General features: G+C 38.3%; 6 protein-coding genes across 8 annotated transcripts; 2 read left to right on the top strand and 4 right to left on the bottom strand.

The window, feature by feature from the left end:
• Window positions 1-1,047: 1,047 nt before the first annotated feature.
• LOC102219172 (myb-like protein X) lies at window positions 1,048-7,999 on the bottom strand. The gene is made up of 8 exons (XM_023338676.1): window positions 7,906-7,999; window positions 7,019-7,055; window positions 6,099-6,240; window positions 5,321-5,762; window positions 4,443-4,694; window positions 4,160-4,365; window positions 2,073-3,352; window positions 1,048-1,832 (listed from the first exon to the last, which is right to left on the bottom strand). Exons 3-8 carry the CDS (start codon window positions 6,230-6,232, stop codon window positions 1,048-1,050), a joined length of 3,099 nt encoding a protein of 1,032 aa, XP_023194444.1. The 5' UTR covers window positions 6,233-6,240; window positions 7,019-7,055; window positions 7,906-7,999.
• Window positions 8,000-9,972: 1,973 nt separating this feature from the next.
• Window positions 9,973-17,118, bottom strand: LOC111609580. Its single transcript, XM_023338791.1, has 3 exons — window positions 16,888-17,118; window positions 16,657-16,807; window positions 9,973-12,941 (listed from the first exon to the last, which is right to left on the bottom strand). Exons 2-3 carry the CDS (start codon window positions 16,791-16,793, stop codon window positions 10,310-10,312), a joined length of 2,769 nt encoding a protein of 922 aa, XP_023194559.1. The 5' UTR covers window positions 16,794-16,807; window positions 16,888-17,118; the 3' UTR covers window positions 9,973-10,309.
• Window positions 17,119-19,390: 2,272 nt separating this feature from the next.
• On the top strand, window positions 19,391-23,199 carry dnajc25 (DnaJ heat shock protein family (Hsp40) member C25). Its single transcript, XM_005813209.2, has 5 exons — window positions 19,391-19,761; window positions 20,431-20,583; window positions 21,810-22,180; window positions 22,258-22,357; window positions 22,843-23,199. Exons 1-5 carry the CDS (start codon window positions 19,468-19,470, stop codon window positions 22,963-22,965), a joined length of 1,041 nt encoding a protein of 346 aa, XP_005813266.1. The 5' UTR covers window positions 19,391-19,467; the 3' UTR covers window positions 22,966-23,199.
• A 6,822-nt stretch (window positions 23,200-30,021) lies between these two features.
• Window positions 30,022-53,558, top strand: fech (ferrochelatase). Its single transcript, XM_005813205.2, has 11 exons — window positions 30,022-30,219; window positions 44,499-44,589; window positions 45,149-45,268; window positions 45,348-45,496; window positions 46,142-46,276; window positions 46,353-46,459; window positions 46,554-46,652; window positions 47,711-47,818; window positions 48,591-48,755; window positions 49,468-49,527; window positions 50,979-53,558. Exons 1-11 carry the CDS (start codon window positions 30,183-30,185, stop codon window positions 51,111-51,113), a joined length of 1,206 nt encoding a protein of 401 aa, XP_005813262.2. The 5' UTR covers window positions 30,022-30,182; the 3' UTR covers window positions 51,114-53,558.
• A 13,614-nt stretch (window positions 53,559-67,172) lies between these two features.
• LOC102218646 (one cut domain family member 2-like) lies at window positions 67,173-101,650 on the bottom strand. The gene is made up of 2 exons (XM_023337848.1): window positions 100,511-101,650; window positions 67,173-69,232 (listed from the first exon to the last, which is right to left on the bottom strand). Exons 1-2 carry the CDS (start codon window positions 101,556-101,558, stop codon window positions 68,943-68,945), a joined length of 1,338 nt encoding a protein of 445 aa, XP_023193616.1. The 5' UTR covers window positions 101,559-101,650; the 3' UTR covers window positions 67,173-68,942.
• Window positions 101,651-104,878: 3,228 nt separating this feature from the next.
• On the bottom strand, window positions 104,879-116,955 carry LOC102217634 (sia-alpha-2,3-Gal-beta-1,4-GlcNAc-R:alpha 2,8-sialyltransferase). Of its 3 annotated transcripts, none has more exons than XM_023337754.1 (5): window positions 116,144-116,955; window positions 114,316-114,345; window positions 111,994-112,083; window positions 110,692-111,249; window positions 104,879-108,892 (listed from the first exon to the last, which is right to left on the bottom strand). In XM_023337754.1, exons 1-5 carry the CDS (start codon window positions 116,398-116,400, stop codon window positions 108,610-108,612), a joined length of 1,218 nt encoding a protein of 405 aa, XP_023193522.1. In that variant the 5' UTR covers window positions 116,401-116,955; the 3' UTR covers window positions 104,879-108,609. The 3 variants fall into 3 exon arrangements, with proteins under 3 accessions (XP_023193522.1, XP_023193521.1, XP_005813261.2); XM_023337753.1 differs by having other exon boundaries at window positions 111,964-112,083; window positions 116,144-116,954; XM_005813204.2 differs by lacking the exon at window positions 114,316-114,345 and having other exon boundaries at window positions 111,964-112,083; window positions 116,144-116,953.
• Window positions 116,956-144,179: the final 27,224 nt, after the last annotated feature.

Raw genomic sequence — 144,179 nt, 5'->3', positions numbered from 1 at the left:
GCTCTGCGGTTTTCCTGCATGTTTTACCACAGAATGATTGGTTCTGTTTATCACTGAATTAAATTGTATTTAAGAGTAAAACATTTTTATGTAATTAAATTTAAAATGCCATGTTTTAACTCCACCTGGAAGCTGCTGTTTATTTAGAGGGACGTAATGACGCAGTTCCACCACTAGAGGGAGATGTTCCACAAGCAGGCAACTCTTCTCTCCTTTTTTCCTGTTTCCTGTTTATCTTTCCACCTGATCAGTTTGTTTTTTGGATGAAATTTATGAGGAAAATAGTTTGATTTGCAAGGCGCTGACATCCACCAGAGCTACGTAAGGATGAGTAAAACGAACAAAGATTCAATTTATTATTTAAAATTTATTAAATATTTCTGATGTACAATTTACATTTTTGTACAAATATCAACAGACAGTTTTTAATCGATGCTCTCTAACAATCTGCATCTTATTTTCCTGGAACTTACACGTTACTTTCAGAGAGAAATTTAAATGTTAGTTTCCAGAAACTCATCGGAACCTTCCTGGTACGTAAAGATAACTTATACGATAATTTACAGGTTATTTTCACAAAACATAAAATACTTTCTCATATTTCCTATAATGAATTTACAGAGGACTTTATTTTATGCTCTTCATCAAATATTCCAGTGTTGGCCATAAAGGATTGTTTTCATCTGTAGTCTCTGGGTTGCTGACCTTTGAACTTAATCATTTCCTGAAATGTGTGTAGTTTACAGAAGCTAATGCTTTAGCGTTAGCATCTGTAAACTATTGTGTTGTTATAGCGATTTTAGCTAGCAGAGCTAATATTTATCATCAGTGCTCCAGGCTAGCGCAGCTAACGCTTTAGCTAGCGCAGCTAACGCTTTAGCTAGCGGTGAAAACAGCAGCTGGAAACTTTCCTGTAATTTACAGGAAAGTTTTGGTTGTTTTGTTATTTTTACAACTAAAAATGGTAAAAAATAAAAAATAAAAATAAAAACTGAAATGATATCAACGTTCATTAAAATGTCTCAGATCATAATGTTTGATCACATTTCAGCTCTCCTCATAATCTTCATCTTCCTCATCCTCTTCATCTTCCTCCTCTTCCTCATGTCCGCCGTTAGCTGTGTTCATTTTCCAGCTCAGAATCCACTTCCTGCTTGTGGTTTCGTCCACTTCCTGTATGGCGTCCCGACGGCTCCGGTGCTCCGTGGAGAAGCTCATCACCTCGTCTTTGTCCGTCTTCCTGCAGCGGCAGATTCTCCAGGACTCCTTCCAGGCTCGCCACTCCTCTCCCTCCTCTCCCTCCTCTTCTTCGTCTTCGTCGTCGGCTCCTCCGCGGTGAGCGACGGCGACCATCCAGGAGCGCCGCCAGGAGGAGAAGGAGGCGCTCAGCTTGTGGAACTGCAGGTGAAGCGGAGCGCCGGGTTTGGTTTTCTGCTTCTTCTTCTTCGTCTGTTTTAGAACGCCGCTCTTCTTCTCTTGTTCTTCATCCTCCTCCTCTTCCTCTGCTTGTTTCTCAGCTTTTCCCTCCACAGGATTTTCTTCCTCAGTTTCTCCATCTTCCTCACCTTCATCTTTGTTTTTGTTGATTTCTTCCACCTCCATCTTTCTATCCTCCTCTTCATCGTCTTCCTCACAGCTCTCATGTTCTTCCTCATCCTCCTCTTCCTCATTGTTCTCCTCTTCGCAGCGTCTTTCTTTGGTTTCCATCTTCATCCTGTCAATGTTTCCATCTTCATCCTCGTCGTTATTTTCGTCTTTCTGCTTTTCGTTTTCTTCTGTCTCATCTTCATCCTCTTCATCATCCTCTTCCTCATCAGCCTCTTCATCATCCTCTACATCCAGACTGGAAACTTCCTTCTTCTCCTCTTCCTCCTTCTTTTCTGTTTTTCTCTCCGTTTTTTCTCTCTGCTCTTCTTCTTCATCTACTTTCTGTTCTTCCTCTTCTTCATCTTCTACATCCAGCCTATCATCTTCCTCATCTTCCTCCTTGTCATCTTTGTTGTTCTTCCTTTCGTCTTTAATCTCCTCCTCTTCCTCTTTTCCTTGTTTTTTGTTTGTTTCTTCTTCCTCTTCATCATCATCATCATCATCTTCTAAATCCAGGCTCTCTTCATCCTCCTCTTCCTCTTTCAGGTTTACATCTTCATCCTTTTCTTTTCCTTTTTCCTTCTTTTGTTTTTCATTCTCTTCATCTGCATCTTCATAGTCTTCATCTGTTTCCTCTCCCTCCTCTTCCTCCTCTTCATCTCCTTTAGTTTTGCCTCTTTCTTCATCAAAGTCCAGAAACTCCTCCTCTTCATCATCTTCTTCTTTGTCTTTTCCCAACTTTGTGGCATTCGTTTTCTCCTTCTCGTCTTTTTCTGCTCTGTTGTTTTCCTTTCTTTCTTCCTCATCTTCACCATCCTCCTCTTCCTCATCTTCACCATCCTCCTTCCTTTGCTCTCCTAAATCTCGACTCTTCGTTTCTTTTGATTTTCCGTTTTCTTGCATTTCTCCCTCATTATTGGCTTGACTGTCCTCCTCCTCTTCCTCCTCCTCTTCATCCTCTTCCTCTTCTTCCTCTTCATCCTCTTCCCCGTCTTCCTCTTCTTCATCTTCAGCATCCTTCTTCTTCTGCTCAGTTACTGGATCTCGACTCTCTGTTTCTTTTGTTCTGGCATTTTCGTGTCTTTCTTCATCATTGGCTTGATTTTCCTCCTCGTCTTCCTCCTCATCTTCTTCTTCCTCATCTTCAGCATCCCCCTCTTCCTCATCTTCACCATCCTTCTTCCTCTGCTCAGTTTCAAGCTTTTGACTCTTCGTTTTGTTTTTGTCGTTTTCTTCCTCTTCCTCATAAATTTCCTCTTCCTCCTCCTCTTCCTCATCTGCATTGTCACATTTTTCTTCATCCTCCTTCATCACTCTGACACCGTTATCTTTCTCCTCTTCCTCATCTTCACTCTCCTCCTCCTCATCGACTCCTCTGTCCGTTTCCTTTTCACCATTTTCTTTCTCATCTTCTTCATCTTCATCTTCCTCCTCTTCATCTACACCCTCATCCTCCTCTTCCTCTTTTTCCTGACCTTTGTTCTTATTAAAGTTTTGAAATATTTCTGTCCTGATCTCCTCCTCTTCTTCTTCCTCCTCTTCCTCCTCCATTCCTTCATCCTCCTCTTCCTCAGTTCCGGCTCCTTCCTCCCGCTCTTCGTCATCCTCCTGTGTTTTCTGTCCTTTTGGACCCTTCCAGGCCTCCGTCCAGTCGCTCAGACCAGGCCGGTCCAGACCGAAGAACAGGAAAACGTTTATGGCTCTCCGTCTCCTGCTCATCTGGTTGCTATGGTGATGGGCGGACAAGATGGACGCCTGACGCCACCTGAGGGGAAACCAGAGGTCAGTTTGGAAAAACATAAGAAAACATCAGATTTCATCCAACCGTTTATCCATCCAACCGTTTATCCATCCAACCAACCATCCAACCGTTTATCCATCCAACCGTTTATCCATCCAACCGTTTATCCATCCAACCGTTTATCCATCCATCCAACCATCCAACCGTTTATCCATCCAACCGTTTATCCATCCAACCGTTTATCCATCCAACCGTTTATCCATCCAGTGCTAACACTGGAGCTACATTTTATTTGAACTTTTAGCGCATTTAGCTCCACTAAACTTTGAACTCAGGTTACTGTATGAGAATTCACATAATAATTTCCTAAAACTTGTGTGATTTATAGGCTAATGCTTTAGCATTAGAAGCTAATTTATCTGGAATAAATTCTAAAGCGCTAATTTTATTATTTTTTGCCGTTTTGTAAACATTCAGTTGAATAAACTTTGATTTTTGTGTTGAAGTTTTTCTTTTCGACTGTTAAAATTTCTTCATGTATTTAGACATTCATATTCATGCTCTTATTTTGAAGTTCATGTAAACTTGCAGCAGGTCCATTTCCTCTCATGTTCTTGTGACACATGCTAGGTGTCAACATGGTTAAATTTAGCTTTTAGCATTAGCTTTCGCTAAATGCCATGATGTTGTAGCGCTTTAGCATTAGCAGAACTAATGCTAATTATTAGCGCTTTGGGGTTAACCAGCTAACTCTGTGGTTTGAGGTAAAGGGAGCTGGGATGGGAACGTTTTGCCTCCCAGAGGTTCTGCTGCTGTTGAGGCTGAAGCCACCTGATCTGCTGCTGGAAGCCCCAGCAGGAGCTCCAGCTCTTCTGCCGCTCTTCGTATTCCTCAGGAGGAGCTGCAGCCAGCAGGCAGGATTTGCTCCATCCTGGCATCAGCCAGTCGCTCATTTCTGCTGTGAACGTGGCCGGCCCGTCCGTCGGATCTTCTGCTCCAGAGAGCCTCCATGAATCCTCCCAACCTTCAGGCTCGTCCTAATTAAAGGCCAGAACACAGATTTTTTTTAGTCAGTCAGATTTGGAGCTGAAACTCTGGAAAGCAACGGCCCCACCTGATCCAGCTGCTCCTGAATGAGGTCGAACTTATCGGACTTGTCGCTCGGCTCCTGTTGGTAACTTTCCCAACCGCAGTCCCAGTTCTTCTTCTGCTGCCTGAAGGGAAAGTTCATGATCTTCCATGTTCCGGCCCAGGAAGGAAGACCATATTCTCCTATTTCCACTTTTGTGAGCAGCGTCCTCTCAAACAGAACGTCCCACTCAAAGTCTCTGTCCTCTGGTTGCTCTGACTGAGCCGGGCTTTTCACCTGGAAACAAGAGAAACATTTAGAGAAAACATTTTGTTTTGGTTGATTTTATGTTTGTGATTCAACCATTTTCTCAAATCCCATCTATTATTAGCAAACCTACATGTCTACATATGACCTTTATTGTGAGATTTGACCTCTCAAAGAATAATTAGTTCCACAATGGCACAGTGGTGGACACGGCTAGCTAAAGTTAGCTTTGCTAACCCTTAAAGTGCTACACCAATGACACATTTAGCAGAAGCTAATGCTAAAACAATGAAACAACACTGTATTTAGTCTAACCTAATGTTAAAGTACACAGTAACATACCTAACGAATAATAGTGGAAGCTAATGCTACAACGCTATCCTAACATAGTTTTTAGTGGAAGCTAATGCTACAACGCTATCCTAACATAGTTTTTAGTGGAAGCTAATGCTACAGCGCTATACTAACATAGTTTTTAGTGGAAGCTAATGCTACAACGCTATACTAACATAGTTTTTAGTGGAAGCTAATGCTACAACGCTATACTAACATAGTTTTTAGTGGAAATGTTTTGAACGTTAGCAAAAAGCGCTAAACAAAAAAATTAGCTCTGCTATTAGCGCATTAGCGGGAGTTTGCCATCTATCCATCCTGACCTGCTTCCAGGAATGACCCCATTTAGGAATCGGACCCGTCCCGTCCGCGTCCGGTCCAAACGTCTTTGATTTGTACTTCCTGCTTCTGGGACACTCTAGGGTCATCAGCAGCGTCCTCCTCTCTTTAGCCTCTCTGGCCTTCAGGTAGAGGTACTTTGGTGGTTTCAGGCTCATCCAGGATTCCCTCCAGCACAAACGAAACACGTCCACTTCCACTTTGCGTTTTTGCCTGTGGCGTTTCGGGGAGGACGACCTCCTGGGGGCCGGCGGCGGCGGCGGCGGAGGCTCCGCTCTGACTTTTGGAGGTGGAGGAACGATTTTGAATTTAATTTTAGGCTTTTTTTCTTCGTCGTCTGTCCGGGTCGTCGCCCTCCTGAAGTCGGAAATCTCATCCATGACCTGTTCTCCGTTAGACCAGTGGTAGGTCCACTTTGAGAAAAGACTGGAGCAAAAAGAAAATGAAAACAATCTGTTAGGTTAAATATGAAAAACTTGTTTTACATGGACTAAGAAAACAGAATTCACTTACATTTCAATCAGTCAATTATATACGGAGGTCTGGTCCTGACAAAACTGCCCATAGTAATAATAATAATAATAATAATAAAGTACTAAAATGTTTCAAATGTTGCCTCCAAGATGTAAAATATAAGAACTTTCCCAACGTACCTGATTTTTTTAGTGAGACAAATGCATATTTATTGTTTTTATTTGTGTCAATTTTACTGTTTTATTTAGGTGAAATAAGTTGTGAAGGAATAAATGTTTTGATCTTTACACTTTAATGGAGCTTTTCTGTTTCCGCTCAGCCTCCTGTTTGCACTGGTCCGCCTCGTTCTGGGCTATTTTCTCCCACTGGTCTCTGAGACGGCCGTTGCTGAACGATCTCTTCTCTTCCTTTTTGGACAACATCGTGTTTCCTGTGAGAAACGTACAGAAAAATAGGTTTATTATCACTGTGACGCAGCATTACAACAACATTTTTAACAACAATACAAAAGAAATAGAACAATTATAGTAAAATAAATCAAAACCAGGCTTGTGTATTAGTCTGATTATCAAAGTTTCTGTGGAAGATAGCTTTTGAGTCATAATTAGCTAAGATGTTAGCATAAATGCTACCATTACATTGTTGGCTTTTATTAAGCGTTTTCAATCCATTCAATAACTTATTGCTTTATTAGTTTCCTTTAATATTTTTATTCTGTTTTTTCAATTTAAGTAAATAAAAAAGACTAAATAAATAGCAATAAATAATAAAATAAAAACTAAACTAATAAAACAATAAATTTGGAAATAATAGAAAGTTAAATAGAAGTGACAATGTTAGATTAATATTGTTGGAAATTACAAAGAAATATTTTATGTCACACTGTCTAATTTTCTTATTTTTTATTTGGAAGAACAAATTATTAACATTGCCAAGTCACTTATTTATTTCTAGATTTTTGGATCATTTGGGCAGGATCAGTCCTCCATACAGTTAGTGCCAGGAACAACATGTCGCAAGTTATTTGCTCAGAGAATGAAAACAACAAGCTAAAATTAAACTCTGCCCGGCAACAAGAACCTCCAAACTGAGGAATATGGAGATAAACACTGATATTAAATCAACACTGATATTAAATCAACACTGATATTAAATCAACACTGATATTAAATCATATTCTGTCCATCGACACAATAACTCTTATTTACCTCTTTGTTTTCCAGCTGACTTTGAATAACTGGAAACCTGTAAATATGGAAAATGTTTAGTTTGTTATGTGAAAATGGAAGAGCATCAGTCAGAGGTTTTTAAAGAACGGCTAATTTTAAAACTAGCATCAGACGATCGTCTGGAGGATTTACTTTGCATTTCAGCCTCATCCGTCTTAATAAGCTCCGTAAAATTAGAGGATGACTTCAGGGATCCTCGACCACCTGCCGTCTGAGACGCTTCCCCAAAGAAACCCAAACATGTTTCACAGAGCGAAAGATTTCAATTAAATCTTTAACACTAAATATTAAAGATATTAAAGAAATGACCCAGCGGCTGCAGCGCTGCGTAGTAAAGGGAAAATAACGCGGAAAAAAATCCCAACTCAAATTCTTCTTCTCTCACTAAACGCACACCCGTTGCCATGGAAACCGGCTGACATCAGCTCCACTAGCCGACAGAGCCGAGGCTCAAGTCTGTCAGGAGGATTTCAACCCTTAAATAAAACTCAAACATTTTCCACACGGACAGAACATTCAGTCCGTCGCAATTTTATGTTTTCAGGCTCGATGTTTATTTTCTGATTTTTAATAAATAATCACCTGAAAACGAGCTGCGATTGATTAGCTAGTGAGCAACAACCAGCAGGAACAAAAATGTCTCCATTTGACACATTTTCTGGTCCAACTTCAGCGTAACAAACGTTTGTTGCTCTGCAGTTTCTGGAGTTAAACTGTTCCTGTTTAACAGCTTCCAGTGTTTTCATGGAGCCTCAAACCATCGATGTTTCAGCGCCAAAATGTCAACATGCAAAACCAGAATCCCAGAAACAGACGGAAAACATCACAAGCTAAACGATAAAAAGACAAAAAGACTTAATTCTGACCTGTTTCTTTGAATCCGCCCTGTTTTCTCCACTGATCGTCGTCTCGACGCTCCTTCAGCTGGAAGTTTGACTCTCTGTCCTGAATAACGAGCCGGCTTCCCTCCTCCTATTTTTACATCACAACACATCCAGGGCTGCTGCTCTAAATTTAGAGCCGGGTCGAGGCGGCCGGCGGGAACAGACAAGGATTAGATGAAAAACACATTAGTGAAACGAATCTTCATTCAACAGGTGCAACAAACCGGCCAGGAGGAGCAGAGACATAAAAATAGAACAACAGGCATTTAAAGCTGCTGTGTTTTCGACAGGTTGATAAATGATGGACAGATGCACAGGTTTTATATAAAATAACCAATATGGTGTTAATTTAATGTTACATTTTTAATTACTGGAATAAAAAACACATAAATTATGCAAAATGTTTAATACTGTGATTAAATGCAGTTTCAGCAAATTGTGTGTTTAAAACAGAGAAGAAGAAGAAAACAACTGGAACAATGTTAATTGTTTTTATTTTCTCGTTTTTTCTTTCTGTTGGTTAAAATTATTAGTTTATTTAGTTTTTATATTTATTAATTTATTTTGTTTGATTTATTTTATTCTAATTCATTTTTTGTAGTTTTCATTAGTTTATTAATTTATTGATTGTTTTTAATTTTTGCTTAGTTATCTATTTTTGTATTATTTTTATTAATGTATTTTGGTTTTATTTAATATTTCCTTTATTTGGGTTTTGTTGCCTTTATTTTTGTGTTTTTCTATTTAGTTTTTTATATTTTATTTATTTATTTATTTTCATTTTTAATGTAGTTATTTGCTTTTATCCATTTTATTTATGTTTAGAAAATCAGTATGTCTGTTTCCTGTTTGCATACAGGTTACAGTTAGCAACCCAGCACAGCTAGCTGCTAAAGGAAGTTAGAAAAGCAGCAGTTTCAAACTCCAGTGAACTTGGGATTGTTTATCACGTTGATTTAGGCCAATAAGGAAAGCAGGGAGCAGATTTTGCCGTTTTTATTAGTTTAACGTCAAATTTTATCTAATAAATGTGATTGTTAGCTGAAATATTGAGCAGCTGTTTGTGTAAACCTAAACTATGATCTCCTCATATATGACCAGAACCTTTGTGTGTGTTGGGGTGTGTGTGTGTGTGTGTGTGTGTGTGTGTGTGTGTGTGTGTGTGTGTGTGTGTGTGTGTGTGTGTTTTCTACATGTGCGCTGGGTTTCTGTGCGGTCTGAGCATGCGCAGTGGCTGTTGTGTCGCTCCACAGCAGCAGATCTCCTTCACCGTAACGAGACGCTCAGATCATTTTGCTGCTGATGTCACAGAACTGCCAGCTCTATTTTTAACACAACCACGTGGCATGTTTAGGTTTCCATACATTTGCTGTCAGCTAACACAGGAGTTTACCAGAAAATGGGTTTGATTTGGTGTTTTTCCGGATTATGTTGGATTTACCAAACTTTATGAATCGTGAAAATAGTTTAAATTGACAAAATTCAACAGAAGGTCACAAATCTGGACGTATATAATTATTTTAATATTGTTGCTGTTCTGTTTATTGTTGTTATTTATTCATCTCTTTATTTCATTTCTGTTTCCAGGTGAAAATAAAAATACATTTTTATTTTATTCCTGTTGCCACTAGATGGCGCTGTTGTCTAAATTGGTCTAGAGATTGAATCAGTCATTATCTGGTAACTTGTAACCTATAAATCACACCAGAGCCACAACACTGGGATCTATAAAGATCACTGGAAGGACTGGAGCTTCATCTAAAAAATATCTATATATTTATGCTAATAAGTACAGAAAGTATTTCTGCTTCATTTTTAAGGATTAAATGTGTTTTTAAAAACATCCAGAATGAAATTTAAGTTATTTGTGGCTTTTTCATTTTACTACTAAAACAAAAAGATTAGTTTATATTTATGAAGCTAATGAAGTAAACCAATGATTCATGTCTTACCAGATCTGTCCACTAGATGGAGTCAGTGAACCTTCTGTTTGGTTTGTAACGTTGAGGAAACTCCTGCAGTAACAGACTGAATAAAGACATGATACTGTTTGTTTTTACTCCTTTATTCAGGAGACTTTAGCATTTCATTCACCTTCATCATCAGACAGTCCTGTGAATCTTTCTCTTTCTCAAACTGTTTTAATATTCCCATATTAAAGCTACACCTACACTTTTCTTCATAAGATCCTTATCCCTCTTCTTCTTTGCCTTTTTTCATAAATAGCTATTTAAAACTATACTGTTCTGATTTATTTGCCTGAAACTCACCTTCCATCCACACTGTTCTGCGCTAACTATCAAAAAGACATTTCCATTTTATGGGAAATGCAGATCATTGGGTTCAACAGAGTGACTCATTTCTTGAAGAGATTGTTTTTGTTTTGTCAGTACAGCGGAAAGAGGAACTTCCAGGATTCATCCCAACCAGATATTGATTTAAAGCTCATCTGTTTTTTCAGGTTTTCAGGACGGATGAAGAATCTCCAAGACTCTCCCCATTCCTCCAGGATCTTCTTATAGACGCTGTCTTCAGGCATGAGCTTACTGTCAGAACCGCTGCCTTTCTTGGGACGAGGTTGGGTTTTACCCAGGAGGTGGCATCCTGCCCACTTCCTCTCGGACTGTTTCTCCTTCTCCATGCCAGAATACAGCTGCTTCCTCGTTTTGATCTTTGTTGGTAAAATCACTCTTTGATCACTGAGTACTTTGGATCTACCTTTGGTATGAAGCTGGTCGTTGGGTTTCTGCAGGAACCGGTAGGAGTTTGCCCAAAGTGTGGCAGAAGCAAACACTTTGTTTAGGTTGGATTTATTTTTATTTATGTTTTGTATCTTGTTTTTGCTTGACCATAAAACCTGGTAGTAACCAGGGTTCTGGGAAGACTCAATCCAGGGCTGATCCAGTTGGGGCGTTGGGTTGGCAAGTCTGAAAGATCTTCCCCACTTACATCCACACTCACTCAGAATGGGATGTTGCTGCTGAGTTGAACTACTTTTGCTTGATTGATTGCTTAGAAGTGATTTGGTTCTCCAGGAGGAGCTCCACTCTTTCTCAGGGTATCTTTGGCCAAATATCTTGTTGTCAAAGGAGCTGTTCATTTTAGCTTTCACTCTTTCTGAGGACATAATGCTTTTTGGGCGTTGGATCTCACTGGATTCATCCACCCACTTGTCTGTTGATACCAGTCCAGTCCAGTGTGGTGTGTGGTAGATAGACCACTTCCAGGATTCCCTCCACTGAGCAAACGATGGTTTATCGTGTCTCATCTCTGTTTCTGTGATCATCCAGGCATCTTGCCAATCTGATATGGACTTGGCCTGACTTTCATGTTCTCTTGAGTTATCAGGAACATTCAACTTCACTTTGCCGACTTGATCTTTGGCATTTGCAGGTTCTGATCGATGCTGGTGCCTTGAGAACTTCCAGGATTCTCCCCAAATCCTTTCACTTGTTGGGCCATTTTTAGGGAATTCCTCCACTGAAATCTCACTCTGGTGCCTCTCCCAGTTCACCTGGACTTGCGTTGAGGTGGACCAACCTTGTTGCCACAGCTCAGGGTTCTGATTCAGGGGCCGGCAGGTAAACTTCCAGGAGTCTTTCCACTCCAAGGCATTGGGCTTTGAATCTTCCCCTTTCTCAGACTCTCTGAAAGGCTTCACAGGATCCGGCTTGTACCTTCTCCTTTCCTGTCTCATTCTGTGTTTTGTTACCTTCCAGGAATCCCTCCATTCAGAAGGTGGAAGTATTTTCTGCAGGTGCTTCAGAAGAAGTATCTTTGACTCGGGGAGTTCTCTCCTTGTGTGATGTATCACATTACGTCTTAGTTGCTCGTACCTTGGATCTACTTTCTCTGTCGAGTAATTGACCTGAGGGATCTTTTCCACCCTTTGAATCTCAACATCTATCTTCGGCGGCAAGGCTTTGAGGACTTTATCTATCTCCGCACAAGGTTTTGAGTTGTTCTTCGGTATCTCCCATGACTTGCTCCAGTCGCTCATCGCCTCAAATTTATCGCAGACCTGAAGGTCTCTCTTGCGAGTTGGGGAGGTGATTTTGTGAAAACCATCTCTCTCCAGGCTGTGATTGTCAAAGCCATGATGTTGGTTCTGAGAGGAACTCTGTTTGTTGTTGAAGACGTCGGCTGCTGCTCTCCATGAACTGGCCCATTCTGGACTGAGAGGTTTCTGATGGCGAGGAAGCTTGAAGCTGTTGCTGCCATGATGGTTGAGAAGCCTCCAACATTCCTCCCATTCTGGGTTTATTTCTCTTCCCATATCTTTGTTGTCAGCAACTGTTGCATTCAATAAACGTTCGTTGCCTGGCTTGGTGGATGTCCAGGAATCACTCCACTCTGATGAACACAAGATTTCATTTTGGTGCTGGGTTTCCACCAGGGAAGTGAAGAATCCACGTTTAGAGGCTTCCTCTTCATCTTCACCGGAATCTTTCTTGATTTTCTCAAATCTTTTCCAGGATGTCTGCCATTGGTCAGCGGGCAGATTCAGGTCTAGCGCCTGTGGTTCCACCATCTTGTAAAAGGCTTTTCTCCAGAGATGATAGCTTTGTGGATCCACCAGGTTGGGCTCGTTTGGCCAAGGCTTACCTTCTTCGGCTCGAGGTTGATAGGGAGCAAACATCCAGCACTGCCCCCAGTCTGGACTTGCGCCCTCTGCTGGTGACGGTAAGGACTTGTTGAACTTCCAAGCCTTGCCCCACACCAGAGACGACGGCTGAGTTTTGTTGATTGACATGAGTAGCTGTAGTTTGTTGAAACTCTTGTCTTGCACCTTTTTGTTCTTGAGATTTGGGGCTTGAGCAGAAAAGCTTTTTGCCGGGATTCCTGGTCTGCCACCAGAACCCGGACCTCTGCCAAGAGGAACTCCCTGAGGAACCAGCGGTTGCTTGCTCTTCCAGATGTTGTCGTCTGGTTGGATATCGGAAGGTGTAACTTTCCTCTCCACTCTTTTGTATTTCCCCATCTTGGCAGTCATACGATCTGCCCACTGCTTGTTGATGCTGTGCAAACAAAAAAAGAACAAAAGGGGGAAAAAAGTTAATAAAACACAGCTAGCCTTTTTTTTCTTGACCTATTAAACCTGCAGTTCAAACTTTTTGTTCCTAACATAAATTTTCTAGGTTTGCTAAGCAAAAACTTGGTAGATCCTCCTTTAAACACCAATTATATGAAAGTGGTTTAGTTCTTGATTAGAGGATTTCTCCAGAAATGTTTCGTACATCGTTGAGCATTTTGGACACTTCTAAGACCTTTTGACTGTTTATTTAGATTGGTCTGATTTTAAAGATAATCGTCCAACCAACACTAAAAGGAACAATATGCTCCAGAAAATCTGTACGAGGCAATAATTCTGGATTTCTTGTTCTGGAGTAAATTTGGTTGTTCTGTTTATATCCAGGCTGTGATGATGAAAACCTTTTGTAGTCTGAGGTAAAGTTACTGAGGGGTAAACTGATGCTAACATCTGGCAGCTAACAAAAACAACAATGTTTTTATTTATAGAAAATCTGTTATGTCCTGCTGCTAGTAGATCAGATGACACTGATCGCACATGAAAAAGTAAAAATACAATTAGTGTACATTATTTACCCGAAGATTTTAGTTCAACAAGGAAACAAATGTTTGGTGTTTTTCTTTGTTTTTGCATATTTTCAGATCTGGTATCGAGGAAAAAAGTGAAAACTTCAAATAAAGTTGGAAGTTTTTTCCAGTTTTGCCATAAAATGTTTGGTGACACCTGAATAATTAACGAGTAACTTTATTTGTTTCATTGGGAACTTCTGAGATTCAAAAGTGAAAAATTTTCAACTTTGAATTTTGAAACTCAAAGATTTTCATGTTTTCCCCCCCAAATTCCTGAGATTAATCTAAAAATGTATTTGTTTTTAATCTTGCGAATTTTAAACTTCTGGAGCTCAGAAATTTTCTGGGAAAAGCACCGCTGCAACTTTCTCTCTGCTCTGAGTCAAACCAACCAAACTGTTTCAGCAACCTGTTCCCCTCCTGGCCTGTGGGGGCGCTGCACCATGAACCAATGAAGGAAACGACACAAAAACCTCTGAAGACACTGAGAGCAACTTTCTTCTTCACCAGATGTAAACAAGATGGAGGCGTCAGATTTTAGAGGTTGTAGGATTTCTTTCTTTGTCTTTGGCTAAAAACCACGAGTCGTTTCTCCCGCTGGCGCTAGACTAGCGATTTTGTTTTGGTTGTATTTACCCAGAATGCCCTGCCCTGTAGTCCGCTTCCTGCTTTTGGAGAGGTCTCTGCTCTGCTTGGTGTTCACATATGCATTCAAACTGAACCAGAGTTCACTTCAACCGAACCCAGACTGATGTTTGGGTTGGATTTTTTGGTTCTTATCAGAGTTCAGGAAACGTTCGATTGAAAGCAGAAAAAATTCCCAGCATGAAACACAAAATCCCTGCAGCGTGCACCTTAAATCACCGTGTCACTCTGTCAGAGTATTCATTTCAGCTCCCGCTAAATCTGTTGGGCTCCTCAGGCGGCTCTGGAAGTCGAGACATGGCATGCGTTCTTGGACCGGTACCTTTTGTGGAGATCTGGTGGCAAAGCTAACTGGTGACCTTTGCTGCTCTGGTGGGTCAGGTTTCTGGTAGGTCACATCGTCGTTTCTCCATCATCATGATGTTTCTGAGAAATTAACTCTTACAGAATAATTTGATAAATTAATATTTAAAGCCACAAGGATGTTCACACTTAATAAAACATTAAATTTGAGGTTAGAGCTGTGACTGATCTCTGTATCAGACTGGATGAAGAGCAGCTGGCATTAAAATAAACCTGAGTGAACTGGAACTGAGATATTAATAAATACATGCTGACAACCCAACTTGTAAAGCAAGAAATACAAAATGATTAAAGACATTTAATACAAATACAGCAACTAAAGCAGAAATATGGCTGGAGGAAAGTGACTTTGGTTCATTGTTGCATGTTTTTGTTTTTGCTCTATTTATGTTGAGTTTAAAACTATATTTTTCTTACCTGAAAACCTTTTCAAACCATCTTTTATTTCTGTGTATTTTCCTTCCAAACAGACAGATCTTCCTGTAACTCTAAGCATTTCTGATCATAACAGTTCATTTCTGTCTGCCTTCCAGTACGGCGACCCACAGGCGCAAAACGAAACCAGATTAAATCCCAAACAAACTAAATTAATGCAACAGAAAAATGCTGGAAACACAGGAAACAGAAGCAAAAAGGAAAATACTGCAAACAGAAAAAAAAACTGAAAATATAGAACGTTGCAAACTAGTGCCACAAAACAAAAGTCCTCCAGTCCACTAGGGGGAGTCTGGAGTCTGTAATGTTACCTATAAGTAAATATGCTGCTGTTCTATTGTAATAATAGAAAATGTCCATGCGGCTCTATAATATCATAAAATGCAGGAAGTATGACGAGTATCTGGTCCCATATTATTTAGTGGCCGACTCCCCCTAGTGGTCTGGAGCATTTATGTTTTGTCTGCATTTGCATTGTTTTTCTGCTGCATTTGCTTTTTTTTAAATCAAAATTTGCATAATTAATTATTTTTCTTCAGCGTCTTTCATCATTTCCTGTGAATTTGAACCTGCCGGCCAAATTCTGAAAGCTTTTCAGAACCTTTCATTTAAAGGTTTGTTGGGATTCTTCCTGCTGGAGGTAAAATCCTGGGTTTAGTCTGTAAGATCTGTTTTTGGACTTTGTTTTATTTTTTGTAGATTTTATTTAGAAAATGAGGTCAAATGAGGTCAGTTTCTCTTTCAAACTGCTGATAACAAAAAGCCCAAAAATCAGAAAATCTTCACCAAACAATTAATTAACTAAATAATATCTTCATTTAGGTTAAGAAAATTATTAGTTTCTTGTACTTTTTATGAATGTTAAATAATTATTCTTATATTTTTGCAGAAAAGTCACTTGTCAGTTAGTTGTCAATCATTTCAATTGCACTAATTGAGACTAGATTTAAAAAAAACTTGGTAACATTTTGTGTTTTTGCAGTGTTCTGAAATCTGTTTAGTGTCAGGAATCTCTTCAAAATAACTTTTTTAGCATTGAGAATTTGTGCATCATCTAAAACGGGTCAAATTTAAGGGACGGAGTGAAAACGGGTTTAAGAAAGCAAATAAAGAAAACCTTCAAATTTTAGAATCTTCAAAACTTTAGTTTCTTGGCTGTTTTTGTAAAATTGTTTCGGGGAGAAATCAAACATCAGAGTGAATTCAAAACGCAAAACTTTATCTACAGATGGAGATAAAGTTTTAAAAATCTGATTACCAAACCCAGTTAGAGTCAGGAAGAAAAATCATTAAAACTTACATTTAAAAAAAATCCCTGCAGAATCTTTGATCAACTTCTGATTGTTTGGAAGGACATTAAAGGTCTATAGCTGCTGTTAAAGTTTTCATAATCTCTAATTTAGCACTAAATTTAATATTTACTCTGAAAACAAATTTCATGCCAAAAGAAAGTCGGCTGCAGTTTCTGCAGGATGAAACTTCAGCCTCTGGTTTCGATTCAGGATCTAAAATGTCAAACAGTTTGGACATTTGGACATTTGGACATTTGGACGTCTCTCAGCTGACAGCAGGACTTTCTGTCTCGTTCGATCAGAACAAAACACGGACAGATTCGTCCCGGTTGGGTTTAGTTTTAGTTGATCTAAAATGACGTCACAGTAGAGTTTTGCTGAATGTTAGTTTTCTCACGCGGGCAGCGCGCTCCTCTCCAGCCGCTCCTGCTCCAGCAGCATCCTCTGTCTGAACTCCCTCATCCGGATCTCCCAGACGTTCCTCATGATGGAGGCGTCGCATCCCACCACCTCTGGGTTCTTCTCACCGGACATCTTTGGCCCAGATCCTGCAGGAAGCAGACCCACAGAGCCGTTAGCATCTCCATCGCTCGGCCTGCGTTGGATTATAGTGAAATCTGAATGAGACCTCCTGCGGAGACGCAGCTTCACCGGCGATAATCTGAGTGGAGACACTGCTGACAGCTCTGCTGATTTGTACCGACGCTCTGAGAGCCAATAACCGTCTGATGGATGTGAAGGGCTGCACCTGCTAAAAATAACGCTCTCCCCTGACTACAGCGCTCGCTTTGTACACTCAGCCTCCATCAGCACTTTTCAACAGGGTTGATGTTTTCCACCTTCCTCCTCCCATAAATCTGTGTGTAAAGCTGAAATATTCAATCCTGTCAAAGTTTTGACCAACAGCTGCAGCTAAAAACTAATGAAATCTTTCTGTGTTGGATGCAAAATGGTCAAAAAGAACTAAAGTTAAACTAAATCTGCCATGTGTGACGGTAAATTGAAGAAAGAAAAAAATAGAGAAGTACATTTCTGCCAAAAAAACTCTGAAATTTCCTAGAAAAAATTTGGAAACTTCTTAGTTTTAAAAGTCAAAAGTTTGATAGAAAAAAATCCTACATTTTTGAGATTACTCCCAGATAATTTCTAAAACGAACTGGGACATTTCTTGGTTTGTAAAGTCAAAAAATTTCAACTTTTTAAAAATGTTCATGTTTTTCTACAACATTTTTCAGGTTATTCTCAGTTGCAGAGTTTTTTGGCAGAAATTTACACCTTTACGTTTTTTTCTATCTACAACGTCTCCAGTATGGAAGCCCCGTCATTTATGATTAAAAAAATCTAAATTTTCTATTAAAAAAATCTTGATTAATCTCACAAATTTTCAATATTTGAAGTTCAGAAAAAGATTTTCTAGAATATTTGTGAGATTAATCAAGATTTTTTATAGAAAATTTAGATTTTTTTAATTTCAGAAATTTCCACGTCTTTCTAGAAAGTTTCTCAGATTAATCTCAAAATTCCTGATTTTTTTCTAATTTTTTTTTAAATTTTGGAGCTCAGATAATTCATCGTGTTTGTAGATAATTCTTCAATTATTCTCAGAATTTCAAAGGTTTTTTTTAAGCAAATTTTAGATTTTTCACATTTAAAAATGTCCAAATTGAAAAATTTCTAAGATTTTGCTAGAAAATGTTAGTTTTTTTTCCTCACATATTTTTATTGTTGGGTATAAGAAATTTCCTTGTTTTTTTAATTTCTAAGATTATTAAAATTTCTGAGTTCTTTAAACATAAATTTATCTAGAATGGCCCAAAGACGCCTCTGTAGTTACAACATGGAAACTATGGAAACACCAACGGTATGTAATGTTAAAATATCTGAAAAGCAGGTGAGATGTTTTCCCATAACCTTCTTTTCAATGTTATGGTGACAATATTCAGGTTTATGAATATATTGTGACTAATGATTGGCATTCCAGTGACCTGGATCTGATTGAAGCAACAGTTGTGAGACGTTTGTATGAAGATCTGATATGTATAGGAAACAAACTCGTCTGTCTGCAGGGTCCAGTTTTCCAGTTGCTCAGAATGAAGGTGATCATGATGATCAGCAGTTTGGGATCATAAGACTCAATGAATCACTGGGTGATCAACGTTTACCAAAGGTTGGAACTGGTGCTAATAAAAAAAATGTTTTGCAGTGTTTTCCAAAAACTGAAATTCCTCTGAGGTCAGTTTGGCCTGTTTGGTCAGTTTGGTCTGTTGCTGCTGCTGCTCCAGTCACTGGACTCCAGGTTGACTGGACCTTAGAGACAAGGTGGGTTCAGAAGGTCATTAAGGTGAAACTGCTTTCTTCTTCAGACTTTTAAATCTCTCGGTATTTAAACTGAATTTCGCTTCGCCTGCAGGTGGCATACTTGTATGCAACGTCATCACTTGGGCCTAGAGGCAAAGATCTTCTATTGAAAGCAGATGTGTAGCCGTATTTTAATATACCTGAACTGCAGAGGTTGTATCAGTGAGTTCTTGTGGAGCAGACCAAGGAGTGACGCCTCCTTCAACCTGCTGATTGTACAAAAGCGATGATAGTAATCCTTAAATATTGTAATAAACTTTTATCAATTCAAATATAAATGATACGTGTAGGTACAGATCAAATAAGACAAAAACAAACAAACAAAAGAATCAAAACATGTTTTCGGTCTTTAAAATTGCTCCATTATTGAAAGAGTTTTTTTTTCATTAAAACTTTTTATAAAGTCATCCAAGAGCTACATTTGTTGCAAGATGTCATTTCTTTGCAGTGAGTCGTGATGTTTACCAGAAACATCTTAATGAATCAAAAATAAATCACTTATGCAAATATTTTCTCTTTTTAATCAAAGCCATAAAAAATTAAACTCCAACATTTTACAAGAAAAATGCGAGAAGAATGTCAGAAATATCTCCTACACCAATCAGAACCGGGTTTTTATTATTATTATTATTATTATTATTATTATTATTATTATTATTATTATTATTATTATTATTATTATTATTATCATTAATTGAAAATTATAAGACATTAACGGCTCTAACCTGAAAGTTTATTTTGATCGGAGTCAACATTCTTTTCCGGCGCTGTTGTGACGTAAGCAGAATGCGACGGCGCTTGGAGCTCGGTGTCTGAGCAGCAGCAGCAGCGGCAGCAGCAGCGGGGAGAGATGGTCGTGTTCCCGCAGCGGAGCCGCGGCCTGTGGCGGCTCACGGTGCTCCTGCTCTCCGTGTCGTCGCTGCCCGCGGCCACGGCGCTGCTGGAGGGGCTCTACTGCGGGACGGAGGTCTGCTACGACGTGCTGGGAGTCTCCCGGGAGGCCTCCAAGGCGGAGATCGCAAGGGCTTACCGGCAGCTGGCCCGCCGGTACCACCCGGACCGGTACCGGCCCGAGGAGCCCGGAGATGAGGAGAACTCTCACACGAAGTTCCTGCTGATTGCTACAGCTTATGAGACACTGAAGGTTAGAAACGGTTCTGTCTCACTTTACTCTCATTCAGAAAACTTTATTTAAATGTTGCTGTGATAAGGAAGGATCTCCTGTAGCAGTCCGCATTGCAGCGAATCACAAGAAGCCTCTGACTGAAGACTCTCAGGATTGTCCAGAAGGTTCTGGATATTATGAAAAGTTCTTCTTTGCTCCGTCATCTCTAGTGGTTCTTATCTGCTACGGAGTATTAGAAAAAATAAAATACTTAGAATAAAATTATACAAAAATAGTCAAAATAATCTACAAATAAAGTCTTAATTAGAGAAAAAAGTTTTACGAGACTAAATTTGAAATAATAAAGTTTCATATTTCAACTTTATTTTCATACGACTTCTCGTAAAACAAAGACTTGAGGTCTGGACTTTGACTAGACCACCTGGATTTGTTCCGTTTGGATTTTTGGTTCAGATTTTCTTTCATTTGACTCTAGAACACGATGAAATACAGAAACGTTCATTACTGACTCAGATATCAGCCAAACCCAGATCATCACCCGTCCAGCGCCGTGCTTCACAGTTGGTACAAACATCCTTCTAAAGCCGCCATCTTGGTTTTAGAGGAGAGTTTTTCCCCGTTCTAAACTTTTTCAGGTATTGTTCTAGTAATGCTGGATATTCCTGATTAGTTTTTGTCTGTCTGCAGGATGAAGACTCGCGGCGCGACTACGACTACATGCTGGACCATCCTGAGGAATACTACCAGCACTACTACGCCTACTACCGCCGCCGCCTCGCCCCCAAGGTCGACGTCAGGATCGTCATCCTCGTCACCATCTGCGCCATCTCCGCCGTCCAGGTAGGAGCGCCGCGTTCGAAGACTCGGTTCTGGTTCTGGTTCTGGGTTTCTCTGGACTCCGGCTGCTTTGCCTCTCAGTTTTTGTGAACCAGCATCATGTCGACACTAAACTTGTTTCTGCTGCTCAGATCCTGATCTTAGTTTTTTCTTCCTGAGCATCAAATTCATCTAAACTGAAAAGTCCTACATTTTATTTAGTCAGTAAACGCATCAGCAAGGAGAGGAACGTTAAACACGTTTTATTTTAAATTTCTCCAATTTTTACTATTTATAATCACAGAATCTTTCCTGACAGTAGATCAGCATGGAGAGCAGCTTTATTCAAAATTATATAAATATATAAATATTGTTATTAACGGTTAATAAATACTCCACCAAATAATAAACATTTTCATATGAAATGAAAAAATTTAAATATTTTTTAAATGGATGTCTTATTTTTTCTTTCACAAAAACCCCTAAAAAACGTAAAGTGGGTTTACAAAATAAAACATCCTTATGAAATAAAAAATAAACAAATTAAATAAATTAATTTATCAAATCTCTGATGGACAAAACAAGCTCTTTAAAATATTTTATTTGTTGTTTTTATTTCATGGGAACATTTATATTTTAATAATGAATAAAACTGTTATGTCAATAAATAAATCTATTTATTAATAAATAGAAATGTAATTAACATTTTTTAAATTTATTAATAAATAAAATTATTATTAATAATTACATTTAGTTTTCATGAGGACATTTATCATTTATATTGTTTATTTAATTTATTAATAAAGAGCAAATACATTTATTATTTTTAATTTCATGGTGACTTTTATTTTGTAGTTATTAATAATGTATACATTTATTTTGCGTTAATAAATAAAACATTTATTTTTAAGTCCTGAAATGTATTAATAAATTAGTTTTGATTTTATTAGGATGTTATTCATTTATTAATTAAAATATTATTTACTAATTTATTAAAGTAGAATAAAGGAAATGACGTTAATATGGGTGCGCGGCGCCCCCTGCTGGCTGGAGGTTATAATAAATAAAAACGTGTTAAACAAGAATCTAGATTTAGAATCTGATCCACATAGATCTGTGGTTCTGAAGTGTTCCTCCAGCCTCTTCCTGGCCCAGTATAACCAGTGTAACCAGTATAACCAGTGTAACCAGTATAACCAGTGTAACCAGTATAACCAGTGTAACCAGTATAACCAGTGTCTGCTCTCCAGTACGTCAGCTGGTGCAGCAGCTACAACAAGGCCATCAACTACCTGGTGACCGTCCCAAAGTACCGGATCCAGGCCACCGAGATCGCCAAGCAGCAGGGCCTGCTCAGCCGCACCAAGGAGAAGGGCAAGAACCGGCGCTCCAAGGAGGAAATCCGCGAGCAGGAAGAGGAAGTGATCCGTGACATCATCAAGAACAAGATCGACATCAAGGGCGGCTACCAGAAGCCGAGCCTGTCGGACATCCTGCTGTGCCAGATGGCGCTGTTCCCCTTCTACCTGAGCCGCTACGTGGCGTGGTACGCCCGCTGGGTGTACCGCTTCACCGTCTGCCGGGAGGAGTACGGCGAGGAGGAGAAGCTCTACCTCATCAGGTCAGTGGCGGCCGGCGCCGGCCAGCGCCGCTCGGGTTCTGGCTGAGGTTCTGACGGCCCGGTTCTGCTCTCATCAGGAGGAACATGAAGCTGTCGCAGGCGCAGTTCGACAGTCTGGAGGAAAACGCCAAGCAGACGTTCCTGGAGAAACAGCTGTGGGTCCGAGAAAACTACGAGGTACGAGGCCCCTTTAAGAAACTCTGGGCCAATCAGAGGCCACTTCCTGGTTCTGAAGGTTTAAAAATAATAAATAAAACACGTTCACTCCCAAACTGTTAACTGATTCAAAACCAGATTTATATATTTATAGTTTTAAAACAATAGAAAAAGTCTTATTACTAAAGTAATAATACAAGAATAAAGACATAAAATTACTGGAATAAATTACTAATAATAGAATAAAAGTAATATGAGAATAATTATTATAAAACAAGAATAAAGTCATTCTGTACGTTTTAATTCTTATATTATTTCGACTTTATTGTTAAATTTTGTCGTAACTTTACGACTTTATTTTCATCGTTAACTTTGTTTTCTTCGCCTGGCTCTAACACTGCGCTGTAATTACCAGAGTTTCTGTTTTAATGTTTTAATAATCAGAGCCTGGTTTTAAATGGCCTTCCTGTTATCCGTTCTCTGACTCTCTCCTGTTTTCCTGCCAGGCGTACAGGAAGGAGCGCGAGGAGGAGATGAAGGTCAAGCTGGCGACCGACCCGAAGATGAAGCGGTACCGCCGCTGGATGAAGAACGAAGGCCCGGGTCGGCTGACCTTTGCAGACGACTGACGGCGGCGCCGCCTGTCCAGAACCAACACAGCTGCCTCAGCGCCGGCTCAACGCCCGGCCCGGCCCGACCCGACCCGGCCCGGCGCCGGCGGACTCCAGCCCGGCGGTTTGCAGCCGTCGCTACAGATGTTTTCCTACAGACGCCTCAGAGTGACTGAATAAACTGCGAGCTGAAGCTTGATTTATTTCTGTATTCTAACATTTTTACCCATTAAAAGAATCAGATCCAGTTTATATTTAAGATCAAACGTTTGTGATATTTGTGTTATTTCCTCCACATTTCCGCCTTTTAAGCCTGAAATATAAATATAAGTGTCCTTTAAAAAGGCAGCAACACGTAACCTCCTGCTGCTGATGAAGCCGTTGATAAACAGATGAATGTTTTTTTTGTCGTGCCTGCAGCGTCCGACGGTTCGATGCTGCACAGCTGAGCGCCGTCTGTCCTGCAATACCGCAGCGTTCCTCCGGGGGCGATGGTGAGTGCTGTGGCGTGTTGTGCTGCTTTCTGTTCGCCATTGTTTAACGGCTATGCAATGTTGGGCTAACGCGACAAAATGGCCGAAGTTTAGACTTCAGAGGGACGAAAAGCTTCAAGGTTTTTAGGAAACGGTTCAATAAAAATGGTTTCAATGTTTTTATTAAAGTTCTGGTTCTGTTCTGGTGCAGAAAATAGAACAGTTTTCACTGGGATCTGGTCTGATTGGGCTAATTGCAAAAAAAAAAGTTTACGATTACATGGTGATAAACTGTATTTGTTCAGATTAGCTGAAAAAATAAATCCAGATCAAGACTTTGTTTATAAAAACTGTTGGGTTTTTTTAATATCACCATCTGGTTCCTATAAATCCTGTTTTATCTGTTTATAAGTGATTAAAAATAAAACACCAGATCCAGTCAAAAAGTCAAAAATGTTCAACTTTTGAAACAAAGTTTTTTTCTTGAAAGTTTTTCTGAGGTACTTCTTCATATTCTATACCTTCTGCAATATGTTCTGATTTCCTCCTGAGACCCGGTCCAGACACTAAAGTCCATTATAGTGGACGTTTAGTTGAGGTTTATGTTTTGTTCCTACTCTGAGGTACTTTCTAGCCCTACAGTAACTACAGTAACTCTGTAGACAACGCTTCAAATTTAACGTGTTCCCTTGGTGCTTCATGTAAAAAGTGTTTTGAGCGTCAAGTTTACATTCACAGTCTATGTGGAACGTCATGGAAACGGTTCAAACTGCACCGCTCTAGACCTCGGAACGCTCCTCCTCGGCCCCCAACGCTCCTCCTCGGCCCCCAGCTCTCCTCCTCGGCCCCCAGCTCTCCTCCTCGGCCCCCAGCTCTCCTCCTCGGCCCCAGCTCTCCTCCTCGTCCCCCAGCTCTCCTCCTCGGCCCCCAGCTCTCCTCCTCGGCCCCCAGCGCTCCTCCTCGTCCCCCAACGCTCCTCCTCGGCCCCCAGCTCTCCTCCTCGGCCCCCAGCTCTCCTCCACGGCCCCCAGCTCTCCTCCTCGGCCCCCAGCTCTCCTCCTCGGCCCCCAGCTCTCCTCCTCGGCCCCCAGCTCTCCTCCACGGCCCCCAGCTCTCCTCCTCGGCCCCCAACGCTCCTCCTCGGCCCCCAACGCTCCTCCTCGGCCCCCAGCGCTCCTCCTCGGCCCTCAGCGCTCCTCCACGGCCCCCAGCTCTCCTCCTCGGCCCTCAGTTCTCCTCCTCGGCCCCCAGCTCTCCTCCTCGGCCCCCAGCGCTCCTCCACATAGACTTTGGATGTAAACCAGATCTGCCTGACGGTCAGAACAGGTTTGGTCTGAACGAACCATCAGAGCCAGAGGGAGAGCAGGAAATGTGCTAAATGGGCCAGGATTAATTTGAATGTTTGTCCAGTCGTTTGTGATGGGAATGTCCATTTCTTGGTTCTGGTTGACATTCGATGAAATCTCAACATTTGGTCATAAAAATCCTGGACGAGTTTTTTCTTTGTTTGACCATCGACTGCAAATATCGTTTATATCTTCCCATAAACGGTGGAGGCCGTCAGCACAGGTTTATCAGGATCACATCGTTGTGAGCTGAGACTCTCTTCTGGCTACTGGTTTGGTTTGGTACTCTTTGGTTCATCTTAATGGTTCCAGTTGCTGGAAAACCCTTTGAGAACTTTGAGAACTTATTCCTCATCATGTTCCTGCTAATAACTGGAACTTTTGATTTTTCAGTCCAGAAGATTTTGACTCTGGGGAATCCAAGAAAGGCCATGTGAGCTGATATTCTGAAGTGTTCATGTATGTGATTTTATACATTTACCATGTTCAAAATAAATAAAAAGATAAATAAGTAAAAATAAATAAAGTCTTCATTTCTTGGACACCATGCAGTTTGAGCCATTTTTGGTTTTTATTTCAAGTAACAAGCAACAGACTGAAATGAACAACTTCTGGTTATTAAATGTATTTTTCAGATTTGACCTCTTCTTGGGTTAATGTGGTTCATTAATCACTAATCTGCACATTTTTCAATTTTTTGAATTCCGTCATAATTTAGACTGAAATCGTCCTGATGTCCACTACAATGGACATTCTGTGAAATTTAAATTAAACATAAAATGGTAAGATGTTCATTTTGGCCTAAATAGGTAGGAAATCACATAAATACAGAAATTGGAAAACAAATTTTTTCTTTGGTTCTCAGGAAGATTTTTTTAGAAAAGATGATGAGAAAAAAATAATAGATTAAAATCTGGTATGAAAACCATGGAGGAATATTTGAGTTTAAAACGTATAAGTCATGTTGTTTTCTGATGTCGGCCATGACGGAGCGGTACGATGGCACATTGGGCCGATTGGAGACAGAAAAAAGAAGCAAATTTGCAAGAAAACAAATTTAATTTATTTTGAGATTGACCTCAAAAATTTTGCAGAAATTTATTTGGAAATTTTTCAAAAAGTCAAAAATTACAATTTTATGATCTCAGAAAAAACAATTAATGAAAAGTTTCTGTGATGATTTAAAAAATTTTAGGTTTTTTTCCACCTTTTCAAACTAAAAGTTTTAAAAGTTGAAAATTATCCAAAAGTTTCCGAATTTTTTCGTGGAAAAAAAACAAAAAAAACAACTAACTTTTTTGGAGCCCAGAAATGTTCAGGTTTTTTTTTCCACACAATTTCTAAGATTGTCTAAAAACAATTCTAAATAATTCTGATTTCTGTTTTTTTCCTCAAATTTTCAACTTTTGTTGCTCAGAAACTTTCAAATTTTTTCCAGAAAATTTCAGGTTAATGTCAAAATGTCCGTTTTTTTTCTCTCACAAATGTTCGACTTTCGTAGCTCAGAAATTTCTTGTTTTTTAGAATTTTTCTGAGATTCATCTCAATATTTGTTTTAATTGAAATTTACTTCATTTTTTCTGCCATAGGTTTGGGTTATTTTCTGAATTTGGCACCAAAACGAGTTTTTATGAATGTGACATGTTGCAGTTTTATAACTAGATAAACTTTAATAAAAAACTGAACTCATGAATCTGCTGCTGATTAAAACATTGTAACTTAAACTAATCGTCTTTTCTGGTCTGAGAAAAAACAGAAATGATGCGATAAGATCAGAGGACGTGAAACTGGAGGAACAATGATTTTCAAGTTCTAGTGGTTTCCTCTTTGGCTTCTGTGTAAAACTATCAAACTCTGTGCATAAAATTATACTTCATATGTATTTTATTATGGTTTATAGGGAGACGTAAAACTGAAATTGTTATCACAACCAACTCATTTTAACTGGTTTGCATCTCATTTTAATGATTTTTATCTCATAATGTTAAAGTTTCTGGTTAAAGTGAGGTTTAAAACTCATCTAATTAAAACAGGAACTAATTTTCTGCTTTAATTATTTCAAACTCATCTCGTTATTTTATTAGAAACTTTTACATCTGATTCGAACGTTTCTCGTTTTAACAGAATCTGAAACTCATCGTGTTATTTTGACAAACTTTCTGGTTTTAATGAGTTTTATATCCCATAACATGAAAGAAAAACATAAAACTTGCCTCATTATAACCAGAAACTCACAGTAACAGCAGGATCCCCTAAATATTCTCTACTTTTAGTTTTTCATTCTTGGCTGAATAAAAGCAGTTAGAGATGTTAGTGAGTCACTGACTCATCGTGTAAAAGGAACCTGAAAACACGAAGCAGCGACGGTTTGATCTTCATCACTGATTGCATCACCGACCAGCAGAGCGCCGTCCACTCTGAGGGCAGCACCTTCAATAAACTGATCAATAATTTGGGACTGAAACGATTAGCAGTCATAAAAAAATCCTCTCATTAATCTGATAAATAATTGGTGTTTTCCAACAACTGATGTTTGGTGTAGAAAAGCAGAACTAGATACAGAATCATTTCAAAAGTCTGAAGGTTTATGAAATGTGACACAGGAAGAGTTCAGGCCACACAGATAGAAAATACGGTTCTCCACCCAGGGCGCCTTTCACCAGAGGACGGATAAATAATGAATTACTTTTTTTTTTATTAATTACATTAAAAAAATATTGTTTTTAATTAATGTTAAAAATATATTTTTAAAAATAAAAAAAATAAAAAAGTGTGAAATAAAGAATTCCATCATTCTTTAAATGTTTTCATACTTCATTCATATTGAACTATCTTTAGATGTAGTAATTCATTTGGATGATGTCACATCGTGGTGATTCTAGTAATAATCTTTCGACCGCCAAACTGCTGTCTCTCGACCCCCCTGGTGGATCCCGCCCCCCACTTTGGGAACCCCAGATTTAAAACACCCCAATTTTAAGTAACTGGCATCAATGACGGCATATTAGAGCCATGGTTTATATAGAAAAATAAAGCAGTAGTAAATTTCTGCCAAGAAACTCATAAATTATTTAGATGAATCTCAGAAATTTCCTAGAAAAAACTTGAGAAATTTTTCTATTTCAAATCCTGAAGATTTTTTACTTTTGAGACTCAGAATTTTTCAGTTTTTTAAAAAAATATTAATCTAAACATTTTTGAGTATTTTTGGCAGACATTTATTTACCCCCCATCCTCCTTCTACCCCCAGTGGTTCAACGCGCAGCATACTGCCCTCTAGTGTAGAATATTTTTAAGCATTTCAGTTCGATACTTGAAAAGTGCTGCTATAAAAACATTTATCTTTAAACAGTTGATAAATGCCATATATTTAAATAAATTAGTTGGTTTATTGTATTAAATTGGACCATCTTTTTAGTCGGGTCGGTTTCTGCTGTTCGTGTTAACATGCAGTTGCAGTTCCTCTGGCGGCCACTAGGCGCCGCTGCGGACTGAACTTCTTAAAGTTTGTCGTCCAGCACAGAAACAGAAAAAGGTTCTTATGTGAAAACTTCCTTGTTGACGAGCTGCTGGTTTATTTCTGTTCCTCTTTAAGCTTCAGTGGAAACGGAAGAAGGAAAAATATCTGAGTCTGAAGGAATTTAAAAACAAAAAACTCCCCACTGCAGAGCAGATGTGTTTTTATCTGCATGAATCAGAAAAACACCTAAAGTTTCCCACATTCACAGTCAAAACAAAAATTAAAGGTTACAAATACTTGAGACTGTCTTACAGTGAACTCCTGCTTTTATTTTGTTTTTAAAGGTCTGTTGAAGAAATAAACCAAATTTTAATGCAAAAGACACATTTGAAAATTAACATAACCAAGCTAAAATATGGGTTTAAAGCTGAGTTTATTGACATATACACATAAATATATATATATGATCTGTATGTATATTTGCTTTGAAAGGACTTTTCAAAGCAAAGTCCTTTTCATTTTATTTATTTCATATTTAGTCTAATTTAAATTACTTACAGCATTACACTTATGTATATATTTTTTTAAATTAATTTTAGATTGGTTATGATTCCATTTGTGTTTACTAATATTTTACACTTTGGAATAGCTTGTCAATAAATAATCAATTTCACCTTCAGGATTAATAAAGTATAATCAGTCATTTTTAAAATTCATATCCTTTATTTGAATCAGTGAAAACCTATAAATAAAACATTTACTAATTACATGTGTGTAATATTGATATTGTTTTAAGCTCTTCAGCTCTTAATTTAAACAGTTTTGCATCATGTTTGTTATATTTTCCTTCAAAATAAAAGCGGCGGCAGTCACCCAGATCTATTTTATTATTTAATTTAATAAAATCAAACTGGTGAGTTTTAACTCTGATCTTTGCTTTCTGCCTTCAGGCATCAATGGTTCTGTAATGTGGGCGTGTCCCTCGTGAGGTGGGCGTGGTCAAATGAATGAGATAAACGTGCATGTGACGCAACCCTGATGACCAATGACATCAAGCTAGCCTTTTTAACCAGAAGTTAAGGAGCAAAAGCCATTTCACATTAAAAGCACGACACTTTTGAAACGGTTTCCTCCCTCACCTTTGTTGTCATCCTGGGAAATTCAGATATCTCAGCAAGTTGGAGCACAAAAATAAAAACACAGCTTGCTTTTAACTTTTAGACACGTAACCATGGCAACAAGGTATTGTTTCTACAACTTTAAAACTCATACGCATCTCAAAAAGGACCAAATAATATCTAAATTACGTCTGAGATTTAATGAGGTGTAGCAATAGCAAATGAGTTGGATTAGCTAACTTGCTAACAACTGATGATGTCATCCAGAATATGTTGCAATATAGTATTGTTTCTGCTGCCTGGATGTTTGGCTGTTAGCATGCAATGACTTCAAAAATACTTCTTTGATCCAAAAGGGAAATTAAATAAATGTGACTGTCATGCAGCAACAGTCTTCAGTCAGAAGCCTCTTCAGATTGGTTGCAAGACTGACTGCTACCAAAGCAAAAAAAATATCTACAGTGGAACATATAAAATAGTCATATGGACTAATAAAATCAAAACATATATCATAAGGTAGCATATTTATACTGCAGTTACATTTATTTCTAAAATATATATTAAATCAGAGGCTAAAAACATAATTTGGTCTCTTTCATGCGTGTTGCTGCGCCGGGACTTTATTTTGTAAGTTCGTAACCGGAAGTGAGTTGTTATCAAATTAAACTTGCCGGAAGTCCGCGCCTTCAGCCGGCTGAAGCTGAAGGAATCTGGCTTTCACACCGGGGCTGACCCGCTATTCCACCTGTCCTGTGGGCTGCTGACACGAGTGGGATCCACCGCAGGGAGAGCGGCCATCTGGAGCGTGTTTCAGCCGGGATCCGGGAACTGCAGCGGGATGGCAGCGCTGGGCAGCGCCGGGCGCTTGTTCCACTGTAAGTATCTGAATGTTCAGAAATTTATCCAAACTAAAATTGCGCTCTGGTGCTTTAAAATAATTTTTAATTTTAATGTCATTAAATAAAGTGTAATATTATGCCTTTTTTGTTGTTTTAAAGTGTTTTGTTTGCTTGTCGGGGCTTCTTTTGGACCCTGACATTGACGCTACATGTGAAAGCATCAAGCTACCAAAAGGAAGATACAACTTCCGGTCGGGATTTTTTTCAAAAACAACGGTTCACCGTGACATCTGAGGGCTTTAACACGTTTTATTACGGTGCGAAAACTTATTATAATAATCAGCAGCTCGCTATTTAGTATTTAAAATATTTAAAACAGGCCTGCTCTTATCAATCATTCGGTGTATTTAGATAATGTTAGAATTATCTCAAGAAGCTCTTGCTTCCTGTTTCCGGTGCTGATTTTCTCCATCTTGACAAAGTTTCCAGCCTTAATTGCGTGTTTCAGTTTAACGTCTCCGTTACATAATGATCTTATCCCCCATTTAGCTTCAGTAAGCTGCTCTGTGAACGTATCATGGTTTTGTTTAGGCGCTTTTACGGCGCGAAGCGAAGTGACCAGCCAGCATGTTACACGTCGTTACACAACTGCAGACTTTTACACTTGCGTAACCTTACACGCTCTCCCCCTGGCGGCCAAGCCGCACTACTGCAGCCGTTGAGGCCATGAAAGTTGCAGCTATGTTTTGAAAGTTGATGCTATGTTCCTGACAGAAACATGGATGGATGACGATACTGAATCAACTGTACTAATCAAATCAGAGCCTTAATATGAACATTTTTAAGTGACTATAGAAACCATAAAAATAGGGGTGGCGTGACTTCTATATTTAAGAATAAAATAAATTGTAACAAAATCTTTTTGGGTCGTTTCACCTCTTCTGAGTATCTGGGTATTGAGGTAAAAGGCCACAAACGAACTCTGGCACTAACTTGATACAAAACTCCAGCATATGTAGAAAACTTCTTTGCTGATTTTAATGAGCTTCTATCTCTCATGCATTGATTATGATTGTTTAATAATTGTCGATGACTTCAACATTCATATTGGCAACCCCCGAGACAGAGGGGCAAATAAACTGGGCGATTGGTTAATATGTTGGTCTAATTCAACATATTAACCAATGCAGGAGAAAAACTGGACCAGGTTATCAGTAAGGGTGTGAATATTTCCAATGTTTCTGTAACTGATGTCGCCCTGGCAGATCATTTCCTGTCGTCTTTAAAAGTTCAATCAACATTGACCCACTTGGCCAAAAAGCTACGATAACAAAACCTTCTTTCACAGAAAACGCTGCAGAAACGGTTAATCTAATCTACTCTTCCTCCTCGCCCTTACGTTGTAATGATCTAGATGATTTTCATTCTAAAGTTTCAGATATTATTGATTAGATTGTCCCCATTAAAGTGAAGGTTGTGTTTGGTAGGAAGAAATCTCCATGGAGGAATGCACAGCTCTGCCGTAGAGCCGGACGAAAATGGCGTAAAACTCAACTTCACTTTTATTTTGAAATCTATAAAGATAAATGATGTAACTATCACTCAACACTAATATATGCAAGGGAAGCTTTCTTTGCAGATGTCGGAAACAAAAACATTAAAGTTCGAGCTTTATTTGCAACAGTTAGCACAAACCCTCCAGTGACGATAACGCCTGAATTTCAATCTAATGGATTAACCAGCTTTTTTCAGGAGAAAATTCAAATAATATAACGTTTAATCTACATCCAGTACCAGCACTAAACCCAAACTTAACAAATGAAGACAAAAATACCCACTTTCAACTAATTAACAATGAAACCCCCAAATTAATTACAGATCAATTAAGCTCAGTTTCCTGAATGTAGATATCTGTCTGTCTGCATGTATATATATATATATATATATATATATATATATATATATATATATATATATATATATATATACAGTACAGACCAAAAGTTTGGACACACCTTTAATTCAATGAGTTTCCTTTATTTTCATGACTATTGACATTGTAGATTCACCCTGAAGGCATCAAAACTATGAATAACATGTGGAAATATGCACTAAACAAAAAAGTGTAAAACAAATAAAAATACCCCTTATATTCTAGTTTCTTGAAAGAAGCAACCTTTTGCTATAATTACTGCTTTGCACACACTCTGCATTTTCTTGATGAGCTTCAAGAGGTCGTCACCTGACATGGTTTTCACTTCATAGGTCAACCTGCCCTGTCAGGTTAATAAGTGGGATTTCTTGCCTTATAAATAGTCATGAAAATAAAGAAAACTCAATGAATTAGAAGGTGTGTCCAAACTTCTGGTCTGTACTGTATATATATATATATATATCTCTATATATATAGATATGTATATCTATATATATATCGATCTAGAGAGATATAGATATAAAGATATAGATATATCTATCGAAGTATAGATATATCTATACTAATATAGACATATATATATCACAACTAATATTAGGATTGATTAAACTCAGATCTTCAACAAATAATAAATGAATAGAAAAGTATCACATATGTAGATAGATCGATAAATAGATCTATAGATAAATCTATTTATCGATTGATCTATATATATATATATAGAGATAGATTGATCTATCTATAGATCTATATAAATATATATTTATATATATATAGATGGATAGATATAGATTGATATATATAGATACATAGATATAGATATATCTTTTGATTGATAGATGGATAGATATATTTATATAGTAATGGTAATATTAATAATAACAATTATTATTATTATTATTAACATCCATCCGTTATAAATCACACTAAATCTTTTTGGACTGTGGGAGGAAGCCGGAGCGCCCGGAGAGAACCCAAATATGGACAATGGAGAACCAGAAAACCCCATGCAGACAGAACCAGGCTGGGATTCAAACCCAGGACTTTCTTACTGCAAGGCAGCAGTGCTGCCCACTGAGCCACTGAGCAGCCCTGATGTTTTATTTACACCAAAGGAGAATTTAGAAACTTATTAACCAAACATGACTTTAGATTGTGGCAGGAAGCCGGAGCGCCCGGAGAGAAACCTGCAAACAGGATGTTAACTTTTGATAGTTTATTCACAAAATTCAATGTTTCTTCCTCCTCTAAAAAAACAGCTTTGTTGTTTTGGAGGTTAGTGGCAGGAGAAACCATTAGGTGGGATTTTCTGTGGAGTGTGGCGTTTCTCTTCATGTGTTTGCTTCTCATTATGAATCCTGCTTTTGTACATGTTTTCTTGAGAACAGGTTCAGAAAGCTTTAAAAACTGAGAACAATTTCTGAACCTGTTGGGAAATTTTACAGAGGTTGTCCTCTGCAGAGGACTTTATGGCAGCTGGAGTCTCAGGATGATCTTTGCGCTGATCCTAGAAAACTTCACACTCTCTATCAGATTTTTGTTTTAGGCAATGGGAAACATCCGTTCCCAAAAAATTTCGTCATCTTCGGAGGTTGAACTGTCCCATTTGGGGCAGTTCTTCTTTTGTGGAATCGGAAACATCCGGCCCCAAATTCTTCCCTCCTCTTCTGAGTATAAACTGCCCCGTCCGGGGTAGCTTTTCTTTTGGGGAAGCGGTAACATCCGATCCCAAGTCTTTTCCTCATCTTCTGAGGTTGAACTATCAAAACAGGGGTAGTTTTTCTTGTTGGGAATCAATAACATCCGGTCCCAAATTTTTTCCTCCTCTTCTAAGGTGAAATTGCCCCGTCCGGGGTAGCTGTTTATTGGGGAACTGTGTAATAATGGTTCCAAAAGTCTTTCTTCATCTTTTGGCTTCGCGCTACCCCTTCTGCCCTCGTTCAGGGCAGTTTTATCTTTGTGAGCAGTCTTACTGCCTGGGGCTCCACTGCTGCTCCTGGGTGTTAACCCTGATGCTCCGTCTGGGGAACATTTAAGGTCCAAGACCGTGGAGGATGCGCCATTTCTCGATGTCTTCTCTGAACAAGCTGGACATAAAATGGTTGAAATCAAAGCCTGAGTTTTGAGATTTGCCCCAGAAGAAACTTCCCCAGCCGGGTCAGTTTGATATCTGGGATCCGACGGAAACCCGTCCCAAAACAAGTCTCTCTCAACGTCCTTGGAGCTTGAGAAACGACTCAGCCTGTCATCAGAAGAATCTTCCCCAGCCGGGTCAGCTTTCTCTCTGGGAACCGATGGAAGCCCGTCCCAAAACAAATCTTTCTCAACTTCCTTGGAGGTACTTTCGACTGAGTCATTTACAGGAAAGAAATGGTCGAAAAGTTTCTTTATTCCTGTTGACACGAGATATCCTACTCCAAGACCGAGTGGCAAAATAAAAAGGTTTTTCATCCTGGAAACCAAAAATCTTTACTATACACAAAATCTGAATCTCACTGAAGCGTTTGGATTCTAACTGATGTGTTGACATTCAAGCATTCAAAGCCTCAGAACTTCTTTGATCTGTTGTGATGTTCATGATGTCATCAGTGAGGTCACTGTGGCTCTGAGTCCTGCTTCTGGTCGTTGCTATGGAAACGATCAGATCAGTGACTAAATATTTAATAAGTTGGTTTTTTTTCCATTTATTTAACATGTATTGATTAACAATAGATTTCTACCTTGGTTTTCTGTACCTGCTGCCATATAAATTGTCTTTATCCATTATTAATTTGGTTCTGGGAGGAAATTGTTTAGATTTTATAAACATTTGCAGAACAAAATTTTCTCTAATCTTTAACTCTCTGTTAATGATCACATTTTATATATTTTATACTACCTTGTTCTGAAATTGTTAATATCAGTAATGATGTAATTTGTTGCACAACTAATATTAGGATTGATTAAACTCAGATCTTCAACAAATAATAAATGAATAGAAAAGTATCACATATGTAGATAGATTGATAAATAGATCTATAGATAAATCTATTTATCGATTGATCTATATATATATATATAGATTGATTGATCTATCTATAGATCTATATAAATATATATTTATATATATATAGATGGATAGATATAGATTGATATATATAGATACATAGATATAGATATATCTTTTGATTGATAGATGGATAGATATATTTATTTATATATAGTAATGGTAATATTAATAATAACAATTATTATTATTATTATTAACATCCATCCGTTATAAATCACACTAAATCTTTTTGGACTGTGGGAGGAAGCCGGAGCGCCCGGAGAGAACCCAAATATGGACAATGGAGAACCAGAAAACCCCATGCAGACAGAACCAGGCTGGGATTCAAACCCAGGACTTTCTTACTGCAAGGCAGCAGTGCTGCCCACTGAGCCACTGAGCAGCCCTGATGTTTTATTTACACCAAAGGAGAATTTAGAAACTTATTAACCAAACATGACTTTAGATTGTGGCAGGAAGCCGGAGCGCCCGGAGAGAAACCTGCAAACAGGATGTTAACTTTTGATAGTTTATTCACAAAATTCAATGTTTCTTCCTCCTCTAAAAAAACAGCTTTGTTGTTTTGGAGGTTAGTGGCAGGAGAAACCATTAGGTGGGATTTTCTGTGGAGTGTGGCGTTTCTCTTCATGTGTTTGCTTCTCATTATGAATCCTGCTTTTGTACATGTTTTCTTGAGAACAGGTTCAGAAAGCTTTAAAAACTGAGAACAATTTCTGAACCTGTTGGGAAATTTTACAGAGGTTGTCCTCTGCAGAGGACTTTATGGCAGCTGGAGTCTCAGGATGATCTTTGTGCTGATCCTAGAAAACTTCACAATCTCTATCAGATTTTTGTTTTAGGCAATGGGAAACATCCGTTCCCAAAAAATTTCGTCATCTTCGGAGGTTGAACTGTCCCATTCGGGGCAGTTTTTCTTTTGTGGAATCGGAAACATCCGGCCCCAAATTCTTCCCTCCTCTTCTGAGTATAAACTGCCCCGTCCGGGGTAGCTTTTCTTTTGGGGAAGCGGGTAACATCCGATCCCAAGTCTTTTCCTCATCTTCTGAGGTTGAACTATCAAAACAGGGGTAGTTTTTCTTGTTGGGAATCAATAACATCCGGTCCCAAATTTTTTCCTCCTCTTCTAAGGTGAAATTGCCCCGTCCGGGGTAGCTGTTTATTGGGGAACTGTGTAATAATGGTTCCAAAAGTCTTTCTTCATCTTTTGGCTTCGCGCTACCCCTTCTGCCCTCGTTCAGGGCAGTTTTATCTTTGTGAGCAGTCTTACTGCCTGGGGCTCCACTGCTGCTCCTGGGTGTTAACCCTGATGCTCCGTCTGGGGAACATTTAAGGTCCAAGACCGTGGAGGATGCGCCATTTCTCGATGTCTTCTCTGAACAAGCTGGACATAAAATGGTTGAAATCAAAGCCTGAGTTTTGAGATTTGCCCCAGAAGAAACTTCCCCAGCCGGGTCAGTTTGATATCTGGGATCCGACGGAAACCCGTCCCAAAACAAGTCTCTCTCAACGTCCTTGGAGCTTGAGAAACGACTCAGCCTGTCATCAGAAGAATCTTCCCCAGCCGGGTCAGCTTGCTCTCTGGGAACCGATGGAAGCCCGTCCCAAAACAAATCTTTCTCAACTTCCTTGGAGGTACTTTCGACTGAGTCATTTACAGGAAAGAAATGGTCGAAAAGTTTCTTTATTCCTGTTGACACGAGATATCCTACTCCAAGACCGAGTGGCAAAATAAAAAGGTTTTTCATCCTGGAAACCAAAAATCTTTACTATACACAAAATCTGAATCTCACTGAAGCGTTTGGATTCTAACTGATGTGTTGACATTCAAGCATTCAAAGCCTCAGAACTTCTTTGATCTGTTGTGATGTTCATGATGTCATCAGTGAGGTCACTGTGGCTCTGAGTCCTGCTTCTGGTCGTTGCTATGGAAACGATCAGATCAGTGACTAAATATTTAATAAGTTGGTTTTTTTCCATTTATTTAACATGTATTGATTAACAATAGATTTCTACCTTGGTTTTCTGTACCTGCTGCCATATAAATTGTCTTTATCCATTATTAATTTGGTTCTGGGAGGAAATTGTTTAGATTTTATAAACATTTGCAGAACAAAATTTTCTCTAATCTTTAACTCTCTGTTAATGATCACATTTTATATATTTTATACTACCTTGTTCTGAAATTGTTAATATCAGTAATGATGTAATTTGTTGCACAACTAATATTAGGATTGATTAAACTCAGATCTTCAACAAATAATAAATGAATAGAAAAGTATCACATATGTAGATAGGTTGATAAATAGATCTATAGATAAATCTATTTATCGATTGATCTATATATATATATATATATAGATTGATCTATCTATAGATCTATATAAATAAATATATATTTATATATATAGATGGATAGATATAGATTGATATATATAGATACATAGATATAGATATATCTTTTGATTGATAGATGGATAGATATATCTATTTATATATAGTAATGGTAATATTAATAATAACAATTATTATTATTATTAACATCCATCCGTTATAAATCACACTAAATCTTTTTGGACTGTGGGAGGAAGCCGGAGCGCCCGGAGAGAACCCAAATATGGACAATGGAGAACCAGAAAACCCCATGCAGACAGAACCAGGCTGGGATTCAAACCCAGGACTTTCTTACTGCAAGGCAGCAGTGCTGCCCACTGAGCCACTGAGCAGCCCTGATGTTTTATTTACACCAAAGGAGAATTTAGAAACTTATTAACCAAACATGACTTTAGATTGTGGCAGGAAGCCGGAGCGCCCGGAGAGAAACCTGCAAACAGGATGTTAACTTTTGATAGTTTATTCACAAAATTCAATGTTTCTTCCTCCTCTAAAAAAACAGCTTTGTTGTTTTGGAGGTTAGTGGCAGGAGAAACCATTAGGTGGGATTTTCTGTGGAGTGTGGCGTTTCTCTTCATGTGTTTGCTTCACATTATGAATCCTGCTTTTGTACATGTTTTCTTGAGAACAGGTTCAGAAAGCTTTAAAAACTGAGAACAATTTCTGAACCTGTTGGGAAATTTTACAGAGGTTGTCCTCTGCAGAGGACTTTATGGCAGCTGGAGTCTCAGGATGATCTTTGCGCTGATCCTAGAAAACTTCACACTCTCTATCAGATTTTTGTTTTAGGCAATGGGAAACATCCGTTCCCAAAAAATTTCGTCATCTTCGGAGGTTGAACTGTCCCATTTGGGGCAGTTCTTCTTTTGTGGAATCGGAAACATCCGGCCCCAAATTCTTCCCTCCTCTTCTGAGTATAAACTGCCCCGTCCGGGGTAGCTTTTCTTTTGGGGAAGCGGTAACATCCGATCCCAAGTCTTTTCCTCATCTTCTGAGGTTGAACTATCAAAACAGGGGTAGTTTTTCTTGTTGGGAATCAATAACATCCGGTCCCAAATTTTTTCCTCCTCTTCTAAGGTGAAATTGCCCCGTCCGGGGTAGCTGTTTATTGGGGAACTGTGTAATAATGGTTCCAAAAGTCTTTCTTCATCTTTTGGCTTCGCGCTACCCCTTCTGCCCTCGTTCAGGGCAGTTTTATCTTTGTGAGCAGTCTTACTGCCTGGGGCTCCACTGCTGCTCCTGGGTGTTAACCCTGATGCTCCGTCTGGGGAACATTTAAGGTCCAAGACCGTGGAGGATGCGCCATTTCTCGATGTCTTCTCTGAACAAGCTGGACATAAAATGGTTGAAATCAAAGCCTGAGTTTTGAGATTTGCCCCAGAAGAAACTTCCCCAGCCGGGTCAGTTTGATATCTGGGATCCGACGGAAACCCGTCCCAAAACAAGTCTCTCTCAACGTCCTTGGAGCTTGAGAAACGACTCAGCCTGTCATCAGAAGAATCTTCCCCAGCCGGGTCAGCTTTCTCTCTGGGAACCGATGGAAGCCCGTCCCAAAACAAATCTTTCTCAACTTCCTTGGAGGTACTTTCGACTGAGTCATTTACAGGAAAGAAATGGTCGAAAAGTTTCTTTATTCCTGTTGACACGAGATATCCTACTCCAAGACCGAGTGGCAAAATAAAAAGGTTTTTCATCCTGGAAACCAAAAATCTTTACTATACACAAAATCTGAATCTCACTGAAGCGTTTGGATTCTAACTGATGTGTTGACATTCAAGCATTCAAAGCCTCAGAACTTCTTTGATCTGTTGTGATGTTCATGATGTCATCAGTGAGGTCACTGTGGCTCTGAGTCCTGCTTCTGGTCGTTGCTATGGAAACGATCAGATCAGTGACTAAATATTTAATAAGTTGGTTTTTTTCCATTTATTTAACATGTATTGATTAACAATAGATTTCTACCTTGGTTTTCTGTACCTGCTGCCATATAAATTGTCTTTATCCATTATTAATTTGGTTCTGGGAGGAAATTGTTTAGATTTTATAAACATTTGCAGAACAAAATTTTCTCTAATCTTTAACTCTCTGTTAATGATCACATTTTATATATTTTATACTACCTTGTTCTGAAATTGTTAATATCAGTAATGATGTAATTTGTTGCACAACTAATATTAGGATTGATTAAACTCAGATCTTCAACAAATAATAAATGAATAGAAAAGTATCACATATGTAGATAGATTGATAAATAGATCTATAGATAAATCTATTTATCGATTGATCTATATATATATATATAGATTGATTGATCTATCTATAGATCTATATAAATATATATTTATATATATATAGATGGATAGATATAGATTGATATATATAGATACATAGATATAGATATATCTTTTGATTGATAGATGGATAGATATATTTATTTATATATAGTAATGGTAATATTAATAATAACAATTATTATTATTATTATTAACATCCATCCGTTATAAATCACACTAAATCTTTTTGGACTGTGGGAGGAAGCCGGAGCGCCCGGAGAGAACCCAAATATGGACAATGGAGAACCAGAAAACCCCATGCAGACAGAACCAGGCTGGGATTCAAACCCAGGACTTTCTTACTGCAAGGCAGCAGTGCTGCCCACTGAGCCACTGAGCAGCCCTGATGTTTTATTTACACCAAAGGAGAATTTAGAAACTTATTAACCAAACATGACTTTAGATTGTGGCAGGAAGCCGGAGCGCCCGGAGAGAAACCTGCAAACAGGATGTTAACTTTTGATAGTTTATTCACAAAATTCAATGTTTCTTCCTCCTCTAAAAAAACAGCTTTGTTGTTTTGGAGGTTAGTGGCAGGAGAAACCATTAGGTGGGATTTTCTGTGGAGTGTGGCGTTTCTCTTCATGTGTTTGCTTCTCATTATGAATCCTGCTTTTGTACATGTTTTCTTGAGAACAGGTTCAGAAAGCTTTAAAAACTGAGAACAATTTCTGAACCTGTTGGGAAATTTTACAGAGGTTGTCCTCTGCAGAGGACTTTATGGCAGCTGGAGTCTCAGGATGATCTTTGTGCTGATCCTAGAAAACTTCACAATCTCTATCAGATTTTTGTTTTAGGCAATGGGAAACATCCGTTCCCAAAAAATTTCGTCATCTTCGGAGGTTGAACTGTCCCATTCGGGGCAGTTTTTCTTTTGTGGAATCGGAAACATCCGGCCCCAAATTCTTCCCTCCTCTTCTGAGTATAAACTGCCCCGTCCGGGGTAGCTTTTCTTTTGGGGAAGCGGTAACATCCGATCCCAAGTCTTTTCCTCATCTTCTGAGGTTGAACTATCAAAACAGGGGTAGTTTTTCTTGTTGGGAATCAATAACATCCGGTCCCAAATTTTTTCCTCCTCTTCTAAGGTGAAATTGCCCCGTCCGGGGTAGCTGTTTATTGGGGAACTGTGTAATAATGGTTCCAAAAGTCTTTCTTCATCTTTTGGCTTCGCGCTACCCCTTCTGCCCTCGTTCAGGGCAGTTTTATCTTTGTGAGCAGTCTTACTGCCTGGGGCTCCACTGCTGCTCCTGGGTGTTAACCCTGATGCTCCGTCTGGGGAACATTTAAGGTCCAAGACCGTGGAGGATGCGCCATTTCTCGATGTCTTCTCTGAACAAGCTGGACATAAAATGGTTGAAATCAAAGCCTGAGTTTTGAGATTTGCCCCAGAAGAAACTTCCCCAGCCGGGTCAGTTTGATATCTGGGATCCGACGGAAACCCGTCCCAAAACAAGTCTCTCTCAACGTCCTTGGAGCTTGAGAAACGACTCAGCCTGTCATCAGAAGAATCTTCCCCAGCCGGGTCAGCTTGCTCTCTGGGAACCGATGGAAGCCCGTCCCAAAACAAATCTTTCTCAACTTCCTTGGAGGTACTTTCGACTGAGTCATTTACAGGAAAGAAATGGTCGAAAAGTTTCTTTATTCCTGTTGACACGAGATATCCTACTCCAAGACCGAGTGGCAAAATAAAAAGGTTTTTCATCCTGGAAACCAAAAATCTTTACTATACACAAAATCTGAATCTCACTGAAGCGTTTGGATTCTAACTGATGTGTTGACATTCAAGCATTCAAAGCCTCAGAACTTCTTTGATCTGTTGTGATGTTCATGATGTCATCAGTGAGGTCACTGTGGCTCTGAGTCCTGCTTCTGGTCGTTGCTATGGAAACGATCAGATCAGTGACTAAATATTTAATAAGTTGGTTTTTTTCCATTTATTTAACATGTATTGATTAACAATAGATTTCTACCTTGGTTTTCTGTACCTGCTGCCATATAAATTGTCTTTATCCATTATTAATTTGGTTCTGGGAGGAAATTGTTTAGATTTTATAAACATTTGCAGAACAAAATTTTCTCTAATCTTTAACTCTCTGTTAATGATCACATTTTATATATTTTATACTACCTTGTTCTGAAATTGTTAATATCAGTAATGATGTAATTTGTTGCACAACTAATATTAGGATTGATTAAACTCAGATCTTCAACAAATAATAAATGAATAGAAAAGTATCACATATGTAGATAGATTGATAAATAGATCTATAGATAAATCTATTTATCGATTGATCTATATATATATATATAGATTGATTGATCTATCTATAGATCTATATAAATATATATTTATATATATATAGATGGATAGATATAGATTGATATATATAGATACATAGATATAGATATATCTTTTGATTGATAGATGGATAGATATATTTATTTATATATAGTAATGGTAATATTAATAATAACAATTATTATTATTATTATTAACATCCATCCGTTATAAATCACACTAAATCTTTTTGGACTGTGGGAGGAAGCCGGAGCGCCCGGAGAGAACCCAAATATGGACAATGGAGAACCAGAAAACCCCATGCAGACAGAACCAGGCTGGGATTCAAACCCAGGACTTTCTTACTGCAAGGCAGCAGTGCTGCCCACTGAGCCACTGAGCAGCCCTGATGTTTTATTTACACCAAAGGAGAATTTAGAAACTTATTAACCAAACATGACTTTAGATTGTGGCAGGAAGCCGGAGCGCCCGGAGAGAAACCTGCAAACAGGATGTTAACTTTTGATAGTTTATTCACAAAATTCAATGTTTCTTCCTCCTCTAAAAAAACAGCTTTGTTGTTTTGGAGGTTAGTGGCAGGAGAAACCATTAGGTGGGATTTTCTGTGGAGTGTGGCGTTTCTCTTCATGTGTTTGCTTCTCATTATGAATCCTGCTTTTGTACATGTTTTCTTGAGAACAGGTTCAGAAAGCTTTAAAAACTGAGAACAATTTCTGAACCTGTTGGGAAATTTTACAGAGGTTGTCCTCTGCAGAGGACTTTATGGCAGCTGGAGTCTCAGGATGATCTTTGTGCTGATCCTAGAAAACTTCACAATCTCTATCAGATTTTTGTTTTAGGCAATGGGAAACATCCGTTCCCAAAAAATTTCGTCATCTTCGGAGGTTGAACTGTCCCATTCGGGGCAGTTTTTCTTTTGTGGAATCGGAAACATCCGGCCCCAAATTCTTCCCTCCTCTTCTGAGTATAAACTGCCCCGTCCGGGGTAGCTTTTCTTTTGGGGAAGCGGGTAACATCCGATCCCAAGTCTTTTCCTCATCTTCTGAGGTTGAACTATCAAAACAGGGGTAGTTTTTCTTGTTGGGAATCAATAACATCCGGTCCCAAATTTTTTCCTCCTCTTCTAAGGTGAAATTGCCCCGTCCGGGGTAGCTGTTTATTGGGGAACTGTGTAATAATGGTTCCAAAAGTCTTTCTTCATCTTTTGGCTTCGCGCTACCCCTTCTGCCCTCGTTCAGGGCAGTTTTATCTTTGTGAGCAGTCTTACTGCCTGGGGCTCCACTGCTGCTCCTGGGTGTTAACCCTGATGCTCCGTCTGGGGAACATTTAAGGTCCAAGACCGTGGAGGATGCGCCATTTCTCGATGTCTTCTCTGAACAAGCTGGACATAAAATGGTTGAAATCAAAGCCTGAGTTTTGAGATTTGCCCCAGAAGAAACTTCCCCAGCCGGGTCAGTTTGATATCTGGGATCCGACGGAAACCCGTCCCAAAACAAGTCTCTCTCAACGTCCTTGGAGCTTGAGAAACGACTCAGCCTGTCATCAGAAGAATCTTCCCCAGCCGGGTCAGCTTGCTCTCTGGGAACCGATGGAAGCCCGTCCCAAAACAAATCTTTCTCAACTTCCTTGGAGGTACTTTCGACTGAGTCATTTACAGGAAAGAAATGGTCGAAAAGTTTCTTTATTCCTGTTGACACGAGATATCCTACTCCAAGACCGAGTGGCAAAATAAAAAGGTTTTTCATCCTGGAAACCAAAAATCTTTACTATACACAAAATCTGAATCTCACTGAAGCGTTTGGATTCTAACTGATGTGTTGACATTCAAGCATTCAAAGCCTCAGAACTTCTTTGATCTGTTGTGATGTTCATGATGTCATCAGTGAGGTCACTGTGGCTCTGAGTCCTGCTTCTGGTCGTTGCTATGGAAACGATCAGATCAGTGACTAAATATTTAATAAGTTGGTTTTTTTCCATTTATTTAACATGTATTGATTAACAATAGATTTCTACCTTGGTTTTCTGTACCTGCTGCCATATAAATTGTCTTTATCCATTATTAATTTGGTTCTGGGAGGAAATTGTTTAGATTTTATAAACATTTGCAGAACAAAATTTTCTCTAATCTTTAACTCTCTGTTAATGATCACATTTTATATATTTTATACTACCTTGTTCTGAAATTGTTAATATCAGTAATGATGTAATTTGTTGCACAACTAATATTAGGATTGATTAAACTCAGATCTTCAACAAATAATAAATGAATAGAAAAGCATCACAGGAAGTGTTTTTATTTCTCTGTTTCAGTTGCCAGGAGCAACGTTGGGTTGACGTTAAGGAGACGATCCACGGCTGCAGCTTTAGCTCAGAATGCAGCTCCAGAAACACAGGAGAGCAGGTAACAGACACGCCTCCAGACTGGTGGATGGAAAACCTGATTCCAGTTTAAACTTTCCTCAGGACTTGCAGAAGCTCTGAATGCATCCAGAAACATTTTGAACTGTGGACAGTTTGTTATTGCTTGCTGACAGTTAGTCTGCTGATCTGGGAATCCTCCTGTTACTCGCTTTATTACTGCTTCCTGTTTCCTGCGGTAAAAATTTCCCAAGAGGAAGGAAGTCCTCTGATTTCAAAACAGAAAGAAAGAAGATTGCATCACTTCCTGTTAGTTAATAAGACCTATACTTTGTTTCATAAGTTTTCATTGGAACATAAAACTGTGCAAGAGTTTTACCAGATTGTTGGATGAATGGTTTGTTGGTTAGATGGATGGATGGGCGGATCATTAGATGAATTGTTGCAAGGTTGAATGGATGAACTGTTGTTTGGATTGTTGGTTGGATGGATGAATGATTAAGCAGATGGTTGGGTAGATGGATGGATTATTGGATGGATGAGTGGTTTTTGGTTGGATGCACAGTTGGATGAATCGTTCCATCCGTCTCTTCGTCCGTCAGGAAGCCTAAAACAGGAATCCTGATGCTGAACATGGGCGGTCCGGAGAAACTGGAAGACGTCCACGACTTCCTGCTGCGGCTCTTCATGGACACCGACCTGATGAAGCTTCCTGTTCAGAAGTGAGCTTCAGCGGTTAGCACGTCTCCATTAGCATCTCTGTCGCTTCGCTAGCGTTCTGACCCGCTCTCTGCCCCGCAGCAAGCTCGGCCCTTTCATCGCCAAGCGGCGCACGGCGAAGATCCAGGAGCAGTACAGCAAGATCGGCGGAGGATCGCCCATCAAACACTGGACGTCCATGCAGGGCGAGGGCATGGTGAAGCTGCTGGACGACATGAGCCCCGACACAGGTTAGCATCTCTGGAAGCTGTTAGCATCTCTGGAATTGGTTAGCATTGCATCAAGTGGATTGTTAGATCAGGTTATGTTCCCAGGGGGACAGATTTGTGTGTGACACAGACAGAGTGGGTTATGGTATCATAAACAAACTGCTTCAACTGTTCATTTTGTGCAGTTGGATTAGGACAGAACAGAATGACAGAAGCATCTGTGGAAGCGGCTAGCGTCGCCGTTAGCGCTGTCATCTGATAACCAAACTGTGAGGGAAGATAGTGAAGGGGTGTCTGCTCACACCCTGAAGCACTCTGCTATCTGAAACCGCCACAATCAGCAGCTGCTCAACAGAGTTTCTGTTCGTTTTCAGACTTTACTGCTTTTTTCCTCTCAGTTTTAGTTAAAGACGGCAGTTTAAAGTCAGAAATACACAGACTTTGTTCAAAATTATAATAATCTGTTCAGAATAATGACACAGTTCACCTTAAAGAATGTGTTCAGAATGAAGAATCTGTTTATAATAACGGTTCTTTTCAGCTCTAATAAATTGTCAGCGTTAGGAATCTGTTGTAATAACAGAAGGTTTTTTTTTTTTAGCAGCTTGTTTTTCCTTCTGTGACTCGTTTGGTTGGATTGACTCGTTATTTCAAACCTTTTCTCAGCTCCTCACAAGTTCTACATCGGCTTCCGGTACGTGAACCCGCTGACGGAGGACGCCATCGAGGAGATGGAGCGGGACGGCGTGGAGCGAGCTGTGGCCTTCACCCAGTATCCCCAGTACAGCTGCTCCACCACAGGTCGGCGGTTCGCTCCGGAAACGCGTCCCGGTTCGGTTTGTTGCTTAAAGCGATAACGCCTCGTCTCCGTCAACAGGCAGCAGTCTGAACGCCATCTACCGTTACTATAGCAACAGAGGAGACAGGCCAAAGATGCGCTGGAGCGTCATCGACCGCTGGCCCACACACCCCCTGCTGGTGGAGGTTAGAAATTACAACTGCTTTAAAATTCAAAACAAAAACGCCATAAATAAATAAATTAGAAAATATTACTAAATATAATATTTTGTTTTTTTAGTGCTTTGCTGAACACATCAGAAATGAGCTGCTGAAGTTTCCAGACCATAAGAGGGAAGATGTCGTCATTTTGTTCTCAGCTCATTCGCTTCCAATGGCAGTAAGTCACAAATATCTGGGATTTATTGATGATGGTTATTGATTAATCAATTACATCCTGATTTTCATTAACTTAAAGGCTTTTGAAGAAGCTTTTGTTGCAATTTACATTAAACTTTAACTGACAGAAACCGCCAGCTTGAAAACGTAAAATAAACACAAAGTTCTGGAAAGGCAACCTTTAAGTTTCAGAAATGTTGCCGGGAATTTATGCTAAAGTAACAAAAACTGTTTTGGAAAGTACGTTCAAGAAAAAATCCCCAGTAAGTTTCTTGAAAGAATATAACTTAATCTGGAAAGGTATGCTGTAAGTTCTGGGAAAGTATCTTAAAAGTAACATGTAAGATCTGAAAAAGTATCCGTTAAATGGCACTGAAGTACTTTGGATGTTCTAGTAAAGCAAGGTGTAAGTCACCAGAAACTAATGCACAAGTTTGGAAAAGTTCTAGAAAGTTACCCTTTAAAAGTACTTTGTAAAATCCTAGAAACCAGCTTGAAAACTTAGCATGAACAATTTGAAAAAGTAACAAAGTTCTGGAAAAGTTTCAGGAAAATCAATAGTAATTTCTGCTAAAGTAGCGAAGGCATTTTCTGGAAAGTAACTTGGAACATTCTAGAAAAATTCAAATGCAAGTTTTAGAAACTTATCCTGTAAGATCTGAGAAAGTGACATGAACGTTTTGGGAAATTTGAAGCCTCATAAAGGTAACCTGTATGTATGACAGACATATGATGTGTTCTGCAAAAATGTTTAAGTTTCAAGAAAATAACCTGAAAGTTCTGAAAGAGCAACATCTAAGTTTCCAGAAAAAGCCCTGAATAATCTGGAAACATATTCTGTAAATTCTGGGAAATGAGTCTTTAAACTGCACTGAAGTATTTTGTAAGTTCATAGAAAGTAATCCAGGAGTTTTGAAAAAATCAATCTGTAAGCTCTAGAAAGTTTCTGAAACGTTGCCAGTAATTTCTTCAAAGTAACAAACTATTTTGGGATGTTAAATAAAAATCTCCAGTGAGTTCCTGGAAAGTGTCTGTTAGACTTCCTGTTTGTATTTGCAGGTGGTAAACCGAGGCGACCCGTATCCGCAGGAAGTGGGCGCCACGGTGCAGAGGGTGATGGAGCGACTGGGACACTGCAACCCCTACAGACTGGTGTGGCAGTCCAGGGTGGGTCGGTTTATTCTACTACACTGTAAAATGTGTAGCTAAAAATGAACTTCCTCATATTTATTTCACATTGAATATGAGGTAGTAAATTTCTAATATTGGTTGGTTTTCAGGATGACATTTTCCAAGATGGCTGCCATTTTTGAACCTTTTAAACAACTTATTGTCTTATGACGCTGCTCATTTTAATGACTTGGACTTTATGCCAAATGTTTTCAGCTTTGGTCAACTTATTCATGCAACTTTAAAGTAATAATACATAGAAAAATTAGAAACTAAAAACGTTGCTGTTTATTAGTCTCACCCTGGAGGAGATGAAGATGAAGATGAAGATGTGCAGCACAGAGTTTATCACAGTGATTTTATGATCATTTTACTGGTTTTCATTTTCTTCTGCTATTTTTAAAATGAGCAGTTCAGTGTTAGCTTCTGCTTGTTTTGTTTTTTAATGTGTTTAAAACAATTAGGCTATGATCTGACACCAAACACCTTCATCTAATTGGTGATTCTAGTGCAAAAATAAGTTTTCCACGATAAATATAGATAAATATCAATAAATTGGTCCAAATATGTTTGATCTGACAACAAAAATATGAATCTATAATAAATCTTGGCAAATTTAGTGCAACAATACATTTTCTTTGACGACCATCTTTAATCTTTCACCAATTTAAAGGTGAACAGTTTTGCTGAAATTTTAAATAATCTGCTGCACTATTAATTGTTGTCCACAAGATGGCGCCAGATGTTAACGGTTGGTTTGCGGTTGCAGGTGGGCCCCATGGCGTGGCTCGGCCCCCAAACCGACGAGGTGATCAAAGGCCTGAGCGAGAGAGGGAAGAAGAACATCCTGCTGGTTCCCATCGCCTTCACATCGGACCACATAGAGACGCTGCATGAGCTGGACATCGAGTACGCTCAGGTGTTGGCCGAAGAGGTGAGGAAAGCTCAAACACTTCCTCCATGATTCCAAGTTAAAAGCATTTCCACGCAAATACATTTGAGGCCTTTATTTCAGATTAAACAGAATAAAATACATTTTAAAAGTGCAAACGAAGCCTAATAACCGTTTTTCTCTCAAACTGAAGCCTGAAGGATTGAAGATGAACAGAAATCAATAAATATAAAGTACAGAAAACAAATTCAAACAAGTTTAATTCATTTTAAAAATAATTTATTGATCCAAAATGGAAACTAAATGTTGATGTAACTCATGTTAATTAAAATTCTTCCAAAAATATCAGTTTTTCTCTTTAGAAAGAATCAATTATTGATGTTTTTATTCCTCCATTTGGGTTTCAACTGATTCTAAAACAACGTTTATTAAAAAAAATATACCCAGATGGTGTTTGGTAATAAGTTTAATGTTTTTTAGTGTCTGGAAAATAAGCCTTTTCAGATTGCAACGTCTCAGCTAGTTACCTAGCAACCCCAGCAGAGTTCCAGCATGTTTGGTCAGTTGGTACAATGGCTGCTGGTGTTTTTGGAAAACAGAAAACGATAAATAAAAAGTTTCTTTTAGAGAAAACCGGTGTAAACTGAGCAAGAAAATATTTAAATGTATTTTTTCTTAAATTAAAGCGAAACGATTCTATATGAAAACGTAGTTTTCATCAAACTAATGGTTTTCTTTCTGTTTTTTTCTCCAGTGTGGAGTGGAGAACATCAGGAGAGCAGAGTCGCTGAACGGAAACCCTCTCTTCATGAAGGTTCCTCCTCATCATTCTTTCACATCTAGCGTTTTATTTAAAAGCTGATTAGAGAAGAAAAACCAACGAAGCAGCATCAGTTTGTGTTTCCTAACTGGAATCAAATCTTTTTAATCATCCTGATGTTTAATCGGTAAACAGGATTTGATTTTAGCTGAAAGCTTGAGGGAAACGTCGGGTTTCAGACGCTGTGAGCGACGCCTCCCTGCCAGGCGGCGTCCAGCTGCAGCGCTGCTGCCGTTATTAAAGGAAGGTTCAGATCAATGGGAACCTTTTCCAGCTGACTACAGTAGAACCGAGCGGCCCGGCTGGCCGGCTGCTCGGACCCGCTGCGCTCAGAGACCCCTCGCCCAGCCTCCGAGTGTCGGCCTGGGAGGAAATCAATATCCAGAGGATGATTAGTTGGTAGTTACTGAAGGATGGTTTCCTGGTGCACTTTTAGTTTCTTTGTGAGGCTCTGCTGCTGGAAAATGAAGAAAAATGTGTCGATCTGGTTCTGCACAGCGAGACGGAGGCTCAGCGCTGATCGAGTTTAATCATTATAATCCACTGCATTTACAAATAATTAGCACTGAATCGATTAATCGTGATTAAATGATTACTGAAATAGTCGTCAGGTAATTTCATAATCGATTAATCATTAACGAGTGTTCAGATATGAAAAACAACAGACTGAGAGCAATAATTAAGACAAAACTGTAAAAAAATATATAAATTTTGCATTAAATATGAAAAACCTTCTTTGTAAAAATATTTTACCCAGAATTCAAATCTCCTTTAAGCCTTTTTCTGTCTAACTATTAAAAATAATTATGAGATTAGTGGGAAGTATTTTTTATTTGATACATTCATTAAAAATGACCCTGTTATTGCATTTTAATAAAAAAAAAAGAGAAATTATTTGCATTTCCTTATTAATCAAATAATTGATTAATCATCAGAATAATCGATTACTAAAATAATTGTTAAAATAACATTTAATTTTTGTTTATGGAACAAAAAACTACAAGATTTCAAATGAAGTGGGAAGAAAAAGTTCACAGTTTTACTAAAATATAAAGTTTGTATGGTAAACCTTTAATGTGACCTTTGACCTTATCATAATAATAATAATTATAATCTTAAAAAACTGTTGGCTTCAAACTACTACACCAAATCTGAAGAAACATTTAGAGAGCAAACTAACAGAATCTAACGAGGAACTTGTAATCTAATTTAGTTACTTTTAAAATTAAGTAACTTTTTCCATAAATACTCGAGTTCATGAAGTCCAGCCGTCCGTAGAGGAAACGTTTCGTTGCCGTTTGTCAGGAACAGAATCGTATCGGAGCGTTGAGAGTCGGACGTGACGGTTCGTCTTCATCATGAGTCGTCGGTTTGACGTTTAGCAGCTTGAATATTTAGAGATTTTTGCTGAACAGCATCTGTAGCTGTGATCTTTTGGTGTCCAGGCCCTGGCTGACCTGGTCCAGTCCCACCTGAAGTCCAACGAGCCGTGTTCCCGCCAGCTGACGCTGCGCTGCCCGCTGTGCACCAACCCAACCTGCGGCGAGACCAAGGCCTTCTTCGCCAGCCAGAAACTCTGAGGCTCTCTGACGCCGCCGCGCCGCCGCCGCGCCGCCAAGCTTCATAACAAACTCTGGAGACACTGAAGGCCTTCTGCTCGCCAACGACCCGCCGGAAAAAAGCAGCAAAAGTGACTGAATTCTGTCGCAAGTTAATTTTAAATATTGATTTCTGGAGCTTCCCTTTGGTTGAAGTCTGTAGATAAAGGAATCGACTCTTTTACTTCTTTGAGTTTATTTTTCTCCCATCCCTTCATGTTCGTCACCGACTGCAGAGAGATTTAATTAAATTGCTCAAAACATCCTGCAGGTATTAATCTCAGACCCAGTGTGGAAAACGGCTTTTTAGGGAAACTGTAGATGGAAAATGAAAGTAAATTTTAACAAAAAAAAACGTGGAAAATTTTGAGATTAAGCTCAGAAATATTCTAGAGAAAAACTTTGACATTTTTTGAGCTTCAAGTAGAAAATTTGCAAGAAAAAGCTCAGAAATGTTGAGATTAATCTCAGATATTCTGGAGAAACTTGTAAATCTCTTGGCTCCAAAAGTCAAAAATTTGCAAGAAAAAACTCAGGAAAAAAAAAAGGTAAATTTTCTGAGTTTCCAAAGTCGAACATTTTTGACATCTGGAACTCAGAAAGTTTTTTGGAGGTAAATTTACTTTTTTCCATCTATAAACAGCCTTTAAAGACTAGTGTGTAAAAACGTGGGCTCTGTAGTTTTTCTGCTCTTTGTGCCTTTTATACACTGGATTCTCTGGACTGCTTGAGTAAAATCCACCACATTTGTTCCTGCTGTGACTTGACCCTTTGACAGCTTGAAGAGAAACACACATCATTGTTCTTGTTGAGCTGAACATCTTTACCTGGGTTGAACCAACTGAAAAGGTTTAGCTAATTGTAAAACTGAGCCTTCTACAAGCTAACTGAAACCATCTAAGCTAACGTAAAAAGTTTAATTGGCTAATTCTGCGTCCTGTTTACTTCAGAAGTTGAAGCTAGCAGTAAAACGTAGCTTTCTACATGCTAACTGAAAATATTTAGCTGACAATAAACTAACATTAAAAGTTTAGACGGCTAATTCTGTGTTGTATTTACTTTGCAAGTCAGAGCTAACAGTAAAAGCTAGCCTTCTAAGAGCTAACTGTAAACATTTACCTAACATGCTAACTGAAACGATCTAGCAGACATTAAGCTAACTTAAAAAGTGGAACTTTTTTAAACAAATATTTTCCTAGCTAAAAAGTTTTACTTTGCTAACTGGCAGGTTTCAGCTAACATTGAGAAAACTAAAGTTTGGTTTGTTGTAAGATGACCAGAGGATTGGTTTAGTGAGTTGACAAAAAGGTGCTAGCAAGCTGAATAGCAAAGGTTTAGCTTGCAGTAGGCTAACTGAAAGGCTAACAGTTACCTACTAGTTGGTTTGCTGAAATAGTTTACATGTGTGTAAGTTAACTGAAAAGATTTTATCCATCTTTAAACAGTTTAGCTTGCAGTAATTTGAAAAGGCTAATCAAATAGAAAACAGTTAGCTTACTGTTAGCAGAATGCAAAGGCTTAGCATGCATAAGCTAACTAGCCACGTTTGGCTCATTTACAGAGAGATTCTACAGTAGTTATGAACAAGGCTATGTTTAATGCTTGCTGTAATAACATTTAGAAGGAAGCTAAATGGTTTTCCTTTAGCAATACCAATTAAGCTAGCATGCGCTACCTTTACTAGAGCTGTCATTGCTTAAAAGTCTTTACTTTTGGTAAAGATGGAACATTATTCCCAGCTTTTCAGAGTTGTTATCTATGATGAATCTCCATGAAGGCATATTTTAAAATTATTCCTTGATGCTAATCTACGCACAGAATAGCCTGTTGTTGTTCTTCCACTGGATTAGAAAGGATGTGTGTTTGTCCATCTCTTATTTTTATATATATTGATTGATATGAGTGTTTTAAGGTGTTAGCAAAGATCTTCATGTTCTTAAATGTGTTTGTTGAATTTTCTTATGTTTTTCATGATTGGGTCCTTTTCAATCGGCAATTATGCTAATCGATGCTAACCAAGAATCTGGTAACATTCTGACCCGAAGCTACTTATTATAACATTAATAAAATGTTGTGTATTATAAAAAACTACTTTCTCATTTTAATATTTAAAGCTGTAGATCTACTCTGTGAAGTGTTCAGGTCAAAAGGAAAAACTAAACTCTCTTCTGTCTCCTAATTTAACTCTAATGCAGCTTAAAACAAGGAACTGTTGCCACATGTGAAGCAAAAATATTACTTAGTTTTTTGGATTTATTTAAGATTTTGTTCAAACCATGTCTTGAAAGTAATGTAAATATAGTACAAGTTAAAAGTTTGAAAGCATTTATTTGTTGAAATAACTGGTGCTGTATGAACTTTGACATGGTGTTACATAAATGATGAGGTCTTCCTTCAAAATAATATAAAAATCTGTTCCTAAAACTGTCTGGATGTGTTTGGTGTTCTTGTCCTGTTCTTGTCCAACCGTGTCCAAGTTTCAACCATCAAACTGTCCATCTTGGAACAAGATTGGTTTGGTCAAGAAAAATGAAAATGTTTAACTTTAGCAGCCAGATGGGTGGAAACTGACTAAATATTTAGATTTTCTGCTTTTCAAGTAAAAATGAACCTGTGAAAGTGAGACAGATTAGAGCCACTGTAGATGGTAAAAAGAGTCAAATTCATTTACAATTCAAATACATTTTGTAGGAAAAACAAGGCAACTTCTGAGTTCCTAAAGTAGCAAATCTGCTAGAAAAATCTCAGACATTTTGAGATTAATGGCAGAAAGTTTCTGGGAAAAAACTAAAATGTCGGAGTTTCAAAAGTAGCAAATTTTCTAGAACAAACATGGCAATTTCCGAGTTTCAAAAGTATATGTTTTTTTTTTTTTACTTTTCAAACTTTGTACATATTTTACTTTTGAAACTCAAATTTCCAAGTTTTTCTTTTGTAGAAGATTTCTGAGATTATTCTAAAAAGATTTTGGTGCAGATTTACTGTTTTGGCAGAAACTTCAAAACTCAAACCAAAAGAACAAACACAGAAGAAAGAAAAATCCTACAACTACAAGATATGGAAGCAAAAGAGAAAACAGCAGAACAGCAAGTATAAAACTTCTGTTTTTGCTCAATGACACTGAAATCCTCCAGACCACTAGGGGGAGTCATCAGATGTGAGCAGACTCTCTGTAAAGACAGGATGTAAAGAAGAAAAAAGTTTTTACTTCAAGTCATTTAGAATATTTCAAAATAGTACATATTTAGTGGTTAATATATGTAATACATACTCCAGACGCCCCCTAGTGGCCTGGAGGACTTTTGTGTTTGCAGCTTTTCATACTTTCTGTATTTTTCCCTTTTCTTCTATGACTTATGTTTGAAACATTGTTCTGTTTTATTTTCTGGACTTTGCATCACAGTTTAATGCGTGTTGGCATCTGTCGGCCATCTTACTTTCTGGTGAAATGAAAACATCTTAAACTTGATTTGCGATGGTTTGAGCACCAAATCTCAGCTTTCATGGGATCCTGAGAAACTTTTCTGGATCAGAACAAACAGGAACAGAAACACATGAAACTGTTTAGCTTAGCCAAGCCAACTTTATTTATAAGCACTTTTAAAACAGCAAAACTGACAGAAATCTTATTAAAACACCAACATAAAAGAAGCAAACATTTAAAACAAATTTTATTTATAATCTGCTGATTCTTATTGTGGTTTTGTATTCCTCATATTCCTCGTATTCCTCTGATTCCTCATATTTGGTACTTATTTTTTTCTTAGTTTTTAATCTCATATCTCTTTATATACAGATTTTCTTTTAATAATTTAATATTAATTTAAACTTCCTGCTTTCCTTTCACACCTTTCTTCTGTTTCTTTCTTTATCTCTCCGTCGTTTTTTGCCAGACTCCATCTCTTGTTTCCTCTTCCTTCCTCTGCTTTTCTTTTGTCTTCGTTATCTTTCCTGCCGCTGTCCTCACATCCATTTTTCCTTTTTTTCCAATCTTTGACTCATCCTCTCGCTCTGCTGTCCCTCCTCCAGACCTTCCCATTCATTCCTACCTCTCCCCCTCCATCCAACCTTTTTTTTCCCAGCAGTCCCCTGCGGTGTTGCAATCACCTCTGCTGCTGTTGATTAAGCTGAGAGAGATTGGCTGTCCACGACCCAATAACCCCCGAGGGCGGCCACCCTCCCCCATTTTGATTCCCCGGTCCTCCCCCCTGTATCTGAGCCAGCAACAATCTTTCATTTCATTTTGGTTCTCCCTCTGCTCTCCCTCATATCTCTTCATCTCCTGTTCGTTTTTGTGGAAGATTTTCTATCTTTTCCTCACCCATCCATCTCCTTCTTATTCATTTCCTCCTCCTTCCCGCTGACGTATGTGTGATATCGTCACACCTTTTCTCTTCTGCAGACCCAAACATCAACGTCCGAATGGTGATTCAGTCACAGATTCATGATTATTGTGGATGTTGAAGTAAATCATTAAATCCTTAAAAACTCTTAAATTCATTTTAGAAATGTAAATTGGCCTTAAATAGATTAATTACAGGTCTTAAATTTTCTCAAAGCAGTACTATTTAATGTAGGGTTTTTTCTAGCAGCTAGTTAGCTACTGCTATCTAGCTGCTAATATAACCTTGCTAGCAAGCTAAAAGCTAAATATGTGTGTATCTCATATATGTAGGTATTTTTTCTCACAGGACGTTTCTGTCTGGCAAAAATTACAGTCTTGCTCAGAAACCTTAACCGTAATTCTGTTATTTTAGGCGGCTGCTAACTAGCTGCTAATGTACCCTTGCTATCTAAAAACTACATCTAAATGTGTATTTCATTTATGTACTTTGTTTTCTCATATTTTCCCTGACGTTTCTGTTAGGGAAAAGTTTGAGTCGCACTCAGAAATCTTCATCCTGTGACTCCAGGTGGTTCAGGCCTCATATTTGCTAATATATTGTTGCTAGCTAGCTAAAAACAACACAGACGGGTGCATCTCATATATGTATTTTTTTTTCTTGCAGGACTTTTTTATTAGGCAAAACTTTGAGTCAAACTCAGACAGTGTGAAGTTCAAAGTTGTTGCCAAGAGCCCAGAAATTTCACAATTTTTGCTTTGATTGAATGTAACAGCAGGAACCAACCATGTTATCAGTCTTAAACTTCATTAGCATTAAAGGTCTTAAATTTTACCTCTAGAAACCTGAAATTAACCTACAAAGATATTCAGTTGCACGTTTTTATTTTTAAAATAAGGGTTTACTCAAACACAGGTGGTACATCCCATAATCACCTGCTCTTTAAACGCATGTAGAAACTTTCTGCTTTGGCTTGAAGCCCTGAAGAAGACGAGGCACAAAGGTAAAAACCTGAACACACCTGTAAACCTGACAGGACCCAGTTTACTCTGAAAGGTAAAATATTTGGAGCTCTACTACTGAGGATATCACAAAAGACATCAAAGTTACCTTTCAGTAAGATATCGGAGGTTGTGGAGCGAATAATTTAATATTAAATTAAAAGTTCTATTGTAGTTAAAATAATCTGCCAGTGGAAGAAGACATTTTAATTTATATTATGGGGAAAAATGTTTGTTCCACTGGCAGATTATTTCACTCATAACTAGACATGAGTTCAGGCTACTGCTAACGAGCTGCTAATATACCCAGCTAGCTGGCTAGCTAGCTAAAAGCTACATATATCCAGCTATCGTACATGTAGGGTTTTTGTTCTTGCAAATCTTTTCTGTCAGACAAAAGTTTGATTCACTCTTAAATATTTTTAATCTTATTTTTAATCTGTGAGTTCAGGTGGTTGAGGCTACCGCTAACTAGCTGCTAATATAGCCTTGCTAGCTACCTTGCTGAAACGTACATATACAAATACATTTTCATGAATATTAAGGAATTATTGACTTAAAACAAGATCCTGTTTCTTGCTGGTCTGGTTTGTTTTTTTCCGTCACTCATCCAAACCTTGAATAAATCAAAATCAAACTTAATAAACTCTCGTTTGTGTCGTTATGTATTAAGAGCTACAGTATCTGCCCTGTGAATTCATCGCAGCGATATTGCAGGTTGTGCAGCTTTGTGAATGTGATTGTCCCTTTACGTGTTCATCCATCCCTCTGGGTGTTTCGTCTGTCGCCAGTAAATTTGGTGGGGGTGACCTCTGTGACCTGGATGTATGCTAACGCAAACCGACGCCACATCAGGCCTCAGTTTGGACCGGCGGCGCTGAAGCGCGTCTCACCTTTGTGTCCTGATGTCTCTCTCTGATTCAATCCGCCATCTTCTGCCGCGCCTCTTTTCTCTTCTCCCAACATCCAAACTGTTCTTTTATTTTGAAATCTTTAGTGTGAGGAGTACAGGAGGGGGTGGAAGGTGTGTGTGTGTGTGTGTGTGTGTGTGTGTGTGTGTGTTTGGGTAACTGCAGGCTGCTGGTAATTGAAAAGCCAGGATACCAGCACCTGCAACCCTCTGACCTCCTATAGAGAGAATAAGCATTGATTTCTCCAAAGAAAGGGACAGAGCGCTGGAGCAGAGAGTCGGGTGAAAGAGAAACCGGAGGAAAAAATTACAGAGGAGGAAAAGACAAAGTGTGGAGATATTATAAAGCAATAAGAAAAAATCAAACTGGAAGGGCGACGTTTATGTCCTTCCCTAAATGTTTGAAGTTTGCAGTAAGAACAATGTTTTCCAAAGAGGATTTCACTTATTAGGGAAAAACAAAACCATCAAAACTGATCAGGTTTGATGCAACAGACGATGCATTCATGATCATTATCCGCCTTTTTCACGACAGTTTGAATCTTCTGATCTTTTCTGTCCCACAAACATGTGATGAGACGAAACTGTTAATCCTGGAAGGTGATCAATACAAAAACACAAAATCCTACCAGGAATCTTTGGTTTAGTTTCAAGTGTAAATATTTTACTTCACTTGAAATAAGACAAAATTCGCTTCCAACTAACATTTCAGCAACATGCAGGAGTTTGTTTTTAGTCAATACTTCATTAATATTGAATAAAGAGTTTTAGTTCCTCCGGCAGATTATTTCACTCAGAAGAAAAATGTGTTGCTGCAGATGAAATAATCTGCCAGTTTTTTACTTTTGTATTCATCCTTTATTTATCCAGGTTGTTCCGATGAGGTCCAAGATGTTTGGATAAAAAATTACAAACAAAACAAGTAAATAATCTGCCCAGTATTTTATTATCGGGTTTAAGGAAAAACTGACTTAAACTGAAAAGTTACTTGTTACTAAGTTTGGTACCAAGATATTTTAATTAGAAAGTAGATCAAAAATACTTTGAGATTTTGTGTTTTTGCAGTGTTGGTCCCGTTTCAACACAAGCCAAACATGGTGGTGGCAGTATGATGGTGAGGGCTGATTTTCTCCGCTGCTGTTGATGAGGTCCAACATTTTGCAGCGCTTTCCCACGCTTTACTCCACCTTATCAGGCATCAGACCTGCAGCTAATAGAAAGACAATGTCACCAGATTAGCAGCCAGAGAATGGGCTGCTGTTTCCATGGTAACGGTCCGACGAAGAGGAGCACGAGGGAGGAAGAGACGGAGTGATTAAAAGTGTGGAGGAGGGAGGAGGAGTGAACCGGGAGGGTTAAAGGGGAGAAGTGACAAAGTGGATTGATGGGAAGAGAAGGATGCTGGGATGATTAGATGGAGGAAGGAGGAACACGGAGCGACGGAGTCATTAGGGACCCAAATAAAAACAGACGGATTTACGGAGCCAGTAAAACCAGGAGAGGACAAACTGGTTTCACTTAAAACAAACGGCGGATCAACTGGAAACAATCAGTCAGGATGAAGAACCAACATGGACGACATGCAGAGGTTTACTGGTCTGAACACGGATACCATCAGTCTGATCTAAACATCCAACCATCTAAACATCCAACCATCTAAACATCCAACCAACCATCTAAACATCCAACCAACCATCTAAACATCCAACCAACCATCTAAACATCCAACCATCAAAACATACAACCATCTAAACATCCAACCAACCATCTAAACATCCAACCAACCATCTAAACATCCAACCAACCATCTAAACATACAACCATCTAAACATCCAACCATCTAAACATCCAACCATCTAAACATCCAACCAACCATCTAAACATCCAACCAACCATCTAAACATCCAACCATCTAAACATCCAACCATCTAAACATCCAACCATCTAAACATCCAACCAACCATCTAAACATCCAACCAACCATCTAAACATCCAACCATCTAAACTCAGAAGTCTCCATTAAATCCTCACTAAATAAACTTGAGTCTCTGATTTTCCCAAACCAGATAAAACATTTTGATAAAAATAAAAACTTGTATTGAATCCCATGCCTGCAGCGCCCCCTGCTGGCTGTTTCTCTAAACCTCCAGCTATAAACCACCAGAATGAATCAGCAGTAAAACATCGTTTGGGAGAAAAACGACAGGAATCAGAGTTACATGGATAAAACCATTGTGATTTCTTTATTGATTTTTTTCTTTTTATACATAGAGTGGAACATTAATTACCCAAATATCTCCTTCTTGCTTGATCGTTTTATTCCACACCACAAGTCTGCAGTCACTTCTCTTTTCTTATTTGAAACCAAAACAAAAGTTTTTACGTTTGGTCGCTGTACAACGAATAAAAATAAATCTATTAAATAATAATAAGAAGAAAGTTCTGAAACAAAAGAAACGGACTGGATGAGCTGATGATGTTTCCTGACTGACCTTTGATCCTCAGTGTTGAAGCTGCTGATGTTGAATCAAACTGAGAAATGCACTTTAATTAAAGTATTTTAATTCATATTTTTTATTTTAATGTGATTATTATCAGTTTTTTTAGCTTCTGGTCATTTTGCCCCTTTATTGCCGTTTTTTACATCCCTGATTTTATTTTGTACCTGAAACTGAAACCATGTTTTACCCTTTAGCCTAAATTATGATGTATCAGTTTTTTATTTTATCTAAATTGTTTTCAATATAACTATGGTGAAAAATTATCAGTAAGTGATTTAAGACAACTGATATTTTTATTTTTTTATCTGAAAATTTGGTATCAGATTTTTTTCCAAATATTTTGGTTCCCATTTTAAATCCTTTGTCTCTCATATTATGTATAGAGCACAAATGGTGCCAGAAGTTTAAAACTGAAAAAAACCTTGATTCTGAAACATACTTTCAAATCTTTTTATTAAATCTCACCGTAGTTTTTCAGTTTTAAAACTTTTTTTTTTTTTGATGCTGTAAAAATGTTTTTGGTGAACAAACTTTATGGACTCAATTTAGCTCCATAGTTCTGATTCCTCATCAAACCAACTTAAATCCTGTTTTTCCCATTAAAATCACTGGATGTTAAATTGGTGCCAAACGTTTCCTGCTGGGTTGGAGGTTTGTGTTCGGTCCAAACCGTCAAACGTCGTCGATCACCATTTCATACACGCTGGAAAATATTAAACATGAAATGGTTTAATAAGTTCAATAAAAAAATGTTGTCCTACAGGAGCCACATTAAAAAAACTGTCAGTGAAAATGATGTTTTACTGTAATCTGGTGACTGAAAGCATGAAATCCTGACCTGATCAAATGTTCAGCTTTCCTGATTATTCGTCTCTTGGAAACAGGAAAACGTGTCATGAAGTGAAGCAGGAAGTTCTGTTGTTCGTGTTTAAGGTCCGGATGCTGAACGGAAGACGTCTGTGACTGGAAGTACTTTTTTTCAGTAGCTTTGCGTTAAATAAAAACATTCACAAAAGTCTCAAAACACTGAAGAAACATCATATTTGTAAATATTTCAGGTGATAAATATGAACAATTTGGACATTTTTAGGATTCAAACTGAAGATATTTTGTAAAAACATGATTTATCTCAGAAATATTCTCACTTTTTGAGGATGTTTTCAGTTCTTTTCTTTATTTGATCAGATTTTATTTTGAACATTTCAGTTTGATGGGTGGAAAAAGTTCCAGCTCTTACATCAGCAGGTCAGAGGTCATGAAAATCTAAAAACATTTTAGTGAATATTTAAAAAACAAACTGGGAAGACAATAGCTTCTTGTATCTATGCACATGCATGAAAACGTTGCTATTAGGTGAATATTATGGGATGCTACCAATACAACACAGCAAAATGATTAAAAAAATAATGGAAAAATTGTTAAATAACTGGAACAAACTGATTAAAGTAAACCGTGTTACTCTGGCGGACATTTTATCCATTCAAAAATAAGCAGAAATCAAAATAATAAAATTTAAAACGATGTATTTTTGTCTCTGTGGCGTAAAAACCAGAGAAACATCAACAAGAAAGAGAGCAGAGAGTACAAGCATTTCTCATTTTTGGTTTCAGCGTCATTTCAAACTATCACAAATTAAAAAAAATAATACAAATTAAAAATGTATAAAGCTTTTTACCCCACATTTATTTTTTTAGATTACAGTTATTTAAAAAACGGAAGAAGAAGAAGTGAATAATTTATGACACGAGCTAATATAACATTGTTTCTAAACACTATGAGGTATTTCTGCAGCAGTTTGGTGAAGACGGTTCGGTCTGCGCTCAGCGTCTCGCTCACGATTTAAAGCTTTTCAACCGATTCAACAAAAACAAGAGAAAAGGAAGAAAAATGGCAACTGGAAACATTTAACTGGAAACATTTAACTGGAAACATTTAACTGGAAACATTTCATACGGTTTTTACTCCCTAACTGTACGTTATGATGGCGAAGCAGTTAAAATACTGTAGTGTTTGTTTTAATACATTGTTTTCATACCAAGATTGTCATACTTCTAGATTCACTTTGGAAAATCACAGATGATATGAAATGTGTAAAATTATTGCAAAATACTTGAAAGTTTTATATTAATCAGGAAAATGAGTTTCTGTAAAGAAACAAGTGAAACTAAAGTTAATGAAGAACATAATGGCTTCTGGATTTATAGCTCAACGTCTGCAGACACTTTGGTAACTTTATCTTTTAAAAGTAACCAAAACTAAACTCTGCAGGATAATTTGGACCTTTTTGTGGATCATAATGGCCGTTTGGGTCGTTAAGTGACTCCGGTCGACGTTTTGAGCAGCAGAATCGTCATCATCGGTGCTGTGAAGAGATTCTGCTCGGACTCTAACGAGGCTCCGGCTGATTCTGGACCCACGATCTTTTCAAACACTCCGTTGCTGCGCAGCAGTGAAGCTGTTGGCAGGCGGCCATCTTGTTAAAAATGGCAGCTGGTGATGAAAGAAACCAGGTTGTAATGTTTGTTTTCATTTAACTACAATAAAACCAACAAATTAATGAATCTGAAGCTTTTAGCTCTTTTATTTTTGAACCTCCATCTTTTTTTGTTTTTGCTTCAGTCGTTCATTAAGATAAAAACTTTTATCTCTGGGGCCCAAAACTTTAAAAATTAGTTTCAGAGGATTTTTTTCTTTCTTTTTTATAACAATATATATTTTTACAAAATCTGATCAAATATCCAAAACATAAAAATGGCTTTGGATTATTATTAAAAGAATAATAAACACAGTTGTTTTTATCATTCTTGACTCGGATCTGGGGCCCAAACAACATTATTTGGAGGGCCACAAATGGCCCCCAGGCCACACTTTGAACATCCCTGCATTAACAGAAGGAAAAGTTGATTATTTAAATGATTTTTATATTTTCTGCTGCAAGCAAAGACGTAACCTGGATGGACTGGGGTCATAATTTTATGAGTCAAATGGAGCAAAATGGATCCAGAATAAGTTTCAAGATAATAACTTAAATATCTGAGCATTTTTATAACCATTAATCCTCATAATTAATTCAAGAATTAATACAAAATGGTTTATTTACCTGTAGCAAAGTTTCCTGTTTACTCTCTACCAATAATATCTAAAATATGTTTTCATTTGAATTGGTCTGAATTTTCTAATCGATCGGCACCAAATGAAAATGAAAATTACAGCTGAATGTGAAAAGAGGAAGAAGAAGAAGAAGAAGAAGAGTTGTAATATTTGGTATAATTCAGAGGCGCGGCGCGGCGTGTGGCTGAGCGGCGCGGCGTGGCGCGGCGCGGCGTGTGGCTGAGCGGCGCGGCGTGTGGCTGAGCGCAGACCGCGCCGACGGCGAAACGAAGCTTTGCTTTCTTTGGTTTCATCAACACAATAAGGACGGATGGAGAGACAGAGAGAGGAAACCTCTCTGGTTCTCACTGCAGAAACTTTAACACGTCTTTTTACACACAGACAGAATCAGCAGCTGGCTCTACGGGACCCATCCGTTTCCTTCTGACCCGGAAACAAACCAGTGTTTCCATTCACACATCAACTGGACAAACTCCTCCAAACTAATGTTTGGGATTTTATTTAAGAAGCCAGTTTCAACAACAAGACTGTGATTTATCATGTCCAAACTTTTTCCACCTCTATTGTAACATTTATCCAGTTTAACCAAATAAACTATCTGGAGAGAAAACATTAAAAGGTGCAGCCAGTTTTCCTGAGTTCACACCTGATGTGAATCAAATAAAATCCAGATTTAATCTGGAGTCCAAAGAAAACCCTGAAGGATAAAAACCTCTTATGATCTGAAAATAAAAACCTTGTGCAGACGGGGATTCTCATGGAAGTTTTCATTAAAGAATAAAAGTCACTAAAAGGCAGAAAACGTTAGGAAATAATTGATCTTAGTCACTTTTGATCACTTCTGTCAGATATTGTTCAAAATAACTTTTTATTTTACTTAAATTTGGTCTTTTAGAAAGAAAAATCCTGGCTTCATCTGCAGAGTTCAGCCTTCAGAGGGAAGCAGTGTGTGTTTTTGATGGTTGTGTGTGTGGAGGTAAACACGGTTCATCTGGATTCCTGTTATCTTTGTTGGGTCCGTTTTCACCTGAACTCTGAAAAACTCCTTCCTGCTCCACAGAGGTCAGCAGGTCGCAGCCAAACAAGGACAACTGATGCAGTGCTCATCATTCAGCAGCTGTTACGTCTCATTTTGTTTTCATTTCTGAAGAAATAAGAATCAAACGAAGCAGAAGGAGGAGAAATAAAAGCTAAACTGGCTGGAGAGTGAGAGCAAGTGTTGACATTCAGAGGTTTGAGTCTAATCTGACATTCCTACGTTGTTCTGTCTTTAGATCTAAACATTCATAACAAAAAGCTTCATCGGCTTTGAAAAGTAAAACTATCTACCAATAAATTAACAGGCCTGGAATAAGCACTGCATCTTTGATGCAACTAACATTCTTAAATACCCATAAATATTCGTCAGCAAAAGAAAGAATTACATCTAATTAAATTACATTAAATTATCAGGTACAAAACTAGTGTGTTCTAAAACACGTCATAAATAAATATGGCATCAACAGAAAGAAAAGGAACAAACAGTGTAAACTTTGGCAAAGCTAAACGTCACCCAGGAGATTTGGCAACAAAATTTGTTCGCTTAATTAAATTACCTCACAATTAAAAACAAATTACATTAAAAAGAAATCACATATTGCAAAAACGTAGGAAGTACAATAGTGTCGTAAATGTAATTGGCAAATAAAGGAGCAGTGAAAACCTCTTGGGTCAGTTTTTGGTTTACCTTCCTGTTATCTCTCGCTCTCCTCCTCTTTTTTTCCTTTATCTTCTTTTTATTATTTTTTTACGCTTTAGGCAGATTTAGCCGTTATTATTACATCTAGACAGAACTGCAAGTGGGAATGACATGAAAACATGGCCGCCGCCGCCGCCTGCGCCCCGATCCGAGCCCCTCCGGCGGGCAGCGGGCAGCAACAGGTTGGGGCCAGGCGGCCGCAGGATTTCTTTGGACTAGAAGCTTCACATACAGAAAAACACAGACAGAAAACTAAGGATAAAGCTATTTGACCGAGATTTCAGCAGTTTCTCTCAGCAGTTGGAGATTTGTTGTTATTTTTTGGTTTTGTTTGTTGTTGTGGTTTAAATGGGTCAGCAGCGTGGCTCCGCCCCCTCACACAGGATCACAACACCAATATCATGGACGTCTAAATTATTTCTCCCTTATTTCTGTAGCTAAAGACATTCATTAAAATACTCTTGTGTTTTTATTTTTTTTAACTTTTCAACCAAAGAAAGCAGCATCACCTTTATTTATGACTATAAATATAGATAAAACAAACCAGAACCAGGAGAAATATTTATTTATGACTATAAATGAAGATGTTCCTAATTTTCTGGGCTCCTGATTCATATTTTCAACGTCTAAATGAGGATAAAAATGCAAAAAAGTCTGGAAAAATATCTGTATTCCAGACTTTAACGCCTGTCAAGTTAAATATTTTTTATCAATTTATCCAATTATGAAAATCTTGGTTAGATGGACAAACTGTTCATCTTATAGTTCAAAGGTCGTTGGTTGGATCAACCGTCCAACCTTCAGCATGTCGGACCCGACCGGTTCTGGTTGAACTACGATCACTCACCAGGTCATTCTGATTCTTTTTTTGCTGAAATCCAATTTTTTATTTTTAAGGAAATTTTTTTGCGTGATTGTTCATAGTAATTAAATCAGATTTTTGTGTGAAAAGTTCATGACCCCAAAGTGAAGAAGAAGGTAAAAATGGACGCCGATGTCTACAGAAAAATGACAGCGTTGTCACAAAATCATAACAAGATGCAGATCATAACACAGATTTACGGCGATGATGTAAAAGTTGGATAAAATGCGACATTTTGACCTCATGTGTTTTGTAACATGTATCTAAATCAGAACCACATGTGAAAATGGCTACATTACATTTTGTTTGGGTGAAAACATCAAAACTGGGCCGTTCAAACCTTTATGAAAAAAATCAGATATTGGTCATATTTGCCTTCCGTACAGATGAAGCCCAGTTCAGTTAGAAAACCAAAAGAATTCTGGAAAATTCTGGAGTTTTGACCAGAACATTTTTCACCAGTAATAATGGACGCCGCCGTTTGTTGAGTAACAAGTTTGGAAAAAAATTAATGAGTCATAATTGGGATGAAATTCAGTTAGAAACACAAAATATGTTGAATTTTGACCTGAATTTTGACCCAGTCGTAGCAGATTAAAAGTTTTATCTTAAGAATTGAAAATAATTTCCAAGTTTTTGTTTTATTTCTGGTTCTGATCAAATAATGTCCAGTTTCTGAGATCCAACACATCAAGGTGAGTTTGGCTGCTTCCTTCTACGGTTTGAAAAGTTAAAAAAAGGAAAAATTGCAATAGAAACTATTACAATTTGCAATAGTAGTAATTATTAGTCTGTAATCAGACTAATAAGGACTGACAGATCCAGGGAGCTTCTGGTCGTACAGCAGAAAATCTTTGGTATGCGCCGCACGTTTCAGAAACCTCCCCACCGTCGCTCCTCCGGCTACATAAACTATAAGAGATTTGATTAATCGTGATTTATTAAACACTAATCCTTCCAGTTAAAGTACGATGTGGTGAGAAACGTTACTTTTGATGCGATGCTCTTACAGAAACACTGGACGTGTTTCAGCGTTGAAAGTGCTTTACAGAAAATTAAAATGTGAAATTTATCGTTAGCTTACAAACAAACAATAACAGAAAGGATCCAATGTCTCATATTGAATGTTTACCTGTTGCAGGGGGAGGAGCCTGTTGCCGGGGTCAACGGTGAATCTTTGGTTTGTTAGCTGATGAGGTTTCTGTTGTTCTTTAAACCGTTTTTTAACTTTGAAAATCTGCATAGGCACACGTTAAAGACGCTCTTCAACCGTGAGAGACATTAAAGTTCTGCCTTTTCGTCGGGCGGAGAGAAGGAGAACCGGTGATGGCGTTCTGCTTCCTCCCTCCTTCCTGTGTGGTTTTACCCTTTTCAGTCCCAAAGTCGCCTGATGCTCCATCAGACACAACAAAAGCTACTTTGCTGCTCCAGTGATGTCGTCCTTCTGTCGAACTTTCCTTCCTTGACATCGTCGCCACTCTGGTTTTTTTTTTTTTCTCCTTTTGTTTTTTTGGTAATAATTCTCATCCAAGTTTTTTTTTTTCCCATTTGTTGGAACAGTTAGGTGCAGAAAAAGGTTTTCTTTGGTTTCGATTTGTCAATAAATAGAAAAAGTCTCAAGTGTCCATTTTTTATCTTAAAATGTTCTTAAAGCCTTTGGCTGCTTCTGACCAGGCCGAACCTCCAGCCTGGACTTTGGGACGGAGCAGGGGCTGCTGACTGACGCCTTTGCTTTGGTTTTGTTTCATTTTTTGGTTTAATAGCTTGAGTGAAAGATGATTGATGAGGTGATGGTGGACGGACGGACGGACGGACGTCTAAAACGGGTTTTGGGATGTGTTGGTATTTACATCAATCGATTCGGATCGACGGTCGCTCGGACCGATCTGCTGAATTTATGGCTGACGGCCATTTAAATGACTTATTTGCGGCTTTGGGAGCCGTTCTCTGGTTTCCACTGACCCTCAGGAGGGACGGACTGGCCAGGCATCGTCTTTAGATTGTCCTCTTTAACTATTACAAAGGCCCTGATCTGCCTGGCCGGTCCGTCCTCTGGCGGGTCCAGCTGGTACCGCGCGTACTGGTTGTGTTTTATCCTGTTTTTCTTTGTGATGGCCGTCAAAATCTTACAAAAATATCTCTAGTCTGCAGCTGGAAACCATTTCATAAGAGTCTGGTCAATCTTGTCTGACAAATTTCCGTTTGGCTTTAGCAAAATGGCCGCCTCTTAATGTCACCCAGGATTGATCTACGTTACACAATAAACTAGAAGCAGACGTTTCATCCTGCTCTGGTGGAAGGAGCTGCCATCGCTTCCCTGAATGAGACTGACTGGTGAAGCCGGAGTAAGCTAGCGTTAGCCTGTAGTTAACGGGGGAACGCTTTAGGGAACGACTCTTTAACGCTGTGTTTTACTTCAGAAACCATCTCTGGATGCGTGTGAGGACTTCACCGCGTGTTTGTGACGCGCACCGAATGGACTTCAGCCACTGTTTAGAAAATAAATGGCATCCTGAGTTTTCTAAGATGCGAAGCCCACTCGGGTCGGCCGCCGGCTCCGGTTCTATTGCAAAGAAAATGTGCTTCGACATTGTGCTCACTCACATGTAGTTTGTACCACCTAGCCTAGCGCTCAGGGTTCTGATGAAGCGCGAGCTAAACGCTGTTGGGTCGTCCGATGAATGTTTGTGCTTGCATATTTCGGCACCACCTTCTTTAAAGAGTCGAATGTTTGAACGCTGATTCTGAGGTGAAGAATTGTCGTCTAGGTGAAAACTATCGTCCTTTCCCTTCGTCTATCTTTGGTTTGGTGAAGATAAAAGTTCCCTCAGCGACCCAAACTGTCTATTGCTTGAACTGAAACCCAACTCCTGATTGGACCTTTGAGGGCGAGAACAGAAGAGTATTTCCACAGAAAATGTCCCAGAGCATCTGTCACATTCTGCAGTCATAAAGCTTTCCTTGGTTTGGTGTTTGGTTGTTTCCTAGCTTATATTGCATAATAGAAAACACACATTGTCTTCTAGTCTTTGGTTTTTGGGCTAGTGTGTCAGCCTAGAGGAGACATCAGCAGTGGACAGTTGAAGTCTATGATTTAGAAGGTTTTTCCCCTCCAAAGTGAGGTTTTGTATGTTTTTAATGAGTTGACCCTCCAGCTTTCTTTATGTTTAGGATAAATTTGCAGAAGGCGATTTGGCTACAAGTCGTGGCAGTGAGCAGCCCCTCTCTGTTTGTACCCTCAAGGAAAGGAAGAAAAGAAAATCGTGTAAAAAGTTTAAGTTTTGCTTCAACCGGACGAAACCTTGAACCCGGTTTATCTCCGTTTTCCCGGCTCCCCGTCGTCTATCATGCTTTGGTACAAGTGCTGGACGCCGAGGACTGGGCGCCGGGGCTGGCGCCGTCGTCTGTCCATTTGTCCAGGCTCCGGCGGCGGGCGTTCATGAAGAAGTTGCTGACTGTGGTGAGTTCGAGGCCCAGCTGCTGCGAGATGGTGAGCTGCATCTCTTTGGACGGCCGCTTGTTCTCCTTGAAGATGGCCAGCAGGGTGCGCCGCTGCAGGTCGGTGAAGACCAGCCGCGACTTCTTTGGTGTGTTGTTGCGATCCTTCCCCGTGTCCTGCTCCTTCCGCTTGCATGCTGGGAAAAAAAACACAAGGCAGGAAATCAGAGTTTGGAAAAGAGGGAAAATTAAAGTTACTGTTAGTTTGAGGAAATTAGGATTTTTCTGTTTTGTGGCATAAATATTTATTATTCAGTCACTGAAGTTTTTCACAATTCTGTGATCAAGCAAAAAAAGATTCCCACATTTTTTCACCCAAACTTCTTTGATGAATAAAAATGTTTGAGTTTATGTTGCAAAATTTGCAACACAATTACAGAAATTCACACAAAACTAACAAATTCTCACATTTTTACTTCAAATGTCTCACTAATGTGAATATTTATATTTATAAATGTATTAATGTATATTATTTGAGCATTTGTAGTACAGTACATTACATTAGTTTGAGAAGTTCAATTTATTCAGAAATTTTCTACAAAAATATGAAAATTTCTGAGATTCAAAAGTAAAAAATTTTCTAGAAAAAAACAGAAATTTTGAGGTTAATCTCAGAAATCCTCCAGAAAAAAATGGGAAATTTCTGAGATTCAAAAGTTGAAGATTTGCAAGAAAAATCTGAGAAACTTGGAGATGAAATTCCCTGAAAACTGGGAAACATCAGATTTTTAAAAGTCAGAAGTGTTCGACTTTTGAAACGTTTAAATTTTCTTATGTTTTCTAGAATGTTTCTGAGATTAATCTCAACATTTCTGAGTCTTCTGGCAGAAATTTCTCTTTTTCTTTCTGTTTTTCCAAAAGTGCCAATGATCTAAATAAATAAACTGATTTCATTTAGTTGAAGAGCTGCAGGTTATAAACTCCTGCTAACATGTAAAGTTTTGCAGTAAACGTCTTGTTTTGAGCAGATAAAAGTGACATTAACGCCTCGTGGCGAGAAGGCCAGGAGGTCTGGGTGCGTTTGATTTGATTACCTCCCTGAATTAAGTATGCACGAGTCGGAGCCCGGATGATCAATACGAATCCGGTTAAGGACTCTGTAACAGAACTGTTATGTAAGGGGAAGCTACCCTTGCTGTAAACACCCACACACACACACACACACACACACACACACCGCTGCGCTGCTCTCTGTCAGTTCATCAAATCTGCATCACCTCTGTCTGTCGGTTTTGTTTGCCGTTTGGAAGAAGATCCTGTTTTTCTTAGCCGAGGTGAACGAAGGGCATTTAAAGCTGTTAGTTCCTGATAGAAACAGACAGGTGGCGCTGCTGATCTCTGGATATAAATTAATCTGTTTGAAAGACAAATAATGATAATTTAACTCTAAAACAATTGTTAATCCCCAGTAGGAATCAGTTAATGTTCAACCAGTTTTCCCTCCTGTGAATCTGTTTCCTTATAATGTGTAACGTTTTATTTGCCTCTTTTCTCTGATCAATGTATTTACTCTCCTATAAATATCCCAGGATTCCTTTCTCCGCTCGTTCACCTTTATATTCGCGGTTATCGACGTTGAAATGAGAATCAGGAACATCATGTGCTTCAGTCCAAAAATCTGTTGGTTTGGTTTTTGTTGATTCGGCGTTTAAACGTGACACAATCCTGGACTTTAAACGTAGCAGGACAGCTGGACGGATCCGAGGAAAACCATCCAGCTGCTTCTCCAGACAGAAACACAAACCAAAATTTAAACGCTGTACAAACACACTGCATGGTTTAAACCCCAATAACAGATTAAATCTGCAGCATTAGAACCTTAATCTGTATTAGAAGTGACGACACAAAGAAAAATCCACTTCAGTTACTATAATAACCTGTAAACATCAATATGTTTAGGATTTCAAAGGTGTTTTCACTGGTTGGTAGACTCGACCAAATTTGAAACATTTGTTACATTCTCAGCTGCAGTAGCAGCCTGTTCCCCTCCTGGCCTGTGGGGGCGCTGCAGAAAGAACCACTGAAGGAAACGACACAAAAACAAAAAATGGAGTGGCGTCAGATTTTAGCGGCTGAAGGATTTTCCTTTTCTTTGGTAAAAAACCACGAGACATTTTTTCTGCTAGTATTTTGCAAATCGGAATTTTGAAGATAAATTCACATTTTTCACATTTTTCGCTAAGATTTTGTATATTTCACCAACATCATGAGTCGTGATCAACAACCAAATGTTACTACTGACGGAAATGACGAAGGCGACAGGAAGTGGTCTGCTGATGGGACGACATGTTTTCATAACGACGCATAGCAACAAATTTTGGTGGACGATAAATTATCCCAGAAGTTATTGAGATAAACAATAATATTGTTGTTTTGAGACCATTTTCATGTAATATAATGCAACAATACGTCCTCAAAGATCAATAATTCTAATGAATTTTTAACACTGGAACTGGAAGACATTTTAAATATCCAAAATAAATAAACCAAACAAAAGAAACAAATAAAATATCGTCTTTGTAAACAAAACTGTCCTATTTGAGACAAAAGCACCAGAAAGAAATTACAAAAACAATAAATCATGCAAATGGAAATTATGGAGCTTATTTTAATTTAACATGTGATTAATTGATTTATTGCTGTTGTAACAGGCACTAAACTTATTCACATGTAGTTTTATTTCTTATTTGATTTTCTCGATCAGGAGCGATGAGAATGAAGCCAACGATCCGATCCGCGTTTCTCCTCCAGTCGGGTTACAGTGAGGATCAAACACACAATTATATTATTCAGGAAGGTTTACGGCTCTGAGGTGGGGGCGGTTATTCTTTAGAGGTAAGGGCTGAATCAATGGGGTCGATACGGCAGGTTCCTCTGCCTTTCATCAGCTCTGTGTTGTAGACACCAGCCGGCCGCTAACGGCGTCTCTAACCGCACAGCAGGAAACACTAACTCAACATTTCTGCTGTTTCTCTGCTGCTTCGTCACATGAAGGTTTTCTGTCTCCTGTTAGAGGAAATAAACCTTAAAAATGATAAAAAGATGAGAAATATGTCCTCAGATACGATGTGTGTCCAACAGACTTTATTTACATCTAAATAAACTTATAAATGGTTAATTTAACAGTTGAAGCACCAAATGTACCTTAATTAGCATTAATAGCATTAGCACTGAAGCTAACATTTTGTTTGCAAATCCCAGCTAACAGCTTTTCAGGTAGCATTGTGGCTAGCTAGCTGTTTCAGCTTTTCCTTTGAATACTTTATATATTCTCTACAGACATTTCTGAATGGACAGAATTTAAATTTGGATTTATGATCCACAGAAAATTCTACAAAAAGATGAATCCATGAATCCACTGTAGTACCACCAAAACAACAACTATACCTTCATTTGCATCAACAGTCTCAGCATTAGCATTGAAGCTAACATTTTGTTTACAAACAGCAGCTAACAGCTTTTCCAGTAGCATTGTGGCTAGCTAGCTGTTTCAGCATAAAAATCGTTTTGTGAAAACATGAAATTTCTCGTATTCATGAGAGAAACAAGAAACTTTCCTGTTTTAACAAATTTAGCTTTTTGTTGCTACAGATAAAAAACTTTTTGCTTTTTGTGAAACTAAAGAGAAAATGTCTTCGTTTGAACCACATCAGCTCAACCGACTCATCCATCCTTCGTCAAAGGTCACATGTGGGGTACCCCAAGGTTCAATCCTAGGACCCCTTTTATTCAATATTTATATGCTCCCACTAGCTCAGGTTATAACAGGAAATAATATTAGCTACCATAACTATGCAGATGACACACAGCTCTACATTACGATGTCACCAGGTGACTCAGAGCCCATCCAATCACTGAACAGATGCTTAGAACAGATAAATGTGTGGATGTGCCAAAACTTTCTCCAGCTGAACAGAAACAAAACTGAAGTTATTATTTTTGGACCTAAAGAGGAACAATCTAGAGTTATAGATCTAGAGTTATAGATCTAGAGTTATAGATCTAGAGTCAATGCACAGCTTCAGTTATTACAACTGAAAACCAGCGATCAGGCCCGAAACCTGGGAGTAGTGATGGACTCTGACCTGAACCTCCAGAGCCACATAAAGACAGTTACAAAGTCGGCCTTCTATCACCTGAAGAACATTTCCAGGATTAAAGGACTAATGTCTCAGCCAGATCTAGAGAAACTCATCCATGCGTTCATCTTCAGTCGTATTGATTATTGCAACAGCGTCTTCACAGGTCTGTCCAACAAATTAATCAAACAGCTGCAGCTGATCCAGAATGCTGCTGCTCGCGTTCTCACTAAAACCAGGAAGATAGAGCACATAACACCAGTTTTAAAGTCCCTCCACTGGCTCCCTGTAGCTCAAAGAATAGACTTTAAAAGACTGTTGTTAGTTTATAAATCACTGAACGGCTTAGCACCACAATACATTAAAGATCTGCTTTTGTTGTATCAACCTTCCAGACCTCTCAGGTCTTCCGGTTCTGGTCTGCTCTGCATCCCCAGAACCAGAACCCAAACGAGGAAGAAGCAGGCTTTCAGGCATCTATGCACCACGGAATTTGGAACAAACTTCCAGAAAACTGTAAAAAGGCTGCTAAACACTGACTTCTTTTAAATCTCAACTGAAAACCCACCTGTTTAGAATTGTATTTGAATGTAATCAATACAATTTATTGATGGAAATTGATTAATGATGATTCTATATTGCATTGTGATTCGTGTTTGAGATGATGGAAAGCACTTGGAAATGCCTTGCGGCTGCTGAAAGGGGCTAGACAAATAAAATTAATGGTGAGTGGAGGATCCAACTCCATCCAGCAGCCATCCAGCCGCAGCCATCCATCATCCATCCATCCCAGCACAGCCATCCATCCAGCATCCAACCCATCCAGCCAGCCACATAAAGCCAGCCAGCAGCCAACATCCACCATCCACTCCACCAGCCAGCCATCCATCATCCATCCATCATCCATCCATCCATCCATCCATCCATCCATCATCCATCCATCATCCATCATCCATCCTTCATCCAACATCCATCCATCATCCATCCATCATCCATCCATCCATCCATCCATCCATCATCCATCCATCATCCATCCATCATCCATCATCCATCCATCATCCATCATCCATCCATCATCCATCCATCATCCAACATCCATCCATCATCCATCCATCATCCAACATCCATCCATCCATCCATCCATCCATCCATCCATCATCCATCCATCATCCATCATCCATCCATCATCCATCCATCATCCAACATCCATCCATCATCCATCCATCCATCCATCCATCATCCATCCATCATCCATCATCCATCCATCATCCATCCATCATCCAACATCCATCCATCATCCATCCATCATCCATCCATCATCCATCCATCTGTCATCCATCATCCATCCATCATCCAACATCCATCATCCATCCATCCGTCATCCATCCGTGATCCATCATCCATCATCATCCATCCATCCGTCATCCATCCATCATCCAACATCCATCCATCCATCATCCATCCATCATCCATCCATCCATCCATCCATCCATCATCCATCCATCATCCATCCATCCATCATCCATCATCCATCCATCATCCATCATCCATCATCCATCATCCATCCATCCATCCATCCATCATCCATCCATCATCCATCATCCATCCATCCATCCATCCATCATCGATCCATCCATCCATCATCCATCCATCCATCCATCATCCATCCATCCATCCATCCATCATCCATCCATCCATCCATCATCCATCATCCATCCATCATCCATCATCCATCCATCCATCCATCCATCCATCCATCATCCATCCATCCATCCATCATCCATCATCCATCATCCATCCATCATCCATCATCCATCCATCATCCATCCATCCATCCATCCATCATCGATCCATCCATCCATCATCCATCCATCCATCCATCATCCATCCATCATCCATCATCCATCATCCATCCATCATCCATCATCCATCCATCCATCCATCCATCATCCATCCATCATCCATCATCCATCATCCATCCATCATCCATCATCCATCCATCCATCCATCCATCCATCCATCATCCATCCACTTCCTGCTTTACAAAACAAAACATTATTTTATTGTTTTTACAGCCAAAAACTACGAGGTTTGATGAAGGTATTTATCAGCACCATTAAAACTCACTGCATCATCATCATCATCATCATCATCATCATCATCATCATCACCATCATCATCACTTTCTCCTCTGTTGCAGTAAAACTGCTGAGTCTCAATTAAATCATCAAAGTTTCTTTCATCAGTTTCTCACGTCTGCATGCGTCAGTGGAAAAGCAGTCGATCACGCCGGCCCTGCCATCCAAAGGTCAAAGGTCAAGTCCTGCAATCTGCTCCTCTGTTCTACTTTAAAAGCCTTTTTTGCTCTTCACATGAATGAAACTGGAGTATTTGGTCTGAAGAGCCGCCGCCGCCGCTCTCAGTCGCTCTTCACTGTATGAACCAGACGATTGGACCGTCAATAGAAACACCAAGTACGGCGTTTTATCGACGGAGAAATGGAGGAACATGTGAGAAAACAACTTGTTTCAACACTTTATATCTTTTCCTGATTGCTCTTTAGGACTTTCTGAACTTTAAACACTGATTTGTGCCATGATGGATAGAAAAAGGCCTAGTCCATACATAAACCTATGAAAACTAAAACAATTTAATGAGCTTCGGCTTTTCATCCACACAAAAACTCGGCTTGATATCAAAAAATGATTATTTATAAAAACTCAGAACAAAGTGGAGAACTTTGGAGATTTTTAAATAATGTGCCAATATTTCCACATCATTACTTTTTCATAACTTGTGTCATCTTGTGTTTTAATAATTTTATACTCTAATACGCTTCTAAAAGTAGTTTAACATAGAAATGAAGCTGCAGGCGCCATGTTTAATTGTTCTGAAGCACTCTGATTGGCTGATTAAAATTAACCATGTTTCCATCTACTGGTTTGGAACCAGTCAACCAGGCTTCATTGAGCGCAACAACGTCAACATGTTTATACATTCTTAATTATTTAGTGCAGAAAATGTGACCTAATTCCTCCACAGCGCCCCCTAGCATCATTACGACAGTCAAACTCTAGCCATTCAAACCTGCTAATTAAATTTTCATCTAATTTTCTCAACAATTTAGAAGAAATAATAAACTGTAAAGCTAGGAGCTAACTGTGATCAGTCATGGTGTCCTTCAGGGTTGCATGTTTGGCCCACAAACAGTTTTTTCTCAGTTTCACTTTGATCTGTAAAAATAAGTTCATTTCTAAACATGTACAGATATTCCCAGTATATATTGTTAAACACTTAAAAATTATTAAATTTAAACTGGTTCTGCTAAGGTCCAGAGTTTTCCAGTGAAAAATAACCAATCGCTAAACCAAAAACGCAGTTGTTTTGAGATGTTTTATCAGTTATGTGTTTAACAACAAGCACAGATTCTTCATCTATCAGCCATTATGGACGTCAGTTTCATCATTAAGCCAAAATATGATCATGCCTTGTCCCTGTTCTCTTCATGTAAAGCCCTCCATGCTGCATTTCAGTGTTATAGGTCGTGTTACAGGAGTTAAGTTCATTATTAAAAGTTGAAACAGGAAGTGAGTGAGTCAGTGAGCCTTGGTTTCATCTTACAGCTGGAGGGAGAGGAACTCGCTGGAGTCATTACAGACTGTTTTTATCCTCACCACAAAGATGGATTACAGCTTCTACAGGCCAGCCTCCGTCTCCACAGCTCCACGGATGAGTCCAGCTGCAGATGGACAACAACTCGGACCTCACAGCAGCAGCCAGAAACGCTCCAAAACTAAAATAACTGAACCTGAAGCTCACAAACCTGATCGCTCTGTCCAAGAATAATGCATCTAATGTGGTTTTTGTCAACAACTCAACTATAAAACCAGACTGATGAAAAACAGGATCATGAAAATGATAAGAGATGAAATCCAAACATTTAGTTTAAGTTGTGAAAAAAGAAATGAGATGAGAAAAAGTAATTGGATGAGAATAAAGTCGAATAATACGAGAATAAAATTTAAAGTCCTAATATTATTGCTTTAAACCACTTTATTTTTGGAATATATTTTTATTTTTTCTATTCTCCATTGTAGGTTTTCACTCAAATATCTAAACATTCATTCTGGGTGGCTCTCCAGTAGCAGTCAGTCTTGCATCGAATCTAAGAAGCCTCTGACTGAAGATTATCACGACATGCTAGCAGCTCAACGTTCAGGCATGTCCTGGATGACACCATCATTCTGCTAATCCACCTCCTTTGCTTTTGCCGCTCCTCCTTAAATCTCGCCCAGCTGTTGTCGGCCATCTTGTTACGCCTGGCATAAAGCTAACAACCTGCTATCATTAGAATTGAGGGGAGAAATAATTTTCCTGGACTTCCAGTCTGCTTTGTCAGTTTTTCCTTTTGATTTAAATCCGTCTCCATTATCCCAGCATCTCTCCTTCCTCCTCCATCATCTTCATCATCGTCTCCTCCTACCTTCAACATTCCCAGCGTCTCTCCTCTTCTTCCCTCTGTGTCTTTATTGCACCATTACCACTTAAGCCCTGGTATCCATTACACAGAGGGCACATAAGTGCAGGGTAAGTAATAAAGTCGCCCTTCAAACGTACACTCCACTGCTTGGCGCCGCCGCTTTGGACGCCGCGGCTCTGCGTTTGGGTCCGGTCGTTAATCAGCTCGTTAATGCCGGCGACTTTTTCACGACCGCTGGCCGTCGCTTCGTTCCAACGTCTGCTCTCTCTACAATTTACCCGAATTTACCCGATTTAATGCACAAGTTTGAATTTGATTGGAGTTTTTCTCCCAATCGCAACAGGGCCGAAAATATACATACGACGTTGCCCACAGCATGATACTGCCACCACCGAGGCCTGTTGGAGCCATTTTCAAGCAACTGGAGATTGAGAGAATATCGGCTCGGAGTTTGGATGCACCGGTGGACATTTGGGCCAATATCAATATCTAATATCAGCCAAATATTGGATTTTTCTTTGGTGGAATACCAAAAAATTTACTGGAGTAAAAAAGCATTTGGTAAAAAGTTTAACTGATCGAATTATCAATCATTTAATGTTTAAAAATTACATCATCAGATGGATCAAAATGTAAAGTTAAGTGGAAATTTTTGTATTTTAAGGATGAAAATGACATTAATAATAAAAAATAACTAAATCAGGCAAAGGAAAAATTTTCCAAATCAGTTTGAATAACAGAAACATCAGTTTTTTTTCTGAATCTGGTGAATTTTGGGTTAAAACTTGTTTTTCATTCAGTGGGAGAAAATCCAGAAATTTTACTCAAGTAAGAGAAGAAATATTTCATAATAAAATTACTTAAAGTACAGCGTAGTAAAAATACTTTTCAAAGAAAGTTACTCAAGTAAATGTAACTGGTTCCGACCCAGCTCTGCCAGTAATCAATATTTACTAGAGATGAACCGATCCGATATCGATATCTGGATATCGGTAGCATCAAACGATACGTGGAGAAACGGGACGAACATGAAGTCGTTTGACCAAAATGACCAGAACGTTTGGAGGAGTCCAGAGACTTGGTGTTCCAACAGAACAAAGATCAGAAACACACATCAGAACCGGTTCTGGGTCGGATAAAGCAGGATTTAAGGTTCTGGAAGAACCATCCGATAGATCTAACTTTCAGGAACATTCATAGATAATGTTCCAGGTTCATCATGTCTGGATGTTCAATTCTGATTTTTTATTTATTTTGTTGCTATAATCTATGGAGGCACCGATTGAACAATTTTCTTAATTTTGGCCGATATTTCGTATGAAACCGAACATATATTCCTCCACAAAGTTAGACTTTTCAGAATAAAATCAGCTTTGGCTCGGCTCACACAGCAGGTCTTGATGCTGAATTGAATTTTTGGTTTTTTTGTGCTAAAATCCTGACATCCTTAACGTTGGTAAATCAGAGATCGGCTGATATTTACACATGAAGCCGATTTTTTGGCACCAAAAAAATCAGATTTTTATTTAGATTAATGTAAACATCATCAACCTCACACTTGTTTTTTTGTTTCAGGGCATTTGAATTGATAAAATCTTTACAAATATGGTTTTAGATTAAATTAGTTGACTGCTTTCCCTAAATGAACATTAAACGTTTCTTTCTGGCCCAAACCTTTGAGTCGTGACCGAAACCCTTCATCCTGAGTGAGACGCAGCGAAGGGAAGCAACGCGGGATGCCTCATCTCTCTGCACTCAGACACACACCAATATTAGCACTTAGCAATCAGCACCGTATTACCCCGTGTGTGTGTGTGTGTGTGTGTGTGTGTGTGTGTGTGTGTGTGTGTGTGGCCATACTTAATGCACCACCATGCTTTCCTCCTTCTGATTTGAGAAGATAACCGGAAATGGAGCAACAAACTGGAGCCACTTTGTTTCTGTTTCTCTCTGGTTGATTCTCCTTCAGCTAACAGGAGTCGTGTTTGACAATCAGCAGGTTTGAGTCCAATAAAATCAATAATTAAGTTTAAATGGTCCAAATGTTCCAGTTCCTCTTTATCTCGCTGCAGAAACACGTCCTGCAGCTTCACATGAATATAAAACATTAATTCTGCTTCCTCCTGATTTTAAAATGCTAATCTGCTAACAGGGAAGCATTTTTTCTTGCTTAGCTCTTTTGCTAACATTGTGAACATTTTGTGTGCTTAGAAATTTATATTTCTGGATGTAACCTGTAAAGTTAGAATTAAACTGTAGTCTTTCAAGAGCAGATATAATTTGAATTGCATTTGGGTTCTAACATTAGTTTCTGCTAAAATACCATGTTGGTACAGTACACTAGCATTAGCCTCCACTAAATAACATGCCGGTATCGCGCGTTAGCATTAGCTTTTAATAAATATCCTGTTCCCAGCTCTATAGCGATGGCAGAACTGGTTGCTATTTCAGGATCAGCTAACTTTTTAACCGTTGTTGAAATGCAACAATGTGACGGCAACTCAGCCGCTCCACAGCATGATGCTTCCTCTACCAAGATTAAATGCCTTCTTAGATTAGAAAGTTTAATTTTGACTCCTTCAAACAAATTCAAACTCAATATTGCAGGTTTTATAATCTGTTTTTGAGGCTTTTTGAACAAAGTTAAACACAGAAAACTGAGATCATTTAAGAAAACGTCAAATAAAATGAATGAATTAATATGTTTCCAGCTGAGGAACAAAGAGTGTGTGTAATCTCTGAATGTAGGGGTGTGTGTGTGTGTGTGTGTGTGTGTGTGTGTGTGTGTGTGTGTGTGTGTGTGTTGGGGACCTTTGTTCGGTGATGTCACTACAGACTGTGTGGACATAAAGATCATACACTGATAAACCATCTCTGCCCACACACACACACACACACACACACACACACGCTTAGTAATGTATCTCAGCTTGTTTACCAGGATAAACGCGTCGACCAATCACAGCCACTCGAGGCTCAGTGATGTCATCGAGCCGATGAGGAAATGGCCTCAGAGGAGGTTTGATGTCATCCGCCTCCCTCTGTTTCTGTCCTCCATGTTTTTCTGTTTTCTCTCCTTCAGCTCATCGTTCGTCCGTTTAGCAAAAACCTGATTATTGTTTTTAAACTCAAATTTAGCTAAATTTTTAAAGTTAATGAGGATATTCTATTTAGATCTCAGCTGTTTTTGTAAAATTTTTTATTGTGATTTAATAAAATAATAAACAACAGTTACAATTATTGTGTGTTTATGTTGGTGATTATGGCAAACCACCAGAGCGGCATCCCAGCAAAGGGGCGTCATTGTTCCATTTAAAAAAATAAACAAGTTATCCACAAGATGCGCCACAAACAAGGTTCCTGTTGCTAATTTTGAGCTGACTACATAAGGAGTGTGTGAACAATTTAATTTTTAAATTAAACATATTTGCTTTTTGAATAAACTCCTGGTTCACTTTTCTTATTTTGGAGCCAAACTACATTCAAAGTTTAAAAAGATTGTAAAAATATTCAGTTTGCAACATTTTAACCTCAGATTTTTGTTAGAATTTTATGTGACAAAACAGAAAGCAATGATTTTCTGCTTATAGAAAATGAAAACATGACATTAAAATTAGAAAATTACATCAGAGCAATAAAAACAAATTTTTTTTTTTTTGCTCTGACAAGCAGAAAATATTTTTTCTGCTTATAGATAATGAAATCATGACATTAAAAATTTTAATATTACATCAGAATAAATGAAAAAAATGATTTTAACGGTTGGAGAAGTAGAAAATTATAATTTTCTAGTAGAAAATTATAATTTTCTACTAGTAGTTAATGAAAATATACAATAAAAAATTGGAATATTGGATGAAAAAACAATTTTTCTCCCAACAGAAATGTGGGCTTAATGAAAAGTATGTTTAATGCCTGGCTAAAAGGTATTTTTAAAACAAACTGTTTTATTGTTTTCCTTCATCTGAAAAAGAAAGATGGCCGCCGAGGGAAAATCCTGCAGATTCTTTCATCTGGGCTGGAAAAGCAAACATCTCTGTGGAGGTTCAGGGAAAACATTCAGTAACTTTTAACCTGCTGACTGTTGACAGTGAGGATAACGCTCTGTTTGGACACGCCACACACACACACACACACACACACACACACACACACACACACACACACACACACACACACACACACACACAAAGCCAGACTAATAGCTGATGAGTTAACGGGTTTGTTTCTTATCAGCGGCGGTTTTTGGAAACCAGAAGCCGTGGAGTCTCTGGGCGTTCTGCTCCGTCAGAAAACACGGTCCAGGATCAATAAGTCGTATCGTAACGTGATTGATCCGAAGGAGCTCGTTGGGCTATAAACGGACATCCTGGCAAACCGCTCACCGCCGTGTTTGTCTCCCAACGATCCGTGGAAGCTGATCCGAGTCGATCGGGTTTCCTGCTTCCCCCCGCGACACGAAGCCGAGGTGGAAACACAAAATAAAGGATCTTACTGGTCATAGTTTCTGTTTCCTACACTCTGGATTTAATTAACACAGATTTAGGGCTGAAAAGACTCATTGTGATTAATCAAATTAATCGTGATTAATCACTAATTTCAGTAATTGTCAACTTATTCAGTAATGGATTAATTATTAACTGGAGTAAATGGACCCAAAAAACAGTAATTTGCTGGAAAAACCAAAACAGTCAGAGCAGTAATTAAGCTAAAACTGCACTAAAAATATAGATATTTAGCATTTAAGATGAAAATAATCGATTAATCGTTAAGTGTGTTCACAGACCCAAACAAATAAATTTTCTGAGCAGTAATTAACCAAAACTGCTGTAAAAACTCATAGATTGAACATTGAAGATGAAAATCTTCCTCCCTACCAGCTGAATTCGGACTAAAAAACAAATTCTCTGTATTTATTTGCATCTGTGCCGGTTTTTCCTCCCGACTCGATCCCCGTCCCTCTCCTGCTAAACCTGTCTCCATTAAAGGCTGTAATATCTACAATTGGATCTCATCCATCCAATATGAAACGTAACCCAATAACAGACAGATTCGGCCTAATGAATCCGGTTATGTGGAGCAATCAAATCGAGGAGGATTCCCTTCAAACCCATCCGCCTGATACGCATCAAAATGGCTCCTTTTTAATGCTTTTACTGACAAATCTGGAGGAGGTGAGCAACACAGAGGAGCCTCCATCTGACCTCTGGAAACTGATTTTCTGTCTCTGGATATTTGGGTTTTACTTTTCCAGATAAAATCTGGTAGAACTTATGATATTACTGTTTAATATCGCCATCGATTTATTCGCATTCTGCGCTCCAGACTGCATGAGCTCCAGAACCGAGGACAATAAGAGGTGCAGGTGAATCCTGGAGGAGTTTGATTTGGGTTATTTATATGTCTGAACATGCTCAGTAGGACAGATGTCTGTGAAATGAAACCATGAAGGAGAAATCCCTCACATCAGCTGCAAAGCACGCTGGCAGAGGAGCGATTACTGAAGAAATGTGAAGGTACGGCAAGCCATCTTAACATAAAATCAGCTTCATCTGACTGTAATTATACTCCAGATATCTAAAATGAGTTTTAACTAACCTGAATGATCATTTAAAGTGACCTTTTATGCTTCCTTGATCAGGTCTAATATCTAACATGTATACAATTATACAACGGTACATCTTTGATAAGCAAAAGTGGAGCCTCGTGCACAACTAACAAGAATGCAGCAAATGGTTTCTGGATTGTAAGTCAACAGCCAAACACTCATCTCTTCCAGCAGCCATTTTACAGAGCATACAGCGGTAAAACCAGCTGACCAAATATGGGTCGCGCTAACCGCTACGCCACCACGGCACGCCCTGGTTGAGATTTTTAAGCATTTTGTTGTTTTTAGAAACAGAAGAAACCCGAATGGCAGAACTAAAACATGCAAAATGTTAATTTAGCATAGCAGCTTATTTTATACATTATTAAAAATACATTAAAAATTCAAACAAACGAATGAAATTTGTTTTTAAACAAGAACAAGAAAATGTTCTTGCCTAAGCTGTAATAACAGCATTCCTTCCTTTAGTGAACATTTAATGATTTGCAGCCAAACATTCATCTGCAGCTAAACATACACTTCAAAACACTGCAGAGCCGATATGATTGTTTCTTATATTAACCAATTATTAATGAAATAGCTAAAGGAGAGAAGCAGGAGATTTATTTACAGATTATGAACCAGTTGAAGCTCAAACTGAAAACTGAAAACTGAGTTCTGGGTAAAACAGACAAAAGTTTTTTTATGTCTTCAATGTAAAATGTTTATATTTCTGTAGTTTTTTTTATTAATTATGGCTCTGAATATGTTATTCTTCCGGTAAATTATCATTTTTTTGTCTGTTTACTCCAGTTAATAATTAGTTACAAAATTAGTTGACGATTATTTCAGTAAGTGATTAATCACGATTAATCGATTAATCGATTCTAATTGACCTGCGTTAATATTAGATGTTTCTCGGTGAAGTTTGACTTTTGATCCTTTGAAACTGTTTGTTGTTCTTGAATCATTTTATTTGTAAAAAAAAAAAAAGCAGAAGATTAAAAGCATTTTATAATTTAAGACGAGTCAATGTCAGCTATAAATGCATATGAGGATAAATGATGTATATTTTATGAACTTAACCAGATTAATGTGTTCTATAGGAAGCATTGGAACAATAAAGTTGCATTAATTTATGAGAGAAAGAACTTTTAAGATGCCATAAAAGCTGCAGAGTGGATCCTTCCTTCCATGATGCGTTCAAATGCAGCTCGTCTCTCTGGTTTTTTTGCTTTCGTTGTCGTCCATCACCCCCCCCCCCCCCCCGCCCCCCCTCGGCTCTTCCAGGAACCGGTCTGGATCAGGTTCCTGCAGATCAATGGAGATCTGGGTCCGCACCGTTTACGTTATCGCTGCCAGTATTAATGCTCTTTTAATCTGCTCGGGATTACAGCCATCGATCCACGTCATCTATCTGCCCCGACTGCTGCCTCACACACACACACACACACACACACACACACACACACACACACACACACACCCACACACACACACACACACACGCTTCAGGGAAAACGCAGTGTGAACGGAGAGCAGGAAGAACGACAAACACGTGTTTCTGTTCGATATCTGACCATAAACGACTTCATGGATTCTGGAGACGAATCAGGATATTTACACATTTACATATGAAACATGAAACATGAAACATGAAACATGAAGCAGCAAAACTCAGAAACATAAACACACCGAGACCCGAGAGAGAAACTAAAATAAGAAATATATTATATTATCTGTGGCTTCATTTAGTGTGATTTCTAATTAGATGATTAACTAAATTAAATACAAATATACAATATGTAAAAAAATTAATTAAAAAACTAAATAAAGTCAAATATTTTAAATAAATTATCATAAATAAAAATAAGAAAATAAAAAACAAGTAATTTAAAATTATTAAATCAAATATAATCAACTTAAAAAATTATACAAAATTTAATTGAGTAGAAACTAATTTAGAATGAAAATATGTAACAATTAGAATAAATAAAAAATAAAGTAAATAAAAATACAAAAATGCAATATTTTGAAAATATTAAAAACAACACAGCAAATTAATACTTAAAAATATAATTAATAAATAGAATAAAAAATAGAAAAAACTCCATTTAGAAACAAAATAATAAAAAAATTACAAAATATATATATATAATTAAGTAAGAATAGCTCTACATTTAAAAAATATGAATTTTAGGATGAATAAAAATTAAAGTGCTTCAATATTTCATCTTAGGGGAGAAACTGCAGTTTTCATACAGGATTAATAGAAAATATATAAATTAATATACCACAGTAAACAGTAAATATTAAATACATAAAAACAAAAACTATTCTGGGGTATTTAGAATATTAACTGGATAAAATTATTTTAAAAAATAATAATAAACAAGGAGTTTCTTGCTTTATTTCTGTCAAAATATGATCAAAATAATCTGTGTAGTATTTTATGAAACTTGATGATGTCGTCGTAAACGGTAGAAACTGTTTGTGTTTCTGCTGCTTCAGCGTTTATCACCTCATCCCTGAAAACTATTATTTCATCTGAACTGTGACACTAATAATAATAATAATAATAATAATAATAATAATAATAATAATAATAATAATAATGATAATAATAATAACAATAATAATAATAATAATAATAATGATAATAATAATAATAATAATAATGATAATAATAATAATAATAATAATAATAATAATAATAATAATAATAATGATAATAATAATAATAATAATAATAATAATAATAATAATAATGATAATAATAATAATGATGATAATAATAATAATAATAATAATAATAATAATGAGTGGAGGAACCCAAACAGAGACGGACCGGTGAGATAAATGAAACTGCGTCTCGTTTCAGGACGGCTCTGTAACCCACCTTAAAGTCTCACCTGAAACAAAGCTGGAAGTTTTTATCAAAGTAAAATCACTAATTAAAATTAACACAACTAATTAAATCACATAAAAATAAACAGAAATATTTGATGTTGAACATTTTTAATTTTTTACTTAAAACAGCATAACAATAATATATATTCTATAATTTTATGTCTTTTTTGTCATAATATTTAATTTTCTATCAACACACCGTGTATTTAGTACATGGTGTATTTAGTACATGGTGTATTTAGTACATGGTGTATTTAGTACATGGTGTATTTAGTACATGGTGTGTGTTATTGCTCCATATCTGTCACTATTTCCAGGTTTTTGTCTACAAAATGATTAAAGAAAACTGAAAAAATACATCAAAACATGAGGAAAGTTGCTTCACTGTTAGCTGTAACCTAATCAACGACGTTTATAAAATTAGCCAATAAAACAATCTTTACAGATTATATTGGGATTTTGCTGACAGGAGTGAAAAATCAGGCATGTTTGGAGCTCCGTAGCTCAGTCGTATTTTCAGTTCAAAGTTTAAACATCTCTCAGGAAGTTGGACTTTAGCCGGCTGGCCTGGTTCTCTGATCACTTTAACAGTTTTCACTCAATCTCACTTTAAATTTGATGGATTTTAGATTTTAAAACAAAATGTGATGATGTCACTCTAAAGCTTCTAACGCTTTAAAAATTAAAAATAAAAAATAAAAAGCTAAAGAGAGCTTTTTCTCTTTTTTAAAGATTTTTAAAAATCGTTTTTTAAAGCTGCTTTCATGGCTGCAGCTTTATCTACACATTTATGTTTTATACATCAAATCGAAGGTATTTCTGTCTATTTTCAGCCAGTGTGATTCTCACTGCTGTACGACTTACGGTTTTCTGCCAGACCCTCCCAGAGACCAGATAAGTCTGACCCAGACTCTAATTCAGTCTCATTAAAGATAAACTCAAATTTTTCTCCTAAAACTAAAACCTAAGAATTTTTTTATCCTGTTAATCTCAAAGAAAACACTATAAAAATGAACAACCAGAATCTTCTGACATTCGCGGTTTAATAATATTTCTGATGTAGTTTATAGTTTACAGTGCTTAATGTGTTCATTTGTGTTTCTGTCTCTCAGAAAACTGCTGCTGTTTCCAGAAAATGGTTAAATCGCCATAGCAACCAGTGGCTTAAATTGTCATAATTAACCCTTTAGCTGCATTTAGAGCTGAGAAAACCCGGTGTCGTCATGATGCTTAATTAACGTAGTTCTAATTTCAAATACTTTAAAATATGATATATTTTGAAACATAATGTTGTTGTTTGGGTTCCCAGCTGAATAACTAACATCTGAAAATACTTTTGACCTCCTCTAAAAATATTTAAATTCACCTGCTTTAACAATCCAAACAGGAAATGTGTCTTAATACGCACTAATAGGCCCAGTGGAAACAATCTTAGCGTTACCATAGAAACTAACATCTACTTGAGGATAACAGCCAATCAGGAAGAAGGATCATAAATGCTGCTTCTGGATTGGCTGCTTTCAAACATGTCCCATTTGAAAGGAAATGTGTTTTTTTTTTCTGAATATCTTAGATTTAAAAAAAGAGAATAATTTGAAGTTATTCTCCACATAAAAATCCACAAACAGGTTGGAGTTCAGTTTGATTTAAACTGATTTAAACTCAGCATCTGCAGCTCTTTAATTAAACATTTAATTTCCCTTTGAGATCAATAAAGTAAAGTTCAGCTGAATCCAACAAACAGAAAACCAAGACGAGCCGCTTTGAAACCTTCCTTTTGTTTCATTTTCAGATTTTCTAGCCAGTCAGGTGAAGTTATTGGTTCTGGAGGAAAACCCAAAATGTTTTGGTTCAGGTCACAAACTGATGGTCCGACATCACAAACAGTTCATTTAATGGAGGATCTTTACACTCAGACTCTGAACCTGGTGACGTTTCAGCAGAACCAGGGATTTTTATCTTCCATGGAAAATGTTTCAATTTTATCTTACTTTCTTCTCTGAGTGTCTTGAGTTTGTAACCTCCAGTTATCGATTAATTAAATAGCTGACCATTGTTCCAGTAATTAATTAATCACAATTAATACGATTAAACATTTCCGCCTTAATTTACCTGCATTAAAATTTAACGTTTCTAACTAAACATTTGACTTTTGATAAAAAGACAAAATGCAAATCCTTGAAACATTTTATTTGTCATAATTTAACATAAGTTAGTATGAGTTATAAATTCATATGAGGATAAAATATATATATTTCTTGTTCAGTTTTGGTTTAATTATTTTTCTTTCAGCAAACGGCTTTTTTGAGTTGATTTTACTAAATTAGTTGACGATTATTTCAACAATTGTTAATTAATCCCATTAATCGTTTCATCCCAAATACGATTGTTTGTCTGATGATCTGAAATATTTAACAGAAGAAACCTGAACAGTAGCCGATGAAAACATGAAAACATGAAAACATGAAAACATGAAGACATGAAACCATGAAACCATGAAAACATGAAAACATGAAAACATGAAACCATGAAAACATGAAACCATGAAAACATGAAACCATGAAAACATGAAACCATGAAACCAGATCCAGCAGGTTCAGATTTCATCTGGAAAACATTTGAAATCTTTTCCCCACCAAGCAGCCGAGCGGACTGGCCGTGTTTCCTCCGTATAGCCTGGGTGTCACGTTTGATTTGACCGCCCTAATAAAGCTGCGACAGAACCATTTTCTCATCTGAGCCCCGGCCGCTCTCGGCCCGCCAACGCCGCCGCCGCTGCGCCTAATTGATGTGGACAGTCAGAAAGGAAAATCAGTGCAGCGCCGCTTTCACTGGCCACGGCTGTGATAAACATTTTAAACTGTTTATCACAGAAATTTAAACACAATATGAGCCTGAAAGAGACGATTTTTAACCTGATTTATACACATCTGATGAATCCTAACAACACGACGTCCACCTGCCTCTCTGCTGCTTTAGATGCGTTTTTCAGACGTATTTAAATAAAATCATTTGCATTTAGAAAACCAGATGACTAGTATTTCTCCAAAATAAATTTTAATACAAACTTAATGCTCTACAATTAATCTCAGCGTATCAGAGACGCTTCATCATAATTTAAAATGAAGCTACAGAGGTAAACGTGCCAAAAAAGAAATATTATAGAAGTAATAGCAATATATTAGCAGGTTATTACAGAATATTGCTGTGAGCTCCAGTTATTATGTTTTTGATCCTAAGGTGTAAAAATCTAATCATTTTAGAGACTAAAACCAGGAACCATCATCTGCCCAGCAGAAAAACACCAGTTATGGTTCAAACAGCAGGAAGTTGGACTGTAAACGACTGAACCGCCATTTTCATTAATCATAATTTACATTTGTTCATTTTTTATTTCAGTTTTATCACAGAATGCTCTGCTTAATGTGATGCTGCCAGTCTAGATTTACTCAGAAACTTTCTGAACCAAACATGTACAGTTTATACATCAAAACGCATCAATATTATATATACATCAATATTTCTGTCTACTTTCCCCCATGTTACTCCACCTGCTGCAGGATTTACAGTTTCCTGTCAGATTCCCCCAAAATGCCGAGGAAACACGTCCAACTTCCTATTTATTGCTGTTGAATCCCAGCTCTGAGTTTTCTTCATGTCAGGAATTAGAGGGTCTCTTTAACCTCTCGTATCTCGCCCATAAAACACATAAAACACATAAAGCACATAAAGCACATAAAACACATAAAACATGAAAATGTTCAGGTGTTGGCAGGAGAAGGTTCTGTCTCTTACGGCTCCAGGTTTTTTTCAGTACAGCTCATAGTTTGTCCACAGCGACGGTTTGATTGAAACTTAAATTCTCGTTTTTCTGGCTGGCAAAAGAAGTTGGTCAGAAAAGGCGGGAATCGCCATGGCAACTAGCAACACAACGGTTTCCTAGCCTCCGGTTCTTAGATCATGCAGCACTTTTACTTTCTCATGTTCATCTGTTATCCTAGCAAAGCTAACAAGAGGAAAAAGACGTTTTATTGAATGAATAAAAACAGATGAAATTGTCTTATTAAAAAATAAGATATAAAATATTTAAAATGATCAAATAAAATGTCTGAATGTGACCGAAAAATGCTTATGATTAATGAAATGTCAAATGCTTGAGACCCCTCTCTAAAAAACAAATCTAAAATCATTTATAACTGTATTTTAATAGTTTAAACACCAAATTTAAATTAATATTCATTAATATAAGCAGTAGAAACAGTCTCAGCGCTACCACAGAAGCTAACATCTACAGCTTCCTTATCTCCACGTTTCAGGGTTTAGCCAATCAGCACCAATTAAAATAAATGGCAGACGATGGCTGGAAAACAGTAGATATTAAAAAATAGGTTTAGAAAATCTTAGAGAGGATTTACAGCCCAGGATGGGATTATCTGAAGGCTCCAAAAAACTTTTTCTTTTGTTTTGTTTTTTGTTTTATAAAAGCAAATTTCACAAACACTGAACTTCATATAAAACTCATAAACCCAACAGTGAGCTGTATTATTATTTTGAGATTGTTGTGAGTATAAATAATAGTGAAATATTGGAAAGTTATGAAATTATAGTGCATTTAAGGTGCTGAGCAGTGGATCAGTTCAACCCACCGATGGATCAGGCACCAAAACGTCTCCACCCAGGGCCCACATCCTGCCAGCTCCAGCCCTGCCGGCCCATCAAAGGTTTTTACAACATTTAAAACCAATTTATTTATATGAACAATAAACTGCTATACCAAATTACAGCTGCTCAAAACATGAAATTTCTAAATTTTTCTCTCAAAATCAATGTGTGTCAAATCATAACCAGCGTTTACTGTTTCCAACGTCCACAGTGGATATTTTTATCCAACCAAGATCAGAAAAAATACATTTTGTCTCATCAGGATGTCGTTCAACGCTGCAATAATTAATTTTTCAAATTGAACAAAAGTGAAGAGCAGCTAAATCAAAGGAGGCGCTAATTCCAGCAGCGTGGTTCTGATGTTTATCCGACTCATCAGTGGGAATAAAGTTGGATCCAAACTTCGTCACGTCTCATTTTCCAGCCTCCGGCGCTGCTATCGACAGGCTGAGACACAGATAACTGTATCTGTCAAATCTTCTCACACGGACACAAACAAACATCACGAGTCTCCTGAAATCCACTATCACAGATCGATGGCGGCCTGCGCGAATGCAGGAGGTCAGGAGAGAAACCCTGAAAATGGACGCAGGCTGCAGCCTCTCCTGGTACCTGCTGGTAATCTGTTTCATAAAGCCGGGTCCGGCCTCATCAATAATGCACCGGCTCTGCTGCTACAGGATGCATAAAATGGAAAATATCTCGTCTTCCAGATTTGCTGCACAATTTCACCCTAAGTGGATTCTTAAATCTCCTCCTGCTCTGCATTAGAAAGGTCATGTTTACGTCTGCAGAACGTTCCACATGAACACTGAAGACATTCATGATGTGATGAGTGAAAAATACAGGCATGTAATCACATTTACATGATTTATCATTTCTCTTTTTACCAAAACTGGATAAAACTGGATCATTAAAGTCGTCGGTCTGGTGATTTAGTCTCAACTAAACCTTTTCTGAAGGACAATTTTGTTTACAGAGACTTTATGATTCAGTTTATTTATTTTTTTCTTTTTATTTTGGATATTTAAAAGGTTTTTCAGTTAAACTGTTAAATTTTTCTTAGAATTTAAAGTTTATTGATCTTTCAGAAAATGTTTTTGCATATTGCAAGTATATTAGTTGAAAACGATATTATCTTTTACCACGATAATTATTATTCAGAAAACATTACAGTGACAGGCCTACTCACGTATGAAGGCTGATTATTTACTGGAATTAAAGATGCAAATCTTTCCAAATCTGGCAACTTGATTCTGATTTTTAGCGTCACGACTCTATTTAATTCTGCCTGGTTTTTCCTTCAATAAAACATAATCAGTTAGTCAAAATGCAGTGAAGCAGACTGAAATCAATTCTTGAGCATTTTGAATCAATCAGTTACCAGAACTCGGATTTGTAATTCTTTATAAAATTGAACTTTTTCTACACCTCTAATCATATTTAGTCATAATTAGCTTTTTGTTCACCAGGTTTGTGTGTAAAAAATAAGGATTGTGACTTTGGTTTCGGGTTCTAACAGCATAAAGAGATACATACAAATATATAAATTAGTAGTGGGACTTAACTAAAAATATTTTATTATTTTAATTGCAGAGTCTGTAATTAATTGCCAAAATGAGCAACATTTTCATAAAAAACCCTAATAAATAGACACAACAATCATTCTTGGAGATTCTTTAGAAACGGACGATAACATTAGCATTAGCATCTGTGCTGCTGCTACATTGAGATGCTATTTTAAGCTTTGCTGATAAGCTAACTCCTTTTAGAACAACATGAACACAATAATAGTCTTTTCCAGCAGTTATGAACCAGAAATTAATTTCCATTGGGCAAAAAGAGAGACGTTTTATATAAAAGTATAAAAAGAAATGTGATTAACTTTCAACTTACTACGTTAAAATCCATGTAGCAAAATAATCAAAATGAATGTATTAAAGGCTCAGCTCTACTTTTTACACGTATCTGAACAAAGGTTTTGTAGAGCTCTGGACTTATAGACTTCAAAATGAGCAGTTATAATCTTAACGCATTAGGGATCAAAAGTTATCAAAAGCTTTTAGCTGCGTCAAACCATGCGGGCGTGGGAGAAACAAACTCACAGCTGTACCAAACATGCTATGTGTCACCGCAGAACAGCACTCAACCCATTCAAATGGCCATTTAGTGACATCACTGTAGCTCCACCCACTTAGAACAGGAAGTGACATGTTTTACTCTCAAACTCATGTTTCTGGTGACATGTACGTTTGATTCTAAATCACACATTTATGAACCCATTTTCTGCCAACTGTGCCACTTTCTGGCACCTTATGAGGTCAAAGTTTATTAAAAATTCACTCCTTTTTTGGGGGAAATTAATATTTTAATATTATTAATGAAATAATAATAAGGACCTAGAACGTTTTCCTCAATATTAAGGAATTGCCTTAAAACAACCTTCCATAACTTGCTAAAAAGTTACTTGTAAGTTAGTTTTGTGTTATTTGAAGAGTACTAAGATGCTTACACAATAAGATAGGGCAAAAATACTTGGAAAATGTTGGTATTTTTGCAGTGAATTTACTTTTGTAAATTCAAGTTGCGCAATTTTATGATCAATTGATCATTGATCAGTGATCAATTTTATGATCAAGCTAATAATGACATGAAATATGCTGAGAAGAGTCAAAGTTAGAACACTGTCCTGTCAACCATGGTGGCGGCAGCATCATGCTTTGGTTCTGGTGCATTGGAAAATATATATACAGTGGAGCAGAAAAGGAGGAATTCCTCTAATCTTTCAATATCACCTCAGACAACAACGATTCCAAACTCATCCAGGATTTATGGATCATCATTAAAAGTTGGATCAGAACCAAAACCCAACCGATTCTAATGAACTCAGAGCCTCACATCCACTTCCAGCTGAAATTTCATCAAAGACATTTGGAGAAGAAACAAGTTTTATCTTGATAATGATAATTAAATTCAGGTTTTCTGTCATTTTTCACTCGTCTTCAAAGGCAAACCGTCCAAACAATGGACTCCTCCTTTCCTTCTCCGCCCGTCTCCCTCCCTCCATCTTGCCTGGTTAACCCGGCTGCGAGGTGAAGAAGAAGTGAAGTGAGCAGACCGAGGCGGGTCACGCTGAGATTCCCATCAATAATTCATCGGGCCGCTGCTGCCTCTGCTCTTGTGTTCAATTCCCCTGACGACCACATAATACCTCCTCCCCCTCGCCAAAACGAGAGCGAAGGGGAGACAGGTCCGAGGAAGGAGAAAATGGAGAAAGAAAAGGCTTGGAGATGAGATGGAAGCAGGAGAAGATGCTAAAACTGTTTTAGGTCGTTGTTTCTACCTGCTAGCTACATGCTATGCTAGCTAAATGACAGGAAATTAGCTTTGAAATCCACAGATACTGTAACATGTTGACGCCTTTTAGGACTAAAATCACCAAAACATCCTGGATTTATGGTTGAGTTTGATAGAAGTAATATTAATATCTAACTTCCTGTTTTGTTTATTTCCTCAAGTTCAAGCACTAAGCTAACAGAGCTGATGCTGCTGACGCAACAAAGACTCGGATAATGAAGCTGCTGTTCAAACCAGACCTGCTGCGTAAAGATCCCATCAAATGAAGAGGTTATTATTAAAAAAATATAGAAATTCTGCCATTTTTCTTATGATTTTTACAGCAGTTTCACTCATTTAACTCTAAACAATGAACTGTAATAAATACTAATATAAACTTATGTTATCATTTAGTGCATAAAGTATTTTTTAAACTCAATGGAAGATATCATGGGTTTTGAATTAAGTTAGCGTTACTATTTGCATCAGTGTAAACTTCAGAAAACATCAAGAAACAACAAAAAACAACAGATTTTCTGTCATTGACACATAAATATTAATTCATATTTACATAATATTAAAGGCATTAAGTTGTTCAACAAACTGATCACTTTTCCTCACTTTCTTCTCCTACTACTCTCCAATTTGCATCATTTCAACTGTTAATTTTAGTTTTTTCTCTCTCCATAGAAGCTACACATGGTCTGGAGTTCAGTTTTAATAAAATAATGCCAACAACTAAACTTTCTTCCTCTTCTCCTATTACCATTATCATTATTATTTTTGCTTTTCAGATGGAAACGAATCAAATATTTGGTCATATTTTTATTTTTCTGAGTTCAATTTTTCTAGAAACTGAACATGTTCAGGTATAATCAGCACAAATGATGACAAAATGTTGATTTTTTCATGGTTTTGTAGCAACTCTGATATAGAAACACAGTAAATGTCCTGGAGTCAAGAATCAACCAGGAGCTGCGTCAACGACGACGACGACCTTTGACATGTGGAGTACCAATTAAAATTTTAGGTAAATTAGGGCATTTATGAATTAAAACAAAGAAGAAAATCCTCCTAAAAATCTCATATTAGCAAATAATCCATTAACATTTCTGCATAATTTGTTTTTCTGTGAATAAACAGAATAGTAATGAAGTTGGATTTAAAAAATAACGAATTACAGAGAGAAAAATCAAATCAGTTTCCATTTCCCTGCGACGCTCAGCTTGTCTCATGGTCTGGGGAAAATTTGCTTCATCTATTCTCTCAGATTCGCTGCCCTGACCTTTGACCTCAGCTCTATTGGGTGCTTGTAGCTTTGCTCCCTTTGTTCTTACAGTCACTGTAAAAATACCTGAGAGGCTGAAGGAGCTTAATTTTATATTTTTACAGGAACGAAACAAGGAAACCAAGCTTTCATCGTTTTAAAATGTTGAAAATGAACTACTGCTCAGACACTTTTAACAAAGAATTATATTATTTTAAAGATTGATGGGCAAAACAACTGGAGGCATCATAAATACCCGACTTATTACAGCAAGAATAAATTCCATTTCTGGTAATAAATATTACTGAAATGTTAAACTTTAACTGTTCATGTTAGCATAAAATTTAGATGTTCAGATGTTAACTGTTCATTTTAAGATAAAGACTTTCAGATTGTTTATTTTGGCTCAACAGTTTTGAATGTTTTACGTTTTATTTTAAGTGTTTAGCGCGAGCAGCTTCTTCATCAGAGAATTAAATTCAATTTGTCTGAGTGAAGCTATTTTATTTTGTAATTGTTGTCAACTGTAGTTTGAATCACCTAAAAGGTTAAAATTAGCTGTTTAGTTTTAATTATCAGTGTTAGCAACCACTAATTATTAGCTAGACGCCTTTACATGTTTATTAGTTTATGTTAGCAGATTAGCGAAGGAGTTTCCAATGTTTTTGAATTTCATTTGGTTATTTTAGAAAAACAGTTCTGGATGTTCAACATTTTATGTTATCTACTGTATAATATTAGAAAAAGACTTTCAGATATTCAATTATTTATGTTAGTGGAAAAGTAATGGATGTTTATCTGTTAGCTAAATGTTTTTGGATGTTTATTTGTGTTAGCGAAACAGAGCCACATTTTAGCCTAAGAGTTTTTGGAAAGTTGGTTTTGCTACCTTAACAGTTAAGAGTTTTAATTGTTATTATCAGAGTTTTAAATACTCCGTTGTTCATATTAGCCATTATTCATTATTAGCCAAAGACAGATTAGCATTGAAACTGTTTCAGACGTTCAGCCCAAGCTAGCTAAAATTGTTTGGATGTTTAAGTTTTCACATTAGCTGAAAGGTTTTGAATGATTCTCTCTTTCTATTGGCTAAACAGTCACGTTTGCTACTATTTATTTTTACCTAAAAGGTTTTTGATGGATAGTTGTTCTGTATAGCTACATAGTTTTGAAAGTTCAGTTCTTCATATTAGTTTTATTGGTCATTTTAGCCAGACTTAGCTAAATATCTAGATGCTTAACCTTGGTGGCTGTAGATGTTCCATTTGTATTGCTAGCTAAATAATTTTGATTTTTAGAGGTTTAACCCTTCCTGTTACCTGACAAGTTACAGGAATTTAATTGTTCAGTATTAGCTAAAGAAAATCTTTGTTGTCAAACGTTTTTAGTCTAACATCAGCCACAGTCAGGTGAGTAAGTTTCTTTATTTTCTGTAAGATTAGCCAAGATTAGCTTGGCGTTTAAAGAGCATTTCAGCTTGTAAAATTCTGCAAAAGATGATTTGTTAGTTATTAAAACAGCAAGAAATGCTGGCTGTAAAATCAGAACATCCATTCTCAGTGAGCTGTGCTTGGTGGAGGAGAAGAGCACCACCCACGAAGTGAGCATAATGTGAGCAAATGACTCCACACAGATCAGATCCACGACATTTTACAGCACACACGGGACGGAGCGGCTCACGCCTCAGCCTCCCGCCTCAGCCTCCCGCTTCCTCCCCGTGTCATTTCCTGTGAACCTGCCTGATGAAGCAGCTGTCTGGAAAATCAAAGAACCGCCTTAATGAAATCACAGTCAGATTCTGCAGAGATAATCTGATCCGGGTCATCGGTCCACTTATCAGATCCAGGGAAACTTCAGCACTAATTTCTGATGCATTCTTACAGAGGAGCAGCAACTGTTACAGTAATAAACCAAGTTACTGTTTCATTTATGGAAAAATGTCTATATAACTATACAGACATTTTAAATTTCACATCATGAGATATGATTATAATTCCAACAAACTGAGGCGGTAATCTAACTTTAATGTGATTAAATCTCATTATTTTGGGAAAACATTGACTTTACTCCTATTTTATATGTAATCAGAAATATTTAAACAGAAATATTTATATTTCTGCAGAGTAGATGTAGCAAAGATGCAGGTGAAAATATTTCAAATTAAAAAAGAAAAATCAAATTTCCCCAAAAATCAGGAGCTTTAATTTGAAATCATAGAATCTTTATTGAAATTTTTATGCAAATTTGCTGTAATTTATAACTATTAAGCTTTTTTGCACATATTGTTACACAATCAAAGAAATATGAGCCTAAAGTTACTGATTTAATTCATGACATATATATTATACATTTTTTATATTTATTTAAGGTTTTTTTTTTTTTACTTTAAGGAGGAATTTCTAAAGGAAACATTTTAAATCTGATATGTTTATATTCTAAATATAACAAATAAATATAATGTTTGTTAAAATCATTTGTTTTGTAATTTAGGGTTATTTTTATCCCTTCGTTAGGAGATAAAAATCAGATAAAAATCAGATAAAAATCACTATTTTCCAGATTTTTTCCGGATTGTTTGTCAGATGAGGAAAATAACGTTTGAGCTCAACAGTCTGGAGAAACATTTACATGAACTGAGCAGATAAATGAGGCCAGCAGATAAAGACGGACGTCTGTGATTTGCTGCAAATGTTGCCAAACATCCCAAAGTTCAGGCTGATTATGAAACGCTGCGAGTTTCACAACAGAAAACAACAGGTTGCAACACGAATCCAAAATATTACAATTAACACTAAAATTAATGATTCATGCGAAAGAAATGTAAAGAAGAGCAGAATTTATTTTATTTAAAGTTTTTACACATCAACTGAAATTATCACCGTATCTATTTTATAAAGAAGCTTCTTTTCATTTTATTCAGATTTAACAATAATGTTTTCAGATTTAAATAAGAAATCTGTTTAATGAATTTAAACAGATTCCAAATACTTAGATATTCTTCCTCAACAATCTGCTGAAATGTGTTAGAAAATTAAATTCAGATTTTTTTAAAAATTGAAGTTAATTTTTATTGTACTTAATGCAGCATAAACTGGCAAAATGTATTTATTTTTCTACATGACCGCAACATCAAGTCAAAATAATTTTACTCCTGCAGAAAGCTGCTAAAAACAGTTTGTACATTTGGAGCTAAATTAATTTCTTTAAATAAAAATAACATAAAAATAACCAAATAATATTCTGTTATTTTTTAAAACGATTTAATGGGACATTTTAGGCATAAAATAAAATGCTAAAATATGAAAAACGAGATGCAACCTGAGCATTTTTACATGATGAATAATAATAATAATAATAATGATGATGATGATGTTAGAACCACCAGGATGAGACAAAACGAACAGAAATCCGTCCAGTTTTGATCCAATCTGCCCACAAACCAACAACAATCAATAAGAGCGAAGCAGCCGGACCCAGAGGAGGTTCTGCAGACAATAGAGGCTCGCAGTCGGGACACAAACCGGGTTTTCCTCACTAGAGGGGGCAGCAGACCCACCGAAAGCTCCTGAGTCAAACACAAACCTTCCCCGTGAAAAACACTACATATAAAAACACAACCCATTTTATTCACCGCAAATTAGAAGAACATTTTAATCCTGCATTTGTTTTAATTTAATTCATTTAACTGAATATTGGAGGTGAATTTGATTTATTTTCCTGTTTTCGGCTCGCAGGGAGAGGAGGATGGAAACCTGGAGCCTCGGAGCGAGAAGTCAGGAGCTGATCGAGGGGAATCCCACGACCTTGTCATTTCCTATCGATCCGGGTTTGTTATTGATCAATAATGGTAATCAAAACACCAGTGATTCCGAATAATCACCACTCAGACGAGGAGGGCAGAGGAAACCAAAACAAAGCTGCTAAGTGTGGGAATTTTTTAACATTTCCTCCCATTTCTCCTGAAAATCAATAATAATAATAATAAGTCATAAAATATAACATTAAATCATCTTTTTTATATTTTTAACTAGACCTGATTCCAAATACTTTTGTATCTCAAGGAAAAGTTTTAATGAAGTAATTAATTTTATTCAAAAGCAGGGTGTACAAACTTTCTGTTAGCTGGGCCAAAAATATCGAGTCAATAAAAAATAATATGCAGCAAATAAAGTTTTTTTTTGGTAAAGAAAGGAATGTTATTGATTTTAGAGCCAAAACTTTAAAAGGATTTTGCAAATTTGAAGTATTAAATTTAACAGATTTATTCTCTGGATTTCAGTCACTTTCTTTCAAATGTTTGTTACTTTTAGCCAAACATTTATTTTTACTTAAAAAATGAAGTAAATCTGATTTGGATGCAGCAAATTTGGCTTTTCAGGTAAAGTCTCTGGATCGACGTTATTCTTTATATAAAAGACAAATATTTGTTTTGTATTTAACAGATTATCACCTTCCTAAAATATTGGAAAAAGTATTTATTTGCTAAAACATGATTTACACAAATAAAATAACTCTTTTTTTTTGACAAATAAGTGATGTTTTTGTAGCAGCCGAAAGATGTTTCAAGCAACAACAACAAAAAAAAAAACACTTTTTGAAAAGAAAAAAAAAGTTTGTTTGTTAGTGTGAAGTAATTTTAGCAACAAAAAAAGAAGAAGAAAGAAGTAAATAATAACCTATTTTTGCCAGAAGATGAGTTGGGCAATAAATAAATAACTTTTTTGTCAAAAACATTGTTTGTTTGTTTGTTTGTTTTTTTGTAGCCAAAGGTGATTTTGGCAAAATTAGGTAAATTAAATAACTAATTAATTCCTCTTTTTTGCCAAACGATGCCAAAAAATTACTTTTGACGAAAAATAACTTTGGCCATTATTTCAAGAAGGTGACGATTCGTCAGTAATAATGTTCATGCTGGTTAAAATGGGAAAAAGTTAATTGAAAAAGTTAATTAACAAATGTATATTTTCCGTTAACTGAAGTCAGGGGGACACAAAAACAAAATCAACCCTTGGGCCACCAATTCGCGTTGGACGCCCCTGTTGAAGGATCCCCAGGTTTCCCTCCAGGTTTCTCCGGGTCGCTCCGGGTTCCTACCTGCCAATCTGAGCGCCGACATCCGCTGGAACTCGGGCTCCTGCAGCCACTTCCACATCCTCCGGAAGGTCTCCCGGCCGGACTTTAGTTTACTCCAGGGCTTGGGGTTCCGCAGCAGGTCGGACAGCGTCCCCTGGGAGCGGCACAGCACCCGCTGGGCGAAGATGGCCTGCGGGATGCTGTACCTCTTCAGCTCCGCGGTGATCCGCTGCGCCACCTCCTTGGTGTTGATCTCCTCCAGCTGCCCCGACCCGCCGCCCCCCTGCGTCCCCGAGGAGGAGGGCGGTCGCTCCCGCGTAGGCGCCAACACCGGCCCGTGCGACGGCGACTGGAGGTGCGGGTGGGGGTGGTGGCCCGGGTGGTGCATCCCGTTCAGGTGCGGCATCATCCCGGCCGGCGGGCCACCGAGGCCTCGGTGCTGGTGGTCGAAGTTCAGCATCTTGTCGTGGGTTGCGTGCGAGCTGGAGCCGTAGTTGTGGAGCCCCTGCTGGGTGTTGTGGATGGAGCCGAGGCCGTTACCCAGCACCGGGGACAGGCTCTGACCCATCCCGGACATGTGGTCCTTATACGGGCTGTAGATGTTGTTCATCCCCGGCAGCCCGCGCTCGTCCCGCATCAGGGTGAAGCTCCCGCTGACGTTCCCGGGCAGCCGCTGGTGGTGGTGGTGGTGGTGGTGATGGTGGTGGAACTTGTCGGACACGGTGGAGATGGGCGGCAGCGGCTGGAGCGGGGTCAGGGTGGTGTAGGTGCCGCTCATCCCGGGGGACGTCGCGTCGCACGGGACGCTCATGGCGTGGTGCAGCGGCAGCGACAGCTCCGGACGGTACTCCCCGCTGCCCTCCAGGATCATCCCGGACACCATGGCCGGCCGCGGCGCCAGGTCCTGGTGGATCCGGAGGCCCGACGAGCCGCCGCTCATCAGCTCCGCGTCAGGGGCCACCCCGCCGTGGAGGCTGCCGAGGCCGTCCATTGTCATGTCCGGGTTCATGGCGTACGCGTCCAGGTCCTTGGCCAGGCATCGATAGGCGTTAGTGTAGGCAGTCTTCATTCATCTGTCCTCTCAGTCCATTGGGTCGAGCGGAATTATGTCTCCTGCTGCTCCTCCGGGATGGGTCAGAACCGGTACTCTCCCCGTCCTCCTCCTCCTCCGCCGGCTCCAGCTCTTTGTGTGTTTCTCTGGATCAGACGGGCCTGTGCGGCGGCTCCCCCATATCCAGCCCTCTCCTCCTCCGGTGCTGCTCTGCTCCTCGGAGCGGAGCTGTCCACGGTCCCTACCCGGCCGCTCAACCCACCCTGCTGCGGGAGGAGGCGGGGGACGGACCGGGCTGCCGCTGCGAGGAGGCGCGAACTGGAATGGCGGCTCTGCGGACCAATCAGAGCCCAGGAGGGAGATGTGGAGGGCGTGGCTAAATGCGGATCCGACCAATCAGCGAACTGATGAGAAGCAGCAGTTTACAGCGTGACTTTCCACTGTGGGGTGAATTTACACACAATTTCTGTTCATTTTCACACTGTGGGTCGTTTCTATAGAGTATTAATGACACGCTGAGAAACTAAAATAAATAAAATCACGAGAAGAAAGTCAGAATTTTACGAGAATAAACTTGTTTGAGAATAAAGTCGTTCAGCATTTGGAATCTGTTCAGTTTTAGGAACCTGTTCAGTTTGGGGAATCTGTTCACCTTTGGGAATCTATTCAATTTTAAGAATCTGTTCAGTTTTAAAGTTTTTCAGGAGTTTAAATCTGTTTGTCCTGGAAATCTGCTCCTCTTTTTCCTTTTCCTCAGATAAATATATGTATATAATATAATATATAAATTTATACATCAAAAGATGCACAAATATCAACACACGTGTTGATAAACACACACATGTTTATTTATTTTCTGCACATTTTCGTCTAATAAATACAATATAAAAATCAATAACCGGAGATCAAATGTCAACTTTAAGAAATATTAAAGTTTTCAGATAAATGCTTTTAATAAGTCGGTGAAATTAATTTCTCTTTGACTTTAATTGGTTTAAAATCAGATAAATTCAGTTTAAAATGATGAAGAAAAATAAATAATTCAGCTTCTTTCCTGATTTAAGTCATAAAACCAGGATGCTGCTCTGGTCGCCTGTTGGCCATGAAATCGTCCTTTAATGGCGACACAAAGGCGGCGTGTGGATTCGACCCGCTGTGTTCAGACGCTGAACGCAGCCAGAACCAGCAGAACCAGCAGAACCAGCGGAACCCAGCGGACCGGTCCGGACCGCAAAGTTTCTGCTTCTCGGCTCAGAGTTTCATCAAAAGGAGAGAAAAAGTTTCAGGAAATCAACACAGAAAACATCAACAAATCATCATTTAGGAAACACAATAATAAAAATATTATTTTGTATATTTACTTAAATATTGGTTGCTAAGTTATTTATTTATTATTCCACCTTTAAGAAATGTTTTATTGGATTCATTTAAATTTTCAACATCCTGTTTAAAACCACCTGGTTTTCCTTTGGGGTTAAAGGTCATTTTAATCAACAAAAACATTATCAGTAAAAATAAATATGTTTTTTTTTGTCGAATTAAATGTCGAGAATTTATGTTAAAGTTATTCAGTAAATTGTTAAAGAACAGGAAGAGGATGCAGGTGAGTTTGGTCCAGATTAACTTTTATTTTTATTTAGTGGATTTTTAAGTGTAATTTTGGCACGTTGCACTCAAACACTGCAAAAACACCTAATCTTACCAAGTATTTTTGTTCAGTTTCTACTGGAAACATCTTAGTTCACCTTAAATAAGACAAAACTAAGTTATAGTAACTTGTCAGCCTGATAGTTTCTGCTCTTCAGTCAATAATTCCTTAAAATTGAAAAACTATGAATTCTATTTGCAGATTATTTCAGTTATAATATGGGAAAATATCTTGTCATACATAAAATAATCAATAATTATAAACTTAAAATAAACTCCTGTATCTTGATGAACAGTTTTAGTTTTTTCTTATTTAAATGTTCTGACATATTTACACCAGAAACTAAATCAAACTTTTTAAAGATTTTGTTTTTGCAGTGAACTTTTTGCACATTGCTGCACTTTGTGTTTATTCAGATCAATAATGTAAAATAAATAATATAAATATTTTTTGATGAGACATTGTTTTCATATGGAGTATTTAAAAATGCTGAGATTTAATCTGAATTTATTTCTATATCTGTATGTAACAAAATTAAAATCTAAAGAAAATAAATGGAATATAAAATTAAATTGTTCATATGTAACAGTAAAAACATTTTCTAACTTATTTAAAGTTTTAGTTTTTATTTTTAATTGTTTGAAGTGATTTTTTTGTTCTGTTTTTTAAACATTTCCTGAGTTTTAATTCTTTTTCCATTTTGATCTTTTCTGATCTGATTTCTGGTTTTAAATCCAGACGTCGATTCCTGGACGTTGTTTTGCAAGAGCAGAGCTGAGAGGGTCAGAGGTCAGGGGTCAGGTGACCCAGCATGCACCATGTGACCTCTGTCCAATCTGACCTAGATTCTACAAATCTGATCCCAGAAATATTCCCAGGAAGTCGGATTACAAGATAATCTGGATGTTTTTTAAACATTTTATTGAACAGTTGAGATTTTTAAAAAGCAGCTGATCAGAAGGTGATGAAGACGAGCGGATGACGAAGGTCTGCATTGAACTGATGACAGGTGGTGTCAAAGCTGCGGTTCGGGGGCCCCTGAAGGGACTTTAGACTCAGGAATGTCCTGACTTGGCGCCACATGGACGCCGTCCATCAGGACGACTAAAGGTTGAGAAACGTGGACGAATCGTTGCTGCGGCTGATAAAGAGACACCTCTGATCCGTCCTCTGATCCGTCCTCTGATCCGTCCTCCGATCCGTCCTCTGAGGACAGACGCTGGACACCGAGTCCAACTGGGCTGGAAGAGGAAAAAAAAACGTCTTTCATTCTCTCTGTTACTGATTTATTTATTTTTGTCTTCCTGTTTTTCTCTCTTTCATTCATTCTTTCTGTCCTTACTTGTTTCTTTTTTTTTCTTCCTTTCCATCTTTTTTCTGTCTTTTTCAGTTTCTTTCTGCCTGTTTTTATTTCTCTCTCTATTTCTTGTCCATTTTGTGTTTATGCTGATTTTTCTTTCTCTGCCGACTCCCAGGATGTAAAACTCCTTCCAGTTTCTCAAACTTCACCTTTCTGCCATTTTGGTTTCCTTTTTTTCCCTTTCGGCCACCAGACTCACATTTCTCTGAATCTCTTCTTTCTCTTCTTCTACAGTTCTCCAGACTAACCTTCGCCGACTTTTAAAAAGTCGCTTTAAACGACATAAAAATCTAAGAAAAGAGAAATTATAAAAACACAGAGAAGCTGAACAAACTTATGTTTGAGTTTATTCAGTGATTAAGTGATTAATACAGAGTAGATATAGTTTATTTCAAGTATTTGATTAATTGAAACATTTTTAAACTACAGTATGTTTGTGTGATGTCTAAACGTGTCTCTACTGTAAAGTTAATCTGAATGACAAACTGATTTGATGCAGCTGCTGTTTCATCCAAAATGCAAAAATTACATTTTACTGAAACACAAATATGTTCAAAATTATAACCACAACACCCACTTTAACTTTATGGATAATAAATCATGTTGCAAAATAATATTTCCCTTTTTCAGCAAGAATAAAACAATCTTTTTCGTCAAAGACACATTTCTAGTCATGTTTGTATTTTTGTTGACAAACAAGAGCAGAAAAAGAAATGAAGGCAAAAAGCAGAAAATGCAGCTAAGCTTACAAAAATAGACCCAGTTTGGGGGATTTCACTCAAACATGGCAGCACATATAAAAACATGGCATCCTCACCTGCGAGGAAAATGAGCGTTTTGCAGACAATCATTCATATTTAATGAGCCTAAAGTTCATTCAGCGATTTTAAAGGGCTGATAAAAATTAAATCAATAACAAGAAATAAGGTTTTAAATCAGAATCAGACTTTGATAACAATAACTGATTTAAAATGTTAATAAAAGAAGCAGTGGAGCCCCAAGAAAATGTTAATACAGGTGGCCAAATATATAAAATGTGTTTCTTTGAATACATTTTTAATTTCATTTAAAATTATATGCATTTATTTATTGGGTTTTGCTTGATGAAAATGTATTTTTATTATTTTTTTAGTGACCAATATTTTTTAGGAGGGGGCCACGGCCCCCCTTAGCCCTCTCTTAGGGTCACCACTGCTGAGAAGCAACAACAACAACAAAAAAAACAACATTCTGCTTTAATACAGTCAGAAAAACCTGAGATGCACATCCACAACATTTCCACTAACTGTCCAATTTATCCCGTAAATAAATGGATCAAAAACCATTTTTAATTAGCCCAGTTTAGCTCATAGATGATAACATGACAACATGTAAGGAGAATTATGTGTTTCCTGTCACTGAGTCATCAACAGTGACAAATTGTGGCTTTAATTCTCTAAGTGCTTTCATTTTACACCGACTCCCATTGAAAACCAAGCAAAGCAGGAATTGATGCTCAACATAAAGTCGTTTTCTGCGTCGTTCTGTTCCAGTTAGCATCGTTATTGGTAGATTCCTGCTTTATCGTTGAGTTTCAAACGAGATCCGGCCTGTCCAGTGTGAACGTCCAGCACCAGCGCAGGAGGTAGAGTGTTCTGTATGCAACCAAGCGGAAAGCCGAGTGTGGAGGTCAGGGTGACGGATGGAGGCACAGCATGTTCAACGTTTCTGCAGTCGCTCACCGTTGTTGCTGTCTCCTGGTAGATTTATAACCTAACAGCTTGTTAGCCTTGGTTTTAGCAGATTTACAGGTACACAATGTAACAGCAGTCAATTTAGATTTAAGTCACGTAAGATTAAAAAAGAAAGAAAGAAAGAAAGAAAGAAAGAAAGAAAGAAAGAAAGAAAGAAAGAAAGAAAGAAAGAAAGAAAGAAAGAAAGAAAGAAAGAAAGAAAGAAAGAATTGCTCCAAAGTTTTGAACAACAAAACAGTTCTTTCATTTTGCCGAGGAGTTCTACTACATGAAGATTAAAATCAGGTAAAATATTGGGCAGCTGTTTTTAAGCTAACATTTGAGCATCAGCTAATTTTAAAATATAAATGTTTATTTAATGTAATCACTAGATCTAAGCAAAAAAACTGATTTAATAAACACAATACGGCAACAAAAGCAGCTAATTGCATTCAGCTAGCAGTAGCACCAGCTAACAAACATTAGCATTCTCAGAGAAACCATAACAAATATGTTTTTTATTATTATCTATTAGGGTTTAATAACATGTTTTAAAACAGTGTAATAATGTAATAGCTTGCTAGCTTTTATTTTAGCCAACCAGCATTAGCGTTCTAGGGCTGCTAGCTAACCAGGAGAAAATGATTAAATGTAATTTTAATTTAAGTATTAGTTTTTCAGAAAACTAATAAATCTCCAGCCAGCAGCACAAAAATGGCTACAGAACTGAAAAACAGACGACTGTCTCCCTAACAACCAGAACGGCAGCTAACTGCTGTTAGCTTTGGCAATAGCTTCAATTACGGCAACCATTAATATTTATTAAACATATTTATGAATATAACTTTTGCAATGTTGAAGGCAATGGGCTTAAATTATGACGTGTTTAAGAAGTAGATGAATTACAAAAAGAAACAAAATGGTCACTTAGCATAGCTAGCATAAACTAGCAACAATCAGACTTTTAGCATCTAAAGCTGCTAACAAACCATCCAGAAAATGTTTTTATGGAACTACTTGACCTGAGTAAAAAATTTAAAGAACTGGAAAACAGATTATTGTCCCGCTAAATAAAAATGGCAGCTAGCTGTTATTAGCTAGCGTCTTGTTAAGTTTTGTTTTTAATTTTATCTTTACAGTAACGCTTCTGGCTTTAAGTTGCTTTGTTTCCCATTTTAACTCCACGCCTGTTTCCAGTTTACTGAATGGTTCCTCATTTTGCTGCTACGCTTTAGAACCCTGACTTTTTTAATGATGCCCTAACCGAGTCCACAAATGTTTTCTGCACACCTCAAGATAATATCGAGATGGTCAAAAGTTGGAAATGTACTTTCAGTTTTTTAAATATAGCAAATAAAACCAACAAAAACGCAGAAAACAGAAAACAGCTTGATTAAACGTTAGAAAACAAAAGCTTCAGCGTATCGGATTGTTGCCGTTTGCAGGTCAGATTCTTCCCAAGAGCTGCAGCCATTTTCTCACCTGAGTGAAGCTGGCAGCCCTCCTTCTTCAAATCTAACAAATTGGTGTCAGTTTGTGCTACGTTTGTGCAGCAGAAATTTGCCTTTGTGCCGCTATCATGTTAAAGATATTAATAAATGCTTCCAGAGGTCATCAAAGGTCAACCAGCTCCAAATCGTTTACGAAATCAAACAACATTGGTGTCAATCAACTCTGCTGCGTTTGTGCTGCAGAAAATTTCAATACTGTAGCTACGGCTTTAAATATATTAAGGAAAGTTTAAAGGTCAGAAGGTCAACCAGCACTCCAACATTACCCAAAGAAAACAAAGTTGGTGTTAAGTGTTTGTGCAGCAAAGATTGTCATTTGTGCTGCTATCATTTTAAAAACATAAATAATAAAGTTTCCAGTGTTCAAACATCCCTCAATTTACAGATTCAATGTCAATGGTTGACCTTTTGACCTTTAAACTTTCATGAAGATCTTCAAAGCAAAAGCAGCACAAATAAACTTTTTGCAGCACAAACACAGCAGAGTTGATGGACACCCATTTTGTTTGGTTGACCTCTGGAAATATTTTTATTAACGTCTTTAAAGCAAAAGCAGCACAAACAAAAATTTCTGCAGCACAAATGTTTGACACCAATTTGGACGTAGAAGGCCGGTTAGCCTCTGAAAACATTTTAATTAATGTTTTTTAAAATGCTGGCAGCAAAAACGTGGCACAAACGTTTGATGCTAATTTTATTAGCTTTGAGGCAGGTTTGGGAGCCGGCTTCACTCAGGTCACTTATGTCCTGATTCTGCTTTCACTCTGAATGACTCCATGTTGTAGTTTAGCCGTAGTTTGGCCGTTAGCGGTGCTGGTCAGCGCTCTGAATCCAGACGCTAAGCGCAGTGCGACAGGCTGAGCTTCAGCAGACCTTCGGTGTGCATCTTGTAGAGCAGCTTGAACTCGGCCGGCAGCTGGTGGGACTCCTGCCACTTGGTGGTGAACTTGGTGCCCTTCTTGTCGTAGTAATGGTACGGCAGCTCCTTCCCGGTGTTGGGGTCCCAGCCGAAGGGCCAGAACCCATACAGGTGGATCTGGTCGCACATGGAGGACGCCAGCGTGTACATCAGGATCCCGGTGCTCAGGCGCTTCGGAGACAAATGCTTGGTTTTCCAGTAGCTGCAGAGAAAAAAACAGCAAAAATATCTATTTCAATCAATCAAGTTGGTTTGTGTAACACATTTCAGCAACAAGGCGGTTCAAAGTGCTTTACATCATAAAATCACAAAGTCATAGAATACAGTCAACAATTGTTTCAGCAAGAAATAGGAGCTTGTTTTAAATCAATAATTCCTTAATATTTATGAAAATATTCTGGTTTCCCTGCCAGATTATTTAACTTATAACAAGACGTTTTCCCATCTCATGTGTATTTATATTTTAACATTTAGAGAAGCAGTTTTATCAATATATTCTGGTGCTACCGGCCCTTTAAGAACATTCATGAACTTGATATGGCCTAAAATTAAAATGATTTTGACAGTAAACGGACTGGAGTTGGATTAAAACAAACTAAACGAGGCTGGTGTGAATTCATCATTTATCTTATCTTAGTTACTGGAGTTTAGTTTATGGATTTCCTTAATTTTGATTGGTTGGTGGCTGGCAGAAGGCGGGGCTTACCCAGACCCACCCTGTAAGAACCACCACTGATTAACAAAGTGAGAAAGAGTAAAATAAAATCTCCTCTTTTCCTGATTCAGCTTCTCAGAGGGGGAGACTCGCCACGCCGTCCCGGACAAAAGCGTCCAGGAGTCCTGGAGCTGCAGAAAGTGGTAATTCTCCCTCTGCAGGTAGATTTAATGGGATTGCTAAAGATTAGGTTACTGTTACAAGCTGCCTACTTATCTGAGACACCATTAAGCGCCGGACTTAAATCCCCCTCCACAGTTATAGCCGCCTTTCATTCCCTTCGTTAAATAGCCGCTTCCTCATAATCCGGCTTTGCAGGCTAAAGCTCCTCTCTGCTGTAAACATAAAGCGAAGCTACAACATGTTAGCTTCTGGAAGCCACTAAAAACAGGATCTGGGCGCCATAGTGAGACAAAATGATGGTTTAATTTCACAATCTGGAGGCTTCATGCACCTGGCAAAACTGCTCAATACATCAACTGAATATCAATGACATACAACTATAGATGACATGGAGTGGCCTAGACAAAGTCCAGACCTAAAACTAAGTGAGAATCTGTTCAAAGTTGATGTGTCAGATGTTCTTCAGCCAGACAAACTGAGCTTGACGTGTTTAGGGAAGAAAAACTAACCAAAAATGTCTGCAAAGTGTTCACTCAGGAATACTTAATATATCCTCCACATTTTTCAGATTTTTATTTTTATAAACAAATCTTAATAACTTTCCTTCAGTGTCAAAGTTCTGCGCTGCTTTGTGTTGGTCTGTCACATAAAATCCCAATAAAATCAGCTGATGTTTATAATTGGAACGTCACAAAACATGGAAAAGTAGAAGCAGCATTAAAACCTTTGGAAGTGATTAAGATATTAAGATAAGATATACATTAAGATATTTTTATAGTTTGTACTTTAAAAAACATGAATAATTATTTCTGCTGGTGGCAGCTTCTCCAGTAGTGGGCACCGCTAACTAAAAAGTTAGTTTCACTAACCCTAAAGTGCAAATAGTAAAAATTAGTTCCGCTAACGCTAAAGCGCTAACCAAAGGATATTTTGTGAACGTTAAGGCGCAGCACCAACATGGTGTTTAAACTAGTTAAACTTCAAACTTTAATCCCCTGAAAGTTTACAAAACAGCCGTGGAAATTACAGATTTGGAGTTTATCCATAAAAATTAATTTAGTGGAAGCTAAGTGTGTAAAATGTTTTCAAAGTTAGCTAAAGTCCTGAATAAAATGTAGCTCCACTACTAGCGCATTAGCAGAAATGTGCCCCCCTCTACTTACTTGTTGATGTGCTGCATGATGTTTCCAGGCCAGGCCAACTGGACCTTCAGCTGGCCTCGATGTTCCACAAAGAAGTCCACCAGCGTCCTGGTCACCGTGGCCGAAGTGTGGAAGAAAAACGCTGGGATCCACAGGATGGCTCGGTCCAGCTTCTTCAGGCTCAGGAAAAAGTTGTTCCTGTCCTGCACAGTCAGCAGATTATTGTAGTATTTCTCCAGGATGCTGGGGTTAAAGGTCGTCATGTTGGTCCGACGCCCAACGTCCTTCTTAAAAATCTCCGTTGGCGCGAAGTTGCATCGGAGGACAAAGTCGTATTTTTCTATCTGGGCCCCGCAGCGCGAGCCGGTGAGGATGCCGCTGTTCCCGATGACGGCGCAGACGTTGTAGCGCTTGTTGAGGACGGGCGAAACCTCCGGCAGCAGCGACCGGAAGTTCTCGCCGATGGAGTAGACATACTTGTGGCTGGAATAGTCAAAGTGCATCAGCTGGCCGACTCTGACGGAGTCCCGGGTCAACGTGAAGTTACGGGGGATGTCGATGTGTTGAGAAATCTCCGTCCTGCAAGACAGAGACTTTAATGGAAGCTCCTGGAAAAGTCTGATTATTTTATATAAAGTAAATCACAACAAAACTCACTTAAAAATACAGTTTTATATATTAATTAAAACTGTCACCATGTTGTGAAAGTACAATATGAGTCAGATAATCTGTGAAAAAATGAATCTCCTCCGATTTCCGTCTAAAGAAATGCACCAAAAACAACCAATCAGAGACAGGAGGCGGGTCTTTCCGCTGTCAATCAACCTTGTAAACGCGCTGTTAAATATGGTAATGATGAAAAAACAATTCAACATTACAGAAAAATCATTTATCTGCTGTCATTCATTGCCATGCTGATTAGCTTTAGCATTCACAACATGCTGTACTGATGGGACATGATTGACAGCGCTAAGCCCCGCCTCCTGGCTCTGATTGGTTGTTTTTAGTTAGCACTGGGAGAAGGCAGAGGAGCTACATTTTTTAACCGATTATCTGTCTCAATAAATAACTAAAAAAAACATTTTTTATAAAAGTTACACACTGCAGCTTTAAATAAACATGTTTAATAAAATATTTCCACATCTTTTTCTAAAACTTCCCAGTTTTCTGTAACTTTGGGTAATTTTCTGCCACTGTGACGCTTCAGCTGCTGTTTACTCCACATCCTGTGGCCGTTTTTACAACCTGCTGCGCCTCAGTGCTAAAAGCCTGTCAGGCTGTCGGCTGTCGTACCTCAGCTGTGTGAAAGCTGTGCTGTTGTACCTCCATTTAGAGGCGTTCTGCAGATCCTCGGTCAGAGCGTTGGACAGAGGAACGAAGTCTGGATCCAGGTACTTCATGGCCATCTGGGAGCTGCACAGAGCAGAGCAGAGGATTCACTGGGTTTTCCTGCATCAGGAGTTTCAGTCGGTTCGTGTTTTCAGAAGCAGTTTAGCTTTTCTGCATGCAGACGCATCGGAAATGTAAAAAAACTCAAAGTTTCTCAATGTTTTATAAAGATAGTTGCTTCAAATTGAGACAAATTTAAGCAATAATCAGACAGGTTTAGAATTTAAACCAATCATGGATTCTAAATTTAAAGAAAAATTTGTCAAAACAATTTTTTAAAATGTTTCTTCAACAAATAACTCAATATTTTATTTTATTTTATTTTATTTTTTATGTATATTTCGCTGTCAAAGGTAAACAACTGTTTGATTTAATAAACAGTCAAATGCAGGGGGATTAATTTCAAACATGGATTATAAAATATTTCTCCTGTTCCATTTAACCTTTACACTGTAAAAACACAAAATCTTACCAGGTGTTTGTGTCTAGTTTTTAAGCAAATATTTTAGCCCACCTGAAATAACGCAAAACCAACTTAAGAGTAACTTTTTACTTTGCTAAAAAGTGACTTTTAATTTAATTTTGTCTTATTTGCACTAGAAACTAGACAAAAATGTTTGGTAAAATTTGTGTTTTTGCAGTGTAACTCAGTAAAACCTGTCTGATTACCTGCTTATATCTCTTAAAGGGCCAGAAGCACATTGACGTCTGGATGAAACTATCATAATAAGATGAATTTTGACAGAATTAGACATAAAAATGTTTTTTATTTGTTGGTTGTCAGAATATTGGAGCTAAATTGCTTCTAAAAGCTGCAGCAACAAAATCTTTGTGTTCCTTCAGAAAACCAGATGCATTAAAATCATTTTCATTTACGCTGTCGGCTCAGTGTAAATGCAGACTCAGGCTCTTTTCTGTATCTGAAATATTCTTATTTATTCAAAGCGCAAATAACTTCAAAGTTGTGCTTAGAAGTTAGTAAGAAAGCCAGAAAGTTGCAGCAACGTTGCCCATCTTAACAAGTTGTTAGCAGAGAATCCAAATGTTTTATAAAATATTATGTTTTTCAGTTTTTACTGAATTTGATCATTTTTTTAAAACTTTAAATGTTTTTACAACATCTGGAAATATTTTAAATTCACTTGTTAAGATGAACAGTTTTTGTAGTAAAAGAAAGTAAAAATAAATTCTCCTTCAGTCAAATCTCTACATACTGAATTATTAACTTGTGTAATATTTATTTTTTATAGATTTCTAATGAAGATTTTTCATCAATAAAACGATTTGCTTAAAATATAAATGTTTAAAATATAATAAAATAGTTTTTATATTGTTCTAAGATTTGACACATTTAACTGATTATAAACAATAAAAAACTAGAAATGCTACGTTAGCTAGCTTTGCCGTTTTCTCGCCTTTTTCACCAACTTTTTTCAGATAAGTTTCTTTGAAAAAGCAACTCTAGCTTCATAAAACAAAACATCTGCAAAAGTCTGAATTATAAAGTGTATTTCGATTATATCTTTATGGTAAATAGAAAATTTAACAACAAACTATAATGCTAACATGTAAAAAACTATGTTTGTGTTTTCCCGCCTTTTTCTTAAGCGCAGTCAGTTAGCGTAAGAATGTTAGCATCCTTATATGCACTGGAAAAGGTAAAAAACAAATAGTTTAAAACTGCTATAATAGCTATGCTAACGCACATTTTAAAAAGTTAAACTCTGTTTAATAACTCCAAAAAACAAATCTGGATCTTTTATTACAGCATGAAAAATAATCATGTGAAATTAGAGAAACAGGAAGTTAAAAGTGTCTTCAGTAACCGGCTCATTCATGTTGCCAAACAGATTATTTCAGGCAGAAAGAAGCAGCGCTGAATCAGAAACAGCATGAGATACTAAAAAATATGAATTCATCGCTCAAACGCAAGGAAATTGTTTTTGTATTTAATGTCAAAGGTTTATAAAAGTGCTTTTTTTTTTTACTAACCAACTTTTTTCCATTAAAAAGTATATTTTCAATCTCTTTCCATTAATGCTGTTCCAAAGTCAACACCACCAGACTAAACGTTGCCAAGGCAAAGTCAGCGTCTTTGGCTCAACTTTGCTTTGTCTCATCTGTGAAACAAAGTTGTTGCAGTCGGCTGCAGATTTATTCATTTTGGTTTGTTTTTCAGCCAAACGGAGATGAAGCAAAAGCTGCTGGTTGTAGTCAGAGGAGGCAGACGGGTAGAAAACATCGCTCTGTATTCACCTCAGGTCGGGTTTACGAGGTGGCCTCTCGCTGCAGCAGAGATGTAAAAAAACAACAACAATACAAAAACATCTGACTTCTCAGCTTTACACCGACACCAGTGGCTCTAAAATCACATCAGAGCTCAGCATGTAAATATAAAATAAAATAACTGCTTGATTTAACCGGCCTGGTTCTTTATAAAGCCTGGAAGGCTAAAATGATAAATAATAATATTAAGATGTTTTGCACAGTGCTGTAATTTAAATATAGAGTTGCTAATCTGAGTAATAGAAAAGAGATTTCAAACTAGCTAAAAAGGTCAAAGGTCTAAAACAACCAGTGATGAGAAAATTCATTAGATATGAACATAAAGTGTATAAAAGTATTTAATCCTAGGATGTTTTATCTTTGATTGGTTTTATAAATCTATCAAGAAAAATTATGTTGCTAAAGTGCAACTCCAACATATTTAGGGAAAGTCAATGCTAACTCGCTATACCAAAGTGGTATTTAGTGGAAGCTAATGCTAAACATGAAACTAATGCTAAGGATAAATACATTAAATTGTTTTCAAAGTTAGCAAAAATCTCAAAGCATTAATCATATATTAGCTCTGCTATTAGCATATTAGCAGATTTTGTCTCATTCTAATAATGTAAACATAAAGTTCCTCAGTAGTAACATTTGAAACTTGACATGCTAACTCTAGCATGTAGTGTAGTGCATCCAAACAGAACCTCTGCTACGCTAATGACCCGCCTGTCTCGCACCCTGACACTAGGACAGACCCACTCTAGTTTCAGAGGAACCGACTCGGACCGTTACACGAGTTTGGTACAGCACCGTGCAAACGTTCATATTCTCCCCAGAGGTTCCAGTAAAAGCTGCAGAGGAAAGTCAACAACACCAAAACACTGATGCTCAGTTCTGAGCAGAAGTTTTAAAGCATCCCTCACTTCTTCCTGTCTTCTTTGAATTTTATTTTCAATATTTTAGATATGCTCTATGAAAAATAGGCGAGGTTCCGCTGTACTGTGGGAATATCTCAGTTCCAGGCCCATGAAACTGTCACTAACAGATAAACATCTAAAAAACATAACATTAGCAGAAGCTAACGCTACTTTAAAATCATCAGTGTTCAGTTTTACTTCTGTAAACAGTAATTATTAGCTTTAAACAGATGCTTTGTTTTCAAACTAAACATGTAGCTAGCCAGTTCAGTATTCAGATAGAGAGCAACATAATTTACTTAAAGCAAAGCTAGTTAGGTTGCAAACTACATATTTAGTTAACAAGCTAATAGTTAGCTCTAACTACATATTTGTTTGAAACTAAATGTTAAACTTGCTAACTATGTTATAATTAAAGCTTCATGTTTAACTTGCTAAGTGGTTAGCTAACTAGATAACTGTTTTGTTTTAAGTTAAACGTTTAGCTTTCTCACTAACTACTGAACTTGCTAGCTAAATATTTAGATTGAAGCTACATATTTAGCTTGCTAAATAGTTAGCTAACTTACTAACTGTTGTTGTTTTTAGCTAACTATAGCTTTAGTGCTATATTTTGAAATTGGTATGTAAATATTTAGATTGAAGCCATAGTAGCTTGTTAGCTAAATGTATTTTTAAAGCTAAATATTTATCAGTAAATATTAAACTTGCTATAGTTTAATATCACACCTGTGCGAGTCTACCTGACTGTCAGGTGGAAAATATGTTTATATTTGAGGCTTTGGAAGTGAAGGATGATTTAAGACTGAGGATCTGTGAAATGATGAGTCAGGTTTTATTTTCAGAGCAGCCAAAGAAAACAGAGCAGGCCTCATCAGAACCTCCTCTGGACTCACCGGAACCCCGTGTGGAACATGTACATCCTGGGGCCTCCGTTGGGTCCGTACCGCGGGGATCCGGGCAGGAAGTCCTTCTTGATGGACACGTAGCTGATGAGCGACAGGATGAGCAGCGCCACGCTGAAGATGATGAGCCCCAGCGCGCTGGCGATGCGCACCATCCTGCCGCGCCGCGGGCAGCCGCCGTCCCGGACCAGAGCCTCAGCGAGCGGCCGCAGCGCGACGCGCAGCGCGGACAACCAGGCGCGTCGCATCGGCGCGCCGCATCTGCGCACCGCGTCTGCGGCGGAGCTAAGGGCGTTTGTCAGAGGTCCATGTGGGGGTGGAGGGAGGAAGGGTTCCGGGTGGTGTTACCTCACTGAGGCCGCGCTGGACACTCCGCAGCTTCACCGACTACCTGAATGCGTGACGCGTTCACGGCCCGCTCCTCCTGCAGGGTGGAAATCCGAGCAGAAGCTGGAGGGTTTCCCCGCGTCCATGGCGGCTCAGATCGGATTCATAATCCTCCTGCAAGGCGCCGAGATCAGGGAGGCAGCGAGAAGATGGATGCTGCTCTTCATCTGCATCCTCCGCCTCGGTCTCCTTCCTCCTCCTCCTCCTCCTCTTCCTCCTCCTCCTGCTGCTTCTGCTGGTTCAGTCTGATTAATTAAACTGGTGTCGCTTTAAGGAGAAAGCAGCTCCTGTAAGGCTGTAATCAGATAAACAAGCAGCAGCGGCAGCAACATCCGAGGCGGAGCTCCGGGAGAGAGAGGACAGACAAATGTCTCCAGAGACCGAAAAATAACTCCGATCCACCTGAACGCAGCAGAAACAGGCAGCAGCGCCAGAAGAGATTCACGTAGCTTCATTAAAACCTTAAAACATGGTTCAGTTTATTTAGTTACATTTATATAAGGGGATTTTCTACATTTATTTCACCTGCTTGTGATTAATTGTTCAGTTTTACAGCAGATGAACCTGGAAGGACATTGAGAAGCAAATGAGACTGGTGACCTCATTTGACCCCAGAATGTTTCCCCTCATCATCACCTCTCCACCACCGTGCTCTGCAGCTGGAATCAGCAAGACCTCAATGTCAGATAATAATCAGTTAGCAAGTTAAATATTTAGAAATGATGCTGAATATTTAGCTTCCTGTTAACTTAGGAAGCTAAATATTTAGCTAGCAAGTTTAATATTTAGCTTGTTAACTAAATATTTAGCTAGCAAGTTTAATATTTAGCCTGCTAACTAAATATTTAGCTAGCAAGTTTTATATTTAGCCTGCTAACTAAATATTTAGCTAGCAAGTTTTATATTTAGCTTGTTAACTAAATATTTAGTTAGCAGACAAATTATTTAGCTTCAATCTAAACATTTATCTAGTATTGTAAATATCTAGTTTGCTGACCAAATACGTGGTTAGCAGGCTAAGTATTTAGCTTCAAATCAAAATACTTAGCTAGCAAGATGATGTGTTCACTAGCTAATTAAGCTCATCAGCTAGCTAGCTAATTATTTAGCTTACTAACTAAATATTTAGTTAGCAAGCTTAATATTTGGATACAAACTAAATATTTAGCTCAACACTAATTTGTTTGAGTCAAATCTTAAGCTTGCTAACTAAATATTATGTTTGTAATATAAATATTTAACTTGCAAGCTAAATGTTTAACTAACTAAACGAGCTTCAAACTAAATAAATAGCAACCTAAACATGTAGTTTCAAGCAGAATATTTAGTTTGTTAAACTAAATATATAGTTTTCTAATTAAATATTTGATCTTATGCAGGTAAAATAAACAAAATTTTTGATTTTCCAGCTGAGCCTGACGCTGACCGGTCAACCTGTGAAGTTGATCACCTGGTGGATATTTTCCCATAATTCCCTGGGAAGTGAGAATCGTGTCGTTAAACTTTCACTCAGTTTTTCTTCTTCGTTTGGCGAATAATAAAAGTTCAGAACAAACTGAGCAGACGCATCATTTCCCTTCACTCTGGCGCCTGGAGATGAAACTCAGGAAGTAACTGTTGCCTTTATCCTGGGAGCCAAACTGGGATAAAGAGAATAAATGAGACAGGCTGATGGGAAAACACGCACACACACACACACACACACACGGCTGTCTGCAGTGTGAGTGATGTACAGGCAGCGCCGTCCTCCATCACTGCAGTGGACATAACGAAGCACCACATCCTGCCCGTTTCCACTCAGCTCATCTCCAGCCTCAATTCGGAGGCGGCCATGATGAATCACGAGACGCCGACGCTGGATTCCTCAGCCTGACCTTGAACATTCGGCCGCAGCTTCGTTAAAACCAGATAATAAATACCTGCCGGACCCAGACGGAGTTATTTTTAGCAGCTTTCTGTCCGTCTGCAGCTTCAAAAGCTGAATTAGAGACAGAAACTAAAACTAATGAGTGGAGAAAATCTCAAAGTTGATGTGTTTATATTCAGGTTGGTGATTTCTGAACATGAAAACACATTTTCACTCAAATTAAAATCTAATTTTCCAAACTGCAAAAACACAAAATATTACAGAGTATTTTTAGTACGCTTAAAGACAAAACTAACTTAAAAGAAACTTTTCAGCAAAATATAGGAGCTTTTTTTTTTAATCAAAAAATTCCTTAACACTGATTGTAAAAACTAGTTAAGTGAAAATCTTATGCAACTAGTACTTTTGAATATTAGCTCCAAGGTAACTAAAGATTTAGTTAGATGTGAAATAGATCATATTTAGTGCTATAAGCTAGCTGTACATGTAGCTACAATTAGCTTAAATATATATTTTGGAGCTAAATAATTAGATATTGAGTTTTAAATATTTAGCCTGCCACCTAATTTAGTTTAGAAATTAATATTTAGCTACTAAATATTTAACTTGCTAATTAAATGTTTAGCTTGAAGCTAAATATATTTTTTCTTAAACCTAAATTATTCGTTTTTGTCTCTGAAACCAGAAGCAGAAACCAGCGTGTTCCACAGAGTTTATTTGATGTTTTATTTTCTGGTGTTTGATTGTTGGTTTATTATTTTCCTCACATCCTCCGTTTATAAGTCTGTCGGTTCTTCATTTATCTGAGGCTCGGAAATCAGAACCTGCTGCTGGTTTCGCTCATGAGTCCGACTGTAAACAGTATCGATCGGTTCTGACACGAGTCGCCATTGATCTGATCCGTGACGACAAACTGAAATGGGACAGAGCTCAGACCATTTCATAGCAGGACCTGCAGGATTCTACGCATTTCTGGACCAGGGACTCGAAACGAGGGTCAAAAGGTTAAAGCAAAGATGCTGATAGTAAATTATAAAACTAGTCAGATTAGCTAAAAATTTAAATTAACCTAAAGGTGGAGACAGGAGCAGTTGAATGTAAATGGAGTCCTGATGTTTGACATCAAGGAACAAACAATCAGAACCTGGACATGTTGGCATTGACCAGAACCTGGACCTGAAACAACAGAACTGGAACCGGGCCCAGTTAGTGTCCATCACAACCAGTAGAAACTGATGTGTCTGAATCTGTAGAATTAGAGGACATGGAAACGTTTGGAGTGAATTCTGCACAATCAGTGAGAAATGATGGTAAACATGAACACAAGAGACAATTTCAGTTCAGTTTAAACCAGGGATGTACTGGTACCAGTACCGGAGGAAAACCACTGGTACCGGAGGAAAACCACTGGTACCGGAGGAAGACCCAGAATGATACAAGTCCATGTGGTACCAGACAAGTCAAATGTCCAGAGAAACATCTGTTCCAAAGCTACTGATCAACCCAGTGACACCAACATTAAAGTTGCAGGAGACGATCTTGTGGTCCTTTCATTGGTCTGCAGTTGAACTGCAAGGAAAACCATTTGCTTTGACTTTAGATTTGGGCTTTAGGGAGAGTTGGTATCTCCACTGGTTTTAGTGGCAGAGCACCAGTTTCTAGACCAGGGGTGGCAGTTCTGGTCCTGGAGATCCGGCGTCCTGCAACTCTTAGACGTTTCTCTGGTCCAACACACTAGAATCCAACAGCTGAATCTCCTCTAAGTGCCGTCAGGTTCTCCTGCTGATGACCTCATTATTTGACTCAGGTGTGTTGAAGTAGAGAAACATCTAAAGGTTGCAGGCGACCGGGTCTCCAGGCCCGGAGTTGATATTTATACCGATATATTGTGGATCACAAGTAAATATTTCCAGATATTTTAGTCACTTTTTTTTTACTTGTTGACGTCTAAAAGCTGTTCAGAAGTTGATTATTTGCCTTTTTTCCTTTCCTAACACAAAGAGATGAGAAACTTTAACAGCTTTTTGTGGTAATTATTGATGAGAAGAATAAAAAACTTTAGGACTAATTAAAGAAATAAACTCGGAGTGGTTTTCTTCAGGTCATACTCAACATTTCTCTCCTTCTAAACAAAGCCGTCATAAATGGCCTAATCCAATCAAATCCTTCTCTAAATCGTTCAGAAGTCAGTCTGAATTCAGGTCCACTGAAGAACCTGGAGGTTTAGCACTGAGGACAGAACGACGGCTGAGAAACACATTTATTAATCATCTTCAGAGGAAATGATCTGAAAAATGACAATCGATATTTTTCACTCACTGACTGGCCTGGTTGATCATTTACTGGGATTTTAAGTGGATCCCAGTTTGGACTGGAGTTCACACAAACACTCCCAGTTTGCCACTGGGTGCCCGGCGTCTAACTGGTGGTTGATATCACTGTTTGTTTTTGGACAATGGCTCCTGGTTGATCTATTTAGCCCTGATGAAACAGCAGGAAACTTTTGGTTCCATGTTGGAAACATTCATGAGGGGATTTCTTCACAGCTAGACGCAGAATAATATTTCTGGGAATTTAGTTTATGAGTTTTGAGCTCGGCAACATTTATGTGAAATGAGATTCATGTGTTTGACACAAAACATGTGGAGCAAAAACTGTTTTTAGATTTTCTGTTGTTTTTTTTTTTTTAAAGAAAAGCTAATTGCTGCTTGCTAACGTTAGCTAGCTAAACGGAAACATGAAGAAAATTCTTCTTCCTAAATACGAGGGGAAAATGGTGCAGCATGAGAAAGACAATGCTAACTGCTACTTGCTAATGGATGGATGGATGGATGGATGGATGGATGGATGGATGGATGGATGGATGGATGGATGGATGGATGGATGGACACAGATAGAATAAATGGTAACTTGTTTCTCTCCCCTCTCCTCTTCTTCCTCATTCTTGCTGTGATTTCATACCCAGACTCCTCCTCCTCCTCCTCTTCCTCCTCCTCCTCTTCCTCCTCCTCCTCTTCCTCTTCCTCCTCCTCCTCCTCCTCGTCTTCCTCGCCGCCCCCTGCTGGTAGGCAGTAATATGTAGAGATGATGATCTATTGATTTCAGCTCCAGGGATGTTTGACAAGCAGGCGGGTTGGAGGTTGGAACCTGACTTGTTCAGAAACCGCCGGGCGGAAACCAGACGGAGGGCGACTCCGTTACTTCCTGCCTCGCCGCCGTCCAGCTCTGGAATCCGTTCCGACGTTCCAGTTTGATCCTTTCTGCACCAGAAGGAGGAAACCTGCTGATCGATGTCCATAAAATGTTGGATATTTACGGCGCGATGTGGATAGACGGACCAACTGTGTGTGAAAAATTCTCACAGGGGTCTGAAGACGTAGGAAAATCCTGCTTCAGTTCTACGGTTTTATTAATCAGAGCTGAAAATGATCAGATCTTAAGATTTGGACTTTGACTAGGCCATTGCAACTCCTTAAAGGGGCAGTATCATGTAAAACTCTCTTTAAAATAATATTCCTTCATCACAAACATAAATGATTTTTTTCATGCATGTTTGAAGAATCCCTTAATCTCCATGGCAACCATTAAGCTGCACAAAACGCCTGGGTGGACTTAGCCCCGCCTTCAGGGCACAGCTCCGCCCCCATTCAGATCCTTCAGACTAGCCAGCAGCAATTAGCAAACACCTGGGCTCATTCTCAGAGTAACGCTGGTAAAAACATCGTTAAAGGGTTAATAGAGGAGCCATGTTGGGTTGACTTCCTGGAGGCGGAGCTTCAGAAAGAACAGAAGCTTCTTAAAGAGACAGAGGCTCAATTTGAAGGAGTTAAATCAGATCATATTTGATACATGTAACAATTTTATAACAACTAAAAGAACATAGTTATTTAATTCTGTTGAACTGTCCCTTTAATTTTTCAGTGAGTTTCCTCCACAAACTTCAGTCAGAAAAATAATCGTAGATTTCAGTAAAACATGTCAATATTTTCACTAAATATTCCAATAACAACATTGATTAGTAATATTCTTGAGCTGCAGTCAGGGGCCATGGAAAACCAGCAGAGGGGCCGCACACGGCCCAGGGTCCACACGTTGAACCTCCCTGTTCTAAACTGTTCAGAAGGTAAAAATCGTCTCGTCAGCCATTTTAAAAGCGTCTTTTAAAGGGCTGAGTGCTTACGGCTGCATGTTTCTACCACATGTCAGCCTGTAAATCAGCTAATCAGCGCAGCAGGCAGGACATGTCGGGTTTCTGAACATGTGTCTGCGAACGCACCCTCTAACTAAATGGACGGGTCTAATCACCTCAGAGGGAAGAACCTCTTCCCCCGACCGCCGCCTCTTAACGGATCCTAACGGCCCCCAGCGCTCGCCGTTTCCTACTGAGAAATGAAATACACCACTAATGGTTTATCACAAACACGGCTAATGCTTTACGCAGACCTCTTACCATTAATAAATGATGACTTGTAAAAGGGGGAAGGGGAGCAGTGAAAGTTGGCGGACCCTAAGAGGCTGGAAGTTGGATCGGTGTCAGAAATTAAACAGAAAAAGGAACTTTGGGTTTGTCTCATTTTGTAACAACCAGGCGGTTAAATGCTGCTGCTTTTCCTCAGCGATTGGTTAAAACCGGCGAACAGAAGATTAATCAGAACATCAGACGCAGAAACTGAACCTTCAGTTTCAATCAGAGCTGATAAAACAGGAAATAAATGTTTATGAGCTGAAATCCTGTTTCCTGTCATAAACTGAGTCAAGTTTGGAGAATAAACTGAAATAAATTTATTTTTCCACGTTTCAAACACAGAGTTCAGAAAAGAGTAAAAAAAGAGAAAAAACACTCATCCTCTCATTTATCCAACCATCCTGTTTGTTTCTCTTCCTCTTTTCATCCACTTATCCTCCGTATTTATTTTCATTTTTGCTTTTTATCCCATTTATTCTCTTTATCTGTATTTGCAGCTGATTTTTCTTCCATTTTTCTTCCTTTGTTTCTCATTATTTCTGTCTTCCATTATTACTGACTTTATTTTTATTTTTATTTCCATCCTCCTTATCTTTATTCTCTCTCTTTATCCAGTTTTCATCCTTCTTTCTCCTTCTATCCCACTGATTATTTTATTTCTGACTCGGCCCGGTCCGGTCCGGCCCCGGCCTGCTCCCCGGCCCGGTCCGGCCCGCTCCCCAGTGTCCTCATTAACCTGACCCTCGCAGGCCGCCGTTCATCTCTCCTCTCCTGTAATAACATCCTCGCCCCGTCGCATCGTTTAACTTTTTCAATTAAAAGACGAGACCCGCTCTATTAACCCGAGTCGCCCTGGTGTCATTTTTCCCGTCCTGCGGGGCCTCTGGGACCGGGCCCGCGGCGAGGCTCCCGTTGCCGCGGCAGCAGGCGCGAGGCGTTGAGGTGAGTTATGGCGCCGGCATGGAGAGGGCAAATCATAAGTTTCTGCCTCGTCCTGCCGCTGATCTGTGAGGAGGGAGATAAAGAGAGACGGCTACATGAGGAAAGGCTGCAGGGGTCGCGACCTCTACCTGTCCAGCCTCTCCTTGTCTTTATCCTGCTGCAGCTCCAACTGAGGCTTCTCTGCTTTTTATCCACATTTACAAACTATTCTGGGAATTTATTGTAAATTACGCTGTAAAAATGTTAAAAACGTTAGCATGATAATATTGGTCAGTTTCACTCCTGGCATCATTTAAGCTCAATTTTGATCATTTTTAATTTAAACTGGAACAGAACCGAGCCGTAGTTATAGTCCATTCTACGACTGAAACAATCAGATTAATCGATTAATAAATCAATCGATTAATCACTAACTGAAGAACATTTACTGAAAGAACAACACAATCAGAGCAGAAATTAATCAGAAACTGTGAAAAGAAATAAATAAATTTAGCATTTAAGATTAAAAAAAACTTTAGTTTGTAAATATTTCCTTGGTTTTTGGTGGTTTTCCCGCCTGAAGGTTCCGGTAAACCTGGTTCTGTTTGGACCAGATGTTTTCCCACCTCACAGTCTTGGTTTGATTTGGACCAGAACTTCACCACCTGCTCCACCTCCAGCTGCTGTGGTTCTGAGTCAAACCAACCTGTTCCCCTCCTGGCCTGTGGGGGCGCTGCACCAAGAACCACTGAAGACACTGAGAGCAACTTCCTTCTTAACCAGATGGAAACAAGATGGAGGCATCAGATTTTAGTGTTGGAGGATTTCTCCTGCTAGCGCTAGGCTAGCACATTTGTTTTGATTGTATTTACCCAGAATGCCCTGCGCTGTAGTCCACTTCCTGCTTTTGGAGCGGTCTCTGGTCCTCTTGGCGTTCACATATACCTTCAAACCGAACCAGAGTTCACTTCAACCGAACCGAAACCCAAACTCTAGACGGACCAGAGTTTGATTTGTTGGTCGATTCGTTTTCAGATTTCCTCAAACAAACTGGACTTTCTGAACCAATAATCTTGTTTTCTGATTCAGGATAAAGTCACAAGCTGTTTTGTTCTCCAGACATTCAGCTGTTCATCCTGTGAATTATTTCCCCTCAACCGTTTTTCCGTCTAGATAACAAGCAGAAAGCAGCTGCCATCATTTTAACGACTTTTAAATAAATCCATGTTCTCCTTTAAATTTATTCTAAATCTTCTTCCTGTCAGATTGGGGATGAGTTGGATGAATCCTGGACCATCTGCAGGTTTTAAACACCTCACCTCTCTGCTCCCTGCAGACGTGATGCATCGCCATGACTTCACCATCCTCTGCTTTAATGAAGGTCACCTTGCTTTGGACAAACCACCTTTTCCTGCCGACAAGCAGCTCATTCCTGATGATTAACCAGTAGATCCATCTCTAATGTTTAAGGGTCAAACTGGGAACAGAGTCCAGTCCAGGACAGAAAAATGAAACAAAACACGCTTCCTGCACAGATTAGCAGCTGTACAGCAAACCAGCTGCCATGGAGGTCAAAATGACTGCAATGTGTTGGAAAGATAAGAAAGAGACTGGAAACACGACCAGAGCTGCTAAACCTGTTAGCCTGAGATCAGCTTCAACATGAACACAAACAGGGAGATTCAAAGCTTCCAGAAAATAAAATATGACTAAATTAGACCTGAGGAACTGAATCCAACTGAGGTTTGGAGCCGTTAGATAGATGATGCTACATTCAGAGCAACTAGAAGAAGAAAAACCTCGTCTTTAAAATACAAGCAGGTCTCGTCGTAAACCTGGATTTCTCTCCAGATCTTCTTTTCAAAATGGCTCATGGTGAAGGCTAATGTTAGGATAGCTAACGCTAACAGATAACAGCTAGCATTGACTTTCTAAACAGGAAGTCATGCTGCAACGTTTCCCTTCAGGCATGAAAAAAGAATTTTGTTTGCAGAAAATTTTCACTTTTTGCCTTTTGCTATTGCTTAGCTAGCAAAAAGCAACTAGCATCTATCTATCTATCTATCTATCTATCTATCTATCTATCTATCTATCTATCTATCTATCTATCTATCTATCTATCTATCTATCTATCTATCTATCTATCTATCTATCTATCTATCTATCTATCTATCTATCTATCTATCTATCTATCTATCTATCTATCTATCTATCTATCTATCTATCTATCTATCTATCTATCTATCTATCTATCTATCTATCTATCTAAAAACAATAATTGATCAGTAAAGGTTAGCAGCTCTTCCATTCTGTTTGTTGTTTGGCCTCCAGGCCAGCAGGGGGCCCTGAAGATTCTACAAAATCTGCTTCACAGACAGATGAGAGTTTGTTTTACAAATCCAGTTGGAATCAAAGTAAATCGTAAAAATCTTTTGGACGTTTCACTGCAACGTTTTCCTTTCCCACAAAGAGAAGAAACCGTCCACTAGGTTTGAACCGCGGAGTGTGTGTGGTGTGTGTGTGTGGTGTGTGTGGTGTGTGTGGTGTGTGTGTGTGGTGTGTGTGGTGTGTGTTTGCGTGTGTGATCACATCGAGATGTGCTGAAAACAATCGATCAGTAGGTTTGCTGTGGCCTCTCGCCAGCGGCTCCAACACTCTGCTCTGTTCTCATCAATACTTCCATTCAGTCGGCCTCGGGGCCCCGGGCCCCCCACAGTTAGCACGTTTATTTTTAGAGCGCCAACGCCGCCTCTCCGCCCCGATTGGACAGCTCAGAGAGCAGCTCAGGGGTCTGAGCTTTGTTTATACACGACAGGAAGCCCAGAAAGGAGGAACATGGGACTGCATTAGGGCCACCAAAAAAATTAATAAAGTTAATAAAGTTCTACATTTAATCTCAGAATTTGGATTTTTTTGTCAATTTATATCAAGATCCAAATAAATAACCAAACATTCTTAGATCCACGTCGATTACGACAGCAAATCAGGACAATTGTAGACAGAAGAAAAGGATTTATTTCCATAAAAAACAGAAATGTTTAGATTCATTTCAGAAATATTCTAGAAAAAACAAGAAAATTGTTTCAGCTCAAAACTTTGTAAATTTGTGAGTAAAAAATTCAGAAATTTTTAGATTAATGTCAGGAATTTTCCACAAAGAAAAGTAGAAACTTTTGGACTTTTGAAACTAGAAAATGTCCAAAAATCTTTTTATAGAAAATATGTAAAATTTCTGAAATTTACTCCTTTTTTAATCTACAACGGCCCTAAATCTCAGTCATAGTTAATTACATAGTTAGTATATGAAAACAATCACATAACTAAAATCTGTCCCAAATTTATTTGGAAGATTTGAGTTTTCAGAAGTTTGAGGTTTTACGTTTAACTCCAGATTCACTAATTCAGTCTTTTCATATAACTGACTGATTTTTTCTGCTCCTAATTTCTGTCACACACGGCTGGATTAGGACATTAGCCTCAACTGGAGCTTGATTAATTAGTGCTTAATTGGTTGTCATGTCACCGACCAATGGCGCGACGGCACCCTGGGGTCTGGGTGAGACAGGGGACAGCAGGGAAGAAAAGGACAGAGAGGAAATCTGCTCTGCTGTCCAGGCAGCAGGTTTCAGTTTTAACGTTAGTTCAACATTTTCACTCATTTAGCCAAAACTACAAAATGATCTCTGCTGCTGGGTTGGACGACATGCACTATATTCAAAAGTCAAAAATAGAAAAAAAGACATTTCTGAGTTTGAAAAGTAGAAATTTTGTCAGAACATACTCAGAAATTTTGAGATCAATCTAAAAAAGGAAATAATCAACGAGGAAAGTTTGAAAATAAAAAGAATAAAAGAATAAAAAGAAATGTTAGAAACAAATTCCTGAATTTTGAGATTAATCTCAGAAAATTTCTAGAAGAAACCAGGAAATCTCTGAATTTGAAAAGACTCAGAAATTTTGAGGTTCAACTCAAACATTTTCTAGAAAAAAAAAGAACATTTTTGAGTTTCAAAGTAAAAGCCTTTTTGAAATTCACACAATCAGGCAGCAACGTGACTTAATGCGTCGTAACGGCGTCTGCAGGAGCGCGTCGCTAGCGTTAGCGGCTAATTGTTGCGGTCAGGTCAAAGTTCAGTTTGGACTCAGATGGTCTGTAAAATCAGACATCCAGATGTTTCCAGTGAATCACATAAATCACTATAAACGCCATGAAGCCGATTAAACGCCGTTAAAAAACACAAAGAGCTTCAGCTTCACGTTTTGGGTTCAGTTTCTAAAAGTCAATGTTTTGGTCTAATGAGGGTTTTAATTAAAGACCCCCTGCAGGGAGGCATGAAGTCCATTGAACTGAATTGAATTGTTCGTCTCTCTGATCTCTGGCAACAGGAACAAACAAACCTTTCATAAAAAGGCAGTTTGTCCGTCTGTCAGCGGTCAGTCCTGCAATCAATGCAGACTGAACGGAGCAGAGAGCCGGATAAGGAACCGTCCGAGTCCAAGACGGGAATCTTAAGCATCTGTCCGGTCCGGTCCGGTCCGGTTCAGGGACAATTAAAGGTCCAGAACTTAAAGGGTCCCTGATTAGTTCAACATGTTTCCTTAAAAATGAAGACATTTTCTGATGAACCTAAAATGTGTTGTTTGTGTAAAACCTCAATTTTTCATCTTTATTATGTTTTTTTTACCTGTGGAGTCCCGGCTAACGCTACGCTAACAAACATCTGGACCGAGAAAAACTGCCTCAAAGTTTTTATGCACTGTAAAACATGAGATCTGCTAAAACCAACAAACATGATCGGCTTGTTTACTAGAGCTAACACCATTAGCTAGAGCTAACACCATTTGCTAGAGCTAACACCAATAGCAAGAGCTAACACCATTAGCAAGAGCTAACAGAGTTAGTAGGAGCTAACACCATCAACTAGAGCTAACACCATTAGCTTGTGTTAACACCATTAGCTAGAGCTAAAAGATTGAAGATCATTTTAATGTTTAAAGTCTTCAAGAGCTAGCCATGTAGCATCTAGCATGCGTCATATACCCATAATGCATTGCAGCATAATATTTTTATTTAAATTTATAAAAACTTAACCTGCAGTATTTTTTACTGTCTTCTATTACATCTAAAAAAATAATATTTCTCAAATAAATTCTGTTGCTATAAATAATCTTGGCTCCGTTTAGCAGCCAGAGGAAAAACAGACGTCAAAAACAGGCTGGACAGAAAACAGGAAGAACCTGCAGTTGTTGTTAAAACTCCATTTTATGGGTATTCAGAAAATACTTCTGCAAAAAATAAAAATAAAAATAAAACCCTGGGAGAAAATCCAAATGTCTCCCAGCAGACTGTCAGAGGAGAAGCAGGATTTCCAGAAAACACAGAAACACCTCAGGCTGAAACTCCTGCCTGTTTGACGCAACAATGTTTTCTGTTGCTTCATTCAACCCGAGAGAAAGACGTGGATTTTTGTAAACTTCTGTCTGATTGGTCAATATGATGAAGTTACATCACTGACCTCCAAACAAGCAACGAATTCATTTATGTGAGACTGAGGGAAAGATCACTAAACACTGTAAAATGTTAACGTTAAGCCACCAGCTCATAACTGAAATTATTTTTCAGCCTCTATTGTGAACAAATATGAGAAATGGCAACAAAAGAAAGAAAAGAGAACAAGCAGAAAAGTGAAGATGCTTCTTGTTTTTCAGGTGATAGAAGACCGACTTTGTAAATGTCTTTATGTGTTTCTGAAAGTTCAGACTAGACTCCATCTCTGATTTTCCTTCCAAAGATAATAAATTTAGTTCAGCTCAAAGATCAAATATACATTTTCAGGTTTTTTCAAAACTTTTTTTTGTTAACACATGAAAAATAACAAAACAATGTAAAAATCAGAGACTAAAGATTCAGTTTGTATTCCAACACTTTTCCTATCGATTCAGCCGAGCGACGCTCTGGGTGTTTGGAGTGAAACTGGGAGAACTGGGAGGTTTAAGATGAGAACTGGGATCAGGATCATTAGGGGAGGGGCCAAATCCCTGGAAGACCTTCTTTCATAATTAATAAATGAAAGATGTTGTTAGTGCATCTGATCAATAGAGTTGTTAGGCAGAGGGAGCGATTGATTGGACCAGGGGATGAAGGATGGAGGGATGAAGGATGGAGGGATGAAGGATGGAGGGATGAAGGATGGAGGGAATCTGCTGTTTGCTCTGCGGCTCTTTCATATTTTCACCCTCATTGAGGACAAAGGAGCCTCCTGAGCCTCATCACCGCTGATAGACACTTAGCACCAAACTGACCTTAATAGGAGGGAGGAGGAGGGAAGGAAACAAAGGAAAGGAAGGATGGAGAAAGTTTTCATTAAATTCATCTAAATGAGAACTTTAGCATTTTAGTTTATTATTTTAGTGAAATAATATTTTATTGCAGCTGAAACTTTTATGTCAAAAAAACAAACAGATATTTTAGCTTTATATGGTAAAAACATATTAAATGTTACATTTTATCAAATAATCAAAGGATATTGGAATGAAAACTAAAATGAATCAATATTGCAGCTATTATTAATCAATCAGCTTTAATCAGGTCAATCAGTTTCATCTCTTAGCATCAAACTACCAGAACAAAACTGTCAATAACTGAACCTGAACTCTAACAGAAACATAATCTGGTGTTTTAGGATTTTTCAGGAATATAATTGTGTTAAAGAAACATTAAAATGCAAAACAAAAAACTTATATCTGCGATTAGAGGAAGTGAGACTAGCGCTAGCAGCGCTAGCAGCGCTAGCAGCGCTAGCAGCGCTAGCAGCGCTAGCAGCGCTAGCAGCGCTAGCAGCGCTAGCAGCGCTAGCAGCGCTAACAGCGCTAGCATCCTGTCAGCAAACATGAGAGAAATCAGAACTAAACCGTCGCTGTCTGTTTGCTACCTTCTAATGTCATCAGTTTCTGTACAAAACAGTTTGTTAAACTTTTACAGCTCAGTGATTTTTAATGTTGCTACCAGAACCAGGTTCTAAACAGAAACTGCTGCAGAACGTTGATCTGGGTTTTCAGCGCCAGTTCAGCCCAACTGGTTCAATCCAACCGGTTCAGTCCAACCGGTTCAGTCCAACCGGTTCAGCCCAACCGGTTCAGCCCAACCGGTTCAGCCCAACCGGTTCAGCCCAACCGGTTCAGCCCAACCGGTTCAGCCCAACCAGTTCAGTCCAACCGGTTCAGCCCAACCAGTTCAGTCCAACCGGTTCAGTCCAACCAGTTCAGCCCAACCGGTTCAGTCCAACCAGTTCAGCCTAACCAGTTCAGCCTAACCAGTTCAGCCTAACCAGTTCAGCCCAACCAGTTCAGCCCAACCAGTTCAGCCCAACCGGTTCAGTCCAGCCGTCCTCAGGCTTCCAGGCTTCCTGGGTCAGAGAGAGAAAAGACTCAGCACTGTGGTTGTGTGTTTGTCCATTAACAGCTAATAGCAGCTCTGCTGTTTCCCCATTATCACTAATGGACACAACTCTCTGGACTCACACACACACACACACACACGCACACACACACACACACACCTACACACACACACACACACACACACCTACACACACACACACACACACACACCCGCCGTCTGCTGGGACCATTACTTACTCTCTCATTCCCATGCTGTCAAAATTAGACATGCAACATGACATCCACACACATGGACACACTCAGTCTCTCTAAATGTCTCAGTGGACAGGAAGTGAGGCGTTAGGCCAAACAAGGAAGTGTTTCCTGTGGCAACCGGGGATCGGGCCGACCCGTGTGTCTGATGTAATGAGGATCTGCAGTCGAGGGAATCCAAAGTGCCTGTTGACTGTTTTAATTGTTTCTCACCTCCTTCCCTTCGTCTCCCTGCGTCCAAATGCTTCCTGCATCTTTACCGTTTCTGGGGCAACATATTTATTTCTTCTATTTCTCATCCCGTGTTTCTGCCTTTACGACTTTAAGGTTGTTTTCTTAGCAAAGTCCATCTAATCCTCCGATTTCACGTTTGGCTAAATTTCATGTGAACTGACTGGTTTCCAGTAGGACCAGTGTGAGTCATTTAGCCGCCGTCTCCTGGGAAATGAACAATAATTCAGTGTCTGTCGGCGAGTGGTGAGAAAAACAACAGATTAAACTGGGATTAACTGGGATTAACAGGAACGTATAATGACTGGAAGCCACAAAGTGCTGTTGGTTTATATGTTAGTTTATATTAATAAAGACAAACAGTGAAAATTAGCAGCAGGTTGTTTAGTCATATTTTCACATTTTCATACATTCGTTCATTAATATCAAAGTTTCAAACTAAATATTTAACATCATCTAAATATTTAGTTTTAATTTAATATTTATTTTGAGCTAAATATTTAATTATCTTCCAGCTAAATATTTAGCTTCAGACTGAATGCTAAGTAAACGCTCATCTCTGATCTAAAAAAAACTAAATATATTTAGCTTACCAACTAAATATTTAGTTCTGAATTAATGCTAACTAAGCACTGACTGCAAACTAAATATTTAGTGTAAACTTAATATTTAAGGTTTAAACTAAGCATTTAGCTCTATAAGCTAAATATTTACCTTCATACTAAATAGTTAGCAGCCTAAATATTTAGCTTGCTAACAAAATATTTAATTTGGAACTAAATATTTAGTTAGTAAGCTAAATATAGTTTACAAATTTTAGTTAAAAAACTAAATATTTAGCTAAATTAAATATATTTATATTACCAACTAAATTTTTAGCTCCTGAAAAAAATGGCCTTTTTTCATTAATATTTATCTTCAAATTAAATGTTTGGTTAGCAAAGTAAATATTTTTGCTTGCTAACTATATATTTAGTTTGAGGCTAAATGTTTTAGTCTGGGATAAATATTTAGTTAAATATTAACTTAATTAAATAGAACTAATATTTAACTAACTAGTTAAAACCTTAGTTAGTTTGGAGCTAATAAATATTTGGCTCCAAACTAAATATTTTTATTAACTAAATGTCTAGATTAAGCTAAATAGTGAGTTTGCTAACTAAATATTTAGTCTGAAATTTTGACATTTATAAATTAATGAATAAAAAGGTGAAAATATGATTTTTTTTTTACTTTGTTTTCTTTTGGGTAAAATCTGAAAGAAAACAAACATTTCTCACTGCACAGCACCGTTTAAACTGGAAAATGGCCTAGTCAAAACCTGGATCTGCCCCTGCTGCCTCTCTCTCTCTCTTCCAGTCCGCTGATTCTTTCTCTCCAATCGATGAAATATTAATGAGCCACAGCCCAGCAGCATCTGATCAAGCCTTTCTCTGTCTCTGTGTGTATTTTGGTTGCATCACTCTGCACTACACACACACACACACACACACACACACACACACACTCCTGTGTATTTCCATGAGGTTAATGTGGGTTCATGTGTGAGCGCCCCCCCCTGGGCTGAAGGTCAGCCCTCAGGCCAGACTCTGCTGCTGTCAAGGTCACCAACAAACAAACAAGGTTTTCATCCACAGGACGAAACAAACCAGATGAAAAATAAACGTTTTTCTGTTTCCAGCTGTGAAACATCTGCAGTCAAACAGGCTAAGCTAACAGCTAGGCTAACAGGTGCAAACACATGAAGGAAGAAAACTACAAAACAAACAGGAAAAAAAAAACAGATGCAACAAAAACCAGTGAAGACAAAAAACCTGTTTATACAACCAGACCACTAGGGGGAGTCGGGAGTAGCAAATGATTCTGCGAACAAAAAATATTGAATTTTTAGTTTGAAAAGTTGAAAAATTGCTACAAACATTTTCAGACTAATCTCAGAAATTTTCTGGTACAAATTTTGAAATTTCAGAGTTTGGAAAGTTTAAAAAATGTTAGAAAAAAATAAAAAATTTTAGATTAATCTGTGGAAGAAAATGTTTTACCTTTGAAGCTCAAACTTTTGTTCAGTTCATTAAAAATAATTTTTTATCTCCTGCTGACTCCAAATGAATTATTAGGAATGTTTGGAGAGAATCTGCGTCATTATTGGAGGAAATGTGCTGAAATTTCACCCAGTTAACATTTTAAGATCTGAATTTGACTGAAACATCAAACCTTCACCACAGACAGAATATTAGAAACTCTCCTCCGTCCTTCCCTCCATCCTTCCCTCCATCCTTCCCTCCGTCCTCCTCCGCAGTAATTAGCGTCTCGCTCCGAGTCCGTGTCCGTGTCCGTGTCCGGGCTCCGGGCTCCGGGCTCCGGGCTCCGGGCTCCGGGCTCCGGGCTCCGGGCTCCGGGCTCCGGGCTCCGGGCTCCGGGCTCCGGGCTCCGGGCTCCGGGCTCCGGGCTCCGGGCTCATCGATCTTCTCTCTCCCACCAATCAGCCTCCCTAACCAGCCGCTGCAGCCGCCGGTCACAACCCGCCTTCCCGGCTTTAATAGACCTGAGGAATCCGCGGTGGAGATGATTTAGTGTCATCAGGTGACAACCGGCCGCGCTGGGCTCTTTGTTTGTTTGTTTGTTTGTTTGTTTGTTTGTTTGTTTGTTTGTTTGTTTGTTTGTTTGTTTGTTTGTTTGTTTGTTTGTTTGTTTGTTTGTTTGTTTGTTTGTTTGTTCCAGGCTGGAGCTTTCAGACGTGGAGGAATCAGAGAATAAAAATCTGCTGCGCAGGTTTTCTCTCTCTGAGTGTTTAAATGAACAGAATGAAGAGCACCGGGGCGCTGCGTTAGAGGGGCGCCAGAATAACACGTTTGTTTGTAAATGATGTGATCTATAACAGAATTATGCTTAAAATGGGTAATTTGGGTTATTTAGTCTGTCATAAAAGCAAAAATGGGCGTTAATTTTCATGTTTTCATTATCTATATATGTTTATAGCAACCTAAATATTTACAGAACCAAAGTTTTATTTAGGTTTTTCTGGACATCAGCAAATGAATATTAGCAAAATATTGGTATCTGGGCTGAATATTTAGCTTTCTGACTAAATGTTGCTCAGGCTAAACTAAATATAGCTTCAGTTCAGACATTTATCTTGCTAACGCCACATTTATTTTGCTTGCCAGGTAAATGTTTACTTAGTTTGGAGCTAAATATTTAGTTAGTTTGGAGCTAAATGTTTAGTTGGAGGCTAAACGTTTATCTCAGCTAGGATCTGTAAGTGTGTCTGAACTTGTTAAATGATTTTTGGTGTTTTTTTCTCTCTGCCTCAGACGAGCAGCTGTCAATCATCTGAGATGTGATTATGATCTGCAGCTCTGACACGCCGAGCGGATGCTGCGCCGCAAAACCAATTCATGTCTCATCAGCAGCTCATAAACAGTCCATCGATATCCGGGCCGTTCACAACAAGCCGGCGCTGTTAGGGAGCCGCGTATTGATGCGCGCAGGTATCAAATATTTATTATCAAGGAGCTCTTAGTTTGGAAACATGATCAATCGTTATACCCTCTGGTGTACAAATCAGGCCGTTAAGAGCAGAATCAGAGGCTGCGAGCCATCAAACACGAGGAGGCATCGATCTCATTTTACAAACAGAGAAGAAGAAGAAGGAGGAAGAGGAGGAGGAGGAAGAGGAGGAGGAGGAAGAGGAGGAGGAGGTGAGACTTCACCTCCAAACTGACAGAAGGAAGAAAAAACTGAAACTACAAGAGATTCTGATAGAAAACAGACGGATGGATGTTGGATGACTGAACGGTTGGATGGTTGGTTGGATGACTGAACGGTTGGATGACTAAACGGTTGGATGGTTGGATGGATGACTGAACAGTTGTATGGTCGGTTGGTTGGTTGGATGACTAAACGGTTGGATGGTTGGTTGGATGACTGAATGGTTGGATGACTGAACGGTTGGATGACTGAACAGTTGGATGGTTGGTTGGATGACTGAACGGTTTGATGACTAAACGGTTGGATGGTTGGATGGATGACTGAACGGTTTGATGACTAAACGGTTGGATGGTTGGATGGATGACTGAACAGTTGTATGGTCGGTTGGTTGGTTGGATGACTAAACGGTTGGATGGTTGGTTGGATGACTGAATGGTTGGATGACTGAACGGTTGGATGATTGAATGGTTGGATGGTCAGTTGGTTGGTTGGATGACTGAACGGTTGGATCACTGAACGGTCGGATGTCTGAATGGTTGGTTGGATGACTGAACGGTTGGATCACTGAACGGTTGGATGACTGAACGGTTGGATGACTGATTGGTTGGATGACTGAATGGTTGGATGGTCAGTTGGTTGGTTGGATGACTGAACGGTTGGATGACTGAATGGTTGGTTGGATGGTTGGTTGGATCACTGAAGGGTTGGATGACTGAACGGTTGGATGACTGATTGGTTGGATGTCTGAATGGTTGGATGGTCAGTTGGTTGGTTGGATGACTGAACGGTTGGATGACTGAATGGTTGGTTGGATGGTTGGTTGGATCACTGAAGGGTTGGATGACTGAATGGTTGGTTGGATGGTTGGTTGGATCACTGAAGGGTTGGATGACTGAACGGTTGGATGACTGATTGGTTGGATGACTGAACGGTTGGATGACTGATTGGTTGGATGACTGAACGGTTGGATGACTGAACGGTTGGATGGTCGGTTGGATGTTTAATCAGTTAAAAAATAACTTCCTAGCTGCAGTTCCCCTGCTGGCCTGCGGTGTCGCTGTTTCCCATCATTCTAATTCTGGTTTCTGCTCTTTTCTTTCTCTCCTCATTAATTTCCTCTTAAACTTAAACTCTCTGTGATCTGAGCAGATAAATCTTCAGTTTTTTTTATCTCCTCTTCACTCTTTGTGCCTCGTTTATGTTTCCTTTGATTCTTTCTGAGGATTAAGGAGAAATGTTGGAGGCTGACAGGCCGCGCTGGGAGAAACACCAGAAGAAGAGACGATGTTTCAAACCGTTAGTGAGAATAAAGATCTCAGCCAGAAGGAAGGAAAACGCTGCAGGAGGAATATTTAAAACACAATTTAACTGGTTTTAAAGGAATCAGGAGTTTTATTTACAGTGTACATGACAATGCTGGGAGCCATTTTGTTTTCATCCAGCTGTTTTATTTCTGTTTTTAGATTTTAAAATAAACTGAAATGAAAGGAAAAAAAACCTTCATCATTTCCAACTTAATGAAAAGAAAATCGGATTTCAGTAAAAAACCTGAATTGAGATGAAGACCAGCAGCGCTATCGTAGCGTTAGCTCCTCAGACCCGAGATGTGCAGAAACTGCTGGTTCCTTTAAACCAGGACTGAAAACATAAAGGTCAAAGGTCAGTCAGAATTTTAAAAAGTCAGAATTATCTTTTTCAGTGACTCTAATCCTCGTTTGTAGCTTTAATATAACTTTCTTGACTTATTTTTCTTATGATTTCCCTGTAAAATATTGATTTATTATTATTATTATTATTATTATTATTATTATTATTATTGGAGCCTTGGAACTAAACGTGTCTCAGTATTTACATTTTAAATGTGCAGCTTGATGACATAAAGCGTTCGGTGCTTTTTCTGTTCAGGTGAAATAATGAAATATTTCCTCCTGTTTTCCTGCTGAAGATGAAAAAGTGATTTTATTGTTGACCTTTAACCTCCTCTGTGAGTTTGACCCAAAGCTCTCAGAATAAAAACAACAGATTTCTCCTTTATGAATCCATTTTTAGTCAAACATGTTTTGGTGGGATGATGAGATCCGTTGGTTCTGACGGATCCACCGTTGAGCCGCTGCTCCACTTCCCATTAGATTCTGATTGAGGGAATAATTCCTTCCTGGTTGCTCTGCAGGATAAGCAGCATCTTTTTGTGCCGCGTCGATGCAGGAAAGCCTTCGCATCAACTGATGAAAGGAATTAAGGAAGCAGATTAGAAGAAACCGGCTCTAAATTTGCTGCATAAGTAATTTTTGATCAATATGTAACGGTAGAAAGTTTTGCTCTTTGAGGCACTGATCCGATTCAGGCTTCGTCTCTGAACGCTGCAAAAAGTGACGCGCAGCTTTAATTATCTGGTTTAAAGTCCAATTATTTTGGTTTGTATGGAGAGAAATCAGAGAAGTTGCAGTTTGCAGACATTTATCCTTCACAGCGTTACAATCAGATTAGGATCTGTACTTTGACTAGGCCCAAGTTCTCAACCTTTGAGCTTGTTCTCCTTTGTCAAATCTCCGGTTAATGTTCGGTTCTGGCCAAGTTGGGTGTGTTTCTGTTGGCAGTGTGTTTCTCACCATGTGGGCGGAGCTATGTCTGATGACGTCATCCTCACCATGTGGGCGGAGCTATGTCTGATGATGTCATCTTCCATGTGTCCCATCGGTGGCCATTTTCTGCCAAATCTTTCTGTAAATGTTTTCATTCTGAGCTTAGGCTAGGTCTATATCATACACAAAGCATAATGTTAACCTTGGTCATTATACAGCCATACATCTTTGAAAAGCAGAAGTGGAGCCTCCTGCCCAACCAACAGGAATGCAGTGAGTGCTCCTCAAAGATTGTAATTGAGTTGTAATTTATTTATGTTTATAAGTTAGATATGACCCAGGAAAGAGCCAGTTCTAAGCTTATGGCTTGTTTATTGTTGTCATAGCAACTGCCTACCAAGATGGCTGTCAGTTACACAGTCTCCTTAATGGTGACGTCACATGAGAACTACGAAATACCAAAACAAACCCAGCTGGGTGATTTTAAAGCAGTTGGAAATACAAAAACATTTCAAACTGTAGGTTCACTTCAACTTTTATTCTTTAACTCTTCACCTTTGACTTTTGCCTGGATGAACCGTAAAACTCGGCCGGTAACTTCTTTAAGTGTGTTTGTTGCTCTCAGCGCTCCGTCGGAACACACGTTCCCAGAAATCCCAGAAACCCCAGAAATCCCGGCGTCTTAGCCGCCGTTAGCCGTCCTGATCCCGCTGTAAGCTGCAGCGCCGGTTTGATAATTGAAGAGTAAAGCAGGAGCGTTTACGTTCTGACAGCGCCGTGTTTTTAAAGTCGGGGGTCGGGGCCCCCGCGCGGCGCGGCCCCGCTGCATCAAAGCCCGTCCCGGGATTTCGGCCCGGTTTTAATTCCCACCTGAGGGACTGAAGGTTTCTGACACCATGTCGATATTTTCTCTCTCCAGCCGCGCTGCTCTTAACTACCCCTCCAACTCTTCACCCTCCTCTTCCTCGCCAACTTTAAAAACAAACTCCAGCTTGTCGGCGCTAAGCACACACGTTGTCCCGGTTTTGATCTCCATTCGCTCTGCGCTTAACATCGACTTTCCTTCTTATTTTAGTTTAAATGCTGAAGCCGGAGGACTTTGTCCCGTGTTCAATAAGCGCAGAGCTTTCCCAGGATTAGAGAAAACCTAGAGGAACGTAGCAGGTTGGAGGCTTTGATGCTGAAAGCTGCTGCTGCTGCTGCTGCTGCTGCTGCTGCTGCTGCTGCTGCTGCTGGAGGCCAGACGCTCCTGGAAGACATGAAGGAATGAATTTCTCTAAACTGCAGGGATGAAGGAGGCCAGCGGGAAACACTGTTTAAATCTGAAACATTAAAATACTTAAAAACATGAAAGTTTAACATCTCAGGTTCTGTTTCTACCTGCTGGAAATAAAACTATTTATATGCTGTTAAATCAATACTTAGTTAACTAGATAGTTAGCTTTTTCTAAGTTACTAGTTTTAAATTAAATTCCAAATGATTTTCAACATTATAAATATTTAATGATTTATGGCAGCAGCAAACCGAATTGGCTTTTTGGCAGATTAGCTAGATTGATGAGCTAGCTATTTCATTAGCTAAATACATTTAAATATGATACATTTAGTTAGCATGCTAACGTTATGTTTTAGCAGTCTAGGTGGCTATCAAGCTAAATTAAGATTTTGGTAAACTAGCTGACTAGTTAAGCTAGCTATTTATCTAGCTACATATATTTCACCATGAGAAATTCAACATTATTTTAGTCTAGTTAGCATGCTACATTTATTGCTTAATAGTTTAACCAGCTAAATAAACATTTTTTAGCAAACTGGCTACCTAGCTAGATTACTGGAGTCACTATTTAACAAGCTAAACACATTTTATGATCTTAAATTCATGATTAATAGAGTAAATTGAGCTTTTGAACATTCTGGATGTTAAATATTTGGTGCTAGCTCATTAGCTGGCTAAATAGAGTTAATAACAAAAGTTATATTCATTTTCTTATTATTTTTAATCTGTGATTATCTACAGTTTGTCAGGAGCTAGCTAATGTTAGCATTCAGGTGAAATTTAATGGAAAGGTTTAAACAAAACAAAGATCTGAACAGAGGATCCTAAACCAATATAAGAGTAAAAACATAAATAAAATATATCCGGTATATAGAACCATTTAAAATGAAAACTTTAAAGCTGCTGCGCTGTAACTGGGTCGTATCAGTCAGAATAGTTGTGACTAAACGTTTGCAGTTTTTCTCACATCCAGCTGTGAGATCGTATTGATCTGGAACAACGGCGGCTCTTTGCTTAATCTGTTTGTATCTGAGAGGGTGAAGCAACTTTTGGGAACATCAATAATGGAGAAACACAGAAAATAAACAAGTCAAACAACCTGGAACCAGAGGAAAACGAGACGCTAGAGAATAAAGTTTGAGATTTTATGAAACTTTATGGTCGAACACAAAATTATGAGAAAATATTTACACCTTTACAGATTCTTTAATAATCCTCCCTCCTTCATAATGTTAAATGATGAACTTCAGCTGGATTTTTCCCCTCAAACCAATCAGAAGGTCCCACTAATTGCTCTGACCTTTGACCTCTTGCTTCGTTGATCTCACCTTCTCTGTATTTTGTCTTTCATTCCTCGGTTTTCCTGCAGGTTCTCCTCCGTCTGCCTTTAATCAGTTTCCAGCCTCGACCCCCATCAGGTGATCGATCGTATTGATCAGCTGCAGCTCAACATTTTTCTCATCATTTCTTGTCTGACGGTTTCAAAACGACCTTTGAAGAGTTTGCAGCAGTTTGCTCCGGTTTCAGGTGCGATGTTAAACCTGGGCTTCAGGTGAGCAGAAACGATTGTTTCATGACAAAAAAACCCAAAACTTTTAACTGTTCTGAGAAACTAAACTTAGACGAAACAAGAAGCAGCTAAATGAACAAAACCTGCTTGAAAATGTAACATTTATACACGAAGATAAATTCAGAAATACTTCAAAATTTGATTTAGAAAGTACTTTTTTTTTTATTTGTGACTTCCAGCAAAGAAAAGTATCTTTAGTTTCCAAAAAGTAATTAAAACATCTACAAACATAAAATAATTTTACAGCTTCTTAACTTATTAAATTGAATAGCAAAATGTCCAACTGGGGATAAAACATAAAAGCAGTTTGATGTCCGGGATTCACCTTTAATGATGCTGAAAACCAGACAAACTTCTTAAAATAAAAGATTTATGAAAAAGACCAAAGTCTGAGTTTTCTCATTAAAATAATCTGAATTATTCCTGAACTGATCGGATCAATTCTCCGGAACCTGTCCAGGATTTAGACGGAGAAAAGTGATTAAAGTGTTATTCAGGTATTCTGTTTTAACTTTAATAATAAAATATTAAAGCTTTTTTTTTTAAAAAATCAAACTACGTGAATTATTCGACTGTTTCTGCTTTTATCCATAACAAGGAACAAAATGAAATCTGCGAATATAAACTGAAATAACTTCATCTATCCATAGATGTCTCTTTATTTTTACTTCCATTTTAGCTTTTTTCCTGTTCATAACATCATTTGCTTGGATTTAAACCTGTTCCCCTCCTGGCCTGTGGAGGCGCTGCACCACTGAAGGGACAGACACAAAAACCTCCACTTCCTTCTTCACCAAATAGAAACAAAAATGGAGCAGCATCAGGTGATTGTAGGATTTTTCTTTTGTCTGATTAAAAAAAAACATTTCTCCTGCTAGCATTAGGCCAACGTGTTTATTTTGTTTGCATTTACCCATAATGCCTTGCACTGTAGTTCACTTCCTGTTTTTGGAGCGGCCTCTGGTCTGCTTGGTTTTCACATCTGCACTCAAACAGCACCAGAGTTCACTTCAACCGAACCCAAACCGAGGTTTAGAGGCAGACTGGGGTTCGCTTTTTCAGAGTTGGATTGTGAATTCACATCTCCCCAAATGAACCGGACTTTCAGGCAAACGGACTGGAGTTGGATTAAAGTGGACCAAACAAGGCTGGTGTGAATGAAGCCTCGGTTCTAGACAGACTGGAAAATCCAAATACTGCTTTTAAATTTCTCTGCAGGGTGTTTGTTTGCTAGGTCTCCAATCTTCTGCAGTTTTTCTCCTGACAGGTTAAAACGCCACGAAGATATTTGCTGAAATGTGACTTTATCTCTCTTTACCTTTGAGCAGCCATGTTGTTCTGAACCGATGGCGTCTGGTTACAAACTCCAAAGTTTGATGTAATTCACAGATGAACTGAAAGTAAACAGAGATTAACTTTAAAAACCTAAACTAAATCAATCAACCAGTAAAACAAAACCAGTCCAGATTTGATCTTCTGCTTCAGAGGAAGCAGCTGAAGAAATGGAGACATAAACTGTAGTTTTCATCTACGTCTTTATTAAACATCAAGTCGGGTTTCAATACGACACATTGATCAGATTTCAGCAGCTGTGGAGCGAAGCTCATAAACATGCATCACTTCACACGACACCAACACCGACTGTAAACATAAACAGCTGGGAGAATCGCTCATTTTCTGTAAATAAGATCTGAGGAAAGCAGAAGTTTTGCTCGGCGGTTTGTAGTTTTCTGGGTTTTTCCGCTCGGACGCTCTGATCCGCCGCGCTCCTTACTTACTCTCTGCCTCCCGTATTTTTCTCACCCGTTTTCCCCCGGGAGGCGCAGCAAACATATTTCCTCGAACTGCTAAGAGAGTGCTGCAGAGAGGGAGAGATTAAGATCTCAGAGCTGTCAGGTCGCCTCAGAAATCCCTCCGATCAGAAGCAGCGTTTTCTCCTCTTTAAGGAGGAGAAGAACCTGTGAAAAGCTTTGACCCGCTCCGGCTTACAGGTGTGTGACGCCTGAAACGGCTTTCCAGATACAACTCTATATAGATCTATATGTAGATAGTTTCCTCTGAATAAAACTCTGAGCGCTAAAAGCTGGACGACATTTTACAGCAGGAAGTCGAATAAAAACATTCAATAAAAAGTTTAACACAAAGAATCAACAAAACGAGCAAAGAAGGAAAAAAATGTTTTAAATTGTGCAAAATATACAAGTTTTTACCAGATAATCATGTAACAGAACTGATTTACAAAACGTCTCAAACTTTTCCTGTAAACAAACATCGAGTTTAACTGTAGTGAATTTTTACCTGAAATAATCGGAAAGATTTTCAGTTGGACGACAGAATTGAGTTATTTACTGGAATCAGTGGAGGAAAGTTTGACTTTTCACAACATTTTGGGTCAAAGTTTCACTTTTTACAGAAAAACTCAATAGATTTTTATTAGGAGAAAAAAAAGAAAAAAAATTAGGAGAAATTTGAAAGCAGGAAACGTTCAGTTTTTAAAAGTTCAAAACTTGAGTCTAGGAAAAAAAACAAAAAGGAAAAACCAAAAATCTGAATTGATTGAAATATTTACTGGTTTTTCTGAACTCAGATTTTGGTACCAACCAGAAGTAAATATTTTCTCTTGTTATTGTATAATTGAAGAATAAAGTGTCATTATCGATATTTGCTCCTTGTTTCAAAAATAAAAATCAGAATTTGAGAATCCAACATGGCCGCCTTGCACACAAAGCCAAGAGATCGATTCTATCAACTCAACTCCTTCGCTGCACAACCTGCTTCATGCTAGTCTTGTTAACAGCTGGATTTATGATCTGGGATTTTATGTCATCAAGTTCAAATCTTCACCACCAGGCGTACCACCGGTGGGCCGTGCACCACAGGCTGAGAACCAGGACCTTAAAGTGTTTCAAGTAGAGAAAGAAAATAAGTTTTTTTAAAGAAAAAGTTTTTTCTGGACAGTTTAACGTGGAAAAACACAAAAAAAGTTCAGAAAGTAAAAAAAGTTTAATCTGAATAAATTTAACAAATAAAACCTAAAATAAAGAGAAAAAACATTTTGATTTCCATCGGTTCTCTGTCCTTCACTCAGTTTATGTTTTAAATAAAAAACATTTCAACTGCAGCGGCGAGAAGCGCGACAAACGGGACGAGACGTTCACTGCAGCCACGGAAACGGCAGCTCTGCTCACACCGAGTGATTTCAGCAGGAAGATGTTCAATAATCACCAGGAAAATACGAATCTGACATGAACACGAGATTAACTTAAACCCAACTCAGATTAGAGTAAAAGTCATTTTATGTTTCACTTTCTGGCTCAACTGGAACCGTGACTGTAGGAAAACCAGTCTGAGGTGAGAATGTGTG

Source organism: Xiphophorus maculatus, chromosome 8, assembly GCF_002775205.1.
Source record: "Xiphophorus maculatus strain JP 163 A chromosome 8, X_maculatus-5.0-male, whole genome shotgun sequence".
Taxonomy (NCBI): Eukaryota; Metazoa; Chordata; class Actinopteri; order Cyprinodontiformes; family Poeciliidae; genus Xiphophorus; species Xiphophorus maculatus.
Note: the sequence above shows the minus strand (reverse complement) of the source record. Positions and strands in the feature narration are given on the sequence as shown.

Coding starts and splice junctions, on each gene's coding strand:
- LOC102219172 (XM_023338676.1), bottom strand. CDS start 6,232: ATGTTGTCCAAAAAGGAAGAGAAGAGATCGTTCAGCAACGGCCGTCTC. Junction 4,695..5,320: donor GGGGTCATTCCTGGAAGCAG/GTCAGGATGGAT, acceptor TCTTGTTTCCAG/GTGAAAAGCCCGGCTCAGTC. Junction 1,833..2,072: donor AGATGATGATGATGATGATG/AAGAGGAAGAAG, acceptor GTCTGGATGTAG/AGGATGATGAAGAGGCTGAT.
- LOC111609580 (XM_023338791.1), bottom strand. CDS start 16,793: ATGTCCGGTGAGAAGAACCCAGAGGTGGTGGGATGCGACGCCTCCATC. Junction 12,942..16,656: donor GAGAGGAGCGCGCTGCCCGC/GTGAGAAAACTA, acceptor TTGTTTGCACAG/CATCAACAAGCAGTGGGCAG.
- dnajc25 (XM_005813209.2), top strand. CDS start 19,468: ATGGTCGTGTTCCCGCAGCGGAGCCGCGGCCTGTGGCGGCTCACGGTG. Junction 20,584..21,809: donor GCGCCATCTCCGCCGTCCAG/GTAGGAGCGCCG, acceptor TCTGCTCTCCAG/TACGTCAGCTGGTGCAGCAG. Junction 22,181..22,257: donor GAGAAGCTCTACCTCATCAG/GTCAGTGGCGGC, acceptor TGCTCTCATCAG/GAGGAACATGAAGCTGTCGC.
- fech (XM_005813205.2), top strand. CDS start 30,183: ATGGCAGCGCTGGGCAGCGCCGGGCGCTTGTTCCACT. Junction 46,653..47,710: donor CTCATTCGCTTCCAATGGCA/GTAAGTCACAAA, acceptor TTGTATTTGCAG/GTGGTAAACCGAGGCGACCC. Junction 47,819..48,590: donor GACTGGTGTGGCAGTCCAGG/GTGGGTCGGTTT, acceptor TTGCGGTTGCAG/GTGGGCCCCATGGCGTGGCT.
- LOC102218646 (XM_023337848.1), bottom strand. CDS start 101,558: ATGAAGACTGCCTACACTAACGCCTATCGATGCCTGGCCAAGGACCTG. Junction 69,233..100,510: donor GTCGGCGCTCAGATTGGCAG/GTAGGAACCCGG, acceptor TTTTTTTCCCAG/CATGCAAGCGGAAGGAGCAG.
- LOC102217634 (XM_023337753.1), bottom strand. CDS start 116,400: ATGCGACGCGCCTGGTTGTCCGCGCTGCGCGTCGCGCTGCGGCCGCTC. Junction 112,084..114,315: donor CCTCGTAAACCCGACCTGAG/GTGAATACAGAG, acceptor TGCTCTGTGCAG/CTCCCAGATGGCCATGAAGT. Junction 108,893..110,691: donor ATCATGCAGCACATCAACAA/GTAAGTAGAGGG, acceptor TTTTCTCTGCAG/CTACTGGAAAACCAAGCATT.